Genomic DNA, 140199 nt, shown 5'->3' with positions numbered 1-140199 from the left:
ATCTACGCAAAAGCAGAATCTACTGTAGTCCTATGGAGTTGGGCTGGATACAGCACCTTAGATTCAGCCATTTAGTGACCTAGCGCCTTTTCCTGCCCCCTCAGCCTTGAGAATTACCTCCATGTCATTGATGCTGCCTGGGAAAACCAGCTGGGATTCCCCTACAGCAGTAGTCCCCAAACTTTTTAGGGTCACTGCCCCCCCCCGCCCCCCTTAGCCCTGTCCAGCTCCTGGGAGCCACGTGCAGACAGCGGTAAGGGGGCCAGGGCCAGGACTGGAGCTGCAGCCAGGAGCCTGGGCCACTGCTGGGGGCAGGGCCGGAGTAGAACTGAGAGTGGAGTGGGGGCTGACCTGGGACCCACCGAACCACCCTCCCCCACTCAACGTTCCAGGACATGCCCCACATTTTGGGGATCTCTGCTCTACAGAACTCATCAGTGCTACTCCTTCGTCAGCCAAAGGGGGTGCTATGAGTAACATTAATTACTGTCTGTCCTACGCTTTATCCAGCCCAGTAATCTGAAAGCTGTCCGTGTGTGTGAAGTGAGTTAGTGGCTTCAGTCCAGTTCCTAAGGGACAAGTGGCCATGTCTCAGAACATCAGGCTCACAGCTGGCATTGTCTCCCTGCTTGCTGGCAGCCTCACCAGCGACACGTGGAACCACAAGGCCATAGAGATGGAACTCCTGGGCAGGGCTGAAGCACGCTGGTGGCGAGGATGGGATGGTGTTTGCAGGGCGCTTGCCCTGCCTATTCCCATCCTGTACCTGTTCTGGGGATAGATGGGGGATTCCAATCTCCAGTGAAGTCAGCCACCTTTCACGAGCCATTGAACTCCCCTAAAATCCCTGTACTGCCAGGGAGTTGAGCGTCTGTGCTAACCACCCCCCTCTCTCTCTCTCTCTGCTTGGAGGACGTACTCTTCCCGGTGGAGTCAGTTCAGTTCTCCGGTGGCTACGTGATCCATGAGGTCACAGCCCCCGAGACCCTGCAGGCTGGGGATCAAGTGCTACTCTTTGTGGATGAGGTAAGGACTCACTGCTCTTAACCCTTTCTTGGCTTTGCTGCTGGGAAGTGGTGTGTGGCACTTAGCAAGTGAGAGCAAAGTGCTGCTGCTTAATGGTGCTTTTGTCTGTCTCCCATCCTCCTGCGGTTTTGGATTAGGACATTTCTCCTCATGTAATGGTGTGTGGAGGAGTGCTCCCTATGGATCCTGTCTGCCATCCTCTAAAGGGGGATGGGACCCTGTCCAGCAGAATCTAGCTTAGCACTAGTGTCTTTGCAGTGCTGATAAGACAGATGGGAGAAGTCAAGTGGAGTCAGATCTTGAGGAGGGTTCTTGGACTGTCACATCCACCTCGTGTGTTTGGAATACCCCATTTGTGCACACACTAAGGCTTCTCTTCCCCTGTCCTCCCCCCGCCCTTGTATGATGCAGGGTCCCCACATGGACTCTGTGACACTTAAGATACACCCACACGCTTTCCTCCCCTCTCACTAGTAGAATTGTGAGATCCTCCTGCTTGACCTGCTGCATGTCTGCGGTTTCAGGCTCAGCGGCTGGCCTGCATGGTGAACCACACCGCCACCCATCTGCTGAGCTTTGCGCTCCGCCGTGTCCTAGGAGACCAGACAGAACAGCGAGGGTCCCACGTGACTGCTGAGCAGCTGCGATTCGACTTCAGTACCCAGGTGATGGGGATCCCCAAGCACCCCACTCTGGAAGGGTCCCAGAGGGTCAGGGGAACATCCCTTGTCCATATAAATTGCCCTCTTGATTCCTTTCTCCTGCCTGCAGCCAGGAGAACTAAACACTCGAGTCCCTCGTCTGTTTCAGCCATTGCTGAGTGTCTCCCAGGTGGAGCAGGGGCTGGGCTTTAGCTGTGCTTCACCTTCTCTTGTGATGGGATTGTCCCATATGAGTCAAGCCAGGCTTTATCTGGCTAGAGGAGACAACATGCTCAAATGAATCCCTTGAAGTAACATGAGCCTTGCTCTGACTGGGGCCCCATGTGACCTCTGGGGGGGAAAGGGTGGGTGGGTTTGGAGGTACAGAGGATTGGCAAGGGGGTCCTGGGGTGATAGTGATGGGATCTCACAGACTTGGGCTTGCTGACTTGATTATAGTATGTGCTGGAGCATGCTTTAGCGGGCACATGGTGTCAATACCTTAGTGCTCTGAGGGCATCCTTCCTGGGGCAAGGGGAAGGTGTACAAATGGGTTACACAGGCTGTTGGGGGCAGATGAGGAAACTCAGTGAGTTCATCCTTAGCATGTGGGTAGTGTCTCACTTGAAGGACTTTACTAACATTGTTGGATTGATTCTGGCCTGTTTCACGGAGTGGGGCAGCAGGGAGGGTAGGGTCATGATGATCACAACCCCATTTACACACTGGGAAAACCAGGCACAGAGAGGAAGCATTTTATTCAAGATCTGACATGGAGCTGGGAATGGAACCCAGGAGTCCTGGCACTGAGCCTTTCTGCTCTAACACACCACTTCCTCCTTTGTGACACCTGATACTGTGCCCCTCAAGGGATGTTTCTTGATGTTGGATAATCTCCTCTCCCAGGCCCCAGTGACCACGCAGCAGCTGCAGGAAGTAGAAGGTGTGATCCAGGAAGTGGTTGACCAGAATGAAATTGTCTATATGGCGGAAGTCCCCCTGGCTCTGGCAAGTGGCATTCAGGGACTCCGGACCATGGATGAGGTACAGTAGGAGGGCATGTAATAAGCCCACAGGCTCAGCAGAGGGCAGCTCCCAACAAGGGTTATGAGGGTCATAAGAGACGTACACTGATGGACTCCCCTAACTGGGGAATCTCCATCTAGAGCATGAAAAGGAAAGTGCGCTAGAGATGGGTGAATGAAGGTATGTTACTGGTGCCCAGGCAGCCTCAGGTCTGGTGATGTGGAGGCTGCCTGCGACAGGGAGGTGGGCATGGAGCTGCAGTGTGGTCTCACTAATCCACTCTCTCAGTTGTTCTTTCTGAACAGCAGACCCTCTATGTATCAGCCTGTGGGAGGAGCAGCGCTGCTGTCTGCCGCTGGATCTGCTGGGGTCTCTCATTGGGGAGGGGTGCAGCAGCTGTGACCTGAGGCACTGACTGGTTCTGTGATGCCGCATGAATCCTCTTGTTTGTTGCAGCTGACCTTTCTCCTCTCAGGTGTATCCAGATCCGGTGAGGGTGGTATCCGTGGGGGTCCCCATAGAAAGTGCACTGATGCCCAACTCTCAGGCTGCGATGCAGACTTCTGTGGAGCTGTGCTGTGGGACGTAAGTGCTCTTCTGTAGGGCCAGAGAGAGCTTTGTGGGGGCAGGGCACATATTCCGGGGGCAGGGCACATATTCCTGGCTTGTCTTCGCATCCAGATCCAGAGACAGGGCTTGACTGCGGGTCGCTAAACAGTCTGTACCTAGACTATAAGAGGAGGGTATGTTGATCAAGACAGAGGGAGCTGAAAGCAAAACCTGGCGCCCTGTTGGAAAGCTGAGACTGAATCTAGACAATGGGCACACGCTGATATTTCTTCTCTGTCCACCTCACAGGCACTTACTGCAGACAGGAGCTGTGCAGGATCTGACCATCACCTCCGAGCGTCAGCTGGTTAAAGGGATCAGTCGCATCATCGCAGTGACCAGGGAGCAAGCCAAGCTGGTGAGACAAGGGAGGCTGAGATTTCCATGGTTTGATGGCACTGAAACTGGGGACTGCTGTGTGCTCCTCCCCAGCTTTGCTGATGCCCCTCAGACTTGGCCTGCGGCAACCTCTTAGCTCCCCGTCTTCTCCCTCCCACCCCCAACGTGCAGACAGCTCTGCCATTGCACTTCACCAGTGATCTGTAGCCCCCTTTCTTTCCATCCTGGGCTCCCCACACATGGCTCTGCCCATGCCCCTCACTCCTGATCTGCAATACCACTTCTGAGATGATAATTCAGCACCGAATAGCAGGAACCCTTTAACCTCTCTTCACAGTTGGGATTTAAACCCAGGGCGTCTAATGGTTTGATCCTCTCTGCCCTAGTTTTAGTTCACGTCACAGCAGCTTTTAGCTGCTGACCTCTTGTGCTTGTGGGGCTCTGGTCTCATTCTAGCAATTTTTACTTCTTGGCTTTGATCTTTGACTCCTGCTTAGCAGTGATCCTGGCTGGCAAGTCTGCCTGCAGAGCAATTGACCTAGTTACTCTGTGCGTGGGAAGCCCTGATGTGCTTGAGCACCTGGAAGTTAGAGACTCGGCATCCCTTGCCATCTTCTCTCATGCAGCAGTACAAGGAGAGTGCAGCCATCAGGAAATTATGTTTCTCCTTGATGGAACTGCAATCCTTTACCCACCCCAGCAGATCTGTTGATGTTTGATTTTTCCCCTGTGCATTCCTGACAAGTCTCCTCCCGCTGTGGAGGAGTGAAGGCTGCAAGGCACGCTTGCCCTGCTTGCTAGGAGCGCTGACCCAAAGCCGCACGTCAGTGGTTCACATTCACACACAGGGTGCTGTTGTGTTTGGTGCTGAGGTGAGCGGCTTGCAATCGGGGATATGCATGTTAATCAGCCCGTGGATGCCAAAGAGTGGCACAAAGCCAAGGGAATGTAGCCAGGCTGGGCAGAACACTGTCCCTGCTCTGTGCCAGCTCTCCCCTTACACCAGGGGTGGGCAAACTTTTTGGCCCAAGTGACACATCTGGGTGAGAAAATTGCATGCAGAGCCATGAATGTAGGGCTGGGGTGGGGGTGCAGGAGGGAGTGCGAGGTGTGGGAGGGGATGCGGTGTGCAGGAAGGAGCTCAGGGCAGGGGGTTGGGGTGCAGCGGGGATTCAGAGTGCCGGAGGGGGCTCAGAGCAGGGGGTTGGGGTGCAGGAGAGATGCGGCAGGGGTCTCAGGGCAGGGAGCCGGAGTGCAGGAGAGGTTCAGGTGCAGGCTCCAATCTGGCGCCGCTTACCTTGAGCGGCTCTGAGGTGACAGCAGCACGTAGTGGGGCTAAGGCAGGCTCCCTGCCTGCCCTGGCCCTGCGCTGCTCCTGGAAGTGGCCGGCACCACATCCATGGGGGAGGGGAGGCAGAGGGCTCTGCATGCTGCCCTCACCTGTGGGTACCTCCTCCAAAGCTCCCATTGGCCGCGGTTCCCCGTTCCTGGCCAATGGGAGCTGCTAGAGACGATGTCTGCAGGTGAGGGCAGGTGTCTGCTCCCTGCTCCCCCAGGGGCTGTAGGGATGTGGTGCCGGCCACTTCCAGGAGTGGCACGGGGCCAGGGCAGGCAGGGAGCTGGCAATCCTGCGGGCCAGATCCAAAGCCCTGATGGGCCAGATCTGGCACATGGGCCATAGTTTGCCCACCCCTGTCTTACACCCACTACTCTCCAGGGACAAATTCCGTGGCTTCCTCCTCAGCTCTGCATGGGCACAGATCCCTGTAGGATTCTGTTTCCTTCCTCCTGGGTGTTAGACGGAGGCACTGCAGGGAGAGGATAGTCCAGGCTGGGAGAGTAAAGGAAGTCATCGGGGAAAAAAAAGTCCTGCTAGTAGAGATCTGTGAGCCCCACCATTTGGGATGTTAACACTAGACTAGGTAATGCAGGTAGAAAATGCACCATGCAATCCTATACTGGCTCCCAGGTGGATGCGCTAGAAGAGTTAACAGGTCTCCAACCCCAACAGTGCATCTGTTAGTGAAAAACAGCCCAGATGACGGGGCTCTGAGCTTCTCCAGCCAGAGCCCCTGGTGTCGCTGTCACACGTTTAAACACGCTGTGAAGTGTTTGTTGAAGGGCCTGTCCTGTGGGTGGCTCAGTCCCCTACAACTGGCCTGTTTATCAACAGCTATAAAGCTATGGCAAGGATTGTCTTCCAGACTCTCAATATTTCAGACACTCACCCATTTGTCACTAATAAAACCTCAAAAAAGAGCCACCTGGTGACAGAGCACAAACCATTACAGAACCCACTTTCTAGCTGTCGTCCTCTTGGAAGTTTGAAGATTTAACACCTGTGATTTCACCCATTCCTGACCCTGCTCTTTCCCGTCCCTGCTGAGTCTCTCTCTCCTGAAGGGCTGTTTCTCTTGCTCTACTAGGCCCGGGAAGTAGGCCAGTCCTTGGCTAAAGAAGTGGACTCGCTCTCTGCACGGGTGAAACAGGGAAGCTCTTCCCTTCCTGAGGTGCAGAGCCTCTCCAAGGAGGTGGGCCACCTGACTGAAGTGAGTGCTGTGTTCCTTATGCAGAAGCCTCCCACTAGGAGTTTGAAATACAAAATCATGTCTCTCTCCACCACTAGGTTCCACTCTCACCCAGGTCAGCAGTAGCAGAAAGCTGCTGCCACTTGATGACCTGTTTGGTGGCTGACATGAAAGGAGTTGGAGAGGTCTCAGTCCACTTCCGAGTGCGTGTATGGCCTGAAATTCTGTGGTCACATGGAATGGGGGAGGAGGTGGCAGCAGGGGGAAAGCTGATCTAGCTTTAGAGATGATGCCCAGATCATTAAACCACTTTCCCCCTTGACACACCCTTAAGGTGTGTGTGTTTTTAAGCAGCTGCTTGTTTTCCAGGAGGTGGGCAACACTGTGATGCCTCAGTGGCAGAGAAGGGAACTGCAGGCCATTCTAAAAGCCCTGCAGAGAGCAGCAAACACAGCAATTCGAAAACTAGAAATCAGACAGGTAAGGACGCAGCAGCAAGATCTCTGGCAGCTTTGCAGCCTGCTGAAGGCCACCAGATTGTTCTCCACTGAAATGGACAGATTCTCTCAGCTTGATCTTTCCCTACACGAGAACCACAGCTGTTCTGTTCATCAGAGTGACCTCTCCAAGAAATCAGGTCCCTGGGCATGCGGGGGAAAGGGAGGCAGGCCATTTTCAGCTGTGTAGGAGAAGTTCCATGTTGCTCTTTTGGTTGCTGATTTGCCTAACCTACACTGCAAGTTGTCCATTTTGGTTTAAGTGCTGAAACTAACCTTTCACCAGGGGCAACCTCCCTGCACTGCGAAGATGGGGAAACAACATGTAAGTGCTTTCTCACAACCCCTGCCCCACTGAGAGGCAGGCAGACATTATCCCCAGTGTTACAGGTGGTGACACTGAGACACAGAACTTCAAAATGACTTCCCCAGGCTACAGAGCATCAGTGGCAGAGCAGGGACTGGACTCTGGGACTTCCTCCCACCCAGCCCCTTGCTTATTGTTCTAGCTCATGTGGCATCCAGCAGCAGTCTGTGTCTTGTTCGTTAATCTGATTGTATTGGACGCTCCAGGAATGGTGGCTAGTCATTGAATCTTCTCTGCAACTAGTTCTGGGAACTGGAGTCTTTTCGGAACTCTAATGCTAACCACTTGGTTTCTGCAAAACATATCTGGGAGGTCAGGCTGAACTTCCCTCTCCCTTGGGGTGAGGGGGCAGGGCACAGCTGAGGTGTGTGGGCAGGGAGTGGCTTCCATATCCTGTTCGGTGGGTAAATAGGGGATTCCAGTCTGCAGGGCTTAGTCTGGCCCCTGCCATGGCATTTGACGGCTCCCCACCCCATGACAGCATTCCCTTCCCTGTGACAGGGCTGGATGTCCCCTCCATCCTCCCACATCATGGGTGGTCTCCCACTGTGCCATGTGTCTCCTCCTCCAGGCTGCAGAGAAGGCACAAGGCCTGCTGGAGAAGCATTCCAAGCAGCCAGTCATCATCGATACCATCTCGTCCGACTCTCTCTCAGTGAGTGTTTGTGAGTGAGCTCTCCGTGCAGTTGCCTTGTCCCCTAGCACAGGGGAAGTCAGTAGGGTTGGGCTCTGGAGCCCGATGGAGCTGACACAGCTGGCTCGGGGCTGGGGCAGGTGAATTGAGGCACAGGGGACTGGCGCAGTGGTTGGAGCAGTTTAGGGGTGAGGTAGCAGAACTGCCAGAGAGCAGAGTAAGCTGAGCTGCTCTGCCGAGTAGCACACTGGCCGTGCAGTAACCTCCTCCTCTACTATTTCATCGGCTTAGTCATCTGCTCAGGAGTCTTCCCCTCCCTTCCTGACACTGCCCCTCCATGCCTCTCCTAGATCCTCATGAAGGTGGTGAACCAGCTTTGTGACAAGTCTCCTGGGGCTTCAGTGTTGCTGCTCAGCCCGCAGGCGTCCGGCGAGGTGCTCTGTGCCTGTCAGGTGTCCAAGGTACGCAGGTTCGTGCTGCAGCTGGGAATCTCTGCCTGCAAAGGGTTAATGGCCCATCTGTGTTCTGTTGTGGGGGGAGCTCGTAGCTTAGAGTGTGGCCAGTAACTGCCTCTGCCCTGTTTGCGAGACCGGCCCTGGGCTGCAGCACACACCATCCAGCAAGGACTATATGGGATTGCCGCTGGCAGCCTGTCAGTGCTGCTGCTTAGTCATCTGGAGGAGTCAATGATGAGACACAGGGGCTCTGGCGGAGCCTGGTGTGGCCCTGGTGCTTCTGGCCTGGAGAGGGAGGAGTCAAGAAAGAGGTCCACCTCTGCCATGGGCAGGGCAGACCACCAGTCTCTACCAGCTCAGGGAGCAAGGACCCCAGGCTGCCTGTGTGCTGAGAGAGTGCCCCACGTGACCTCTTGGACCCTTCTTTCCCCATCCAGGCCAGGGTGCCTCCTGGCCCGCAATCAGGCTAACCTCTCCCCTCATGTCTCTCCCCAGAGTGCCCTGCCCACGTTTTCCGCAGCGGACTGGGCCCTGGCTGTCTGTACTCACATGGGAGGCAACGCAGGGGGCTCTGGCATTGTTGCCAAGGGTACTGGGAACACTAAGGACCTTCAGGGGGCCCTGACTGCTGCACTGGAGTTTGCCCGGAGTAGACTGTGAAGTAAGGATGATTCCTTGTTTTGTGGGGTCAGCTGGAGCCAGCAGAGCTGCCAGCCTCCATCTCCAGGATGTTGCCACAGAGCTCTCCCTTTGCTGCATCACATTTCAGCCTCTGACCAGCTCTGTGTCTTGGGTGGCTTAGCAGCTCCCATTGCTGAACGCTGCTGCCAAGCACTGTGGATCAGGGATATCTGGCTTCCTGCCACCAGGAGTCAACACAGGAATAGGGGCCAGAGTCGGCCGACCATCCTGCCCCATAGGACTGACTGGAGGAAGCAGCTGACTCTGCTTCTCGCCGTCTAGCCTGGATTCATGGAGATTGTCACAGAAGGAGCCAGTATTTCTCCGGCTTGCAGGGAGGTTGTGGCTGCTAGAGGGGTGATCCTGTGCCATGGCTGGGAGAGATTTACCGCCATGTGAGCCACACTCACAAGGAAGCTCTGTAGGGGAGAAGGGGAACTGTGCAGTGGTATCCTGAAGCTAATAAAGAACTGAGATTGGCTGAGCTGCTGACACTTTTTTTTCTGATTAGCTGCAGTTTTCTTTCTGGCCCAGTGCAGCAAGGCCTCATGGGAGTTCTGTCCCTGCAAACCATACCCTCAGGAGCTGCTTTAACTCTTCTCCTAGCAGTGCTGTTCACCTTCAAAGTGCGGGTCAAGGACACGCTCCACCAGGGCCAGTAGCGTAATAGCATCGTCCCCATCTTACAGAGAGGAGAGCCAAGCAGCACAGAAACTAGACTGGGAAAGTCCTCTAGCTCACTGTATCTGCCCAGCCGGTGCAGGGTAGCTTCTGCAGTGTCTAGGGCTGGGTCCAGTTCCAGGTGATGGGGTTTGCAGCCCTTTCCCAGGGGAGCTCATCCTGCAGCCCCAGAGATATCAGTGTTAGGATTGTGTTCTGGCTATTCAGCCTGTTTGCTTTGTGTGCATCCAATTAAACCTCTTCTTTCCCACTCCACCACTCTCCTAACGCTTCCCTTCTCAGGGCTGGGGTCCTGCTCCTTTGGTTTGTTACATTCAGCCCTGGCTCTTACTCGCATACCAAGAGCAAACTCAGCCATGGGGGGATGTGTAGAGAGAGTTAGGAACATGTTTCCCAGAACATCTTGGGCAGCAAACACTGTTGCACTGTTGCTGATGTCATGGCTGTACCAACATAGAAACAACCTGTGGAACTCCCTGTAGCAGGAGATAGCAAGGCCCAGGCTGCACTGGGCTTTAAAAGGATTGATTGATTTTTATGAGCACTCATAGCATATACCACTCCACAAACTCACATGACCTGGGTAATTTAAACCTCTTTATTATCTGTATTACAGCAATGCCTAGAGCCCCTGCCCTGGGCTATGTCGGTCTAAAGCAAAGACACTCCCTGCCCCAAAGGCCTTGCAAAACTTGGTTTATGCCAAGATGCAGAAGATGGGGGGAGGGAAGGACTGACAAGGTAAACAGTGAAATCGCTGTAAGCAGTAGAAGTAGCTCACCACTGGCTTGGTCGTTATCAGCAGCTAGGGCTTACGAGGCATCACAGCAGTGTTGAGCTTAAAGGATGAGGTAGCAGCAGCATGGATTTTAGGGGGAATTTTCCCACACGTAAAGGGTGGGATGGGGAAAGCCTGGATGCACAAAGGTACTTTGGTGTTGCAATGCTGAGTGTCACAGTGCCTAACTGTTAGGGCTTAGAAAATCACAGGAACATGACTGCAAGTCACAAAGCCTGAGTTCAGCACCTCCCCTCCTTACATAGTGCATGGGGTGAGACAGACACTTTAGACTGCACATCCCAAAAGCCAGCATGGTAGACAGGGAGCTGCCTAAGCTAGCCCGTGGGAGATGCTGACCAGCAGGGGATGTGCTAAGCCCTGCTCCTCTCACAGAGACAGGCACCTGAGTCCAGGCAGGGAGGTGTATCTCTGCCAGCATTCTTAGCCAGGAACCCTCTTTGGAGTTAGGCACCTCTGCCACTGTTGTAAGAGGCTGGGTGGGGAGGAGAGCCTCTTTCATAAGTTTTTAGCCTAGTGGTTTGGATTCTCACCTGGAAGACCCCCAGGTAAAATCCTCCCTGAGGATTTGAACTGGCATCTGCCCCATCTTATGTGAGTGCCCTAATCACTGGACATGCGTTTGCTCTCTGTCTCCCTGGCCCAAATGACTATTTATTCACAGTGGAACAGCTTCAACAGGAGAGATTCAGGGAGCCCCACATGGGACTATCCCATAGCCCAGTGGTTAGAGCACACTCCCAAGAGGTGACAAGAGTCCAGTTCAAATCCTTTCTCCCTCCTCAGGTGGAGAGGGGACTTGAAATGGGTGCTTTCCTGCATCCCAGGTAAGCACCCTAACCACTGGGCTAAAAGCGATGAGGGAGGGTCAATCCCCTGGCTGACTTGTATATGCCTGAGGGGCCCAACTGATAGGCAGTCTCTGAGCATGCCTACAACCCAGGCCCTATACATGACTTAAGTGGCCAAACTCCTACTTCCCCCCCTACCCCATGGGGCATAGGCAGGGGCCAGGCATCCAGATTCCTAGAGTGAGGCAGCAGTGCACATGCCCAGAGCCTCAAACACTGTCACCACAGGAGCTTTTACAGAACTGTAGGTGCTGAGAGAGTTTAGGCACCTAGAGGGTTTGCCACCTAAAAATGGGAGGTGGGGCCTTGACCCAGACTTAGGTGCCTAAGTCCCTTTGTGAATCGAGGCCAGATTGACTGGGTAGTGCAGTCAGGGAATGCTGGCAGAGCAAAGGCAGCGTCTCAGCAGCACAAGGAATTAATAGAGCAGCTGGGTCTAAGTTGTGAAGAGACAGAAAGGTAAGTAGCTTGTGGAGAAGGGGAGCCAGAGTTGGGTGATGAGCTGGAACTTGATGTTAGCAGCACTTTGAATGCACACATGGGGGCAAGAGTTCAGTGGTTAAGGCTAGCCAGGAGTAGGTCACTCCAGAGTGTGAGGCTGCAGCAGGCAACATATGAGTGAATGTCCCCTGTCAAGATCTGAGCTGACCACTGTGCAGGCAGCCGTGGAATTCCTCAGCCCCACAGCCAGCACTGCACAGCTGCCAGCACTGTCACCATCCTCTGGCACTTGCCGCTACCCCACTTTGGCCCAAGAGCCTTGAGTTTGTAGAGCTGCTCCTATGGGCCTGGAACTCAGTCCCGCACCTGATGATCAACTCAGAGTCATTCTTAATAAGGGCACAGGCTAGTGCCATAACACAAGAGCCAAATGCATTGCTGTAAAGTGAGCTGTGACACCACATCCTTGTCTGGAGGCAGAGAGGGGAAGGTCTGAATGAGAATACTGGACTAACCTGTTACGTGAGATAAGCAGCCCACCTGTCCCTGTCTCAGAGCTCTAGGCTGGAACTGCCCCCGTGGCTGCAGCTCTCAGACCTGGAAACTCGGTGTGAGACATAACCCTTAACATCACACAGACACCCCATTGTGATCTCGGCTCCCAGCCACTCTGAGGACTCTTCTTAGGAGGGCTGCTCACTGCCATGTGATTTAATGTTAACCTGGTCCTTTGAGCAGGAGGTGAAAATGCTGGTGGGGGGGAGGTGTTGGCCTTTTCATGGAGGGAGAGAGCAGATCTGGTGCTCCCCGGTGCACTGAATCAGCTACTGCAGCAGCACTGAGAACACAGGCAGCTGCCTCAGCTCTTCTGAGTTCAGCAAGAGTTTGTGCCCAGCCTGGGTAATTGAAACTCCCCTTAATGAGAGGGACTTTGGCCAAGGCTCCCAGGTTTTCACTTGGTGCCAAGGGACCTTGAACTTCCAGCAGGGTGCCTGAGCCTTGCTTTACCATGTCACCCTACAGCACAGGGCCACTGGTCCCAGATCTCTCTCCTAGCTGTTGGCTGTTTGCCTTCCCTGTGTTTAAAAACAGCCCAGAGCTTGATTTTGCAGCATACCAGCCACCTCTAGCTGCCACTCATGTTGCCAGCATTGCGGCTCTGCATTGGGTGCTGTAAGCTAAAGCGCTTTCTGTCCTGGTCAGAGCAGCACCGGTACCTCAGGAAGGGGAGGAAGCTGAACTCATGCTGATGTCTTGCCATTTCCAAACACAGAAGTGAAGGTGCTCGTATCTTCTCTGCTGGAGGCCTGAATAAAGAGAGGGAGTTATAACATCTAACTCTGTGTGCTTACAGGAGCGGAAAGGAGGAGAGGGGGGACATTGGGTTTGTGTAGGTCACTTCCTGCCCTAGGCTGTAGTGTGTTGTTACTGTCTGCTGTTCAACAGCTGCTGGGGTCCAACTCAGAAGAGTCTGTATTGGACACGGGGAGGGATGTTAGTATATTGGGAAAAGTGGCTCCAGCCATCCAAGGTGTACCACTTATTGTGGGTGTTGCTACATGAGTAGCTTCTGCAAACGCCACCTCCTTCCTGGACTGGTGTATGGGTGGGAGGAGCAACTTGGGTGCTACCAGCAGGAACACCAGGCTGAGCCCCTTTGTGTCTTACCAAAGTCGCCAAGTTGCTGGCAGGAGCATTTTGTAGATTAAACACCTCAGGTCTGAGGTTACAGCCAGCTGCGACCTTTTGCTGGCTACCCCTGCTCCCTTTAGGAGTGGGTGTGCAGACCTGCCCACTGACCTTCAGGGCAATGCCCCTGCTGACGGAGAAGGTGTAAGTGAAGCCGTCCTGCTGCTTGCTTCCCTTCACGTTTACACGCTGCTGCAGAGGAGGCAGCTGGAATGTTTGTGGTGGGCCCTGGGACCGCTCAAACAAGGTCTGTCTCTGCTGTAGGAGCTGCTGGGCTCTCAGCACTGCAGTGAGAGAGAGGGTCACGAGAAAGGGTCTGATTTTTTTTTCTTTCCCCCTCCACACCCATCCCAGGACTCCATTCCCTCTTCTTCCCCCTGGCCACCCGGTGTTCTGCAGCCCAAGCTAAAGATCAGGTGTGGTCAGTATTCGGATGAGACTACACCCTATCCCCAAAGGGAAGTTCAGGATGATTCAATGGGGGGGGGGGGCCTGTTCTGAGCTAATGCCCCAGCATGGTGCTAGATGTAAAGCCAAGGTCTTGGATTCTTGTCCCCTTGCCCTTTTCCTCACAGGCAGGAGGCTCCCCCTGGTGTTGTGGTCAAATCAACTCTGGTAATTATATTCTGCCACTCTTTAGTCCCCCTGCTGTTTCCTTTGGACACGTGATACTTCACTTCCCCTTGTGTAGTGACTGGGGCAGCGTGACTATTGGCCTCACTTAAGTAGCACTGATTGTTGTCTGTAAAGCTTTTTGGATGAAAAGGGCTCAGGGAAGAGTAAAGGATATGAGGGCTTGTCTACATCACAAAGTTGCAGCGCTGGTGAGGGGGTTACAGCGCTGCAACTTAGGAGGTGTACACATCTGCAGGGCATCACCAGCGCTGCAACTCCCTGTTTGCAGCGCTGGCCGTACTCCCGTTTTGTCTCGGGTGTAGAGGATCCAGCCCTGGTGATCCAGCGCTGGTAATCAAGTGTAGACACTTACCAGCGCTTTTCTTGACCTCCGTGGAATAAGCAGGTATCGCAGCATACCTGAGGAAGCCTCTCTGGTAATCAAGCAGGTCTCCTTCCCCGGTTTGCTCTCGCGTTCCCCGAACCCCCGTGCAAGCACGTCTCCTTCCCCGGTTTGCTCTCGCGTTCCCCGAACCCCCGTGCAAGCAGGTCTCCTTCCCTGCGGTTTGCAGGGGGGTTCGGGGAACGCGAGAGCAAACCGCGGGGAAGCAGGTCTCCTTCCCCGGTTTGCTCTCGCGTTCCCCGTGCAAGCAGGTCTCCTTCCCCGGTTTGCTCTCGCATTCCCCGAACCCCCGTGCAAGCAGGTCTCCTTCCCCGGTTTGCTCTCGCGTTCCCCAAACCCCCGTGCAAGCAGGTCTCCTTCCCTGCGGTTTGCAGGGGGGTTCGGGGAACGCGAGAGCAAACCGCGGCGAAGCTGGTCTCCTTCCCCGGTTTGCTCTCGCGTTCCCCGAACCCCCGTGCAAGCAGATCTCCTTCCCCGGTTTGCTCTCGCGTTCCCCGAACCCCCGTGCAAGCAGGTCTCCTTCCCCGGTTTGCTCTCGCGTTCCCCGAACCCCCGTGCAAGCAGGTCTCCTTCCCTGCGGTTTGCAGGGGGGTTCGGGGAACGCGAGAGCAAACCGCGGGGAAGCAGGTCTCCTTCCCCGGTTTGCTCTCGCGTTCCCCGAACCCCCGTGCAAGCAGGTCTCCTTCCCTGCGGTTTGCTCTCACGTTCCCCGAACCCCCCTTGAAGCCGCCCAACAGCGCTGCAGTGTGGCCACATCTAACACCACTTGCAGCGCTGGTTGCTGTAAGTGTGGCCACTCTGCAGCGCTGGCCCTATACAGCTGTACTAATACAGCTGTAACAACCAGCGCTGCAAAATTGTAGATGTAGACATACCCTGACACTGAGCCCTTGGAGGGACAGTTCTCTCTGCCCCAGCTCAAGGAAACAGCTTAAATGCTGCCAAGGGAGTTCTGTGGCGCAGTGTTTTGAAAGGGCAGCTTTGCGCCTGGAGCATCTGGCCAGCGTGGAGGAGAAATCTCTCAGCACAGCATCGTCCCTGCAGATGTTTACTGGTGTGAGTAGAGCAGGCACTTAACCTGCACGAGACAGGAACTGGTAGTAAAAGCCTGTCGGGGCAATAAATACTCCATTCTACAAGGCAGTCCCATGGGGAATTCATCCCTGAGGGCAGGATCACCCTTCTGCAATTGCTAGGGTTGAAAGGCTCTACTAGCCTCAGTGTGTTATCGGTCCACACAGGGGATAAGAGACACACAAGGATGAGCCCTGGGGGTGCCCTTTCCTCAGGACAGAGCTGCACCATGGGCTTGAGATAAACTAGGTGAAAAACACCCCTCCCTGCCCAGAGAATGAAAACCAGGAGAGAAAGGTCTGGCCATTCACTAGGAAGTGACCTGCCCCACCCAATGAGAGATCAAAGGTCCTTTACATCCTGCTTCAGCTCTGGGCAGCTCAAAGTGGTGACAGACTGGAGGGAGCTCAGAGATGAGTCACACAAAGAGCAGGAAAGTCTAGCTAGGAGCAGTGAGATGCAATAAAGCAAAAGGACCATTCAGGTGGCATCACTCCTGCCAGGGTAAGCTACTGGGCTCTGGCATTATTTTCCCCAAGAGTAATGAGGAAGGCTTCATGTGAGCCACAGGTCATTTTTTTCAATTGGCCATAGGCCTTTGTGAGAGCCAGGCCTGCACATGCTGTTTCTTTAGCATGGGTATTGCACTTGCAAATGTAAGCACACAACTGTCTCCACATGCCCCTTCAGCGTCTCTTGCTTGAAGTGTGCTGCCCAGCTCCCACAGCAGGGAACCTTCCTGGAGCAACTGCAAAATCCTTGCCATCTGATCCTCAGATTCTCCAAAGAAAGGGTGGGCTCTACAGTCAGACGGGCTCAGGGTGATGAACATACCTGGGGCTTTCTGGGCGCTCTCAGGCGACCACTTCAGCCAGGCCTTTCGGAACCCAGCCCAGTACGGCAGTAGGGTGCTGAAGACGGAGTCCCTCAGCTCATCAAACAGGCCAGGAGGTGGTGCTGGGGCATCCTGCTGGAGAGCCTGCTCAGCTGCCCGGATAGCTCTCCCCAACTTCTCAGCATCTACCACCACCTAGAGAGCAAGCCATAAACATGCTCAGGGGTCTGGGGCAAGGGAGCAAGTCTCCTTGTTACCAGCTGCAAGATCTGCTAGATATCCCAGCTGCTTCTACACCAGTTTGGCCTCTCATTCTGGACCAGCTGGTGCTGGGCTCTCTCAGCCCATGTTACCAGAGTGCAGGTACTGCTGTGCAGGGCATTTCCCAGACTAGGTTAGCTGAGAACAGGCTGGGGAGGGGAGGAGGGGCTAGCCTGGGCTGAAGCTGGCCTGGGAATTATATTGAGGTTGATCACTGTATTTCATCATCTTGGAATTTTTCAGGTGGGGGAGGAAATTGGGAACTAGCATGTTCCCCCTTACAGCATTAAACATGGCCGTTGAGGCCCAGTCCTGCTGTCACTGACTTCAATGGGAGTCCATAGAGTTTACACACCCACCACTCTGTTTTGCAGAACTGTGTTATATATCAACTCACTGCTAATGCTTTAGATCCATCTCCTCCTCTCTTGCCCTAGGTCTGCCTGACCATCTCTTTGCCCCGTTGCTACTCCTCTGTCAGAGCATGAGGCCTACCTGCAGCCGGGGCTCCAGCTGGGAGACAAGGAAGCAGTTACGGATCACCTGCACCTTCTTCCTCAGGACAGCCCTGTCTGGCATGGCGTGATGGGCGTTCTTGAACTTCTGCACCTCCAGCTGGAAGTGCAGGCCATGCTCCAACACAGGGGGGCCATGGACCTGCAGGTGTTTGAGGAAGTGCAGCATCTCCAGGGTGGGCCAGCCTTCGGCAGCAGCCCTGAGGAATTGGCAGAAGGAGGCTTTGTCTTCCTGGCTGGGCTGGGCTGTAGCTGCTGACCCCACCGCAGCTTTCCTGTTCCTTAGATGCTTGAGGGCCACCTTGGCAGCCAGCAAATGTAGGAGTGGCTGAAGCTTGGGCCAGCCCTCGTCTTGGATCTGGGAGGGCTGTATTCCATGCCTGCCCAGCCCCTCACTCACCTCAGCCCAGAAGCTCTCGAAGGCCGGAGCAACGTGCGCATACAAGGCAGCTTGGATTTCTTTTATGCTTGAGTCGCTTACTCCTCCCTGGCCCACCTCTGCCCTCAGTCTCTTCCTCAGCTCCCTGGGGAGGCGAGGGCTCAGTGGCCCAGCCCCTTGCTGGTCCCAGAGGTCCAGGAACTTCAGCACACAGCTCAGCCGCTTCCTGCCCTCTGGGGCTGCCTGGCACTGCTCCAGCTTCTCCAACAGCCCCAGCACCCTCTGGAGCCCTGCATCTTGCATTTCTTGAGCTGCCTTTCTATACGATTTGAAAACCACCTTGTTGTTGAGCAGGTCCAGGGCACGCTGGGGTGTCACTGACCCTTTCCCACTTGCCAGGCCAGCGTGGCCTAAGCGCTGGGGCTCGGCTGCAGCTTTCTTTCGGTGCCTCCTCTGCTGCTTTCTGCCTTCCTGGGCATGAAAGCTGGTATTTTCCTTCCTCTCCCTGGCAAGGATGCAAACAGGTTCTCAATACAGCCATAGCACATCTTGTTGGATCTCATAGGCTGAGCAGCATCAGGCCTGCTTTGTACTTAGATGGGAGACCCTCCCCCTACTCCACAGCCAGGGAAACCAAGAAGCACTGATGGTAGTTTTGAGGGGGTACCTACACCGAGCCTGTGCTGTCCCTATGTCCTCACATGACGCTGGTGGTTGCTGTGCTGTTGGAGATGTCTTTCAGGGCTTGACCACTTAAGGTCATTGTAGATCCCATGAGACACAGGGGTTGTCCTAGCCCTATTCCAGGGCAGGGAATTGTATCCTGCCTCCTAACTTCCCTCTGCAGTGAAATGCTGTGTTCTTCATGTCCTCTGCAGTGTTTGTGTGGTGGGGAAATAGCTGCCTTAATCCACCCCGACGCAGCCGTATGCCAGTGGAGGGCACAGCGATTCTCAGCATGAGAGTTCTGTGAAGTGATTTGGGTCTTTTCGCAAATGAGGGGTAAGATCTAAATATAAGATCATTATCAGTATAGCAGCCTGCATTCCCCTCTGGGCATCAGGGCTCTATAATGCAAATATCATCCCTAGAGCACACGTTCTTAACTAGACGCATGCCGTAGAGGCTACCTTAACATAGTGGGGACAGTGGGCAGCAGGGACTTGACTAAAAAGGCTGCAATTTTAGCTGTGATAATGATTAATCAGCTTGGTAACACCTCTGGGCATCCAATTGTCCAACTGGACACCTGAGTTCCTTTTGCAGCACTCACAAAGCTGGGTTTGCCAGCCCGAATCCTAAGCAACTATGCCCCCTTTGCTGAGTTCAGATAAAGAAGTACCTGTCTCTTCTCTGCTTTAGTCTACTGTTTTTGCTCCTGACATCCTGCACTTCCACGTAAGAGACTGGGATGCAGTACCTGCAAGAGAGCAAATGAGCCAGGTGGACAGCTGTCTCACTTAGAAGCAGAGTGTAAAAGATTTTTGTGATGCGCGCTGGCTGATTGAAAAGAATTCTCTCAAGCTGCAGCCCAAAGCTGGAAGTGAATGAAATACCCAGGCCAATCCTTCATTTAGTTGCTCCGCTCTCAAATGGAGGTGCTGTCAGGAGTGGAGCACTGACTATGGAGCAGTTCCCAGCTACTCCAGTCCTGGCCTCCCACAGCAGAAGGGGCTGTAGGGAGAGGAACGGGAGAGCTCATAGGTACTTTCAGCAGGCCATGTGCAAGAAGGTAATGGGTGAGCACTGGCTTTGGGCCAAGGAGGATTACTAGATTACTCCAGTCTGAGCTCCCAGCAGAAGGTGCTTCAGAAGATGGTGCAGGAGCACCTGCTGTAGAAGGCCTGAATCCAGGACTGCCAGCATTTTGTTTGAGGCTGCAAAGAGCCAGACTGCTTTGAGAGGAGTAACTGCTTCACTGGGTGCAGTTAGGGAGCTCTCTGAGATGTGTCCATGGACAAAACAAGAACTGAATTCCCCCATAAACCACTTCTCTCCCCCTTGCCTGCCAGTGCTTTACACCTGGGTCTGGAAACCAAAGACGAGGACCCAAGGCCCTTGGAACTCACTCCAGGAAGGTGGCTATCTCATAGCGGAGGTAGCGGAGCCAGGCCTCACAGAGAACAGCGAGCACGTGCTGAGCCACTGGCTCCAAGGCCAAAGGCTCCAGAGGTTGGTTGCTGGAGCTGAGCATCTCCTGGAGATGCTGGATGTAATGTGGCATATCGGAGCTGAGTCCTGCAGGGAGAAGAAAAGCAGAGCGGAGCATTGCCCTAGGACTCCATCTTCAAAGGCAAGTTCACTAGGGCAGGGAAGTAACATACAGCCACTCGACACGAACCCTCCTCCAGCGCACCCCTTTGCACTGGTTCTCCAGAGGAGTCCAAGGAAATCTCCCCCCGAGGCAGTGTGTTGGTCCCCAGCTGCCATTTGCGGAAGAAAGCGGTGCAGCAAGTCTACTTGAGCAGGAAACTAGATACTCTCCCTCCACCCTATACACCGGCCAGTGCCTCCCATGTGCCCTACAACTGCGATGGCGACTCCCCTCCCAGAGGATGGGCTGCTTCTCTGGCTTTGGGAATTCACTGGGCTATTGCTCCCATTCTAGACCTTCTGTCACCGGGACCATGGAAAACAGGTCATTTAGTAGCTGAATGAGTGGGGGCAACTTGCTTTTCCAACTTCAAATCCATTTTGGGTGGCTTCAGTTTCAGATTCAGACTGTCCCTCTAGACCCCTGAATATTTTCTGGTGCCACACTCCCACTCACTTATATTCTCCAGCATCAATAATTTTGCTCATTAGTCCCTATGATCCCCCTGGTGCAGGTCTCTGAGATTCAGCCCGGGATCCCCACACACACCCAGCTACAGCTAAACCCAGTGCCAAGTGGATTTGGCCACTGACTGCATATGGTGCAGAAGAGCCAGTTATCTGGGAGCTCACCAACATCACATGGCGCACCATGCACCAAGTACTTGTGGAAGATCTGCCAGGCTGAGCAGTGGGGCTTGAGCTGGTCTGCCTGCCATTCCCAAGTGGCCTGGTGCTCCTCCAGCGCTTGCCACAGCTGGAGGTTATGGACCTTCTGAGTATCCTCAAACCTGGAGGGTAAGCAGGGAAGGAATGCGCATCAGCCTGGAGAAGTGTGAACAGTGAATTAGTCACCTCTCCTCTGGAGCGGCCAGCAGGGATAGAGCCCAGTTGGCTTGTACAAGGCTATATAGTGGCCCCAGGAGAAAACTACCATAACTCAACATTTGCCTCTGATGCATCAAGTATTTGTCACAGCTGGAGGCAATGCAGCAGCAAAGTTTACATTCCCAGGGATTCCCCAGCTCAGTCAGGTGGCTGAAAAGGATAAGGACAGGAGAGTGAGACTCACCTGGTCAGGTAGTGAAGAAAGCTCCCCCCAGCCCCAGGATCACACATTAGTGCTTGGAGGAGGTGGGAGGTCAGCGGTGTGTCAGGGAGATGCCATGAGAGGTCTGGCTGCCGAGCTGACACAATCCTGCCTCGCCAGCTTGCACCAGAGTGCGGAAGCTGCATCGGATGGACAGCAAGAAGAGGTTTTCAGTGCTATATTCATTCTTACCCTCACTGCTGGCTCTTCAAAGGTGACTGAGAGCTGCATCAGGCCCTGGCCAGAGACAGATCCCCAATGAGAGAAGAGGACCCACACAAAATAACCTCTGGCAGTATTACCAGTAGCAATGCTGCATGGCAGGCAGCTGGCTACCAACAGTGCAGAAGGACATCTCAAGTGCTCGGGGAAGAACTTGGGCTGGAGCAGAATTGATCTGTCGTCTTTTATGGCTCTTCTCACCCAGGCTCTATTCATTCACTCCTTTTACAAGCCCTGCAACTCCTGTCAGGGGCTGTCTACACTGGTACTGATCATTTCCAGCTCAAGGAGACATACCCATGCTAGCTCCGTCTTCTAACAGAAGCGTAGCTGCAATGGCGCACTTAACGGGAAGGCCTAGCCACCCTGATTACAATCCCATCTGAGACCCTAGTCTCATTCTCAGGGGGGGCTGCTCCTCCTTTCATTCATGTCACTGCGGCTACACGGCTATTTTTAAAAAGAGTTTGACCAGAGCTAGTGCAGGTATGTCTACTCGGGCTGGAAATTACACTTCCAGCTCTAGTGTAGACATGTCCTCTGTCTCAGAGACTCAGGTTGTGGTGAGCTGGGGAAGAGGGGACTTACACATGCCATCCCCTCCTCCACCACTCAGACCGTTTTATGCTGTGACCCTCGTGTTAGAGCTAAATCCCCGCCCCCCACCTTCCTACAAATAGCCTAGTGTTCAAGGGGCCTGTGATTCTGCTGGTGCCACCTCTGCCTCCTATACCATTTTGGGGGTGTCCCTGCCACCAGCTTGGTGGCTGTCTACCCCACCTCCCACAAGGCAATTACAGCACCACCCTTATTTTGGATGGCAGGGTGTTGTGTCCACGTGCTGTTAACCTGCCTCAGTGTTGGATTGTGTCATGTTGGGAAGATACCCGCAGGGAGACACACACACTATCCGAACCATGCTCCCTGAAGGCGTTACGTACGCTGAACCAGTCTGCGCTTCTGTTCGTGTGGCTCATGCAGCCGTCACCCACAACAGGAAGCGACGCAAACACCTTGAGCAAAGGCAGGAAGTCAGCGTTCATGGGCGGCCTAGGCTTGGTCTGGGAGCCTGAGGTGGGGACAGTCCTACCATAGAGTCAAAATAAATATGTAACAACACCCTGTTTTCCAAGCATATCAGTCTCTACATTTTAAGAGGGGCGAAACTGAGCCAAAGGGAGAGGGCAGGACTGACTCACGGTCAGGCAGGAAGTCAGTGGGAAGAGAACCCAGCTCCCCAGTGGGAAACTATGCCCCAGTCCTCTAATCACTGGATCTCACTCTCCTACTAGGTCCAGGAATAGAACCCAGGAGTCCTGATTCTCAGCCCCTGCTGTAACCACTAGATCCTCCCTCCTCCAGGCCTCTGCAGTTGGCGAGGCCAGCAGGGGCTGTAGAGTCTGGGAAGAGCTCCAGCAAGCTGCCTAGTTCTCTTGTGGCTTGTCCAATACAGCAGCAGGCCCTGTCTCCTGAGAGCTACAAAAGGAGGAGCTTTCCTCCACTCACCCCATCATCACCTGGATGGTTCCCATTGTACGAACCTGAGGTGTCTGGTTCTCTGGTGGTGGAGGAGAAACCTGGGAACCCAGTAGGCGCGCAGACGTCTCAGAGCATCATACTGGCTCCTGCTGAAGGCACTGAAAGTTGCCTCGACGCCGCCCTGAGCCTCGCACATCGGCTCCTGCCAGCAGAGAGGGGAGAAGAGCACACGTCAGCCACACCACCTCTCCTCATTGCCTGGGCCAGCCACCCTCACCAGCCTCACCCAGCCACAAAGTGCTCTGGGATCAGAATATCCCACCACATCTCTGAGCATGGCTTAATCTTGGTTTCCTCTACCCTCTGCCTAGGCTTGGCTCCAGAAATGTGCTTTAATAGCAAGGTCCTCAGCCTAGTGCCTTTGTGACACCAAGGAAGAGATCCAGAGCTCGGCTCCATGGGGATCCCAATGTGACGCTGATGCCCCTGGGTGGGTCGTTGGCAGTGGGATCAAATCTGAGACCTCTTGAGCTTAATGCATGAGCTTCTACTGCCTGCAGTAAAAGACACAGCCAAGGCTGTAGTAGGCCCATCAATCTTTAGCTGGCCTTGCTGCTGCTAGAGAGGGTCAGGGTACCACACCAAGCACACATGGCTTACACCAAGCTGGGCCAGAGGAGAACGAATAGAAGGGAAAGTCACCCAGCCCCCATCTGCCATTAACCCTTTGCAGGACTTGTGGCTAACAATGTCTACCAGCCAAGAGGAAGCATAGACCCTAGAGGCCAGAACCTTAGGGGCTGTTAGTTTCACATTCTCTCTCTTTCTCTCAGCATCAGAAGATAAATGAACCCAATGAGCACAAAATACTCTGCTGAGCCTGCCTTGTAGCTGACGGAAGCCTATTGCATATCTGGGGAGGGGCTGTGATGGGGAGGGACTCAGGGGCATGGAGCATTCACTTGGACATACAGTGTCCCACCCGCACCACCAAACCATGGCCCAATTTGGTACAGACGGCCATACTGGCAACCTCTGCACAGGGTGCACCTCAGGCTGTCGGGCAGTGGCTTGTGAGGTGGCAGGGGAGCTCCCTGTGTCTGGCTCCAGCCAGCACTGTTCCTCCTTCATTCCTTCTGTCCCTCCCGAGCCCTGCCAGGCTCGCTGCCCTCATACACTATTGCCCGCTCCAGCCTGGGCGATCAGTCATGATCACACACTAACAGTGACCATTGGCCACCAGTTCCTGGATGCTCTCAAGAGGCAAGCGATGCAGCATGCAGAGCTGGGATGTCAGGCTCAGCACTATATCACAGGCTGCATTAAGGTCAGAGTCAACCCCCACAGATGGCCAGGCAGTTGCCCTTGGAAACGGGCAGCAGCAGGACCCCAGTGTCACTGGAAGGCAGAGCAGAGCAGCTGCAGAAACAGCTGGCAATGTAATGAGCCCAGGTGTTTCCCGGTTGGGGAGGCAGTTCACACAAGGAGCGCTCCCTAGGGCTCTGCTGTCTCACCTCTGCTAGCAGCTGAGGTGTGAGAGTCACAGCCTTGCCAAGAGCAAACGTATGTGTCTGCTAAGGCTGTAAGGCAGGGTAAGAGGATGGGCACCTGCACCCCAGCAGCTTCACTCACCTGAGAGGCCAGAGACAGACTCAGCTTGTACTTATCTTGAATGTTCCTGCAATGAAAAGAACAATGGCTTCACCCCAGTAAAGGCTGAAGCAGCTCAGGCCATGGGCTTCAGACAGCCATGGTCTCAACACTAGAGTAGCCAGACCTGCAGGGTACTTCCTAAGCACACTGATGGCCACAGCTGAGAACTGGACAAGCCATCTGTCCCCAAGCATGTCTGCCCAGAGAAGGTCACAAACTGGACAATGTCTGGTCCTCTGTGCTTCTCCTATCGCCCTGTCTTACTGGGTGCATGCTGAGTGGCTACAAAGCTGCAAGCTTCCAGAGACATCTGCCAGGCAGAACAGACCCACACAGGCTGCTCTTCTCTCACACCTCAGGCCTCCAAGAACCCTAAAGATCCCAAGAGGTCCTGAAAGTGGGTCAGGTTATTCTGCATGGGCCTGACCCCTGCTAGGCCCAAGGATGATGCTGTCTTTGCAGTCCCTGGTATGAGTCTGTCTGACTGGCGTTCCCTAGGGCCCTCGCCTGCTCCTTACATGGACCCAGGTGGTAGATCTGGGGGCTCGTCACTGGGATTTGGAGCTGGGATTCTCCAATCTCTCTACACCACCATCTGAGTGACACCGTCTGGCTGCTAGAAACACAGTACCACCTGCCTCCACAGGAGGGGGAGCAGATCCAGACCTGTGGGCAGCAAGGGTGTGAGGCCACCACCTGGTATGGGCTCGACAGCCGAGTCATGCCCCCAGTGTGCAAACAAGGGGATGGGCACACGAGCAAAGCCACTCCCTCTTGCTCCCTCTGCCAGTGTGTGAACGAGGGGGTTCATTGGGACACCCATCCTTACCGGCAGAGACTGACACAGAGGATCTGAGCTTCCCGCTGGGCAGTACTGGCCTCTAAGCACTTGGTGCACTCCATGACATCCTCACAGTCCATCCAGAAGTGAAGGAGGTGGATCCCCAGGGTACCATGGAGAAACTCCTTGAAGCAATCCATGCCAGCCCTCTGCAACACAAGGAGATGGGGGGCACAGCGGGAGGACGGGTTCTGCACGTGTCAGGGGAGGCTGGAGTTCAGCCCCAAAACAGAGCAGGAAAGGGCCCCACCTCCCGCTTTAACAAAGTCTGAACCTCTGGGAATTGCTCTACAGTTGGACTTATAATGAGGGGCACCCAGGGCCCCTTTCCTGACCATCAGTGCTTGGCCCAGGTGCTGCTGCAGCTGTGAGGCCCTCCCATCTCCCATGGACTGGCGCCCAGAGGAGTGAAGACAGCTCTTCAGGGTCATGGCTGCAACTCTGCTTAGGCTCCCCTCTCCTGGTGGACAAGCCAGGAATTTGATGGCTCATCTGCCAAGCATTCCCTCACCACTGCGATAAACTAGGATACCCCACTGGCTGCTGTGGTGAGGCCCAGCCCAATTCTCCCCATGATCTCCTGCCTAGAGGGGGCTGGGAAGTCTCAGCGGTGGGATCAGCACTCAGTTGTCCCTGGCTGGCCATGTTACCCTGGGCTCCTACGAGTACAGAGCATGGACATCAGCGCTGCAGGACCAAGGACAGACCAACTGAGGGAAAGTGGCCAGCGCTAGCAGCGGCTGCAGCCAAGGGTTATTCCTAGAGCCTCATAAATCCCCTAGTTCTACATACTAGTGGAGCTGCAAAAAACAGGTTTCCAGAGCAGAGCAGAACTGGAGAGGCAGCTGGTTGTTCCTGACTGCAGAAGGATGGATAGGGACAGGAGGGGAGGTGGCAGGGACAGGAAGTTGGGAGGGAGGAAGGGAGATACAGGGAGCAGTTAGGCGTGAGGTTTGGGGAGATGGAAGTGAATGGGGCCTGGAATCACTAGTGAGCCTGCAGGGGAAGGGCACTTGGCACAGGGGAAGGGGAGACAGTGTGGCAGCTGTCTAATATCTCCATCAATGTGCACCTCAGCCCCATCCTACAGCAGGGTCCAACGAGACTCACTGTCCCCAGCACGTTCTCCTTCAGCTGCTGCAGAGCGGAACGGCCAAAGCCAGGGAGCAGCCAGGATTCCTCCCTTCTGTCAGAGGTGTTTAATTCATCCCGGTCAAACTGCAGCACCTTCCTAATGCCTGAGGCCAGCTCCCCTTGGTGCCTGCCGTGAGAGAAGGGAGAGGGGCTGCTCTGGCACTGGGCACAGGGTGTGTTGGAGTGCAGAGCCTGGGCAACTCACAGGGTCACCTGTGTGCAGGGCTACAATGGAATTACCCTGCACATCCCATCCTGCCCCTCCACCAGCACCCAACCCCACATCCACCCTACCTCCTGCTGCCACTTATTCATTGCACCCGCTGAGCCCCCAACCCCTGCCAGAGAGGGAAACACCCTTTGGGTGATCTGGTGGGTCAGCACTCTGGGAACAATGGTTCCTTCTAAAGCAGAGAGGACACAAAAGGTACAAGGGGTCAGCAATAGAGCGATAGGGAGGTTCCCACCACAGCACACAACATGCCAGTGCAGTAACATACCCCGCATATCCCCAGCATACACCATACGCATCCCCAGGGCACCCCCGGGCAGCTGCACACCTCACCATGCACAACTCCCCCAGCAGACACATCACAGAGCTTCCCCCAGGGACAGGCACAACTCCATGGCATCTGGAAACAGAGCTAAGAAAAAGGCAGCTCAAGCTCAGTCTCAAACCTGGCCCAGGGAGGTGCATGAAAAGAAAGCCATTGGGGTCCCTGGGCTCGGTGTGGGGTTATTTCCCTCCTCCCCCCACTATGTAGAGCGGGAGGAGCCCTGAGAGCAAAACAACGTAACACTCAGACTCAGACCCCCCCCATGCAGAATGTGTCAGAGGGCTGCTGTCGCGGAGTGTGGGGGAGTCAGGGCCCTGAACCCCCCACTTCCTGCGATTCACCGTGACTCTCAGCCAGCCAGTAAAACAGAAGGTTTATTAGATGATGGGAACACAGTCCAAAACAGAGCTTTGTAGGTACAGAAAACAGGACCCCTCCATCAGGTCCATCTTTGGGGGTAGGGAGCCCAGACCCCAGTTCTGGGCCTCCCTTTGTTTCCCCAGCCAGCTCTCAACTGAAACCCTCTCCAGCAGTCTGACTCAGCCACACACCCTGGCTCCTCCTCCAGCCTTTGCCCAGTTTCCTGGGCAGAAGGTATCACCTGGCCCCTACCCGCTCGTGGGCTCAGGTTATCTGCTCCAGCAGCATCCCTCAAGTGAAGACACACCTTTGTATTCCACCACCAGCTAGTATCAATGCAGACAGTAAACTAGTAAAACTCCCATGCAACATTACCAGGTTAATACTCCCTGCTCAGTCACAGCTCCCAAGTGACAGCCCCCACTAATGCTATGGCAGGCCAGAGACTGGGCCCCGTGCTCCAAACTGGGCCTTGGGATCAGACCCGCAGCAGCTGCAGCCCTGGCCTAGAGCCCTTCCTTTCCTGCTGCGCATCTGGAATCCATGGCCAGCCACGTGCTGAGGGAGAGATGGGGAGAGAATCCCACCCCCCACCACCCCCAAGCCACCCCACACACACCAGGCCCCCTCTCTGAGGGCTTCACAAGATCACACAGGATGCTGCACAGAGCCCATCTCAAACCTCCCGCCCCCTCCATCAGACATAAATCACTCAGCAAGCAGAGCCTGCCTCCCCCACAGCACAGTGCCAGGCCACAGCCAGCCTCCACGTGCCCCTCATGCTGCCTCTCTGCCTGGCTGAGTGCTGATGACACAGCACCCCTCCCCCACTGGGGCATTAACCAGCAGAGAGCACCCAGGCATGAGAAGACAGCTAAGAAGGCAGCCTGTGAAATGTTAAAGCACAGCACTGGGAACAAGGGTGCCAGGCCAGACTCTGCCCTAAGAGACTCTGTGCCACTTCAGGGGAATTACAACTTCCCTTGGTTTCCCCATCTGCAAAGGGAGGCTGAACTCTGCAACGCACTTTGCGGTTCTGGGCTAAAAGGTGCTAGACAAGTGCAAGATATTGTCATGCTCATCAAAAGGAGCAGTAAGTGCTTAGTCAGACCACCACGTACTCTCACTTCTGCCCATTCCCAAGCTCCTAGCCTGATCTGACTGTGCATTTGACAGAGCTGCTACTTCAGCCCGGTTACTGCACATTGCCTGTTCCTCCTCCCCAGCACCGAGAGCTGCATTATCCCTTCGTAGCCTTACCTGCCCAAGTGTTGCCCTGCCGTGGGTGAAGAGCTAGAGGCGGCTCTGGTCAGGCCATCAAGGGATCTCTCGGACCCACCAGCATTAGTCCAGCCATCCACGGAGCCTTCTGTAAGCATGACACAAGTGACGTCATAAATCAGTCCACGTGTCTAGACTCCACAGCAGCCCTGTGGTGGCTGGGCCAAAATGCCTCTGTGGTTAGCTCCTGTCCAATGCCTGTAGTGGCCCTAGGCAGCAGCCTGTGGGCTGTACGAGTTTGGGATTTGACAGGAAACCAAGAGCTGTGGAATCCACTCTGCGCCCTAGGGAACAGCTGGGTTCCCCTGCTATTTGCTCTAAAAAGCTGCACGGGCTGCCAGCTTTACCTGCCACAGAAATGCAACCACTTCTGGGATGGAGCAGCCAATTAAAAGCCGCATAACACAACAGCTTAGGACCAGAAGAAGCAATACAGAAGATTGTCCCCAAATTAAACTGCAAGAAGCACTTAGGGAGATAGAACTTAGCTGTCCCTATTGCAACGTGGTCTGGACACCAGAGCTAATACCCTGACACCCGCAAAAATTGCCTGGGATCTTTAATCACTATGAGAGGGCAGGGCTTCAGTTTTACATCTCATCTGAAAGCGGTTACCTCCTGCAGCCCTGCCCCTCCTAGCAGCACACTGAGGTCAGTGCTGGCCCACCGAGAAGAGCTGCCCTACTGAATCCCACATTTGCTGCAGCACTTATACTTCCCTTGTGTGCCTCCCATCCAAGTACTGAGAAACTCAGAGCCTGGGGAGGGAAGAGATGATAGCAGGTTGAATACAGACTTATCCTCTGACAGGCAATGTGTGAATGTATCCAAGAGTAATGAGCAGGCGCCTTTCCACCTGTGACTGGGTGGAGCACTTGGTGTGGGGCACTCCAGACTGGATTACAAGACAAATCAGGGGTTTTCAGCCAAAAGCAAGAGGATACATCTGGGTGTGTCTGGCAGAGCCTTCATCCACACCTTTCCAAGCTGCAGCAATCTCACCATTAGCCACCCCCTTTGGTGGAGTTGGGCAGGAGGCTTTGGAGCAGAAGCCTGCTCAGCCCCTCTGCAAAAGGAGATTTCCCCAGACTCACGGCAGCTGGGAACTCCACAGAGCTCCCCCAGGGCAGCTGGTCAGGGATGCTGGAGAAGCAGCCTGCAGGAGGGCAGAGAGTCAAAGGAGAAATGTCCAAAGACAAGCAGCTGTTGGTGGTGGGAGTCTCCATGCTGGTTCAGGGAGGAGTCTAGGGGGCTATGGGCAAGCACAATGGGGTGCTCAGTCAGTGAGCAGCCAGGATTCCTAACCTTTCAGAAGCGATGGGGGTGGGATCTAGATAGACTGTTGGGAGGGGCCAGTCTCCTTGTCTCTTTCAACAGTGGGGTGCCACTGATGCTCTCCAAGACCCTGCCTGACGTAGTGAGACCATCGGCTTCCCAGGAGCTCTTCCCAGAGGGACAGCAGCCCAAGGGAGCGACAACAGAACAGGGAAGCTGAGGAGATGAAGAGCCCCTGGGGCAGCCAGCGCTGCAGAGGAGGAGGCTCTCGCACCGAGAACGGCCAGGCTGCGCTGAGGAACAGGGAGAAGGCCGGTGCTAGATGACCAGAGGGAGCAAGATGGGAGGAAGAGAGAAAGGCAGACGAGTTCTGCAAGATCAGCTGTGGCCAAGGAGGGTGATTGTGCGGGGCATAGAGTTGGTGGGGGCAGGGCAAGCTTGCCCTTCTGTGTCACATAGAAGGCCCTGCTCGCTGTTCAGTGGGGTGGGCCTGCTCTAGGCTGGTCTTTAAACTATACCTGAGCAATGTTTGAAAAAGGGTCTTTGGGTAAGAGTGTAGTTTTTAACCACGGTCCCTTAGTTCTGTTTGCGTCTCAGCCTTGCCCTGGGTCTTGGCCAGCCTGGGGAGAGCAGCAGGCAGGTGGAGCCATTCCAGGTTGATGAGGGCAGGCACCACGCTGGATGGCTTTTAGGATACGTCTATGCTGCAATACAACACCTGCAGCACCGAGGCTCAGACCCCAGCTCAACTGACTTGGGCTCTTGGGGCTAAAAATAGCAGTGTGGATATTCAGGCTTGGGCTGGAGCTCGGCTCTGGGACCCTCCCCACTCATGGGGTCTCAGAGCCCAGGATCCAGACTGAGCCTAAACATCGATGCCAATTTTATAGCCCATAAGCCTGAGCAAGCTGACCCAGCAGCCGGCCCATGGGTCTTTTATGGCAGGGTAGACGTTCCCTTACGGGCCTTTCCTTATTCCCTTCCTAGCACAGGGAGGAGGGTCACTGTAGGGAGCCCCTCTTCTTGGGGACAAGAAGACGCTCCTGGATTGGCTATGGGGGACTCACCTAGGTGGGCTGGAGTGCTGCGGGTCTGACTAGGAGGCCTCCACAGCCCGAGGCTGGGGACCCTGGTGGGCAGCCCAGCTGTTGATGGATGACTGGGAATGCTGGAGACAGCAGTTCTCTCAGACTGACGGCTGTACCCACGAATCTCATGCCGGCTCACTGGGTAGCCTTCATCCAGAGGACGAATCAGCAGCTTTGCCAGCTTGTACTCCAGGTAAAGGGCCGTCCTAGCACCAAACAGTCAGTCAATGACACTACCATCAATGATGGACAATAAACAGGGGCTGAGCAATGGCCCCATGCCATACACAGGACCCACAATCATCGAATGCATCATTGTACGTAAACAAAACAAATACAGAGATTCTGCTGGGGTAGGGAGCCCAGGGCTCAGATAGCAGGGGGGCTGCAGGTCAGGGGTGAGGGGCACGGGCAGAGCTGTGTGTAGGGAGCCCGGGGCTGGGATAGCAGGGGGACTGCAGGTCAGGGGTGAGCGGCACTGGCAGAGCTGTGTGTGGGGAGCTCAGGGCTGGGATAGCAGAAGAGGGGGGCTGCAGATCAGGGGTGAGACTCTCATCAGGACATCACCATATGCCCTTCACCAGCTCAGTCAAAAGTGGGTTAATTAAAATTTTCATAGCAGATTCCCTCCCAAGTTCGTACCTTCCTGCCCCAGCCTGTCCAAGCAGGGACTGTTGCACTCGCTATGGCCCTCACCAAGGAGTGCTGTGGTTCCCATTTCATTCACTGCTCTCTCACAGTATGTGTAGCCCTGTTACTTCTCCCTGCCCCACAGGCTACACTGCCACCCCGGCCCCAGACGGCTAGACAATTTCCCAGAGTTCACACCCACCACCCTTGCCGTGCTGGCAAGTGTTCCAAGGGGACTACCACACACCTAGTCACATAGGGCTTCTGAGCAGCAGCAGGGATGGAACTCAGCTCCCCCTGCTCCCAAAGGATCAGCCCCCATCCATAGCTAAAGGAAAGTCTCTGTTACCACGCAGCACTAGGAGTCCCATGACATACAGTGGAGTAATTCTGATTCCAACCTGCAGAGGGCAGCAGTGGGCACACACATGGCACTCACCTCTGAAAAGGGGGTAAGCGCTCCCTCCTCAGCCAGCCCAGGATCCTTTCCCTCTCTGCGTCAGTGGCTCCATAGTGAGGAGAGCTTGGCTTCATCCCCGGCTGGCTGGGAGACTCTGGGAGGAAGCCATCCAGCTCCTGCAGCTGCCCCCTGAGCCGGTCGTAGCGCAGTCTCAAAGGAAAGGCCTAGACCAAAGGCAAAGTCTCCCATCAGCCTGGAGATAGACTGGTCACAGAGGGCTCCCGCTCCAGGGATCAGCTGTTTGCTTTTAATTCTGTTACACTGAATGAATCAAACTGAGTGCAGGGGCAGCAGGCTCAGTGCTGAGGAGAAGCAGAGACCCCCTCCCCCACTCACTTCTGACTTGCACCCCCTCCTATCTCAGCCTGGGTTTCCCACACACAGCTCTGCCCATACCCTCACGCATCACACCAGACCTGCAGCCCCCATGCTATCCCAGCGCTGGGCTCCCCACATAAAGATCTGCCAGGGCACCTCACCCCTGACCTGCAGCCCCCCTGCTATCCCAGCCCTGGGCTCCCCTCATACAGCTCTGCCAGTGCCCCTCACCCTGGACCTGCAACCTCCACCCACTGTCCCAGCCCTGGGCTCCCCACACACAGCTCTGCCTGTGCCCCTTACTCCTGACCTGCTTCCTGACCTTGATTCTAAGCTATGCCACCTTTGTATCCCATTCCTCAGGCCTTGGCTACACTGGCGCTTTACAGCGCTGCAACTTTCTCACTCAGGGGTGTGAAAAAAACACTCCCCTGAGCGCAGCAAGTTACAGCGCTGTAAAGCGCCAGTGTAAACAGTGCCCCAGCGCTGGGAGCGCGGCTGCCAGCGCTGCAAGCTAATCCCCATGAGGAGATGGAGTATGTGCAGTGCTGGAAGAGCTCTCTCCCAGCACTGGTGCTGCGACCACACTCACACTTCAAAGCACTGCCGCGCAGCGCTCCCACAGCAGCGCTTTGAAGTTTCGAGTGTATCCAAGCCCTCAGATTCTGAAGGCAGCCAGGGACTAACCCAGTTCCTGGCAGGGCCGTCCTTAGGCATAGGCAACATAGGCAGCTGCGTAGGGCACCTGAAAATTTGGGGCACCACTGGGTCTTAGTGTCCACCCTCTTGTTTTCCTATCCCTGTTCTGACCCTTCCTGCAGGCTCTCACAGATGGCTGCTCTAGCCTGGTGAGTCTTCCTTGAGAGGGAATCTAGTAGTTAAAAGTGAAAAAACCTCCAGCCTGCCAGACCTATTAGCATAACATTGAAACTGTTAAAGAGACATTCAAGGGGTAATAAAGCCATTTAACAGGCATTTGCCAACCCCAAGGTATATATATTGACAGGTTTCAGAGTGGTAGTCCTGTTAGTCTGTATCAGCAAAAACAAGGACGAGTCCTTGTGTCACCTCAAAGACTAACAAATTATTTGGGCATAAGCTTTTGTGGACTAGAACCCATTTCATCAGATGTCCACGAAAGCTTATGCCCAAATAAATTTTTATACTGTCAGTTTCTGACTTTACTGACAAAAACAGTTGTGCATTAATGTAATATTTACACAGAACATGTCAGTCTACAGGACCTTAGTTTAAAATTTGCTTTAAAAATATTTCATTAATGAGCTGGTGAAGATTATAAAATCACATTTCTAAAAAATGCTTGCATAGAGTTTTAGATGCACAATCATCTTTAGCCTTAAATGTGTGGATCTTCAGACATACAGTTTTTTAAATAAATCCTTCAAAAGACCTCCCTTATCTAAAATACACATTTTAATTACTATAGTTAAAAAAAAGTGCTTCCAAGTCTTCCTGTGTCCTTTCTGTCCATCCCTTCACCACCTCTTCCCTCACTCCCCACTGAAGAGAGCCCTTAAAGGGACAACAGTCCTTCCCTTCCAGATAGCTGGACAAAGAGTTTCCCTTTCTTTACTTCTGACTATCCGAGGAACTAGTTTTAAAAGAACTCTCCAGCAAAATCAGCACCTTAGTAAGACAAAATCCTTGTTATACCTAAAATCTTTGGAAACATATTTTTTTAAAGTTGGTGAAATTTCATAACCATGTCTCTTGTTATGGAGATCACACAAAGTAAATTACTGTTCCCTTTTTCTAAAAGCAATGAACATTGTTATGAACTCACTAAACCTCTCTGATTAATTTAAAAGAATGTCTTTGTTTCAGTGAGTTAAATATGTAGTAATCTGGAACGCTGGTTTAAGATTTGAGTACATTTAAAATATAAATTCAGTTTAGAAATACTGATTAAGAAAATGTAAAACAGAGAAGAGCTGCATCATGTATTCCATTATATGTAATGTTGTATTCAGCAGGACAGCTGACTCACCCTTACTATGAAGTTTTTGCAAATAAATCTCTGACAAACTTCAGGGCATATCAAAAAACCTGTGACTGACATTTTTTATTCCCAAATTTTAGTGCTTTTAATTAGGTACTTTCTTCATGTTCATTCTGCATGAGGGAGAGGGCATGGAATTCTCTGCGGGGAACTGTGACTCTCTGCCACCATGAGGCAGGCCGGGCATCTCATTATCCTTTGCTGTCAAGTCCCTCCTCCCCCTCCCCCACCAGGCTGTGAGCTTGGGCTGCCATCGGCATAGGGGCACCAGTTTAATAATACTGCGTAGGGCCCCATAAATCCTAAGGACGGCCCTGGTTCCTGGTATAAGTAAGAGCTGCCTCAGGAGCTGCTTTAATGTACAATGCCTGCCATGGCCCCTTATGGCACTGCAGCAGTCCAGAATAGCTGGAATGCAGGTGCTCCAGCCATACACCCTGCCTCCCACAGCCATGCCCCCCGTAAATCCCTGCTTGGGGTGGTGTTGTGATGGGCCATTTCACGGCCCTATACCACCCTACACTGGGGGAACTCCTTGGGGACTGGTTCCATCAGCTGGTAGTCCCTTTGCTCTCGCAGTGTCTAAGGCAGGGATGGGCAAACTTTTTGGCCTGAGGGCCACATCTGGGAATAGAAATTGTAAGGCAGACCATGAGTGCTCACAAAATTGAAGTGGGGGTGAGGGCTCTGGTTGGGAGTGTGGGCTCCAGGGTTAGGCCAGAAATGAGGAGTTCAGGGTGTGTGAGGGGGCTCTGGCTCTGTGCTGGGGTGGGGGAGTGGAGTGTGGGGGGGTAAGGGCTCTGGTTGTGGGGCGGGTTTGGGGTGCAGGAGGATGCTCTGGGCTGGGATTGAGGGGTTTGGAGAGCAGGAGGGGGATCAGGCTGGGGCAGGGGATTGGGGTGTGGGGGGAGGCTCAGGGTGCAGACTCCGAGTGGCACTTATCTCAAGCAGCTCCCAGAAGCAGCGGCATGTCCCTTCTCCAGCTCCTTCATGGAGGCGTGGCCAGGTGGCTCTGCATGCTGCCCCATCCGCAGGCACCACCCCCGCAGCTCCCATTGGAGCACCGGAGGTGGGTCATTGGAACGGGGCCATTGGAGCATGTAGGAGCCGGATGGACATCATGCCGCGGCTTCCGGGAGCCATGTGGTGCAGCCCCCGACCCTGCACCCTGGCTAGAGTGCCGGAGCGGGGCCATGGGGCTGCTTCCAGGAGCCGCATGGAGCGGCCCCAGACCCCACTCCCCAGCGGGAGCTCACCGGCCATCTTAAAATGGGCCACAGTTTGCCCACCCCTGGTCTAAGGAAAGGGGCTGCCACAGAGATGAGCCTCAGGGCCCAGGTCAGTAGCGACTGTAATAGGCTCTGTGTGACATTAGAAGTGTAGCCCAGTTTCTACTGGTCACATGTCCACATCAGACCCTCCCCATGAAGATGAGCACTAATTGGGTGCTGAGGAAGATCTCCTGCCAGGGACTGAGGAGGCTCCCAGGTCAGGGCTCACTCCTGTCCACAGCCCAGTCTCCCAACCACTGGCCATCACCTGAAGGTGCCATGCTAGTGCCTTTTATCTCTCCCCCATCAGGCCCCTACCCCCTACAAATACCCACTTGCTAGGAGTTACTGAGAAGGGTTCTTTCACAGTAAATCTGCCCGTGCACTTCTCAGACTAGTGGCTGGGCTCATCTCTCATGGGCACTGGTGTAAATCAGGAAAAAAAACCATGGTAATGGCTGCAGTCACACAGGGATAAGTGAAGGGAGAATCCGTCCCTTGAGGTGAGTGGAGGCAGAGCCCAGGCTATGAGAGCAGGTGAAGGGAGAAGCTGAACTCACAGGCAGAGCCAGGAAGGCATTGAAATACTCCAGGAAAAGGTCATCATAGGTCAGCAGCTCCTCCAGAACCCCTGGACCTGAAAGGAGAGAGAGACCAGCAGGGATCCCAGGGCAGCAACTGGAGATCCCAGCCCTGGCCATTGCTGCAGCATCAAAGGGAGCCCAGCTGGGGTGCCCCAGGGCACGCAGATGCATGAAGATCAGATGGTGTTACTAGAGGCTTGGTCAGCATCCAGTGCAGAATGAGGAAGGGAAGAGTCCTGCTCTGGATTTCCATCTCCCCACTCCTCTGGACTGGACCCTAAGTGCAGACCCCAGGCAATGAGGAGAGAGAAACCGGAATTGGATTACTGCACCTGCTGGAATGGACTCTGGTGTGCCTCAGGCTGGGCTGCTTTCTGCAATGAGCTGCCCAAGGAGTTAGTACTGGGATATTTGGAGACACCCTAGGATCACAATGCCCCCTGTGGCATCAGATTTATTCTCCATTTCCCGCTCAGTGACCCCTCCTGTTCTATCCCACACACACGCTTGGGGGACTTGAATAGAAGACCCTCATGGGATGGTGTATTTTGCCAACAATGGATCCACAGGGCAGCTCCCCTATGTGTGTCACATAATTTGGCAATCATTGCACCCCTCACTCTGATTAAACAACCAGCGTTTCTAGGGAGTGTCTAGCTGGGGTTCGGGGGTGGAGGTCTATGTTTAAATACATTCCCTCGTTCTAGTATTTTTACGATGGGAGTGTATTTAGAGCTTAGGAAAGTGAGAAACTGACTGCAAGAACCAGAGTCAGGGAGAGTCAATCTTACTCATGCAGCTCTGCCCATGCCCCTCACTTCTGACCTGCAGCCCCCCATGTTACCCCAACCCTGGGCTCCCCACATACAGCTCTGCCAGTGCCCCTCACCCTGACCTGCAGCCCCCCGCTATCCTAGTCCTGTGCTCCCCACACACAGCTCTGCCAGTACCCCTCACCCCCAGATACTCTAGTTCTGAATATCAATCACGCCAAACTGTGAGGTGGTTCTGTGTTGGGCACTAACACAGACTAGAAAGAGAGAGACACCAAAGTCCATTCCACTTATCCTATGCTAAGATTCAAACCCCAAGCTTTTGTGTCCCCTAGAAGTTCCCTCTCCCATCCTTCCTGTGCCACAAGTCCCTTCCAGCCCAGTTACATGAGCTTATTAGGCCTTTGACTCTCTCCTTGTATCAATATTAAGATTCAGGCTCCTCCAAACAAACCCAGGTTGTTCTTGGCCTGATGTGTCCTAGCAACACTGTGTAATCACTTCCGTGAGCCAGGGAGGCAAGTGCTGGCAGTTCGCAATGAGGAGGCTGGGTTTGTCAGGGAAAGTGACAAAGGCTGCATTCCCCTGGGCCATGCTCTGTCTGCTCCCTGCCTGTGCACTCCACTCTGGGCAGGGAAAGAGACCAGACAAACTGCATATCTGTGAGGGGTGCAGAGCTGCCCGCCTGACTGACCCCACTGGTGAGAGGCCCCAGGAAGGTGTGAAAGTGTGTGACTGTAGCACCAGTACCCCCAGAAGCAGGACAGGCCATACTAGCCCCAAAGAGTTTCCTTGTGCCCCTGTCACTGCTGGGAAGATCCCCCTCCCCACACTTGCTCCCCTAACACTGGGTATCAGGATGGCAGAATCTCACTGGGGTCAGGAAAAAACTGCTCCCCGTGGGATAGTATCACACAGTTCAATGTCCTGGGCAGGGCCAACGAGACAGAGGGGAAGCCAGGACAAATTACCGGGGCCCGGCGGTCCAGAAAGGGGCCCAAGGCCTGGATTCCCCAGCTTCGTCGGCCCTGTTTAGCTGGTCTGCCCTTGCTGGGAGGCCCGAAAATTTTTTTTCACCGGGGCCAGAACCTGCTTTCAGCGGCCCTGATCCTGGGAGAGGCTACTTGTCTTGCTGAAGCATCCAGCAATGGCCGCTACCAGAGGTGAATACTGGACTGGAGGGGTCACAGTCTGACCTGCTACTTTGAGGGGGAGGGGAGGCGGCTAGTGTGAAACCAACTGAGAGTAACTGGAGAGGGGCTGTCTCAGATCAACGGTGACCAATAGTTGTCCGCATCAGACAGATATTTGGTGGCCCCATATGCAATGAGTTTGGTGGGCCTCAGTGCAGTTCCCCACTGTCCAATTGTCTGCATCACAGCCCTCACCCCCATAAAAGGCCCCTCAGTAGTCTAAGCAGAGTGGCCACAAACTGATTGGGACATGGAGACTGAGTAACCCTCCCTCCCCTAGAAGAAGCCCCTTTGGGGCAGGGCTGAGGCAGATGCGGAGGAAAGCTGGCCTTGCCTGTACCTGTTCTGTAGCTAAACAGATGCTCCGAGTCGAGGGCTGTTAGACTGGAACCTTTCACCACCCTCAAATTCACTCCAAAACATTCATTCCTCACCCAGCTGCTTTCCTGTGACAAAACTCTGCCCCTACTGACCTGCCTCGGGAGACCTTGCTCTGGTTGCTTCCTCTGCATGCATGGTGAGCCAAGCTGCTCTGGGGGGACTCAGCTTCCCTCTCCTGTCCCCGCTCTGTGTTTACACACTGCTCTGTTTGTCAGGGACGTACTTACAGTTGGTGGCAACTGAGTCACTGGGTGGGGCAAGGCCAGACACTTACTCTGTTCTATGCACTCTGCTCTCTTTGGGCTTGGCAGGGCTTTAGTCACAAGTGAAATGAGCAGGACTGTTCTCAGCAACTTGTGCCTGGCTGGAGGCTCCTCCATCTCACTGGGATCCAAGCAATCTCAGTCCTAGAATTAACAGATGCTAAGCTATCAGCTGCCCCAAACATTCTGCTGTCCTCACTGGAAGGCACAGCTAGCCGTGAGACTCTCCAACATAGACCCTCTGAGCTGTGCTGCCCCCTGCTAGCTCCAACATCAGCAACCATAGATTTTACCTTCACAAAGCACCTGTACTACACAGGATTCCAAAGCATCACACAATCACTGTTTGCACTGTCACAGCTGAGCTGCCTCTAGAGAGAGTGCAAAGCCGCACCGCACAGCCTGGAGGGGGGAGAGATTCTGGGGAAAACCTCTCTTCTTCCCACAAGGTCCTCCGATGAGGGGTACAAACCCCACATTGGCCAAGAAGGGGTTAAAAGGAGCCTCTGGGCTCAGTCAGCCTTGCCCTGCTCCCCCAGTAGTGCATGTCAGGCTTGGAGTACGGTGATAAGAGGAGAGCCCAGCTCAGCTAGGTGCTGGTTAGGAGGAAGAGTAAATCTCACAGAATCATAGAATATTAGGGTTGGAGGAGACTTTAGGAGGTCATCTAGTCCAACCCCCTGCTCAAAGCAGGACCAATCACCAACTAAATCATCCCAGCCAGGGCTTTGTCAAGCCAGGCCTTAAAAACCTCTAAGGAAGGAGATTCCACCACCTCCCTAGGTAACCCATTCCAGTGCTTCACCACCCTCCTAGTGAAATAGTGTTTCCTAATATCCAACCTAGACCTCCCCAACTGCAACTTGAGACCATTGCTCCTTGTTCTGTCATCTGCTGGCACTGAGAACAGCCAGGCTCTATTCTCTTTGGAACTCCCTCTTCAGGTAATTGAAGGCTGCTATCAAATCCCCCCTTACTCTTCTCTTCTGCAGATTAAATAAGCCCAGTTCCCTCAGCCTCTCCTCATAAGTCATGTGCCCAGCCTCCTAATCATTTTTGTTGCCCTCCGCTGGACTCTCTCCAATTTGTCCACATCCTTTCTGTAGTAGGGGGCCCAAAACTGGACACAATACTTCAGATGTGGCCTCACCAGTGCCAAATAGAGGGGAATAATCACTTCCTTCAATCTGCTGGCAATGCTCCTACTAATGCAGCCCAATATGCCGTTAGCCTTCTTGGCAACAAGGGCATGCTGTTGACTCATATCCAGCTTCTCGTTCACTGTGATCCCCAGGTCTTTTTCTGCAAAACTGCCACTTAGCCAGTCGGTCCCCAGCCTCTAGCAGTGCGTGGGATTCTTCCATCCTAAGTGTAGGACTCTGCACTTGTCCTTGTTGAACCTCATCAGATTTCTTTTGGCCCTATCCTCCAATTTGTCTAGCTCACTCTGGACCGTATCCCTACCCGCCAGCATATCTACCTCTCCCCCAAGCTTAGTGTCACCGCAAACTTGCTGAGGGTGCAATCCATCTCATCATCCAGATCTTTAATGAAGATATTGAAAAAAACCAGCCCCAGGACCAGCCCCTGGGGCACTCCACTTGATACTAGCTGCCAACTAGACATCAAGCCATTGATCACTACCCGTTGAGTCCAATGATCTAGCCAGCTTTCTGTCTACCTTATAGTCCATTCATCCAATCAATCCATACTTCTCTCCCCATATTCACAGATCCAATTATCTCATCATAGAAGGCAATCAAGTTGGTCAAGCATGACTTGACCTTCATGAATCTATGCTGACTGTTCCTCATCACCTTCCTCTCCTCCAAGTGCTTCAAAATGGATTCCTTGAGGACCTGCTCCATGATTTTTCTGGGGCCTGAGGTCAGGCTGATCGATCTGCAGTTCCCCAGATTCTCCTTCTTCCCTTTTTTAAAGATGGGCACTACATTTGCCTTTTTCCAATTGTCTGGGACCTCCCTTGATCACCACGAATTTTCAAAGATAATGGCCAATGGCTCTGCAATCATATCAGCCAACTCCCTCAGCACTCTTGGATGCATTGCATCTGGACCCATGGATTTGTACATGTCCAGCTTTTCTAAATAGTCCTTAACTTGTTCTTTCACCACTGAGATCTGCTCACCTCCTCCCTATACTGTGCTGCCCAGTGCAGCAGTCTGGGAGCTGACCTTGTCTGTGAAGACGGAGGCAAAAAAAGCATTGAGTACTTTGGTTTGTTACACATCATCTGTCACTAGGTTGCCTTCCCCCATTCAGTAAGGATCCCACACTTTCCCTGACCTTCTTCTTGTTGCTAACATACCTATAGAAACCCTTCTTGTTAACCTTCATATCGCTTGCTAGCTGCAACTCCATTTGTGCCTTGGCCTTCCTGATTACACCCCTGCATGCTCTAGCAATATTTTTATACTCCTGGCCAGTCATTTGTCCAAGTTTCTACTTCTTGTAAGCTTCCTTTTTGTGTTTAAGCTCACCGAAGATTTCTCTGTTAAGCCAGACTGGTCACCTGCCATATTTGCTATTCTTTTTGCACATCAGGATGGTTTGTTCCTGCGCCTTCAATATGGCTTCTTTAAAATACAGCCAGACTCATAGACTTTAAGGTCCCAAAGGACCATCATGATCATCTAGTCTGACCCCCTGCACATTGCACTCCTGAAATAGACCCCTAACCTCTGGCTGAGTTACTGAAGTCCTCAAATCATGGTTTAAAGACTTCACGTCACAGAGGATTCACCATTTATACTATTTTAAACCTGCAAGTGACCCATGCCCCATGCTAGAGAAGAAAGCGAAAACCCCCAGGGTCTCTGTCAATCTGACCCTGGGGAAAATTCCTTCCTGACCCCAAATATGGTGATCAGTTAGACCCTCAGTATGAGGGCAAGACCCACTAGGCAGACACCTAGGAAAGAATTCTCCGTAGTAAAACAGAACCCTCCCCACCTAGTGTGCCGTGTCCAGCAGAAGCAGCAGATCTCTAGCTTTTCCTCTGGAAGAAAAGCCTGGTGGGGGGCCAGGAACTGATGAGAGACCACTGACTGCCATAGCCTCCCTGAGGGAAGAGAGGCCTGATGCAGAGGAGTGTTAACCAGCAAAGACAAACCCCGCATAGAGTGTTTTATATTGGTTTTGGAACCCTGAAGAGGAGGTGAAATTTTGGCATGACTTAGCTGAGGGCTAAATCCCCACAGCTCTGAGCCCTGTTGGAGGTGACTGCCAGCCATTGATGATCCAGAGGGAAACTGAGGTAGGGTAAGTAGTCCCATGATGAGCCACAAGGGGATGCTGCAGAGCCAACCCTGCCACAAGCCCACTGGCTCTTTAACCTCCATGCAGGGCAGACAGGAGTATGCTCCTTGAAGTCTTGTCCATGAGGTAAGTCTGATTCGCCAGTAAATGATGGACACGCCAGTTGTGGGTCAGCAGTGCACTTCCTCTCTCTTTCACTCCCCCCTCCCCGAATACCTTGTGCAGCCCCCAGTTCAAGTACTACAGCAGGGGCAAGGAGACTTGATGCTGAAAGCCCTGAGCCATCCCCAGAGCTCTCCCAATCGTTCCCCTGTGCAACTCTGCTGGCTGGCAGGCGCTTAGAGGAAGCAAGTGTGATGGGCAGGGCTGGCCCCTCAGCTCTATCTGGGTCGCTCACACCCTGCAGCTGCTGCAGCATTTCCAAGACTGCGCTGTGTGCACGGTCCGGGGAGAGCAGGGCTGAGCACGGCCCAGGTTCCCCAGATTTTTGTCAGGGCACTGCAGAGTGCTCCCCAGTCTGCATTGTGCTGATGCTAAACCAACGGAAGGGCCTGCAGCTCCAGTCTTTCCTTTCCTCCATCACAAAGGCCTTTCATTCCTCTACTCTCTGGGTTCCTGGGCTGAGAGTTACTATGAGGGAGCTCACAGTCCAGCTCCTAGGTGCCTCTCAGCTCACTGCTGTGTGATGGGCTGAGTCAGAGGCAGCGTCCCACTGTGCCCCTCCACTCCTGAGGGAAAATCCTGTGGAGCACTGATGTGTGATGGGCTTATCATCTGGCACACACCACTTCTCCCCTGGTTCTTCTCCGGTGCCATAGACACTGAGACCTGGCAGGAGATGGCAGGCTTGAGTCTCTGCTTTGTTCCCAGCTTACTGCATCCTGCCCAGGGAAGTGATGATGAGGGAAGGGGAGACTCTACATACACAAGGAGCCGGGGACAGGATGGGACCTGAGCTGTCAGCCAGCACTGAGTCTGGGGGCTACAGCAAATCCCCTAGTAGCAGCAGCCACTAACCCTGTGATCTGTACTCAGTGTTAATACTAAGACCTAACATAGTCCTTCTCATCAGTAGATCTCAAAGTGCTTTGCAAAGAAGGCCAGTATCATGAATCCCTATTTCACAGATGGGTAAACTGAGGCATGGCAGTGAACCAACTTGCCCCAGATCATCTAGCAAGCTGGTGGCAGAGTAGGGACTAGAATCCAGGTCTCCTGAGTCCCAGTCCCATGTTTTAGCCACAAGACCACTCTGCATGCCTCTGAGAGCTCAGGGATTGGGCTCCTACAGATAAGCTCTTGCCTGGCTCAGATGGGTGATAGGGAGGGACACTTCATCATGTGACTTGGACTTGCAGTGCTGGCTTGGCCATGAGTCAAGTGCCAGTGCTGGTTTTGGAGAGTGGGAGTGTTATACCAATTATATTAGACCAATAAAAACCAGCAGGATCTTATTAAAGGGGACAAGACATTTGTCACATTTATTGTAAATACCATAATAAAACAAAATATAACAGTAAACAATGTTGTTTGGCTACTTATTTCTATTACTACTTACTTCTATTACTACTTATTTTTTATACATATATATGTATATATATATATAGTCATTCGCACAATCATTCATACAAGTTCTGTATAGATGTTATAGTTGCCAGCCTAAATGTTGCTTGTGACAGAATACTGGCCAGGTATCCTGTACACAGGAGTGGAGCCGAGTCTGGGTCAGGTGCGCACCTGATGCTCCTGGAGGGTGATAGCAGAACCAGAGACTCAAAGACTTATTCTTCAGAGTCCAGTTTTATAGGAATTTATTCCTATGTCAGTCCATGAGAGTTGCTTCATTCTGCTGTTGTTAAATCAATCAGCAGGTGGCTGGCTCCATGTTGTCAGACGTTTGTTTTTCCTTCCTTTGAGGTGGTGGGGTGGATTCCAGTTTGCCCTCCAGGTGTCATGTGGTTAATCCCACTTGACACCTTCTTCTGCTGACACTGAATTATTCAGGCTGGTAACTCCCTAACCATTCATTCATTATTTAAACTAGGCACTCATTCACATATATGCATCTGACGAAGTGGGTATTCACCCACGAAAGCTCATGCTCCAAAACGTCTGTTAGTTTATAAGGTGCCATAGGATTCTTTGCTGCATTCACATACATTCTCTATCTTAATCCCATCTATTTCACTGTCTCTTTACCTTTCGGGGTGTTACCAATTTATGTGAGACTCCCTGTCTTTTATTATTCAAAAATAAAGTGAGATGAAAACTTACAGAGGGTGGGGGTCTCTATCTATGTATTACAGCTACTGTTTTGGTTCACAGCGGCCCTTACAATGTAAAATAGCGACTACAGAGTGTCACTTAGAGAATGGGCACTCAGAGTCAATTAACGTTTAACCATCTTTATACGGTGTGACGAACTGGGAATGTTCTTAATGTTTTCTCTGACTACTGTGTTGGTGCCTCAGTGTCCCCATGGCAGTTCTTAAGTATCTGGCAGAGCAAGGGCCAGTGCACCTAAATGCCTGGCACTCTGTCTCCTAGCAACTGATGGCCTGGGCCCCTCCTCTGCAAAGGTGCCAACTGAAGGTGTTGGAGACAAAGGGATCAGGTGACCTCCTGGCCCGGGAAAGGAGCTGAGCAGAGAGGAAGGGCTGGAAGGGGTTGTTAGTCTGGAGCTGGCTGAGGGCAGACCTGGGGGTCTGGCTCACTGACCCCCAGAATGGACCCGGCCGAGGGGTCCGGTTCTCTGTACCTACAAGCTCTGTTTTAGACCCTGTTCCTGTCATCGAATAAACCTCTATTTTACTGGCTGGCTAAGAATCATGTCTGACTGCGAAGTGGGGGTGCAGGACCCGGTGGCTTCCCCAGGACCCCACTGAGGCGGGCTCGCTGTGGGAAGCGCACGGAGGGGCAGAGGATGCTGAATGCTCCAAAGAGAGACCCAGGAGGTGAAGCTGTGTGAGCTTCTTGCCCTGAACAAGTCTGCTCTAAGGGAGAGGAGGCTCCCCAAAGTCCTGCCTGGCTTGGTGGGGAGCAGTTCCAGAGCATAGCCCAGTGACTCCGTGACATACGGAAGTATTTCTTTGAGCAGGCTTCACACAGACACAGCTAGTGGCTTGCAAGTTAGAGGCTAAATCTCGGGAATCACATTTATTTCTAATATAAACCTTTAGTTATAAAGTATTAATTAACAGTAAATCATTTCTAACAATAGATTATTTTTAACCAAAATTATTTCTCATATAAACCATGTCTAATATAAACCTTCTTTAATATCCCTACAGGAGGTACCGGGAAGGTCATGGTCTGGGGTCAGGTAACTTCTAGTAAGTGGGGAATTAGGTGATCCCAGAAACAACCAGGGTATGTACAATAATAGAAATAGAGGCACTGAACCCCACCAGTGTCTCTTGCTGACTAGTTGCTCCCATTCACTCTGCACACACCTGCTCCTCTCAGTTCAGTAAGACTTTATGGGTGTGAGGAGCCAGGCAAGTGCCAGCGAGGTGCAAGGAAGGGCCGGTCTCTGCACAGGGTTACACACCGAGCTTGGGGCTGACCCCTAGTGTCCACTCACTACCTAGCGTGCACAGTAGCACATTGCCATGTGGTATGACATCACAGCATCTCACAAGTGAATTGGCCCTGCCCCTGTTTCTCTTTACCTGCCTGCACAGCAAATGCAGCTGAGTCAGGGGACCGGGTTAGACAGTTCCAGTGTGTGATGTAGGCAGGGCTTTGACCAGATACCTCAGACAGGCTTCATACAAGCACCTAGAGAGAGATGTGACCAGACCATGCCCTAGGCTTGAGCCTAACTACATAACACATCTAAGAACCTGTCTACACCCCACACACTGCAGCGGGGCTGGAGCCTGCTCCCCTGACTCAACTGCACATGTTGTGTAGCTGAGCAGAGACAGAGAGACCTGAGGGGGAGGGGCACGTGTTCCTGCTTAATCCCGCAGCTGAGAGCACGTTCCCACGAGATCCCCCTGCTCCCGGCACCAACCAGTCCCTATCGCACTGACAAAGGCCAGTCATGTGAACCACGCTGCTTAGCAACCGCGCTGTATGGGAGTCATGGACACAGAGTGTCTCTGTTTCACAAATCTTGGAGGTGGGGGGTTGAAGGAGGCCTGTGAGGCACTAGGGAGTGTCCAAATTCCTCATACCTCACACATTCTAATTCCTGGGCCTCCCCATCCCTTCCCTGTGCCCTTATAGAGAATCCTCATGGACCCCCCACGCACACACTGTCCAGATTGTGGGCACAGAGCCATTGGCACCTCCTCCCCAGCCACAACCTCACCAAGCTGCCCCTCTGGGACTGGCTAATGATGCCAGAGCCAGAGGAGGCACCTGCTGAGTTCCTGGCCAGCAAGAAACCAGGTGCTAGTGTTGCCCTGGAACGTAACCTTCATCCCATTCCCCAGTCCTGTCCCCACCCCTTCTCCGGCCAGAGGGAGTTCTGCTGGTGACCCAGGGCGCAGGTGCAATGCCAGGCTGACCTGCTATGGCCAAGCTAGTCCAACTCTGGGATTCCTCATTGTGACAACCCCTCACATCTTCAGGGCGCAGCTGGTCCATGTGTGAAGCAGCTGGGCTTCCCTAGTACCAGGCTGGAGACAGGCACATGGCTCAGAGGGGCTGGAGAGTTCGGATGAGCCTCCTCCATCCCAAGGGGGCTGCCTGGGGTGAAATGTCCTGCTCCCAGCCCAGAGTTTCCTTTGCAAACAAGCAGCTGGGAGGAGGCCCAGATAACATAACCCTGTCCCAGTCCATCAGACAGGCAGTTATAGATTCCTCCTTCCTGTCAGCGCCGAGCAGCAATGTGTATGGATGAGATGCCTTCTGCCCCGCCCCTGCCATCCACCTCTAGCCAAGATACTGATAGGACAGACAGGTGGCCGGATGAGGAAGGACTGTGCAGGAAGAGCAGGGGTTAGGAGAGACTTTGTTTGCCCAGCTGATGTACTTAGTGTATGATCAGAGGGAAAGAGGAGGCAGCTCCCAGGGCAACAGAGGAAAAGTAGGAGTGATTTCTCAGCGGGAGGTGCAGGGAGGACTCTCACAGAGGAGGCAGCATTTGTCTCCAGGGCGAGTCAGAGGCAGCGTCGCACTGTGCCCCTCCACTCCTGAGGGAAAATTCTTAGGTTATCTTATGGGATGTTTAAATAGTGGGAACCCTCCAGAAACTCTGTGAGATAAAGTCCTCCTGGCATGTCTTCAAGGCTGCATCTGATCAGGAGCATCTGGAAACCCCACTGCCATGCAGATGAGGTTCTCAGCATGGACTCTGGGCTGAATCTTAGGAAGCTGCGAGGTGTGATCCCCAGACATACCCGTGGTGTCGGTTTCCAGCAACCCCTCCCAAGGCCAAGAATTAGGCTGAGTCTTCAGGAAACCTCCCCACCAAATGTCCATTCCTGTGGGCTAATCCATAAAGCAGTGCCCAAGACTTCCTCCAAAGGCAGGTCTGGGCCCCAATCGGGGGCAGAGGTGGGAGTCTGAGAGTACAGGGGAACCCCGAGAAATCAGAACAAAGAGCCTCATCACAAGCAGGAACCAGGATAGAGTGCTGGCAGCTGAACTAGCCAGTGAGTCATGCTCACTCTGCATCCGAGCCAAGACCCTGACTGGAATGAAGGCAGCAAGATTAAGTGTCTAGATCTGCCATCCCTAAGGCAAATCTGGGGAGTCCCATAACCCTGCTGTGCTGCCAGGACACCACAAGGGCCACTGAGACAGATTGCAATAGCCCAGCCAAGCTGGCAAGCTTGGGGAAGGGAGACCTGCCAACAGCTGGGCAGATTCTGCTAGCAGCTAGGAGAGAGGTTCTTAAGGAACTCCAGAGAGAGAACCCCCTAGCCATGAGTGTGATCAAAGACAGAGGCTCCAGGTGTCAGAGTGGGTGAGTGGACGAAGGTTGGGGTCTGCAGCTGTGGGCGCCCTTCCCAGTAGAGATGCTGCCTCCCCATCTGGAAAAGCACATTGTGGTATATGACCAGGGTCTGATACTTAACCAGGGGGACAGAGCTTCCCTGCATGGCCAAAGGGGTCTCTTCACAGGGAGGCATTTCCCCTCTGGTGCACTGGGGAATCTGGCAGGGCTGCTTTCTCCTCCTTCTGGAGCTTCATGCAGGGATCAAAAGGGGAGTGTGTATGCCCTGGATTCCCCCTGCAGATGTTGGGACAGGGTGGCTGTCACTGCAGCTCTGCCCTACCCCAGCCCTCCTTCTCTGAAAGCCTCCATGCCCCCCTGCCCCATCTCCAGAAGGCTGATGGCACCTTTGCTGTGTGGTCTCCAATGTGCATTTTCTGGCCTCTCAGCCAAGTGTGGCAGCTGGGGACCCCTCCTCCCCAGGACTGGGCCCCAGCTGGCTTTGCAGCAAGCTGTTCAGGGCTGGCTGGCATGGCATACTCAGCAGCTACTGAGCGGGGTGGGAGGGAGAGCCCGGTGGAGCAGCTCAAACTAACATGGAGGAGCTTGGTCATGAATTCTGGGCAAGCGCTGCTACTCAAGAAGGGCTGAGGGAGACCAGCACACAGAGCAGGATTCCCCTACACATGGGGATTTGCATACACTTATGCAGATGGTCTCGCACGCCTGTTCTTACTCATCGACTCACATGACTATGCATATCATGCAGGCACTCACATATCACAGTGCTGAGAGGAAGAGAACTGGCTAGAGAGAGACTAGCTACACACAAGCCTGTGAACGTCCACACGCTTGGACAGGTAGCTCCACGTATGGCCACTCATGGAGCAATCTGTCTGTGTACTGGGCTTTAACTCAGCCATGGCTGTGCTATTTAACCCACCACAGGGCTTCATACTTATGTACCTGCACACTAGGACTTTCACAGTCAGACAGCTGAACATTTGCACGGACTCTCACACATATACTCTCTCCTTCAGTCCTTCACATGCCCATGCATTTTCAGACACACTCCTCGCACACTCTCACTTTGATTCACACCTGTACGTGCACATGGAGTCACCTGCTCATGCACACACAAGTACTCTCTCCGATCCTTGGACACATACACATGGGCTCACATGACTGACAGTCTCACACATGTACATGGGGGGAGTCGTGGCTCCCTTTCTTATACCTTCAGCATTGTAATGATGCCAGGATGGTTTTCACATGGTGTATCAATTTAACAATGTTGTGTTGGGGACTTACCTCAGTTTAAAAGCACCTCCTGTCAATTTAGGTATAGTGGAGTGTTTACCCATTTAGGCTAAATTGAACTTAAGTGCCTATGTCCACCCATGGTGGCTGACCAATTAAATCAGTGGTCCCCAACGCGGTGCCCGTGGGCACCATGGCACCCACCAGAGCCTCTATGTGTGCCCACGTACTGTCCGGAGGATGAGCATCTGCTGAAATGCTGCCGAGAAGCAGAGTCATCCAGAGGCATCGCCACCAAAATGCCGCTGTTTTTCAGCGGCATTTCGGTGGTGACGCCTCTGGATGACGCCGCTTCTTGGCGGCATTTCGGCGCGAAGTCTATTGATGTTGCTGCTTCTCGGAGGCATTTCGGCAGATGTTCATCCGCTGACCAAGGTCCTCGTTGGTTCTGTCATAAACAGATAGCGAAGGGTTAATGTTCTTTTACCTGTAAAGGCGTAACAACAGTAACCTGAAACACCTGACCAGAGGACCAATCAGGAAACAAGACTTTTTCAAATCTTTGTGGAGGGAAATTTTGGGTGTGAGTCCTTTGTTCTTGGTCTGTTCCTTTTTTCGTCTCTGAGAGTGATCTTTCTATCTCCTGGCTTTCTAATCTTCTGTTTCCAAGTTGTAAGTACAAGGATAGTAAGATAATAGGTTTATATTGTTTTCTTTTGTATTTACATGTGTGTAGTTGCTGGAATGTGTTAAATTGTATTCTTTTTGGATAAGGCTGTTTATTCATTTTTTTCCTTTAAGCGATTGACTCTGTATATTGTCACCTTTATACAGAGATTATTTTAATGTCCTTTTTCATTCTTTTTTTTATAAAGCTTTCTTTTTAAGACCTGTTGGAGTTTTTCTTTAGTGGGGAGTCCAGGGAACTGAGTCTGCAGCTCACCAGGGAATTGATGGGAGGAAGAAGTCAGGGGGAAAATCTCTTTGTGTTAAATTTACTAAGCCTGACTTTGCATACCCTCTGGGTGAGGGGGGAGAGAGATTAGCTCTCTCGGTACTTGTGTTTCCAGGACTGGAAGCAGGGAATCTCCTAGGGTCGTCCACGGAGGGGAGCCTGGGAGGAAGTAACAAGGAAACAAGGGGAGGGGGTTATTTCCCTTTGTTGTAAGACTCAAGGAATCTGAGTCTTGGAGTCCCCCAGGGAAGGTTTTGGGGAGACCACAGTGAGCTAGGCACTGTATAATTCCTGGCTGGTGGCAGCAATTACCAGGTCCAAGCTGGTAACTAAGCTTGGAGGTTTTCATGCTAACACCCATATTTTGGACGCTAAGGTCCAGATCTGGGAAGAAATGTTATGACAGGCTCATGGTTCGGTGCCTGCCAGACGAAAAAGGTTGGGGACCACTGAGTTAAATTAAGCAGCTTCCCCTGGGGTATATGTACCGGTTCAATCGGCACACAGACTGTGCAGCCAAGACCCCATCAGACTGAACAGCTGGAATTGACAGGACTCTGGGCAGAGAGGGCTGAGCAAACCACCTGTTGGGCAGGTCCTACTCCCCTGCCTGCGAGGCAAATCCAAGGGCACTGGAGAATAGCTGGTGCACAGAATGGAGTGCTACCTGCCACTCGTCTTCCAGTGCTGCCTCTCAATCTGACCCTAGGTTCGTGTGGAGCAGGTTCTCCAGTGAGGAGGTGGGATGGCTGAATTCTGTGACCCCTCAGCACAGTGATGGGCGGGGTGAGGGTGTAGGCATCCAGGCTCTGCTCTGCTAACCACTCCATGGGCCAAGCTTCTCCCCCTCTTATCACTGGTGTTTTCTCCCTTGTCACAGCCCATGCATGAGGCAGGGACCCAGGCCTTTGAACTTTTGTTTGCTTCATGGTTTGCTTGAGGTCTCGGAGCCCCGCCCTGAGATGCTGAGCCCCCTGGCTGCCTTGGACCTTGGCGTGTCCTGCCCAAATTCCAACTTGGGTATAACTACATTCTGCTTCCTTAAAAATCTTCCCTGCAGTTCTAGTTGGAGATGGGCGTCCCTCTTCCAAATCTGTTGCCAGTGTTCTGTCAAATGACTTCCATGTTCCACCCCAGAGACAGCTGTATTTCCATGCTCTGTGACATAATTCTTGTGTAGACTTGTTGGGATCCCTCAGGATACAAGGTGTCATAGAAACATAAGACATCAGGCCAGGCTTAGCCACAAGGGATTGGTTTCTCCGTATGACTGTTGAGTTATTATTTTAGTACTCTCGCAAAGATTGCCAGGTCACCTTACTAGCCCCCAACCTTCGGTGCTCTCTTGATTTCGCTCATCTCTCCTGCTTTTTAGCAAAGACTTTCAACTCTGGGCCCCAGACACTGGCCAGGAAGAGGGGGGAAAATCAGAGATGACATGGACCTTATTTTCACATGGAGAGGAATTATTTCCACTCGGCTTGGAATTTGCTGCTCCACTAATTTTGTTGTTTCCTGGTTTGCTCATTTGTCCCACATTTCAGTGACTGCTCCCTCCCTCCCTTCTGCACCACCCCCTCCCCCACGATCCCTTTTGGGACTTTGGCAGGTGCAGACAGATGCTGCACATGGAAGATAATCCATCAACTCAAATATCACTGAGTATTATGAAGATGAGGGGAAAGAGATGCAAAACCGTTTGACCTTTAAAGCACTGGAGTTCTCGGTTTCCCTCCCTCGTCTGGAAGCAGCTCTCTCCTCTCTGTCTCGGCATTTATATCTAAGCGGTATCAATAATTAAGAGGCTGCCTGCTTGCCTGTGCACCCACGCTGCGGCACTGACGGAGGCATCACTGACATTTCCCACTTCCTGGCCACTTTGTTTCCACTTTTTGTTTTCCCTCTGCCTTGTTAGAAAGTTAGGAATGGCCAGCCTGGAATGGTCCAGCGCTCCATCTGGTCCCCGTTTCCTGGAAATCCCAGAGGTCCCTCTGGCCAGATATCCCCCTTCTGGCTGTTCCTGGACTGAGCAGGCACAGGAGTTATTTCATCCAGTGCCCCTGCAATGATGAAACAGATCAAGTCCTTCTAGTTTTCCGCGTGCCTACTGCACTAGATCACACCTATATTCCATACAGGCTGCGCTTTACAATGACTGTTTCTTGCTATGGGTTTGTACAGCACCTGGCTCAATGGGACCCTGAATTTGGTCTAGGTTCCTCTCTAGGAATAATAATAATAATTAATAATATAATCCATTTCCTGCTGCACCAGATCAAACATATGTGCATCCTAGCCCAGTATCCTGTCCCTGGCAGTAGCTGATACCTAATAGTTCAGAGAAAGGCATATCCACCCCAGAAGACACTTATTTGTGTCTTCTCTTTTATAGGGGGATTACGTCCATAAGCCCCCAGCTGGTCGTAAGTGTTTGCCCAGAAGCTGAGAGCCCCAGTGATTTTATGTAAGTATAACTGCAGCTGCTACAGGGGTGGGTGCACTAGGTAGACAGAGATGCTATTCTTATTCACAGCAATGCCTAATCCTTCGAATTCTGCCGTGCTCTTTGCCTTGACAGCAGTGAGTTCCACAGGCTGAGTGCACGTCACTAGAAAAGCCATTCCTGTTGTCTGTTGAAATGAGCTGCCTGTTCTTTTCGCTGAGTGGCTCCTCGTTGCTTTGACATTGGCTCTGCTGGGAGGACAGCTCTGAACCCAGCCCTGAGGTCTGTTTTCAGAAGCGCCCGCATTCCCCCACCCCCGCCATAGCAGGCCGCCCATACACATCACTGCAATCTTCTGTGCCTGAATCCAGCCGGAGGCACATGTGGGGATGGGGGCCAGATAAGAACAGGATGGGAACAGGGTGAATGAAGTAGCTCAGCTGGAAATATCACTAAGAAGTGTTAAATATGAGGGTAGCTTTTCTTCTCCAGTGTGAGGGACCCGATGGGCTCCCCCAGCCTCCCTTCCCTGGGAATCAGGTGCCCTTCCCTAGCAGTGCGACCCAGGAGGCTGGGGAATCATCTTCTCAGGGAGGGGATGGAGCCCCAGCACTGGGGTTATTTCAAATTGGACTGGACAAGGAGTAGGCCTGCCCTGCGCCCCAGGAGATAGGCCCCAACTAGGTTAACTGGGCTTCCCCATCTCTAGTGTCTGGACTGTGTGTGGAACTCAGACCCACCCTACTCCAGGGCCACTGGTGCCAGCTGCCTCCTTGGGACAATTCATGCTCCCAGCTGAAATGGGCAGGACTGGGGAGTTGCCCAGTGTTCCAGGCAGAGTCCAGGAGGACACAGCACTGACTGGTCTGGGCTTGCCCTGCTTGGCCCAATGACCATTATTCGGACACAATCAGGGCTGCAGGATATTGCTGGAACCACCCTTGAGAAGGCTGGAAAGCATCTCATCTACTGCCAGTTCTTCCCTGGAGTTGGGTTCAGCCCCTGCTGAATCCTAGGAGAGGGATCCTGCTGTGCACATGCTGGGTGCCTGAATCCGAGGGCTGGTGTATTGGGGGAGAATCCTGGTGCTTCCAGGAGCTGGCTTGGTTCCTGGCATGTTAACAGGCACATTAGAAATGCCCAGACAAGCTCTGGCATACTGAAGTGGCTGGGCTAGTCCATCTGGTGCCTGTCACAGTGGGCAGCTTGCATGTGTGCTTCTGTTCTGGGCTTAGGCTTTTCCATCCCTGATGCCTTCTGGAAGGAGGCTGAGAGAGGCTGGGAGCTCTTGCCTGTCCCAGCACCTGGGTGCAGTGCAGGTTGGGCCAGCAGAGGACCAGGGAGCAGGGAGCTGGTTAAAGAAGCAGTGGGAGGCGGATCTGTCATGGGAAGTCTCTCCGAGAGGACAGTGATCCATTGCTGGCAGGCTCCCTGGGCCTGTCAGCGTTGGTCTCTTCTGCTGTCAGGGGGGCCGAGGTGTGCAGGGAACAGGGCACAAAAGGACAGTGTCAATTCAGCAGGCTTTGTAGCACCAGCTTCTGGGCTGTCATATCCCATCAGTGTCCAGCTCTCACCACGCTGACCTCACTGCCATTTTCCTTGCTGGGCTGGACAGAGCCACCTCCCTGCCTCATCTGATCACCCTGGGCTGGACTTTCCTGCTGGCTAAGCTCTCCCCACCAAGTGCACATGCTGCACAGGGACACTGATGGTGCCAAGGGCCTGCTAATGGGGGGCACCATGTCCTCTGCCCCAGATCCCACACCTCTACCACTGACTCATCAGCCATGTCAGCACAATTCCAAAGGGTGCCAGCCTCGCTCCCTCTGGGGAGGGGGACAGAGAGGGACTACAAGAAGTGGTAGGAAACCTTCCCCTCCTCTCTCTGTTCTCTCACGTGCCTTCTCTCCCTTCCTGTTCTGTTGGTCCAGGTCCCTTTGACCCCAGCCAGAGGGATCATAGCAAAGCAGGTCTCAGAGATGTAGAAGGTGAGGGAGGGACAGCCCCAGCTGGAGCATGAAGAGGCCTGTGCATCTCTGCAACAGGGGAGAGAGCCTTCCTCCCCCTCTCAGGAAGGGCTCAGCCTCTGCTTCTGACAGCAGGAATTCCCAGGTGGCCAGGTGAGGTGCCCCTCAGGGAAGGAGCGTGCCATAGAATGAATCCACCAGTCTGGGCATTTCTAATACAGAGATGGTTCTTCCTCACCCCTCCCCACAGGGAAGAATAGTGTGGTGCCAGTATGTCGCACAGTCCCTTAGCATCGCCTCCCATGTATCATAGGGGTGCAGATGCCCTGAGGAATTCAGCTGGGGATTCCCTTAATCACATTGCAGAACAAGGTTCACCCAACACCCCCCCCACAAGAGGGAGGGATGTAGCTGCCATGATGTGCTGGCCCAGACCCTGAAAGAAAAGGAGATGCCTTCAGATGCCCAGCAGAGATCCTGAGAAGATAATAGAGACCCCAACCCTGCACTGGCAGAAGGAGAGGGGAATAGCTGAAGGAGACAATCCTTCTGCAACATGGCCCAACTCCTGGAGGCCAGGATCTCAGCTTTCAGGAAAACAGCAAGCGTCTAGCCCTGATGGTTGCAAAGAAGAACTTGGAAATAGACTTGAGGGGGTCCCAAAGGCTCAGAAACCAGGCCACTAAGAACAAAGACACCAATGTTTACTATTTTTTTAAATCCCATGATTTCTGAGCCCATCCCATGATTTTGGAAGCCTGACCTGCGACGTTTGAGACCTTAAGGTTAGTGATGCTGCTTCTGTAGCGCTCGAGATGGAAGGGCTGCGCATGAGGAGTGGGATGCATAGGGCCATGGGGAGATGTGTTTTGGGGGTTCCCCTGAGGAGACATGGGGAGAGGGGCAGGGTATCTGAGATGTGTGTTGGCAGGGGCAGCTCTAGCTTTTTTGCTGCCCCAAGCAGGGCGGGCAGGATGCCTTTGGCAGCTTGTCTGCGGGAGGTCCCCGGTCCCATGGATTCAGTGTACCTGCCGCTAAATTGCCGCTGAATCCATGGGACCAGCGGATCTTCCGCAGGCATGCCGCTGAAGGCTTCCCAACTGCCACCCTCTAAGGGACTGGCAGGGCGCCCCCCACGGCTTGCCACCCCAAGCACACGCTTGGCACCCTGGTGCCTGGAGCCACCACTGTGTGCTGGGGGTTCCCCTGAAGAGACATGGGGAGATGGGCAGGGTATCTCAGATGAGTGTTGGGGTTTCCCTGAGAAGATGGGGGAGAGAGGCAGGGTATCTGAGATATGTGGTGGGGGTTCCCCTGAGGAGACATGGGGGGGTGTATCTCTGAGGTGTGTTGGGAGTTTGCCTGAGGAGACACTGCAATGCACCTAACACAGCCCACAGGATGAAATGGCTGCCACTGTATTGGGAAGTTTAAAGAGCTAACATCTGAGGTGCAGCAGAATGAGAGGAAGGCCTCAGGCCTTCCAGCCAAAGCACTGGATTTAGGGCTCCTAGGTTCAAGTTCTTAGCCCTGCCATGGACTTGCTGTGAAGCCTTTTGCTTTCTAATCCCAACTCTCCTCCAGACTGGCCTTGGGCAAGGACCTGGCTCCTCTGTTCCTTAGACTCTCACAGGGGTGCTGTGAGGATACAGTCACTGGGCCCCTGGTGGATTGTGTTATATTGGACATGGGGGTGGGAGTCATGTTCCAGAAGAAACTTTTGGCCCCTGGTCTCCATGGTGCACAGCTTGATAGAAGGGATGGTAGAAAGGATGAGAGGAGTCTGGGAACTGGATAGGACCAGCCACAGACAGAACAAACCGGGGCTCGCAGACTGCAGATGGCCCCCAGGGTGCTGGGAGGCACTGAGGGGGGTCAGTGATGCAGAGCTCACTTCACCCCTAGCTAACTTTGTCTGTGTCACAGCTGGGTTGTCCCTGATGTAACCACATGGGCCTCCCTGTGCAGCCTGCACCACAGCATGACAGGGAGTGATGGAAATCTATGTGATGGGGGAAGAATGAAACCAGAGATGCTGCTAAGTCACTGTTCACAATGCACATGATGAGAGATCCCCAGAAAGGGAGACTTCCCCATGGAAAGCCAGGCAGGAATTCTCTGTGTAATGCTGGGAGAGCTAGAGATGGCCTCAGACTATGGGCAACCTGCCCACAAATCAGAAAGGAGGAACCTTTCAAGTTGGATATGGGGTATGAACCGCATTAGTGACAATTAAGTCATGAGTCCTGGCTCCCAGAACCCTGCTCTAACCTCTAGGTCATACTCCTCTTCCACAACTTCTGAACTGGGGTAAATCCAGCTAGACTGCATTGACGTTGGGGGTTTTACTCCAGATTTGCACTGGCAGCAAGAAGATCACAATCTGTCTCTCACACACTTGGTGGATTAACTTTTTCACCCCTTGTATAATGCCTCATGCTAACGGGGTTATTGCAACAAAACTGAAGAGTGTGAGAGATGGAGAATCAACATATTGTGCTAGGCCCTGGAGGCAGCTAGTCCCCTGGATAGTGGGAGTGTGAGCTGGTTAAATACTCCCCACAGAGACTGCTGGCTGAAACAGGCATGCCCAAAATACTCAGCAGCCAGATCCAACTCCAGCCAGATGATGCTTTCCTGGATAGCTCAGGAAGCAGCCATTCCTACCCTGGGAGGCATCTATCAGGAGGAAACTCTCTCCTCTACAAGAACCAGATTCTCACGTTGGGCTGTACATCTGTCCAAGCCATCAGTTGTCCAGAGGTCTGACTGTCTAAGTGAACCCGAAATACTCCATAGAGGAAAGCCCAGTTTAAAAAAGGTGCGGATCCAGAGCAGTTAAAGGTGTGGGGACAGGCTTATGCAGCTAGGTCCCCACTCCAGATCTAGCCCAAGTCATTCCTGAGCCCCTCAGTAGCCCGTGGCAGAATCCAGTGGAGAGGTGTGCATGGCACTCCCAAAAGCCCCCATCACAGTGGATGGTAACTGTTTCCCTGTTTGGCAGCCTCAGTAGGGAGACCCAGGCCAGGATGGGGACCCAGAAATCGTACTCCCCTCTCTGCACAGAGAGGCGACCCAGCATAGAGCCAAGACACCTAAGCAAGGTTTCCGTGCATGGGAAGCTTGCTCAGCTGCAGCCTGCGCTTGCTATTCTGAGACATACCCAGCAGAGGAGCACAAGGCCAGGTAGCAGCATGGGGGCCGAGGGACCTGGGGATAGAGGACAATGGGACCAGAGGAGAAGAGGGCAGTTTTCTCTGGGCAGTTTCCCCGCGCTGACAGTTACTGTTCCACTCTCCCATTCTCTCTCCTAGGGGCATGTTTTCACCATCGCACCTCACAGAGCTGGAAGAGCAGTGAGGAGGCAGCCAGGAGCCAGCACCATAAGACAGGCAATGGAAGGTGCCAGAGCTTGTCGAGGATATGGCGGACCCATGGGAGGATTTCAAAGTGCAGCACCCACTGTTCTCACTTGGAGGAGCACAGGTTCCTGCCAGCCATCTGGAAACAGACTGCTCACCCTCTCCTGTGCTGGACAAGCAGGGAGCAGCATGGTCTAGTAGAGCCTGGAAGTCAAGACTCGTACAATGTTTTCCCAACATCAGGAAGAAACATGGTCTAGTGACTACAGCTGGCTGCAGACAGGGAATCAGGACTATTTCTTAGTGTGACCTTGGGTAAGTTACTTCATTTCACCGTGCCTCAGTTTTCTCATCTGTAAAATGCAGCTAGTTGTACCATTCTCTCTTGTAAAGCAAGGTGCTGTTGCTATGTAAGTACAAAGCAGGATTGTTAATTTGTGGGTTAAGTGGATGGGGACATAAGAGCCTGCCACAGTGATGGAAGGGGTTGTTTAGTGGGTCCAAGGGGCCCTCTAGAAATAATGAGATGAAATAAAGACAGAGAAAATAGAGGCTATATAGCAGGAAAAATGCCTCTACAGTGCAATCTATTTATTTAATTTTTGTCTTTATTATTATTTTTGATTGTTATCTTAGTAGCACCTACAGGCCCCAATTGAGATCAGGGCCCCACGATGCAAGGTGCTGTACATTGTACATGTAGTAGGAGACGGTCTCTATCCTGAACAGCTCACAATGGAGACAAGACAGATACAGGAAATATTATTATCCCTATTTCATAAATGAGAAACTAGGGCACAGAATAGTCACACGACTTGCCCACTTGAAGGGCAGTGGCAACATTGAGGATTCAGTGCAGGACTCCTAAGGCCCAGTCCAGTGGCCTGACCCCAAAACCATCCTCCTCCTAGGGATCTGAGGCCTGACAAACATCCCTGCTGGAAGTCGGTGGAGCTCAGAAGCTCTGACTCTCAGGCTCATTGGTTAGTTTTTGGAATGTTTTATTCTTCCCATTTCTAATTTAAAGAAGTGGGATTAGGGGTCTCCCACCTGGGAGAAGCTCGTTAAGCATGAGGCATAACCCCACACGGTGCAGAAGCCAGCAAAAGGCTGTACACGACTGTATCTGAGCAAGGTTTGTAACTAGTTAGGAAAGGCCGGGGGGTGAGGAGGGGAGACGGAGTAGGGTGAGATGAGATGAGAGAAGATGAGGGGGGCTGCAGTCATAGTGTATGTGCTACACAATCATTAATTATAATATAGCCCGAGGGTCTGCTTCTGTCTAGGCCCTTTCCTACCTGGCAGCCATTTGAGCTTCTGCCAGCCCCCACTGTTTGATTTCCATTGCCCCCAGGTCAAGAGACTGGGGAAGTCTCCACATCCCTAAATTAACAACCAAACCAGCCCAAAGCTGTTTCTTCATCCTCTTTCCTGGGGGTTCAGTTGGAGTCTAGTTCATTTCATTTGTAATTGGTGTCTTGGTAGAAGGAAACATGGTCTCCCACTCAGGCAGGCTGGTGACAGGGAGGAGAGGGGTCTGACCTTTCTGCCCTGGCTGGCAGTAATGAGATCCTTGAGAACCCAGAAGGAAGGGCAGAGAAAGAGGGAGAGCCCTGTGAGCAGGGAGAGAAATTGAGAGAGAGCAAAGACTGAGAGTAGATCCCCAGGAGCAGGGAGAGAAATGGAGAGGGAGAGCCCTGATGTCAGATCTCTGAGAATGATCAGAGAGCAGGTTAGTGAGAGCAGGACCAGAGAGATCCCTGGGCACGGATCCTCCCAGCCTGGCTGCTTTTATCTTTTATATATATAAAAAAAATCCTTACGAAAATAACAAAAATCTGACAAATTACCTCTAACTGTCACTTTATTTTTACACAGTCTAACCCATGAGTTCTCCACCTGGGGACCTTGTAATGAAGGAGACAGTGCCATAAAACCAGCTGTTAGGGGCATGGGACCTGCCCTTCCCGTCTTGCTACGTGGGATGAGGGTCCTGGCTAGATCCAAAGTAGACGGGAAGGAATTTGAGGGTTGGAAAGGGGGTCTCGATATGGAAAAGCTTGAGAACCACTGAACTGAACCAGGCTGGGAGACTGTCTAATCCATATGAATGAGAGACAGTTTGGCTCATGAATGAGACAGGGTTCTCTCCATTGCTGTCTCCTTGTTCTTTATTACCAGGGCCCTTGGCATGAAAGCAGGTACTTTGCCCATTTGGAGCCTCTCCAGCTGGGCTCAGGACCCTCTTTGTGTGACATGGGGCTGATTTCGGTGGACATGATTCCAGAGCGACAGACAGAGAATGCTGGCCTCAGCTTGGGAAGCAGCAGGGGAGACTGTGCAGGGGCAAAGAGCTTGTGTTCATGTTAAGGACCCTGGAAATACAACTTTGGGGGGGACCCCTCTGTGACAAAGTGGGAATTTTTCATAATGTTTTGCATGAATATTGTGTGCCTCAGTTTCCTCTATGTGCTGCATGGTTAACTGGGGGGGGAGGGGGAGGTTGTTTACTCTTTGCAGAGATTCAGGTGTGACTGACACCTGGCTGTCTGGAGCCTGGGCCCATGCCCAGGGAGAGTCCCAGAAGACAAGTGCCTGGACATTTTGCACTTTGCAACTAATGACCATGTATGACCCACCCTCTGTAGGAAGCCAGTGGTCTTGACCAGCTGGAGAACAAAGAGGGCTAATGAGGATGACCCGGTGACAAGGTTTCCCCTGGAACAAGAACAAAAGACTCTGGAGGGGCCAGGTAGGGTTGGTAAGTGTGAGGCTGCTGGAAGCAGGGAAGCTTCTGGACCTGGACTATCGACGGGTCAGTGGGTCCTGGACTCTGGACCGACCCAGATGGACTTTGCTATAATTTTTCATTCTCAATGTTAACAAACGACTTTCTGCGCTGTGTTCCAGACAACTAATAAACCCTCCTGCCTTTACAACGCTGGCTGCAAGTCGCTCCGGATTAAGGAAACTGGGTGTGCATTGCTCCCTTTCAGTGTGTAAGTCTCCCTCCGGTGTCCAGGCCAGGTGGATTCGCTGCAGGGAGCTCATGGCATGAAGCAGGGATGCTGACGGCTCTGAGGTTGGGTCCTAGGAGGCAGTGAAGCAAAAGAGCTTACCCTGATGAAAGAGTGTGACACACTGCAAGGGTCCTCCCAGGGACTGTTCCAGAGCTGTGTGAGAGCACCAGACCTGTGGGTCTGGGATACCCTCCCAACCAGAGGAAGTGAAATACTGAAGGGACCGGGTGCGTCAGCAGTTTTTCTCTAAACAATGGGGCTTGTTAATAATAACTGTACAGTGCCATTGAGGTGCTTGGTGCCTGACAGTCTGGTAGACGCTGGCCACTGATTTTCAGTGGGACGCAGCCTCCCCTGTCACTGAAGCGCGGCTGAAAACGTTGCCCGGGTCCCTGCCCCAAGGAGTTTCCAACTGAAATGAGTGAACAGGACACTGAGCCAGGGGCTGGTCAGAGAAGGCCAATACTCACCCCAAATAAGCTCACTGGGTCACTCATGTTTCTAGCTCACATATCAGCTTACAGCCGCTTTGATGGGTGACTGAAAAATCAGCATGGTTGTCAGTCATTATTCCCACGTATTTGGCACAGTGGTGTGGGAGGAGGGTTGGGGAGAGAGTCTCAAAAAGGGGTTGGAAGGAGGGGAAGGGAGGCCATGCTTGTGGTGGGAGACAGGTTCACTAGCGTGGTGTGAAGGGACATGGAACTGCTGGAGTGCAGGGCAGTGGCTGGGGAAGAAAGACATTGAAGCAGGGGCAGAGCAGAGTGCAGCCTTGAAGAATTAGACATCCAGAGCCCCATTTTGGGCTTTACAACCAGGTGGAAATGGGAAGCAAACACCTAGATGAGAATTTCCCCAGTGCAGGTAGCATAGGACATAAAGGTCCTATATCTCCCCTGCTTTTTATAGCATCTGTAGAAGAGGTGTGCCAAGGTCACGGCTAGGGTCCCACGGGGGCATGTCAGTGGCTGGAACACTCTGGCTGTTCTGGGCTGGCAGAGTGACCCGCAGAATGCTGTTCAAATCTGGCATAAATTAAGAGCAGACCAGGATATGAGGAGGTCCCAGTTGGGACCAGAATCTGGGAGGTGCAAAGGTGACTTGAAGCTATCTATGCCGTCTCTGTTCCTGGGCTGAGCCTCCTGGAAGGTGCACGAATCCTTGTGGGCAATTACAGTTACCTGTCCAGTTTCTTCCTACTTCCATCTGTTACTGCACACCCTGAAGCAGGATGGTTTAGAGCCATATTATATTTTATCCTAACTCTAGATAGTCTCATTATCCATCTAGGGTTAAAACTCAGAGCTGCACCTTCCTGTGGGCTTCCCTTTCCCAGCAGTGAGGCAGAGATACTGAACTAGATGTGCCTTTGCTCTGATATGGTACGGTTGGGACATCAGGCTCCAGGAACCACTGGGCAAAGCTGGTTGGCAATTCCTATTTTTTGACTTTCCCGTTTTCTAGAGCTCTTAAAGGGGAAAAGCCTTGGAGTCCTCAGCTCCTTGTGGTCTCATTTGCTTTCGCCCCCGACTGCTCCTGGGCCACATTTTAAAGGTCAGGGTGACAACATTTGCAGCCTTCCAGCTGACAAGTAATTCCTCCCTCAGTGCACTGAGCAGCCGTGGGCAAATGCTGTAAGATGTCCCAGTGAGATAAGCCCCTGCCAGGGCTGCTGAGCATTGCTCCCACAGAGTAATCACAGGCAGCAGATGGGCTGATTTCAGTGTCAGCATCTCTCTCCATTAGCAGGGATGGCGGTGGAACCAAATCCAATCTAATTAAGGGTAATTACCATTCATCCCAGCAAACTGCAGGAGACAGAACTCACTTTCTCCCAGTCTATTAATAGCTGTCAGCAGACACAGGGATCCTGTTGGGAGGCAGGGGAGTGGAAAGTGTTGGGAGAAGATGAACTCAGAGACATGTTGCTCTCTGATGTTCCTTTCAGCATCAGCTTTGTGCAGGGAATTATTGCCCCCTTCCAGGATGCAGCAGTTTCTTTAACAGCCCTTTTAATAGAGGGGATTCCACCGCTCCAGAGGTGTGGAAGACAGGTAGCTTTTAACTCACACTTTCAAAATGAAATCTCGTGTGCTAGAAGCTAGGAGTTGTGGTGAATCAAAGCACTAACCCTGCCCTTCTGCAGGCATGAGTTCAAAGCTTGACCTGAGTCACTAGCTGAAGAAATTGCTGATTCGTTGTCATGGCTGACAGCTCCATTCCTCAGGACCCAGGGAACTTTCTACCACAAGGGGAAAGCTCGTCTGTGCAGGAGACAGAGCTCTCCTGTGGGTTGGTCCTAGACAGTGGAACAAACTCCCCCAGAGGCTCAGGGCCATCACAAACCTCTGTACCTTCTGATCCAAGAGCAAGGGGCACTGCTTCAACCTGCCTTCTCCAGCGCAAACACAGAGCAATGTGTACACGCAGAGAACCCACCGCCCAGAACAGACCCCTCCACAGCACACCCAGTTCTGCCCTGGGGAGAGAGGAGAGAGAGAACGAGTCACCCATGATGGATGTTGGTCACGTCACTTAATGCACTGCTGGAAGGCGCTCAGATATTACGGTGGTGAGCAGGGGGTAAGATTTTGTAGATTAGACTAGACCAGGGGTCAGCAATCTTTCAGAAGTGCTGTGCAGAGTGTTCATTTATTCACTCTAATTTAAGGTTTCGCGTGCCAGTAATACATTTTTACGTTTTTAGAAGGTCTCTTTCTATAAGTCTGTAATATATAACTAAACTATTGTTGTATGTAAAGTAAATAAGGTTTTTAAAATGTTTAAGAAGCTTCATTTAAAACTAAATTAAAATGCAGAGCCCTGCCCCGGACCGGTGGCCAGGACCTGGGCAGTGTGAGTGTCACTGAAAATCAGCTTGCGTGCCGCTTTCAGCACCCGTGGACTAGAACCACATCCTCATCCAACGAGTGATTTATAGTCATCACAGAAATGACACGTTCAGTGTGCTCTGGGCCTAGAACACCAACCGGGGACTGAAGAGCAGTAGCAGAGCAGGATTGGAGAATGTTTTGCACAGACTCCACACTCTCTGTGGCTCTGGCCACTATGATCAGTCTCCTGCTTTTGTGGGCAAAAAACCCAGCCAATATATTAGTGTGTTTCCAAGGTCAAATGTGTCCTGCTGGATCATTATGTCAGTGCAAACCCCACAGGGGGTCACCAAAATCAATTCAAGGGTAACTGTGTTGGAGTGGGATGTTGCTGTTGCTGAGCAAAGCAGGTTCTATAGGAAACGCATAGAGGCAGCTGAGCCACCTCCTCTGCCTGAGCATTCCTTGGCCCTAATTTGTTACTGATTGATGCCTGCCACTAGTGAGTCACAGGGAAAGCCCGTCCGGGAGTTTCCTGCCTGTGCTAAATGGATTTCAGCTACTCCTGTGTTCTGTGCCACAAAGGATGAGGAGTCCGTTGCGTTAATGGTGGGATCTCCAGACTCAGCAACCAAAACTCTGGGACATCAAAGGCTGCTTTGGCATCTTGTCAGGACTCCAGCCCTGTACCTGCATCTTCCTTGGTAGGCGAGCAGGAACTCAGCTGTAGAAGCATGCAGCTGAGGAGCTTTGTGCTTTCCCTGAACTAAGCGGAGAGGGTGGATGGAGAGTGCAGGAGGGTGCTGCAGGCAGAGTTTGGCCCATGGGTTGTGTTTAAGGCACCACTAACCCAATGGATCAAAGACAGGGGCGGCTGTAGGCATTTTGCAGCCCCAAGCACAGCAGGCAGGCTGCCTTCCGTGGCTTGCCTGTAGAGGGTCCACTGGTCCTGAGGCTTCGGTGGGCCTGCGGGAGGTCCGCCGAAGCCACAGGACCAGCAGACCCTCCACAGGCAAGCCACCGAAGGCAGTTTGCCTGCCGCCCTTGCGGCAACCGGCAGAGCGCCCCCAGTGGCTTGCTGCCCCAAGCACACACTTGGTGTGCTGATGCCTGGAGCCACCCCTGATCAAAGATAGTACCTCCTGTTCCCAGAGCTGTACAGTGCCACAGTGGCCCCACCACCACTTCCTCAGCCACAGCTCTGCTAGACAGACAGTATCAGCCATACTCCCACACCTGGACAAAGAGCCCCATCCAGGGCACATCAGGCCAACGAGGGACTAGTGGGGACAGTAGCAAAGAGGGGAAACATATGAAGAGCTGGGAAGCCCCACTTGGACAGTAAAAGAGAATTCAAAGGGCCAGGGAATGAGCAGAGCACCTTTAGCTGGCCTGCAGCCCCTGCTGTTTGGTGTGCAGGTCTCCATAGAAGGTGGAGGTGCAGAAGCTGGTTGATGCTGTGCACCTCTGAGTTATCTGGATATTTCTCATGCAGGGCATTTCAAAAGATCAAGCAGGGCCAGGAAGAGGCTTGTGGCTCTCTGAAGCAGCTGGGGCTACTAATGTTGCTATGCCTCATTATAAGTCATGAGCAATCAGAAGTTCAAGCTTCATCCAGCCAGATATAGTCCTTCACTCCTTCTCGGGACTTCACGGTGCTGCATCCTTCGTTACAAGTTTCAGAGTAGCAGCCATGTTAGTCTGTATCCACAAAAAGAACAAGGAGTACTTGTAGCACCTTGGAGACTAATAAATTTATTTGAGCATAAGCTTTATGCAAAAAAAATACTTTGACCTCTAAAAAGTCCTGAGAGATATGTAGAGAAATTTGAGATGGAGAAGACCTGTTAGGTCCCATCTTGTTCAGCCCCAAGGAGCCAGGCTAGGATCATTCTCTACAGTCATGGTCCATAGTGTCTATGCGGGATACTCAACCTGTATTACAGCAGGGCAGGGACCCTGGAATTTTGGAGCACTACCCCCAAGATACAGTAGAATCAAGACAATCTCATTTATTTTGAAGTTAAGGTCAACTGAATTTATGCTGCCCCAGACCCAAGTGTGTCCCAGCAATATTTGGACTGATAATGCATAACTATACCATAGAAGCTGGCTGGGGTGAGTTTGAGATTTGACAACTGAATGGAGAACAACTGGGGTTTTTTAACCCAGGAAGGAGTGGGACGCAGGACTCAGGAAGAGGATGAGGCTCTTGGTACTGAACAGAGAATGAATCTCCTTTTCCTACCCCGCCCCCCATTTTTGGGAAGGGCTGAGGAGTCTGGGTTAATAGTGTTGATTCCTAATTTTCCACCCAACAACTGACCGCCCCACAGTGCTGTGCCATAGTATCTGCCACTGTATTCAGCGCTAATGGAAGCATACATTAGCTGGGTAATCAGCAATTAAATAGCTAACAATGATATTTCATTCATTCATTAGGTTTCAAGGTCAACACCTAATTGAGATGAATGAGCCAGTTCACCCCTCTCTGCAAACTCAGTCAGATATCACTACATCCTTTATCTTAGTTTCATATTTTGAAAGTTATTTTAGGAGCCATAAGCAATAGAGACCTTTTTAAAAAAAATGAAAATTCCGATACTGTTGCACAATTATGCAGCCCACTCAGAAAGAAGGGCAATCAAGTGCCAATTTATCCAGCTGCATAATCTCATTCTATATGGAGGGCTGCCTGTAGTCTATTCCCTAGGACTTTGTCCAATCTAGTTTGAAATGTCCTGAGTGACAGCGCTTCCAATTCTTCTCTTGAGAGACTATTCTAGCATTTAACAGAGCTCAGATGTAAGTAACATTTTCCTAATGTTTAGTCTAACCCTCTCTATTCCTAATTTCATCCCAATACTCCTAGTTATAGGTGTTGGGCCCCTGCCATTCTTGGGGTTTGTACCCATCAGATATTTAGTCTTCTGCAATGTTTAGAATTTTCAAAGAATCAATACAGTTCATCCCATATCTAGTTCATATCTTTCAGATGCCAGTTGACAGACACATGGCTTGTTGCCCTAGCAGATCTATATCTAGTTCAGTGCTTCTCAACTTTTCCCACCCCACAATCCCATGTTCCAACAGAACAAATATGGGAAGCCCACTCCCATCTAGTTATACAGAAAGAGAGCATGGCTACAACCCCCAGCTGGAGAACCCATGTCAGTTTCATTCTTGTATTCCTTCTACAGAAATCAGTCCTTCCAATGCCCAAAATGAGGAAGGTATATTGTGTTATTATGCATTGCCTCCTTTTTCTACAATCTTATTTCTGACTGCTACTTACGCTGCTTTTTTGCTTAAAGGGAAGGCTGTCAAAGAAATTAAGCCCAAAATGTGACCTTCTGTATCTTCCAGTTGCTCCGCTTTGGTGGGCAATGTCTTGTGGCATCTGCAGATGCACTTCACTTTTTAAATCCATCACTGTGTCAGTGATGGATTTAACAAAAAACAAAACAAAAAAAAAGTCCAGTTGCAAATTGTTGTTTAACCAAAGAATCATCAGTGTCACCTGATGATAAGATTTATTCTCAGTGATGTGAAGATTAATTGGTTGATGGACCCAATCCTGATGTTTTTCTAAAAGATAGGCACTAGTTAAAACAGGAATTAATTCAGGGAAGTCTTATGGCCTGTATTATGTCTTATGGAGATCAGACTAGTTTATTACAGTGATCCTTTCTGGCCTTCTAATCTATAAACCCTTACTTGCCCTCCTCTCTGTAGTATCTGAGCTGTTAATGGCCCGGTGGAAGTGCTCACACACAAGGGTTGTAGGATCGGGACCACTACAGAGTGCTCTGAGGATAGAAGTCACTAGAGGACAGATTTTGAAACTCCTACTGAAGTTGAGCAGTAACTTGTCTCCCAGGTAGCTCCATTGGTTTCAGTGGAAATATGTGTGCTGAGAAAGAGTGGCAGAATCTGGCCATATATAAACATTGCATAAATTATTATTCTAAACTCATGAGTCAGGCCTCAAAACAGTGAGATTAGCTTAAAATCATGAGCTTTAAAGAGAATACATTTAGGGGGTCTTTTTCTTTGCCTCATGGTTCCTGAGCCTTTAAGTCCATTAAGGTCATCTTTTTAGGGTTTTCTCCACAACCATGAGGGACAGGAACATCTTTGGTTTTTGTTTGTTTGTTGTTGTTGTTTGTTGTTGAATTAAAGGAGCTCAGTCTTTTAAAAAAATACCAGCTATCCATAGACTCGCAATAAAATCACAAGAGTTGGCAATACTTATTATTATTCATAGTTTCACAGCATCCAAGGCCAGAACGGACCATTGTGGTCATCTACTCTGTCCTCCAGGCAGGGATTGTCCATATGTTTGTGTATTGCTCAGCACTAAGCACATCATCAGCATTTAAAAAGACATTGTCAATCCATCTGCAAATCTTTTTCCTACTGTTTGTACCAGGAAATGCTAAAATGATTAGAATTGAAAGTGATCAGAGAAATACATTAATTTATCTCTGTTTGTTCACACTGTGTATTTGTCAGCACCTTGTGTGTAGTCAGTTTCACCGTTTTGTTAAGGGTTCATGCCTTTCCACGGTTCCTGAAATAGGGTGTTAACTACATAGTAACAGCAGCTGTATTGAAACCAAATAGCCAACAGGCCAATTCCTTTGAGACAGAGTTGAACCACTGACCTAAGGACTACTAGGGGAATTAAACCTATAGTCCTCTACTCTACCAGCTAGGTATGTCCACAGGGAGAATGGGCTGGGGAAGTGGATCTAGGCCTGTTTGTCAGTGTCCTTTGACCTCCCTAAAAGATCTTCCTAAACATCAGCAACAGAGCAAATAAATAATAATAATTCATAATAAAAAACTTAGTTTGTTTCTTAGGGGTATTTTTTCAAGACACACCATTTAAATGGGACTCTATCAGAAGATATGACTGTTTGGAATTAGCCAATTCCAGAAAATTCAAGTTGACAGTGTACCTTTAACAAATGAAAAGTAGCTGCAATAACCAAAAAGGTTAAAAAACAAACAGTGAAGCCAAAACAAAATCCCTCAGCACAGCAAAGAATTCATCCTTCTGAGGGTAGTGTTTGTTAAGCTCTCCAGGGAAAGGTCTTTCTGGGATGTCTGGAAAACTGCAGCAGTTACCATAGCTGGCTTTTTGGTTGTCTCAGGTGGGTTCTAGGCCAACACCCTGAGGGGGCTGCTGAAGACCAGTGCCTTGTTGGGGTGAAGGCTTGTTGTTGCATATAAGAGCTTAGATCAACAACCCAGGATCCAGATCCTTTCCAGAGACAGTTTTCAGAGTAAACTGCCTGGGCTTCACTGGGACCGGAGAGGAGGTGATGGGGGAGGGATTCTCCCAGATCCCACTCCCATTTCATTCCCCTCTCCCTCAAGCTCTTGAGGCCTGATTCTCCATTGCCCTGCAACTTGTATAGTCATTTACACCAGTGCAAAGTGCATATCAAGCATTACCAAATCCAAACAGCAATGTGTTACACCCACTTTGCCAAGTGTAATGAATATGCGAGGGCCAGGCCACTGGATAATCAGACCTCCAGCACCTAACCATCATCCACATCAGCTCACAGCTGGATGCAGTTCCCTCTGGAGCCCAGCAGTAGTGCTCTGAGTGTCATCTGTGCATGGGAGTGGAAGGGGTCTCTAAAGACTTGGGGCATGTCTGCACTTACAGCACTGCAACTGCACCAGTGCAGTTCTGCTGCTGTAGTGCTTAGTGAGGAAACATGCCTGTGGGAGAGCTTCTCCCATCATTGTAGGTACTCCACGTCCCTAGCAGAAACTAGGTTGACAGGAGAAGCCTTCCCACCAACATAGCACTGTTTACACTGGGAGTTAAGTCAGTATAACTGTGTCACTCTGAGTGCAGATTTTCCACACATCTCATCGACATAGTTATACTGACATGTTTGTCCTGTAGAGCCTGCTCTACGCACAGCTTTTATACAGGTATAACTCTGTTGGTTTGGGATGCAATTTCTTTTACTGCTATTGTTGTACCAGTATGCCCCTAGTGTGAACACTGTTATATTAATATAAAGTTACCTTGTACTAGTGTAGTTTATTCCCCTTCCTGAATAGGCATAGCTATACTGGTTAGGGTTACCACCTGTCCAGGTTTTCCCAAGATCCCCCCTTTTTTGATGTAGTTGTCCGAGAAAATCTGTCAGGGAGCTCCGAAGGCGCTGCCAGCTGGCCTGTGCATGGGGTCAGGATCAGCCCAGATATCTCAGGGGTTTTTTTTACATCTGACAACCCTATTACCAGTGTGAGCACCTTTACACCGGACCACACTGGGGGCTGTATTGCTCCCGGGACAGTGTAAGCCGTGCAGCTTCTGTGCGTAACCAGCGCTTGTGCCGCCGGGGCTGCTGATTGCTGTAAATGTTGGGGCGCGCGGGGTGACCCCTTCTCCTGTGAGGCCGCTGAACAGACCCGTGCATGGCTCCGGGGGGGTCCCTCCGCCCCCTGTCACGGCATGAAGGGGGCACCCCACGGCACGGCCACAGCACACGAGCCCCCGAACTCCGGGACTGGGACCGCCTCGCTTCCGGCCTCGGAATCCCTCCCCGGCCCCGCCCTTGGCAACGGGCCGCTTCCCTAGCAACCGCGGCCGGGTCCTGCCTGCCAGGCCAGGCGGAGCGGAGCGGAGCGGGCCGAGGCGGCGGGAGGCGGTGAGCGGCGGGGGGCCTGGCTGGGGGCAGAGGAAGAGCAGCACGTGTGTTAGCGGTACTCGGGGTCCCGCCCGGCCAGACCAAGTCTCCAGCGTCGGCGGGACGTCCCGCCCAGGCGCTCGCGTTGGGCAGGGAGTGGGCCCCAGAGCCGGCGGGGTCCGGAGCCTGTGGGCAGAAGGCTCCACCCTGCAGTCAATTCCTAAAAGTCTATGTGGCTCTGGAGGGGAGCCAGGGCTGGTTGCGGCTGCCTCCCCCCCGGCTCTGCCCCTCAGCCCGCTGAACAATGCCGCACAGAGGAAATTTAGGGAGTTTCCTCTCACTTAGGGAAATATGGGGGCTTTGTGTTGTCAACTCCTTGGACAGGGGCTGCCTGGTTTTGTCTGGAGCACACTGCCAAATGCTTGTATAATAATAACCTCCCGGAGTCTGTTAATTCACAAACTCAATAGTTGTCATTTAAAACCCCCCAACTTTCAGTGGGTGTTTAACAGACGAGGTCATGCTGTAGTGAGGTCTATTACTAAGACATCATTTCTTTTACAAAATGTACCACAGTCAGTATACTAGCATGCTCTGGCATATTACCCTTATTAATCAGGACTAAATTATGCTTGTCAAAAGACATGATTAGGGTGACCACATGTCCTAGTTTTATAGGGACAATCCCAATTTGGGGTCTTTTTCTTATATAGGCTCCTGTTAGCCCCATCCCAATTTTTTACATTTGCTGTCCGGTCACCCTAGGCATGATAAAGCATATTATGTGATGCTTTAAGTACGATTTCTTAAAATTACATTTAGTTGCCTACTCTTTAATTTGCAACATTTGGTAATCACACATGGGCCTGTCATTAGTACAAATTAGTGAGGTTCTGTTGTAAATTGGGACCCGATACCATGGACATGGCTCAGTGTAAGAACTTAGGGAGAATTTAAAACACTTGATTTGAAAATCATTTCTGCCTTTGCTTACTTCCCAAAATCTGCATTGAGGTCCTCAGTTTCTTTTTTCCTCTGCTGGAGCTGATCACATCACTAACTCCTAAAATAGCATTTTTCAGCTTCTGCTGCTAGTAATGCTATCTGCATTTATAGGAGAAACAGAACTGTGAGGGCTTGAAGTCAGATCTTGGCAGATAGAAAGCCCTTCAGTCCACCTTTAAGGACCCTGACATTTACAATATAGAAAGGAATGCCAGAAAGTCATTATTGAGGGGAAGGGATCATGTTCTGGTTGTGAAAGCAAAGGCCTGGGAATTTAGAAATAAGTTCAATTCATAGTATTGTCATGGGCTTCCTGTATGACCCAGGCAAGTCTCTGTACCCCATTATCCCCAACTGTAAAATCAGGAAATTATTTGGCCTACCTCAGTGGGGGATTAAATTGATTGATTGTAAAGTACATTGAGATCCTCAGATGGAAGGAGCTAATGGAGGGCAAAGTATTGCTTTAATTATTAAAATTAAGTAACCAATTAATTTTTATTGGGAGTCTAGAGAACAGCTTGATGGAGAGGAGAGAGGATTAAGTCATTGCTAGTTCAGCACATTGCCAGAGCTAGACTTGATTTGGATGAGCAAGCACTGACGTTTTTGGAAGTGGCTGGATGTTCTCCTTACTTCTCTGTTAACTCCATCTATCTGTGTATTCCCATCTTGGTTGTCACCTTTCTCACAATTACTGCCACATAAAGTGCCCCTTCAAGAGTTGACAAGACCCTGCCAGCCACTGCTGATTGGCAAGTGTTGTCACGGGTGGTGGTTAATTCCTGAGCAGCTATCTTTCTTGAGGTTTTACTTCATAAACACAACGACTCCAATCACTGAGGAGTGTCTGATATGTTGGTGATGACTCAGGGCACCTTAAGTAAAAGGAGATATAGAAGATAATTTTGTCTCTGGCATAGTTGGTGATACTGTTCACATAAATAACCATGTTAGCAAATGAATGGCAAAGCTAGTTCTGCCAGATCCGAACTTGACAGCTGTTTTCTAACATGACAGTAGCTAGCACACTTTCCTTGTCCAGTATGAATGGACGTGTATGTGAGTGTATAAAAAATGGAGAGCCATGCTATACACATTACCCCATAGAAGTCAACTACATAGTTGCTTAATACAAATATAACATATATTGGCAAAAATGGCTCCCCTAATTCACCACTGGTGGACTACACTGGTGACAGCAGTGGTGAGAATGCTAGACAGAGCAGGTGTATTTACTATTATCATCCAGTCCTGCTTAGAGCAGATCTAGATACTGTGAAAGTAAAAACACCTGCAGCTTATCCAGGGCCGGCCCCAAGGTTTTTGCCGCCCCAAGCAAAAAAAATTTCCCGTGCCCCCCGGCTGTGCCCCAACTCTGCCCCTTCCCCACCTCATTCCAACCCCTTTCCCAAATTCCCAGCCCCGCCTCCTCCCCCACGCGCGCTGGGAGGGAGGAGGGAGAAGCAGAGCGGGGGCCCGCTCGGGGGAGCAGGCGGCAGTGGAGCTGAGGTGATCTGGGGCGAGAGCGGTTCCTCTGCCCCCCCATCCCCAGGGTTACTTCCTGCGGCCCTCCCCACACCCCCCACCGCCACAGCTCATCTCCGCTCAGGGCCGGCTCCTGGAAAGCGCTGCTCCAAGCACATGTTTGGAGCTCTGGTGCCTAGAGCCAGCCCTGAGCTTAGCCAGTGTTTACACAATGCTAGAGCAATGGTGAGCAAACTCCCTAAAATTCTGGGTAGACAGGACCTAGATATGGGTGCAAACTCTGTTGGGCTGTAACTGTGCTTGAAATAGTTTCAGATACATTTACGAGCTCTAGTGCTGACAGGAGCTTTATGTTTAATTCATTTCTTGGACTGACTTATTGCTGTCAGGGGGCCCTGTGAAGTCAATGGGATTCTTTACATTGACTTCAGTGGCATTGGATTAGCCACAAAAGCCAGAACCCTTTCTCTTTGAGCAGACCTCCTTATTTCTTACTTCATAACATGAAGAAGCTAGAATGATACCAATCTAACCTGGAATCATTGGGTGGAATTCTTTACCACCAGAGGAAATAGGGTTTTTTATAGTAGTTTTATGCAGAAAGGCAAATTGCCTTAATCTGTGCATAAGTAAAATAGATTGGGAATTTACAGCATGTCCAATTTCACTGCATATCATTTAATAAAACCTTTGTATTGTAGATGATTTAAGTGTAGAGTAGGTGGAAAGGAGCATGCATTACTTTTGTTGACTATTCTTGGCTTATTGATAATGTTGTGATGGGACTTACCTTCCAGGAACTTATCTAATTATTTTTTGAACGCAGTTATATTTTTGGCTTTCACAATGTCTCCTGACAATGAGTTCCACAAACTAACTGTGCGTTGTGTGAAGAAGTGCTGCCTATTAATTTCATTGGGTGACCCCTAGTTCTTGTGTTATCTGAAGGGGTAAATAACACTTCATTATTTACTTTCTCCACACCACTGATGATTTTATAGACCTCTATCATATCCCCCCTCAGTGATCTCTTTTCTAAGATGGACAGTCACTGTCTTTTTAATTTCTCCTCCTATGGAAGCTGTTCCATATCCCTAATCATATTTGTTGCCCTCCTCTGAACTTCTTCCAATTCTAATATGTCTTTTTTAACACGAGGTGACCAGAACTGCATGCAGAATTCAAGCTCTGGGCATACCATGGATATATACAGTGTCATGGTATTTTCTGTCTTATTATCTATCCCTTTCCTAATGATTCCTAATGTTCTGTTAGCTTTTTGATTGCCATTGCACATTGAGCAGATGTTTTCAGAGAACTAACCACGATGACACCAAAATCTTTTTCTTAAGTGGTAACAGCTAATTTTAGACCCATTCATTTTATGCGTATAGTTGGGATTATATTTTCCAATGTGCATTATTTTGCACTTTATCAACATTGAATTTCATCTGCCATTTTGTTGCCCAGTCACCAAGTTTTGAGAGATCCCTTTGTAACTTCTTCACAGTCATCTTTGAAGTTAACTATCTTCATTTTGTGTCATCTGCAGACTTTGCCACATCATTGTTTACCCCTTTTTCCAGATCATTTTTGAATATGTTGAACAGCACTGGCACCAGTGCAGATCTTTGGGGGACTCTGCTATTTACCTCCTCTCTCCACTGTGAAAACTGACCATTTATTCCTGCTCTTTGTTTCCTATCTTTTAACCAGATACTGAGCCATGAGGGGACCTTCCCTCTTATCCCATGATAGCTTACTTTGCTTAAGAGCCTTTGGTGAGGGACCTTGTCAAAGGCTTTCTGCAAGTCCAAGCACACTATATCAACTGGATCATCCTTGTCCACATGTTTAATGACATCCTCAAAGAATTCTAATAGATTGGTGAGGCATGATTTCCCTTTACAAAAGCCATGTTGACTCTTCCTCAATGTAGGTGTTCATCTATGTCTGATCGGTCTATTCTTTGCTATAGTTTCAACCAGTTTGCCTGGTACTGAAGTTATGCTTACCAGTCTGTAATTGCCAGGATCACCTCTGGAGCCTTCTTTAAAAATCAGCATTACATTAGTTATCCACCAGTCATCTGCTGCAGAGGCTGGTTTATGCAATAGGTTATATACCAAGTTCGGAGTTCTACAATTTCATATTTGAGCTCCTTCAGAACTCTTGGGTGAATAGCATCTGGTCCGGGAGACATATTATTCTTTAATTTATACATTTGTTTCAAAACCTCCTCTATTGACACCTCAATCTGGGGCAGATCCTCCACTTTGTCATCTAAAAAGAATGGCTCCAGTGTGGGAATATTCCTCACATCCTCTGCAGTGAAGAAGTTGTAATTTGCTTTTCAGTATCTGTCTGTATCCATCCATCCATCCAATGTTTAAATATATGTGACACAAACTCAGCTGCTAGAATTTGTTTGCCACATCAGCTATAGTTTTCTTTCTCAGATTCCTAAAGCCAAGATATAGGGGTACATGAGCCCAAATCAGTGAAAGAAGCCATTTCATGAACTGATTTATGTCTGGACTGGAAGCATCCAGAAAACCATGTCATTGAACAGAAGCTGGGGTATATGATTACCATGCCAAAGGTTGTGTGAATTGATTCAGTGTGATCAATGACAGTGTCAGACTTGGCACTCTGCAACACCTTGGCGCCTTTGAGTTGATTCAGGCACCTTTGTGGAATAGTTATCACCCCATAACAACCTTGCTCCTGCTATATTCAAGTTCACACTGAATGCTAAGTAGGAACAATGGAGAACTGGAAACAGAGCGCAAGAGAGAAACATATTTTGCATGGAAACAATGATAGAACCATAGGGGTCCAGTCTAGTAGCTGTATGGTCAGTATTGTGCAGCATCACTTGTGGGATTTGTGTAGATTAGGAAAAGAGTCTGAGGTTAGGTTTAGATAACATGTGTTAGCTAACCCCGAGCTAACCTTAATCTCTTTTCCCAATGCAGACAGACCCAAGATCTATTTAATTTACATCACCACTCAGATCAAAGCGGAACATAGCATCCTGGGGCATAGTTTCCACAGACCACAGCTCTGTTAAATCTGAGGGCACTTATCTACTGCTAGGGTGACCAGACAGCAAATGTGAAAAATCAGGACAGGGGGTGGAGGGTAATAGGAGCCTATATAAGAAAAAGATTCAAAAATTGGGACTGTTCCTATAAAATCGGGACATCTGGTCACCCTATGTACTGCATTTGGCCCAGAGGCAGCAGAAGCTACTTTGCATGAGGGGTGAGGGTGGAGGTGCTTCTGCATGGAGTGGAAGAGTCAGAGGCAACAGAGGGAGGTCAGGGTGTGAGTAACAGGAAGGGGAGTCAAGGAGGATACTCTGCATCATGGGCAGCAGGGAATACTTGGGGTGTGAGAGAGAGGACGGGATGTAGTACCTACCTAGTCCTCAGCACCGCAGCAGCTGCTTCAGCGCCTCTGTCCTGCACGCATGCACACACTGTACAGGGAATGACTCGCAGGGCTGGAAACATAGATCAGGCCCCACAATATTTCCATTGTGTGGATGCTAACTGCCTGCCATTCCGCCGCCCCTGATTTGGCCTACAGACTGCAATTTGGTCACTCTTGGCAGATTATTACTTAGTTACTTAGCTCGTGCTTTACAAAACCAAACAAAGACAGTGTTCCTGTCCCAAGGATTTTGCAAGAGTTTTCAAGCATAAGCTAAAGGAGGTGCTGTACCATTGGGAGGACAAGGGTGAAAACAATTTGGTCATGTGGTCACGTGAGAGATTGTTGCTGGTATCTTGGGGATGGTATAGTTTGTTTTTTAAATGTATGTTAAACTCGAGGTTACAAACTTCACAGATTACAATCATCTATTTATTGATTAGTGCAGGATGCATATTACCTAATGAGGGACTTAGGAATTACACCTTTCCCTCATTTCGTTGCCCTGGAAATGGAATATGATATGTGGCTTCATGTTCTTGGTCTCTAAAATCATTCCACGAATCACTGTGCCATCAGTAAACTGACACTCAGACCATTTTCTGGGACGTGACCATGAAGTAACCCTATGCCATCTATGCTGTGCTGTAGTTTCTAAGTGCCAGCCTTTCTGGGACTGCTCCAGAAATGTAAGAAAAGCTGTCAGTAGCCACAGGGAACTGCAACTGGCTTGGGAAGTATAGAAGCACCTGACACCTTTAAGAAAGCACTAGGTAGAGAAAGGTCACTTGTCCCAATAGCGTGTCCTCTTTAACGTGCTATCAGTGCCACTGGAGTTCTTCAGTCCCTAACCCCAGATTTTCAGGTGGCGTAAATCCATTACAGACAAGAAGCTACGCTGATTTATGCCAGCTGAGAATCTAGCGCCTTCTCTGTTTCCCCACAGTTCTTGTTAGCTGTCTCTGAACACCCTTGGAAACTTCCTCTGTGTATTCAGAGCTCGCTGAAGAAATAGTTCTGTTTCACCACTGCTTACTCTTCATTTCTGAATGTTCTGGCTGCCTCCCTCAATTTCCCCTCACCCCCTTATGGGGTGGTTTCCCTTCCTCGTGGGTGTACGTCTCATCTCCTTTCAGCCTTTTCACTGCCGTTTCCATAGTCATCCCCATGCTAATTTCCTCCTCCATACTAGGAAAGCTGACCTCCCCACCATCTTAGACTGTCCTCTATCTTCTTTGCTCCTCTGTAACCACCAAAGCTATAAACTGGCCATCAACAAGTTTAGGCTTGAAATTAGACAAAGGTTTCTACCCATCAGAGGGATGAAGTTCTAGAATCACCTTCTGAGGGGAGCAACTGTGGCAAAAAACCTAACTGGCTTCAAGACTCAGCTTGATAAGTTTATGGAGGGGATGGTATGATGAGACTGCCTACAATGGCATGTGGCCCATCGGTGACTATCAGTAGCAAAAATCCCCAACGACCAGAGATGGGACACTAGCTGGGGAGGGCTCTGAGTTACTAGAGAATTCTTTCCCAGGTATCTGCCTGGTGGGTCTTGCCCACATGCTCAGCGTCTGATTGCCATTTTGGGGGTGGGGAAGAAATTTTCACCCAGGTCAGACTGGCAGAGACCCTGGGGGGTTTTGCCTTCCTCTGCAGCGTGGGGCAAGGGTCACTTGCAGGTTTAAACTAGTGTAAATGGTAGGTTCTCTGTAACTTAAAGTCTCTAAACCGTGATTTGAGGACTTCAGTAACCCAGCCAGAGGTTAGGGCTCTATTTCAGGAGTGCAACGTGCAGGAGGTCAGACTAGATGCTCCCTTCTGATCTCAAAGTCTATGATTCTAAAGCCCAATAACTATCTGCCATAACCTTATCCCTCATCTCCAATTCCCCGCCAGCATATTAGTGGGTCACTGTCCTGCAGTATCTGCTGTGTGCTGTGAATACATATGAAGAAGCCTTTGCTGACAGTCTCTGCAACACAACATGAATCATTTCTCTTTACTTCTCTAGTTCTTCTTAGCATTTGATAGAGCTCCTCTCTTCCTTCTTAGCAGGTTGTTTTATAATAATGTCCACAGACAGTTTGGGGGATTGGGGCACTGTCAAAACCTACTACAAAGGTTTCAAAGAAACAGGGAGTAGTACTGGCTGAGCCAGCACATATCAGTGCTGTAAAGGAAAATGGAGCAGTCTCACAGAGGGAAAAGAAATAATGAGCTTGATCTGGGTAGCAGCATCTGCCTCTCTCCCTTAAAGGGAAAATGATGCGTGGGATCAAAGCGCTGCTCAGCAGAGATGTGCAGGGAGGGACATTGTGGTATACAATTCTACGTGGCTGCAGGCTTCTTTGTAGGATATTATTGGAGGCTCGTTTTGGATGAACATCTTGTCATTGTCTAGCGCTTGTTTCTAGAGTAGCCTTAAGTTCCATGTCAGACTGGGCTCTGCAGTGTAAATAAAGGTCTAGACCTATCTCTCAGCTCCTGAATACAAGGTATGCCACTCATCTTAGACCCCCACAAATCTAAACTGTCCATTAGTATAAATTACTGCCATTGGCAATGCTGAATTGGGAAAGGGAGACACAAGTATCCATCTTAGAGAAATGAGGCTACCTTGTTTCCTGTTGTTTGTCGTGTCCTTCACCCAGAGTCTCTGCATTACTCTTTACAAGCTGCTGTCATGCACATGGCTGAGAGCTATGGTGGCATAGGGGAAAGGAAACTGGCAAATTTGACCCTTCAAAAGGAAACAAGAGAGTGTTGGTCTTTAGAGACATAGTGGGTAGAGGAGGGGACTGGCAGTCTGTTCGATTCCAGTTCCATTTGATGGATGGGACAACAGGCCCAGAAAGACTGACATTGGCTGCAGGTGTAGCAAGGTGAAGTCAGCAAGGCCCACAGGCTCTCCTTTACCTCCTTGTTGCTTATGTGGAGCCTATCTGCCCTGTCACACTGACTCCTCTCACAGGGGTGCTGAAGCTCCAATTAACAGATGTTCGTAAAGAGCACCAAAATCCTTGGATAGAAGGCAACGGGGAAGGGCAGTGAAAAAATTGCAGAGAAAAGTTAATACAGTTGCAATGAGCTTCAACCTCTAAAAAGCATTAATAGCTCTTCATAGCAATACCATTGTATTATTTGTGATGTTTATTACACAATGCCCCCATTGTGCTAGGGGCTGGATAAACACAAGAGCAGTAGAAAGTCCCTGCCCTGAAGAGCTTGCAATCTAAAATTGACAAGACAGACAAAGGGTAGCAGAAAAGAGTATCCAAAGTGAGCAGAGTGATGGTGTGCAGAGTGATGTCATGGGAGTGCCAACATTTTGTTGTTGTTGTTATTAGTACCAGTGAAAGACTCCAGTTGTTTGCCCTTTCTTAAACTGTCTTTTTTTCCCAGGGGCCTTGGCTGGAAATGTGCTGGTGATACTGTCCTGATGCAGACTTTCCTTCTCTTTCATCTAAGGGGGTAGGGTCAGACTAGCACATTAAGATGCAGGAGCCAGTTTCTGGAGACACGAACATGGCCTCTCCCCCATTGAAAACATCAGTGGCGAACCCTGCAGCCAACCCCCGACGCATGCGACGGATCATTGCTGAGGATCCTGAGTGGTCACTGGCCATTGTTCCACACCTCAGTGAGCTCTGCCTCCAGCGTATCATCAGCAACTTTGAAAGTAAGTCATGGTCCCTTCCCCACAGCAGTCCTGCGCACCGCATTGTTCTACCTTGGGTTGTGGAGCAGGCTCACACTGGGTCGTCCATCCTGCTGAGTGTCAAAGAAAGGGAAAGAGAGTGGACAGAGGAAAAAATCTCTCCTGCTGCTCAATAGCTGGATGTGTCTATATAACTCCATTGCAGTGGTTTCCATTGAGTTACATGGGGGATGAATTTGGCCCACTGAGAGTACTACACAGAGTGAGAAGGTGCTCTGAACTCAGCCCATCCTATCTGTTGGGGTGCGCCTCAATTTCCCTCCATGCCCTGCTTGGACTTGCTATATCAGCTTTTACCCTGACCACGGAAGTCAGATTTCTCTGCTCTTCGTCATCTGGCACATTACAGTACCATCCAGGGGCCCAGTCAGGATGGGTCCCAGTGTGCTGGGTGCTGTACAGACAGAGGTAGAACTATTCTCTGCCCCACTTGAAGAATACAAGTAATGTATGAAGGTGTGGGAGTGGGATATAAACTTACAATTTCACTAACATTTCCACAGCTGTCAGCTGTGATGTGACAACCCATCCACCTGAGAATGGTGACATCCTCAGGTGGACTGTGTGCATTTGGACCAGATGAACTGCTAAGAAATAGCAAGGCTGCTAGTCTAGCATGCTGCCAGGTCAGGGTTCAGAGTTTGGGTCCCAAGCTGCCTGGGTCTGGGAGCCCAGTGAGACTGAGGAGGAAAAGGAGTAACTTCCTTCGATCCTCAGTGCTGCTCTCTGCCTGACTCAGAAAAGTGGCATTGAAGGCCTCAGAAAGGGTTTGTCTAAGCGAGGGTCACTGCAGTGTGAGGGTGTTAGTGTGTGGGAGGAAATGGAGGGAATACTGGAAGAAGTCTTCAAGCAAAGCCACAGTGCTCTTCTTCTGTAGATACCTTTAGTAGAGAGACTGCCAAGAAGAGAGAGAAAGTAGGAACGCAGCTTTGCTTCTCAGAATAAGATTTTCCATGTGCAGACAGGTCTCTCTTTTCTCGTCTCTATGATTCCATCATGGTATGATAATGAATACAAATCAGGTGTATAGTCCTATAAGCGTATATAGCACTCTGCAGAAATTCCCTGCCCCAAAGAGCTTCCAGTGTCTGCGAGACGAGCTGAGAGATAGGACAGAGATTCAGAGTAGAGGGGTGAAGAGAGATTACTGGAGGAGAAGGGAACGTTTTTCTGAATAAGGTAGGTTTGAAGGAGGAGATAGGGAGGGCTTGGTGGGCAAAAAGTGGGTAACACTTTTAGCAGAGTATACAAAGGTGCAAAGGCAAGAGAAGTTTTATAAAGAACATTTAAAGGGCCCAGACCCAAAATGTTCTCCTTTAAAAGGTTATAATCCTCTGGGGAAGTTCTCCAAACAACGAGACAAATTCTGCTGTGACGAATACTGGTGTTAATCCAGAGCAACTCCATTCACATTAGTGATGTTATTCTGGATTTACCTTGGTGTCCTAGAGCAGAATTTTCCATTAAATATCTACTTAGACAACAAGAAGTCCACCACCTAGAAATAAAAACACAAAATCGCTAGCCACAGTTTATGTAGGACTGACAATATTTTTGTAGCGTGGTACTATGGAAGCAGCAGAAGGGAGCATAAGTTAACAGATGCTATTCCCAAACAGCGTATAAAATCAATGATTGCCAAATGGTAAAAAAAACTTCTATCAATAGGTCTGGGTTAGAATATTACTCACCATGATATTTCTAGGGGGATTGGATTAGTGAACATACCCCCCCCCTCAGATTCAGAATGCTTTTGGGGAGTAACCTCTCCTCTTCTTTATTCCCTACAGAGAATCCTGTTGTGGACCGTCTCCTGCCAGAACACCAAAGGAAGGTGCTGGACAGGATTTCCACAGGCCTGCCTCTCACAGTGACTGCCAACCTGATCAGCGACGAAGGCTACTGGAAGAGGTGCTGTACAGAGCGCTGGGCAGTGTGTGATGTCTCCCGCTATGGGGGCAGCTGGAAACGGATGTTCTTTGAACGCCACCTGGAGAGCATCCTGAAGTACTTCATCCCTAACACAACCGACCCCAATCAAGTCCTGGAGGTCATCCCGCTCTGCAAGGAGTATGTGAGGAAGCTGGAAATCGATCAGTTCCTCCCACCAGTGAAGCTGGATCAGAACAAGGAAGAGGATGACATGTCCGATTCTGGGAGCGATGTTGGGGTCGATGAATTGTGCATGCATCACTATGACCTAGGAGTGCTCACTGCTGCCCTTTCTCACCTAGAAGAGCTGCATCTGACGTATGGTGTGAAAGACTGTGGCATGAACTTCGAGTGGAGCCTCTTTGACTTCACCTATCAGGACTGTTGCTCTCTGGCCAATGCTTTCAAGAAGTGCCACACCTTGAAAGTAACTTGCCTAAACTGATTTTTTAACATTGATATTTTAAAGGATAAGCTAAAACAGGGCAGAATACCCTTGCAAAGAGCCAAGAGTCCAGTTTTACCTGCTGCTCACCATTAGTCTTCCCAGTCCAGTGGGTGGCTTTCAAATGTTTGACTCAAATAACTTGACTGTCTTAGACAAACTTTCTAATTAGGTGCCTAAATATATTCATAGGATGCAATTCACTGCAAACCAGTAGAGTATTTGAAATGCATTTGATGCCACACAATGGGCAACATTGAGAGCTGGTATAAGCAGGTCTATATCTGTTGAAATTGATAGGGCTGCTTGCACCAGGCTTGAATTTGGCCAAGTGAGTGGAAAGTCAAGATGTGAAACGTCCTTTCCCCCTCAAGCCAGGCTGTCTGCTAGCTAAGGGCAGGGCCTTTCCCCTTTGCCATTCCTGTCTAACTTCATGTTTGAAATGAGACTAAGTAGGTGGCGTGTAATTTAATATCCTGCTAGGTGCTGTTTGTTATCACATGTTGTGTGAGGTTCAGTAAAGCCTGCATCTTATTAACATGAGTAAACCCCTTCCCCCATATAAAATGTGTTCTCTATAGATCAGGACAGAAGGAGCAGTCCTGGTGCACCTCCCTGCATAATCCTTGATGGGGATAAGCAAAGGGAGCCAGTTCTTTGTTAGGCCAGTCTCTTAACTTTTATGAACAGATACATGCAATATGTTACTTAACAAAGAAAATGTGACAGGATGTCACCCAGCAGCACAGACACCCCAAAACACTGTGGGGCGGTGTTAGAACTCTCAGCACAGAGGATGTTTCTCTCTGGACAATAGCATAACCCTCAGCTCAGTGGTTATTCCACTACAGAGATTCTGCCCCACAAAATCATAGACATGTAGGGCTGGGAGGAATCTCAAGAGGTCAAGTCCAGTCCTCTGTGCTGAGGCAGGACCGGGTAAACTAAAGCCATCCCTGACAGGTGTTTGTCCAGCCTGTTCTGAAAAACCTCCAGTGACAGGGATTCCACAACCTCCCTGCGAACCCTGTTCTAGAGTTTAATTCCGGAATTTAACTAATTGACACATCACAATTCAGAGAACAGGCAGAATAATCTGATCCCTCCCTCTCTGGATGGATTGACAGGTTCTACAACTGCCTTCCACCATTAGGTGAAATGAGCTCTTCTGTGGCCACAGAGATCCCATTGTGGGGCCCTTTTGCGACTGCAAGGTTCCCTAGTGGGGGCAAACATGTCATTTCTTGTGCACCTGAGGATGATATGTTGTTATATTTCAGTTAGAGGTCAAACAAAGGCTGTTAAATTTGAAGTTAAGGTGGATTGGCATTGCTCTCTATGGAGGCTAGGTGCCCAGTTCCCTTTGACTTTTAATTGAACTTGTGCACCTAACTCATTTAGGCTTTTTGAAAATCACTTCCAAAATGATGGTAGTTGCTGTGCCAACAAGCATAACCATATTTTTCTCCCACAGGTCTTCAAGCTGTGCCGGAGTAAAGTGGATGATGAAAAGACTCGGGTGCTGATACGGAATTTGTTAGATCACCCATGCTTGGTGGAGCTGGACTTGTCCCATAATCTTATCAGGGACCGGGGAGCACGAGCCATTGGCAAGCTGATCAACCGTAGCAAGCTAGAAATTCTCAACCTGTGTAATAACCGGATCCGGGCCCCAGGAGCCCAGGCTATTGCTCATGCCCTAGGGAAGAATTCTACGCTGACCTCTCTGAACCTGCGCATCAACTGCATTGAGGATGAGGGCGGCCAGGCAATAGGCCATGCCCTGCTGACTAATGCCACCTTGACATCTATCCATCTGGGAGGCAACGAGTTGTCAGAGCCAACAGCTACGCTGTTCTCCCAGGTCCTTGCTCAGAACACAGCTCTGACAAGCATCAACCTTGCATGCAACCACATAGGGCTGGTAAGCAGCTTCCCTGTCTAAAAGAGAAATTTCTTCAGTCTGCTGCCATTACAGCAGCTAGTGCAGTCCAATTTAAGCATCTGTCTGGATCAGTGGTTCTCAAACTAGGGCAATCACTTGTTCAGGGAAAGCCCCTCACGAGCCAGGCCGGTTTGTTTACCTGCCACGTCTGCAGGTCTGGCCAATCACGGCTCCCACTGGCTGCTCCAGTCCACTGAGGGCTGCAGGAAGCGGCATGGGCCAAGGGACATGCTTACTGTCCTTCCTGCAGCCCCCATTGGCCTGAAGCAGCGAACCACAGCTAGTGGGAGCTGCAATCGGCTGAACTTGCAGATGTGGCAGGTAAACAAACTGGTCCCGCCCACCAGTGGCTTTCCCTGAACAAGTGGCGGCCCTAGTTTGAGAACCACTGATCTGGATGATTTTACATAAAGCAGATGCAGAGCTTCTTTGGTCTCTGAACTGCTGCCCCTCACCAAAGAGCCAACTTTATTTCCATGTCACACACTGCCAAGGTGATCTTGATTTGAGTATTATAAATTGTTGGCAGCAGAGAAGCTGAGGTTACAGCAAATATCACTAAAAGAAGGAATCCTCCATTGTTTCACACTCCCTGCCCTCTATATATAATGAGACCGACAAGCTCAACGTGTATTTTGTGAAGTTGGCCTTTAGGAAATTGAGAGGTTTGTTCCCAAGTTAAAGAGAGGCCCAGGAAATTCAGGGAATATTTCTGAGACCATCACGGCTTCGTCATGGTACAAAGGCATCACCCTCATAATCTCCTGCTTGTACTGATATTCAGATCAGCATTGTTAGAAAACTGGCTCACTTGCTGAATTTACATAAGTCTCAGCTCTGCTACTGAGTCACCAGATGGCTTTGGCCAAAGTTTTCACATCTGCATGCCTAATATTCAGCTCCTAAATCCCAGTGGCCTGATTTTCAAAACTAGTGGGCATTCACAAATCCCATCGAAGTCACTGCTGGTGCTCAGCTTCTCAGAAAGTCAGGTCACTTCTGTTTAGTTGGCTACATGTGGATAAAGAATCCTAAATCTAGGCAGCCATGTTTGAAAATGACCTTTAAGTTCTGTGCCTCAGTTTTCCCATTGGTAAAATGGAAATAGTAAAACCTACTGTACCTGTCTGCCCACCTCATGGGGTAGCTGACAGAATTTATTAGCCAATGTTTTTAAAGAGCTTTGAAGACAGCAAGCATTTTAGTAGCCTCTAAATAGCAAAGAGCTAGAATGGAATAATACAAGGAGAAAAGGGTGTTCTAAAGGGTTGAAGTTTATCTTTGGAATAATAACCCTAATGCTTAGCACCTTCCATCCAAGGATCTCAAAGCACTTTGTAGATGTTCATTAGTGAAACCCCAGAACACTCTGAGGAGTTGGTCAGTATTATTGTCTCCATTTTACAGATGAGGAAACAGAGGCACAGGGAGAGAAAGTGACTTGCCGGAGGTGCCAGTGTTCAGTGGTAGAACTGGAAATAGAACCTAGGAGTCTTAACTCCCAGCCCCCTGCTGTAACCATTAGATACACTTCCTTCCCAACATGGGACTCCAGGTGAGGAGCTGTGACTCCCAGGCCCCTGGTTGAACCACTAGAGGTACACCAAACTCAGGCCTTGGTCATGTGCCTGCATTCCCGTTGATTTCAAAGGTAGACTCCTTCCCTTCCTTTCCCACTTCCTGCCCTCTCTCAGGAAGGTCAAAGGCAGTGGGGGGCTGGGGGCGGGAGGAGTGGTCACAGAGGGTAGGAGAAGCATGTTTTTTTGGTATTTGATAGATATTGACTGACAATACCTAGGATTCAACACCTCCAGAAAACGTCTGTTGGTCCAATCCCTGGAGTGTGTTGACAGGTGAGGGAGGTCATGGTACCAAGGTGAGCTGCCTCTCAAAGCTCCAGAACTCCTGAGATCTCTGCCAAATTTTCTGTCATAGCTTGAATTTCCTCAGTGGATTGAACTTCAGTTGTGTGGAAGGCTCTGCCTCACCACAGATGTCCCCAGGACAGAAATGTCCCCATTTCTGAAAAGGAGGCTATCAGAATGGACCTCTCGACATTTGCTGGAGAAGGAATGGTACCCTTAATTGTGCTGGCATTGACATTAACTAGCAGTGAGCTGCTGAATGGGTGACCAGATATACCGGCATGGCTCTGTCACTGCATAAGGTTACACTCCTTTTCTGCTTTGCTGCCAGTAACGTTTGAGTCAGGAGATTCCTGCTGAGGAATAAGATATCCCATGTTTTGCTTTTTGTCACATACTCCTACTTAGGACATGTGAGGTGGAAATGCACATGCTCCTTTCTCCTCTACTCCACTTGCAGGCAGTAGGTGAGTGCTGGTGAAAGGCACTCTGGGGATTGGGGGACATGGAGTAGCAAGCCTGCTCTGGTCTGTACTTCACGCCCATCTCCTCTCTGATTCCAGGATGGTGGGAAACAGCTGCTGGAAGGAATCTCAGATAACAAGACCGTGACTGAATTTGACCTGCGGCTGGCAGAGGTGGGACAAGAGAGCGAGTACCTCATTAACCAAGCCCTGAAGGCTAACCAGGAAATTGCCCGTCTGAAAACCTTGTACCAGCCAAACTCCCTGGAAGAGAAATCCCCAGATCTGGATTAGCCTATCCCACGCCCCTATTTCCCGCTGTAGCCTTTGAAATGAAATGTCTCTCCTCATTGGGCAGCTGTGGCCATATGACATTAATTCCTGATTGGGGGAGGGGTAAGAAAATGGAACAGACAGCCTGGTGTTAGGGACCAGGCCCTACCTGGCAGTTGGACCCCAAAGGGGATTTCTCACTGGCTCCTTCACACGGAGTGGTCAAGGGTTTGCCTTTTCTCCAACTCCCCAGCCTGAGCTAGGTTCCCATCGGCTTCAGACTGGCCAAAGCCCACCCTGCCATTCTGGAAATTACACATGCTCCCTCCATTCAGTAGATTTTTCTCAACTTATCTGCTCTACTTGTTGTCTAGGACACCTGGCGGGGCTGGTAGCATGAATGCCTTGGATAGTCAGCTCTTGGAGTAGCCTTTGCCCAGAAATCACATAGCTCATTGTTACTGTGGGACAGAATGCCATGAATGGAGACTCAGGGCTAGTGCCAAAGTTGGGTCTCCCATGTGGTTCTGTCACAAGGTGGTTTCATGCTGTCATTGGCAACTGGGAGCAAAGGATGGTAAATAACACTGGCACCCAGCCTTTGGGAGCAGCACACAAAACTTACAAGATTGTCATCATCAAGTGGGGGCACAGTTGCCAGGGAAGAGCAAATAATAATATGGAAGACCCTATCTATGGTACATGAGCTCGCTCTGCAAAAGCTTGGATGAGCTGGCCTCTCGCCCGAGCTCACTCACAGGGACTGCCACCAGACCCAGAATGGAAGTCTTGATATGGGGCCAGTTACCAGGATATCTAATTATAATAGTTCTTCTTCCTTAGGGAGGAGTTCCTCTAGTAAATAGACTGCCCTCTGTTTTGGATTTCCTTCCCACACTAACCAGCTTGTGGTACAAAGCAGCAGCCCCAAGCAGACACACACACACAGGTTTAAACAAGGGAACAAGCCCTTTGTCACTCTCCCCAGGGGACAGAGGCATTGTGTTATGTATGGAATCTGTTAATGAAGCACACCCCATTCTAAAATGAAATGGAAGGGTTAGATTCTCCTTCCACAGCAGGGTATGTGTTAGGGGGTTTTATAAGCTCCATGCTGACAGTGTGGGAAACTAAAAAGGTCTCTGTTTAGTCCTAGAGCAGGTACACCAAAGACAGGCTACCCAATCCTGGCACTCTACCAAGACAGCAGGGAGCATCACCTCTGGGGCAACAAGAGAGCTCAGTTTCCATGTGAATTCACTCCTCCATCGCAGCAGTGCTGCTGACACCTGTCCATAGGGAACTGTGCTGAGACTCCCAACTCATTTCATGAGGGGCTGATTACCCCCAGGTGTGGCTAATGGGGCTGATTACACTCAGAGGTGATTTCATCGTAGTACCTACCTCTCACAGACTGGCCTGAAAAGGCATGTCCTGGAGTTAGTCTCAGAATATGTTTTTCTTTCTATAACCTTTTCAGTTATTTTTTCTTGCAATAAAATAACTAAAACAGGGAATTATATGTATTCTATTGTATTGGCTTCTATTCTTACCAGTGAAATCAATTGGCAGTCTATGAAGGGCATACTACAATGGCCTGTGGACCACTAGTGGTCTGCAGCATGCTTGCTGGTGGTCTGTGGTGAGCTGTGCCATGGTACTGGGGCCTTCTTTGTTTCCAGCTGCTAAATAGCATTAAAAGAAATTCAAGCCACATTCAATACTGATCTAAATGTTTCCTCTCCAGGTGAGCAATGGTAGTTGCAGTTTGGATGTTATGTGGCTGTGACTGGGAAGGGAGATACGGAGACTGTGTGGGGGTATTAAAAATGTGGGTTGTGCTATGAACAGAGTTGAGAACCCCGCGTAGACAGAATAGTTAAGAAGCAGGAGGGAAGAGTTAAAAGTCATGGAATAGTTAATGTATTACATACCAGATGCCATGTTCTAGAGGAAAATTGTACATATTGGGCCAAATTCATGCCTGGTGTACCTCCACTGACTTAAATGAGTTTACAGGTGGGATGAACTTGTCCCATGTGGTTATTTTTTGATGATCCTCATCCATAGTTAGATTCTGGGTCTGTGGAACAAGTGCTAATCCTCAAAGCTGTGAGTAAATGAACCCTGTTGCTTATAACTTGTTATGGTATCCTTGTAAGTAGTAAATGAGCTCAGTGATCTTTACGTGCCAAACATGAGTTTTGCATTAGATAGTCACAAATTTAGGGCTGTTTCTCTCTCAGTCCAAACATTTTGATTGCATCAATTTAGTGCTCACTGAGGTGGTTATTTTTGCTGATCCCCAGTGAAAATGGAGCTGGGGAGAGTTAGAAGCACTTGCCATGGCTGGAAATCAGCTTTGACCTGGAACCTAAGGATTATATTTGATGGGGCATTCTACAAACAGTGTAACTAGGCTGCCTTAGGCAAATATTGTTTTGAACAGTTAGATGGCAGCTTTGGCAATATTTTGTTTCCAGCTGTAGAGGAAAATAAAATCTTTAGGTAATGTGAATTTATTGCATATGGAGTATTTGTGAGTGATAGTTAATGAGAACTCTAGCTCACCTGTATTTCTGTCTTGTCTTTGTTCCAAACTCGTGGTGTAGGATATTTTTCAGCCATAGTTTTCCAGAGGATTGTGTAAACTTTACTAGTAGAACAAATTATTGGTTAACGATCTCCTAAGCAGGTTGGTGGTAACTTCTCTAATGTGTAACTGCAAAACACACGCTTTGCATTATGACATTATCCTGGCATGTGGGTTAATGTGGGGGCAGTGATTGGATCTGATGTGACTTCAGTGGCTTCATGGAGGCAACTTGCCTCTGAGTTCAAACCCCCAAAGTGCTTGAGACATAGTTATGATTCCTGTGGTGCCATCCAGGTTTTGGGAAGCATTCCAGTAACAAACTCAAGCCAAGACCACTGGGGGGAGTGAGTCCAAGCAACAGCCTTTTGTCCCCACTATGAAACAGCACAAGATCTTCCAAGCGAAGTAGCCTGTTCCAGATGTGATCTTCAGGCCATGCTGCTATTTCAGGCTTTCCCTGAATGGTGATTTAAACAGGGTGTGTTGAGGTTGGGGAGGGGAGAATGTTGTTTGTTGCGTGTTAGCAGCTTTTCTCTGGTTATTGACCCAGCTGAGGCTTTGAATATATTTTTATAAACACTGTCTAGCATTCTAGACAGATGTGTGATGAAGCTAAAGAGCTGTGTTCCATAAATAATACATCTCCCCCTCTTAGGAAGGGTTTTGTGCTCTTCTGCCTTTGCTCCTCACTGGCATTGCTGTGGGGACTGGTGAGGCTCACTTTGAATAGGACACTCATCTTAGGGAGCATGGCTAGTTTTCACAAACCTTTCTTTAGCCGGGGGGTAGGAGGAGCTGCAACATCCCAGCCAGAACCCATGCGGCTCTGTGTGCACTGTGCACACGTTGCGCCCAGAAAGCCAAGCTGTCTTGCTGAAAACAGAGCTGCTTCCCCTGCATTCAGAGGGAGGGGAAGCGAAGGAGTGGGGGCATAAGAATAAGAGGCAGGCAGGGCTCTGTCTCCTGGAGGGGAAAATACTTGTTGGGGCCAGTCTATGGGCCACCTGAGGAGTGTGATAGGAAAGGGGCCACTTGACTGACTCCTCAGGTCCTTTGATCCTTCCTGTGAGAACACTGAGCCATGACAGGCCTCACAGGATAACGTCCTTTTACCTCTGTGTACAGGGGGGTCTGGCCTCATCCTACTAGTCCTATGTTCATTACCAGTGAATAACATTAGAGTCTCTGACACGCACAAACCCACGGCTGAGGCCGGAGTCAGTGAATCATCTGGAACTTTTATTACACCGATTTGGTTTACAATCTTTGTACTTTGATATTTCCAACAGAAAAGGCAACATTGTGATATACTGTTTGTACATAGAGAGAGACAGAGCTAGATCATATTGACATAGTTAAAAGTCAAAACTGTTCCCAATGCTCACTAAAGAGTTTGTTAGACAGATCCCCACCGGTGCCTCGTTCCACACAACGGATACAAACACCCATGGCTCTGCTGCCTGCGGACCCCAGGCCAATGGGGCCTTTAGCTGCTTGAAGGTCTGGCCTTATAGATCAGAAAGGATATGGTGTGAGGTTATCACTGGCAGCAATGGCCACCTTAAAGGTGTGTCAACAGCACTACCCTAAAGCCCTTGCAAATCAACATACAGTATTTACTCTCTTCCAAGCTACACATGAACATTCTGGTATACTTCAGGGCTATCACCAACATAAGAGAAGCCCACCACAGCAGCTATAAAATTCTTTCAAGACATCTCCAGAACATCAGCTACTCCTTACCTACCACTAAGCACTTTATGTTGAGGTGGGTGTTTTTAAGTTTACAAAATATTTTCTTAAAGAAGTGACACAGCTGAAGTAGATGAGATTTTGTTTAGTAACCTTGCAAAAGCCCAAGGACCAGATTCAGCCACATGAGGCAGGTGCAACTCCCAACAGCGTGGATGGACCAGTTACAAAAGGGTTAGATTTGTCCCAAGAACAACTCTGTGTAAATTACAAGTGCCGCCCACTTCCTGGAAAGCAGGGTGATGCATTGAAAACAAGCCCAAGTGGTTGTGTTCCCAAAATGTACCATAAACCACACTCCAGAATGCACAAAGAATAGTAGGTTTGTTTAGCAGCATCTGCCCTGAGAGGTGGTTAAAACTGGGCAAACATGGTAAAAAAAGAGGTTGCGAATATTTGTTACAATAAAAATTGTATTAAATTGCCTTCCAGGGTGTTCACAACCTTCTTCCTCTAAACAGAGGAAAGTCTGCAAACAGCTGAAGTATTGCAGCTATTTTACAAATGCATACCTGTGCCAAGACTCACGGGAATGTCTGTTCAGGCAGCCATCTTGAAATCTCTTGGACTTCTCTCCTCTGGCACAGAAATTAAACCATGTGACTTGGGTGACCTGCCCGTCTCTTCTCTCCCTCCCCCCCCGGCCAAACATGGATCCGCAGAAGTGAATCACGTTAGTACACACATCTTCGAAAAATTTCAAATAAACTATTTAGTAAAAATCCAAGTCTGGCCAGGAACAATCAGCAACAGAAATAAGGGCAAATGAATGGAATAATTCATTAGCAATAGTTCAACTAGTGCTATGGGAGGCAAACAGTCCCATGGGGCATTGAAGGTGCAGGTCAAGGCTGCAACCTCATTGCAAAGCTAGGGAGGAATGACCTTCAGCTCCGAAGTCTGAGAGCAGTTTCTGCTCCACTTGGCTGTATGTTGAGGATCCCCAAACACTGTATATGTCCTATCCAGCAGCATGAAGGGGCAAAAGCAGGGAGAGCCAATAAAATGACACAGCATTTCTTTGTGTGCACACGGAGGGAGGGGTGGATAAAAAGTGGCTCCTAGAGTTTTGAACTCTTGGGAACGACACTAGAACTTTTGCTTTGTATGTGCAAGTAAGCGCCTCTGCTTGAGCTGGACGGAGTGAAAAGCTGGTTCCTTAGAGCAGCAGATGGCAAGCTGGGCTTCTGCTCTTCTGATTTGAATGCATATGGTGGAAGGGACGTATCACTGTGGCTGGCTGCCCAAATCACACAGCTTCTGCTATGAGCAACAGTGGTGCCATTTCTTGGTGTCCAATCAGCAATGTCTCATGAAATGGGCTAGTTAATTTCCAGCATTAGCTGGGAAGTGTGGGAGGCGGGTATGCACAGAGCTCCTTACTTCATTCAGCCCCTTCGTTGGCTTGCATTAGGTTGGCACTGCCCACACTGAGCTTCCTCTATTCGTTGCCAGGATGGGGAAGCATTTCTGCTGCTGCTTAGTCTGCCTTTTGTGCGCTCAGCCAGCCAGCCACTCAGAGGTGCTGGAGAATGGCAATTTAGGGGCAGGGGAGGAAGACGAGTCCTGCTGGGTTTGTGTGTCACCCTGAGACAGCAGAGCACAGCTAGTCATTTCCATGGCAGCTTAAAAGGTCTGAGGGACTGGGCAGAGCCTTGCATGCCCAGTCTCAGAATAGCCTGAAACCCTGTTAGGGTTTGTTTTTTTTTAAACTAATTAGTGAATGAACGTGATGCTCATAAAATGAGGGACACGGAGTGCTGGTCGGAACCAGGCATAAAGTTGGCAAGATTCCTCCCACCTAACCCTGCTAATCCCCCTCAGCCAGGTAGCTCCCCTTGCTACTCCATTCCTGGGCTCTCCACACAGCTCTGCTAATTGTCCTCAGTCTGCACCTGCAAAACAGACACACACACTCTCTCTCTCTCATTCAGTCTGGGGGCCCACACAGCTCTGCTCGTGTAGCTCACTCTTGATCTGCAATACTTTGACTTTTGGCTCACTGCAGAACAGCACTTTTGTCCACAGTGGAGTAAGAACGAAACCATCTAAACTCATTTCACTTGTGTCCTATGTGGGGCGGGTTGTAGGGAGCAGGGGAGGTGTGAGGTAGGGTAGAGACGTTGCCTGCAAACGGTTACATTAGGCTGAGAGCATAGCTAGAGAATGACGAGCTTTATTCCCACTAGCCAGGCCTCAGAAGGCAAGTGCTGCCAGATCCCTACCAACACCATCCCCCTGACCTGGATCGATTAGCCTCTCTAGAGATGCAAGGCAATTTAGGTGTTAGTGACAATTATACATCTGGGCCTCTGGCTACATTATCCCTTGTGGTTAATGCTCATCTGTTCCTTGGAGAGTGGGCTGAGACCAATGGTATTGCTGTGGTAAGTTAGGGCATCTCAGGCCTTGCAGTTACACCAGGCGTTACTCACACAGCTGTCTCCTTAGCCAAGGAGTCTTCTCCTTTCAGAATGTCCATTGCATGCCTTTCGCTCTACCCTGCCACCCCCTTTGATCTCTTTTCAGTCAATCCCTACCCCCCGAAAAGCCACCACTTCCCCAAGGCCCACAGATGCCAAGCAATGGGACTATAGCATGCTCACCACTCCCACTTAAAAAGCTCCCAGTTCTCACTGTGTTCTGGCCCCACCCAGTCAGTTTTTATCTGACCCTGTCCAGCCTGGAAGTGCCTCAGGGCAGAGGGCTTCCACTGTGAGTTGCATACTGTGCATTCTGAAGGCAATGGCAAAGCTTCCTTCAACCTCGGCAGCAGCAGGACTGGGTCCTGTGTTTATAAAGGGCCCTGTAGAAATGCATCTCTGGGTACAGGATTTGTTATGGTGATTGTGCCTTTTAGTCCCTCGTGCCTATAGCGCTGTGCTTGGAGCGCCTCTGCCTCATTTAGCTGGCTCCTCTGCTCAAGGAAAGCAGGTATCTCTCAGCTGCTGAGTCCTGGAGGTCAGGAAAACCAAAATGGCCAGGCTTTTTACGCTCTGGTATCATGATCTTTTGGGACCATATCTTCTTGAATCTCTAGAAAGCTCTGACATACCTGCCTATATGCAATCAAGGGTTGAAGGAAGCCATGGGGAATGTTTTTTGTGAGTGTAGCAACCAGCATGACTTAAGGAATGGGTCCAAGCCACGTTACAGAGCACAGAAGTGGGTTTGTGGGTGCCCCCAGAGACGACAGATTAATTCAAGGTTTGTGCAGCCCTCAGGGGGGGAAAATGTGGCCAATGGAAGTTGACAGCATGGCTGGTGGCTGCCGTAACATTGGTGCAAATTGAGGCCATTCCAAACCCCAGCACTCCATCTTAATCCAGGGGATCAAGGGAGCAGGTGAGATGGTGACTCAGGCTTTGGTCAGATCAGTGGGATTATGGTTGGGGAGCTGAACAGGGGAAGTGAGACTGGATGGAGTTATGCCTGGTATCAGATTGGGGGAAGCATTCAATGGCTCTCCAATTTTAGTCAGACATGGGGACTAGGATGCTCTAAAACACTTCTTACCACATGCTTATTGGCACCACCTTTCTATCCCTGCCCTTCATTGCTCATACACTCACTGCAACAAATGTGAAACTCCACAGCCACCTCCACACAAACAAGGCCAGAGGTCAGCTTCCTTTCCCAAGAAACAGGCACCATTTCGTCATTTGCTGAACTGCTGCAGGAAATAATGGGTTAGTCTGAGCTAAAACCACAACTTCACAAATTTCTGTGCAGGACTCCACCCTACTAGCTGTGCGTATGCACCAGGCCAGTTTGTTTTGATGGAACACGTCTGTAACTGTTTCAGATCCTGGATGACTGCAGAGGAGAATTTCAGACACCTGCATCTATTCTGGATCACCCGACCCATCTAGAATGCTATCAATATAGCAACTTTATCCTTGTCTATCTTCCCCTTCTGTTTTGTTCTCTTTTCCTTGAGGCCTGACTATTTAGTAGAACTGGTTGAAATTTTTCAATTTGTGAGGGATTTGAATACATTTTTAATCAAAAATTCAATTTTTAAGCATAAAAGGAAAAAGGAAAAAAACCGTTCACCAAAAATTGTTCAGGTTTTTTTTCTCCAGCTCTCTTTTGAAAAAAACAAAACAAAACAGGAATAACTTTTGAGAAATTCCTATAACACATTTTATTGGGATTTTTTGTTTTCAACCAGCTCTACAGCATATTGAATGAAGCTTCACAGAATTGTAGAATCCATTAGTTTTCAGTGCTGTTGTAACTGTGTTGGTCCCAGGGTATCAGAGAGACAAGGCGGGTGAGGTAATATCTTTTATTGCACCCACTTCTGTTGGGGAAAGAGACAAGCTTTGAGCTCCACAGAGCTCTTCTTGAAAGTTTGTCTCTTTCCCCAACAGAAGTTGATCCAATAAAAGCTGTTATCTCATCATGTCTCTCTCAGAGGGCAGGTCTACACTACCAGTTAAGTCGGTCTAACTTACATTGCTCTGGGGTGTGAAAAAGCCCCCCCCAGTGACACAAGTTTTGCACTGTCCACACTGGAGCTGTGGGTGGAAGACACTCTCCCACTGACATAGCTTAAGCTTCTCACTGAGGTGCAGTAATTATGCCGATGGGAGAGCGCTCTCCCGTCAGCATAGTACATCTAAACCGGATGCGCTATAGCAGCTCAGCTGCATTGGTGCAGCTGTGCCTATGTAGAACTGTAGCGTTGACTTGCCCAGAATCTATGATGTCATTCTCCCACCTCCACCTCCCCACATCCAATCTTATCACTCAGAGCCAATTGTTCCCCAGAAGAAAAATCTGATGAAAAAGCTCTCTCCTTAACTTGAACAAGAAGAATCCGTCTGTTATCACCTGATCTCCTGCATCTGCTCCTGCTTCTGGAGACTTGTTTGTATTCTCAGGCCTGTATTTTGAATCCTTTTCACCCTGATTGCTTCAAGGGCTGCCATCCAAAGTCAGAACTCATTAGATGTCAGCTGACAGTGCAACTAATGGACACTAGAATCGTGTGACTGATACAAATGCTAAATCATCTTGACACATTGTAGCTATGTTGTGTTTCTTTCACTAAGTGAATAGCTAAGATTGCAGAAGATGATGGAGAGTGAGCGAGCTGTGTGTGTTTGCTCTGCAAAGTCCACTAAAGTCTAATCACAGTGGATGATCTACAAAATCCCCAAAGTTCCAAGAACTGGTGATGTTTCCAGAAGGGCACATGTATTCCCATAAAGTCTCATTTTCCCCATTAAACGTCTTAAAAAAACAAAACACCAACAACAACAACCAACTGGTTTCCAAGGACCGCTGTTTTTGTCACCGGTGCCAGAAGCACATACTGCACATTGGTATGGACTCCTGAAGCCTCAGCAGCTTCTGAAGTGTTGCATAGGTGGGTGATGTACCTGCTGGTAGAGACTGGCTGTGGATTGCAGGAAGATGATCTCCTTGGACTTCCCCAAGACAGACCAGGCATGGCGAGAACAAGAAGGGGAAGTACATGAGGCTTCTTCCAAGTTTAGTTTAGACCTTGGAACTTGTAGGCAGGAAGGCTGTGGAAAATGCCATGTCCTGGTTGGGAAGAGTTGATGTTTGGAAGAAGGCTCCTGGCCCTAGGTGGCAGTGGTCAATTTGTTTGTTTTGATGCAGCTGACGAGATCAAATCCTTGGGCATAACATTCCCCTTCAAAGTGTAACTCTAGGTTCCATGATGGAGGGAGGAGGCAGAACCTCCTGCCAACAGGTTGACCACAGGGGTACCTGGATCTCACAAGCCCATTGCTGAAGATCAGGTAGATTCTGGAAGGTGATTTATTCACCAAAATCCCAATGTTAATTCCAGGCATAAAATAACTATTGCATGGGGTTGATTAGTCTGGATTCAAGGGCAAGTGGAAAAGATGGGCCATACTCACCCTTGTGTAGCTCCACTGGCTTCAACACAGCCCATTAATTTCTACCTGCACCTTGGCTAGACCCCTTTCCCTTCTTTCCAAAATGTCCATTATATCCATGCAAGCTAACAGTGCCCACAAGGGGGAGGAGAAAAAAACAACCTTATGTTCCAAATTGTATATGACCCAACATATCACACAGCCAGGCTATGCGAACTCTGTGCCAACATGCGCATTTCAGTTGGAATATACCACTGGCCTGATGTTTAAATCGCAGGCCATTTATTGGATAGCATGGAGCCAAGTAGCCATATATTTTATTTTCTTCAACACAGACTAATTTAATTTTTAAAAAAGCATTCATTCTGTGTGTGGAGCTCTATGGCAGCCCATGGTTGGGTAATATGCATTCTGGCTGGTGCAGTAATAGTTCAGATCTCCACCACACATACTGCACTTCTCACTGTATGCTGCAGGACAGTATCAGCTCTACTACCTGGTTTTAAACTTGACAGCTGTAAAGCATCACTTGTGTGATAATTAAACAGAAATTACCAGGGTTGTAATCAGAATGGCTGGAACAAAAGGCTAAAGATGTGATTTCACCACTGGAGTAATACTTAAACCATAGGGGCGATATTATACTGTTATTGCCCCTGAAACCAGGTGAGACTTGGCTTATCACCCTTTTTGTCTTCTTAAAGATTAAGGCCCAATCCTACAGTTGAATCCCCACAGGCAGGCCCTTAGTGACTCTGCGTAGGTACAGAGGACCACTCCAGTAGAGCCAGTTGCAGAATGGGGGCCTGCATATAAAGGCCACTCATATGCGCAGTGTCAGCCATCTCGCTCTTCTTAAGGAGTGTCACCACTGAGCATATGCAATGCCCTTCCCCCTGCCTGCTTCCCAAACAGTGAGTAGAGAAAATCACCTGTGCCCTCAATTGCTACTTCAGCCTAATCGGAACACAGGGAAAAGATGAGAAAAGTTAACTAATTATTTGGGAAACAAAGGGCAGCAAAGGGCTATTTCTCTGGATTGTGAGTATTTTTAAAAGAGGTTTTTTTAAAAAAAGTCAAGCAAACAGTAGCTTCTACATTTTCCATAGTGAAAATTTGCTGGCTGTCAGCACTGCCCTGGATTGTCAAGAATCAGATCTGAAAAGCAGCGTTGTCAACTCCTGTGATTGTTAGTGTTCTTCGTCAAGCTCCAGCTCTTGGGGATCACATTATACGGTGAGGGTCTCTGCTTTCATTTAAAGAAAAAAGAAAGTTCTAAGTCCTTGTGGTTGGGGAGAAAAGCTTCAAAATGTGACTTCTAAAGGCTCAAAGACCTAAAAGCAGATAAAAAGAACCCCAAAGGTATTTATTTTTAAAAACCCTATCCTTTTTAAGCCAGGCTATGCATCTGGGGGGCCTGATTCATATTGGAACGCTTGGGGTTGGCTATACAGAGGGGTTTCCTCTCCCTGCCTTATCAACAGTGCCTGCCAATGTTAAATCTGAAAGAACATTATGAAAATTCACCTGCTGTCCTCATCAGTACTGTTTGTTTGACATGTTGCATTGCAGGCAATGACACGAGGCTGGTCAGTTTCGCTTCCTTGCACTGCACTAGCAAAGTGGTTGGGAACCCAGCGCTGCTGGGGAAGGTTCAAAAGCAAAAATGATAATGGCTAAAATGACGGCAATGTGTCTATTCAGATTAGGGTTGGCTGAACCACACCTTCCCCCTTTTTAATTAGCAAAGCCAAACCTTGACAGGTGGTTGTATGACAGGTATGTTGGCAGCAACAGGAAATGCAAAGTAGCTCAAGAATATTATTAACCTTACTCGCTTTGAAGGCTGTATTAGCTGCTCCACGTGCTGGGAGGAGAAGGGGCCTGCCTGCTGTCCCGTTTCAAGCAGTGTGCTCTGTGGGTAAAAGCCTGCTCTGGCAAGCATTGTGCTGAGAACAAACCCCAGTATATGGGAGATCACAATGGGTGAAACAGGGATGAAAAAAGTTTACCCTTCCCCTCCTCCTCACTTTGCAGCCTAGCTCCAGCATGCTTCTACCTTCACTAAGGGATATGGTCTGATCTGGGCTGTAGGGGCTTTGCTCTCCACAGGTATAGGGAAAACAGTGCCGAGCACCTACAACACGGAGAGCAAAATCACTCTGCAGAGATCTGCTGAGCTGTCTGGAGAGGGGAAATCAGCCCTGAGATGAGCCTCAGCTTGCAAGATAGTGGCCCCCTCCTTGCTTTGCTCCTTTCCCCTCTCCCGGGCTGGCTTTCTTCAGGGCTGAACAGTAGGACACAAGGAAGGAATCTTTGGACAGAAAAGATTGCACAGTCCAGCAGGCACATGGTCTGTATAATAAGATCCTGGAAGAAAGTGAGCACGTGGGCTCTGACGAAGAGACGGCAGAAGAGAGAGGGTACATGTCTGCTCATACAAAGAGGGCTGTTCCAGAGAGAAGCAGGGCCAATTACTCTCATTAGTCAATGGAGGAGAAATAACAGGATTAAGATACAGCAGGGAGAATTCAAGTTAGATACCAGGCAACATGCTATCATGAGATGAGCAGATGGGCAATCGAATGAGCTGCAAAAGGAATCACCATCCCCAGCACAGACATAGCTGAGCTCAGACACTAGACTGCAGGGAGAATGGATACCTGGCCAGTTCAGACAATGCTGCTAAGTCTATAGCCACATGGGGGTCCCTGGGTCCCATCCCAACCCGGAGGGGGTGAAATGCGAGTGGTGGTTATGGTCACACAGACTGGAGGATTGGTGCTTTGTGCCAACAGTGTAAATAACTGGTGTCCTTGGAGAATTAAAACATCTCCCCGTTCATGTGGGCCTGACTGGACACATGGCAGGTTCCTCGCTCCTCCTGTTTAACAGGATACACCCATGTACTAGCCCCTCACTCCTTCCTAAACACGTGCACCAGTTCTGGATGCTGCTATCCTCTCCCACCAGTCCCTGGGATAGGAATATGGAGGCAAGGGGGGTGAACTGGACTCTGAGCTGAGGCCCCAGGTGAATGGTTGGACTAAATGGTCTGTCAAAGGGGGGTGGGGGGAGACAACATCTGTGAGTCCCTGATTCAAGCCCAGCCTCTCTAGGTTTCTCATCCTCAGCCCAGGCCATCTCCTGCCTTCATCCCTGCTCCCCCAAGCCCCCTTGGCTGTGCCCCATGCCCAGATGCAGCACATCCACTATGCTGTTAGAGTTGGCAGCCAGGTCTCCCTTCATGACCGTGGCTTGTCCTGCCCGAGGGAGGGAAATGCTTGGGCTGGAAGGGCTTGTCCTAGCCCTGCTCATGCTCTCAGGCAAGGCACCTGCCTGAGTCCACTGTAGCTCAGGACTGGGGGAGGAGGGAACCGGAGAGGAGGATGGAGCCCCTCCCCACCATAGCCTTCTCGTTGGGGTCCAGGAAAGTCAGGTGAGACACAGTCCCATACAGATGGGGCTGCTCATATCCAGCCCCCTAGCGACCCAGGCTGGGTGACTGTTCCCGTCAAGGTACTTTCTAGTGTGTACCAGTGCCTAGGCTGGCAGCTGCATTGCTCCTGTCATCATCCGCTCAGCAGAATCTCAGCAAGCACAAAGGGACACAGGAAGGATGCAGGGATGATGGGCAGATATCCCAGAGCACTGGCTCTGCATGCTGCCATCCGCCTTAGGACAGAGCTTAGAAAAAAGGCAGTGTGTTGGAGAAGCTGCTGGATTTCAAAGGGATTAATTGGCCACTGGTGCCTCTGATCTCAGCATTCCCTCCCCTCAGCCCAGGGGACTCCTCCACTACATGGTGATAATCTCTTATCTGACGGGGGAGGAGAATCTTAACTCAAGTGGACAGCTGGATTTATTAATGGGCTAGCATCAGGAGAGCAGGGAGGAGGCAGCAGACCCGAGCTGGGCAGAGGTTTTGTTGTGTGTGGTCACGCACTGACGCGCACACACAGGCCGAGTCTGCCCTTTCCTTATCAGATTGAGATGCCTCGTGCTTAACCTCCCCTCTATGGCACAAGCTTTCCCCATGTATCCTAGCACCAGGCCCCACTGGGCACTGCCAACACCGTTAGGTAAAGGGTGGCTCAGGAAAAGGGGAGCTAGGGCTGTTAATTGCCTTCCTCTCAAAGTAGGGATCAGAATTGGGTGAGGAGTTAATGGCGGGAGATCAGACTCCAGGGGGCGGCTTTGCTCCCTGTTGCTGAAGGAGAAATGGGGGCTGGCCTATGTGATGTCAAGTTGCTCTTAAAGGTGCCCCCAAATCAGCGGTGGCTTTAGTGGTTCCAGTACAAGTGCTGCTCCGTGGGAGGCCTGGGTTGGATTACTGAACCCGCTTTTTCTCTCCCTGGGACTGGCAGGGGTTCGGGACATTGTAGAAGCAACACCTCAATCCACAGAGGGGTAGGCAGGCGGAGAGCTTGGAGGGGCTTCAAGCAATCTTGGACAATCCTGGCCCAGGCTTTGGTGGTGAAGAATTCCAGGCAAAACTTCTCCCAGCAGCATCAGTGAGCCTAATGGTGCCACATGGAGAAGCTGTGTTTGAAACATGAACTTTGGTTGGGAGTGGGGGAGTCTGTTCAGCCCCAGGGGCTGGGGGAGTGGGTGGTTCCCATCACTCTGTGGAGCCCTTCTGACCAAGTCAGCAGCAGCGTCCAGAGGAAGCCTAGTCTTGCTGGCTGGTAGGACAGTCTCCACAATGAGACTTTGAGGGTGGTATGGGTGAAAATGGAGCTATTTAAGGACCAAGATGAACCTGAATCCAGGGGAAAAGAATCTTGGTGTGAACAGGACAGGACAAAGCTAATGGACAGTGTGTTAGGCAGTAGAGTTTTGCTGCTGGCGAATAAAGGATGTGGGCAAGCAAACCCTTCTAACCTGCCCCTGTTCTGTGGGCTCCCCCCTCCCCAGGGGAACTGAAAGACTTGCCGACCCCTATAATAAATCCATGGATCTACGGCACCTAGGCACAGAAAGATGGCAAGTGTAGCCTAATCTAAGCCATGAGCAGCTTTAAAATGGAACAGCTGGGGAAGGCCAAGAGGGCCTGAGGCTCCTCTCACGTACCCCAGTCACAGCCCATTTTAACTCCATTGACTTCAGTGGGGATACTCCTTATTACCAAGGCTCAAGGGCACATTCCATCATCTCCCATTCACGTCACTAGGAGCTATTCCATTGACATTAACTGGAGCTGCACTGGGCCCTGAGTGGGAGGAGAATGAGGCACTAGCAGCCAAATTCAATTGGTATAAGAGGAGCCAGTGGAGCTGTAGCCACCTCCGCAAGGTGTGGGTTTGGCAGAAGCATTGCAGAATGTGCAGACAACAATGGAAACAGAAGAGCAGGGGGATAACCTAGGGCCTGGTTATTTAAACCTACCAGTTCTTAAAGGGCCACTGCCATTTAAGCCCAAAATGTAGGTTTTGTAGTGGGACCTATTGGGTTCCGGGAAGTGGGTGGGCGGAAGGGGAGGATCTACAAGACCTCAAAATCCAACTGATTTTGGGGGATAACTAATAAAAGAACAGGGACAGGAGTGCGGTCAGAGGGTCATAAGAAGGGACACCGAGCAGAGAACCCCGGACAGTGCCCACTGCTCCTCGAAGGTGTCAAGGGATCCAGTGGACGCCATCCAGAGGAACTCTGCCCGGATACGTGAATGGACAGAGGATCGGAAACAAGCCCCACAGTCACAAGAGTCCCCATCGGCCAATCTCCTTTCCCTGGTGGTATAGATGGCCATTTTAGCCAGGGAACGGAGGAGGTTGACCAGGAGGTCCCGTGACTTTGTGGGGCCATGGATAGGGAGTGCATAGAGAAGGAGGTGAGGGGAAAAGTGCAGCCAGAAACACAACAGTATATTGGTGAGGAGCCGGTATAGGGGCTGCAACCTGGCACATTCCAAGTAAATGTGCACCAGGGTCTCCCTCACGCCGCAGAAGGGGCAGGTGTCCAGGACAGGGGTGAACCACACCAAATACACACCCGTGCTACCAGCCCCATGAAGGAGCCGCCAGCTGATATCTCCGGCGGGCCTTGGGAGCAGCATGGAGTATAGGCTGGCCCATCAGGAGGTTCTGTAGTGGGAGGAGGGGAGTTTGACAAGACAAACTCTGAATGGAACTATGAGGCTTTAAAAAGTTTCAGTTCAAACAGTCTTTGTTTTAGTACCTGAGAACAAGTGAAACTGACTAGAAACCTCAGCGTGAAACTGACCAGCCTAATTTCATTGCATAATAGCAGAACAGAGAATAAACTTCATCAGGGATGGGGGAAAGTTAATGAGATGTTTAAAATTCTTTCAGATCCAACAGTCTCAGGGCCTGTTAGTAATATGAGGAAAGATCTTTATCTTGGAAATGAGGGGAGAAGTTAGTGAAGTATTAATTCTTATTAGAGAAATTCCCTAAAGGCAGGTCAGATTCTGGAAAGTGACCAACACAACAGCATTACTGAGGACAGGGGTGGGGGATGCAGGAAGTGGTCAGGCACTGAGATCTAGTCAGTGAAACAGTACAGCACATTACATGCAGAAATGGACCAGGGGAGGTCTGGCTGAACCCAATGCAATGTAACACTTGATTCAGTGTGTTACTTGTCCCCTTTCTGCAGCAGACCTGCAGGGGGATAGACATTTCCTGCCTGCTGCTGCTGCCAGCTACTGGAGTTGGTCCTTTAGCTCAAGCAGTGGAGAACTATGCTGCTGCCTGGATTCAAAGCTTGCTGCTGACTAGTGGTGGGAATTGCTCCATGCAGTTCTCTGCCAGGGTGGGTGATGGAAATGCTGACAGACAGCGGGGACTGGGGTGATCACTGGCCAAGGCCAGAACTTGGCCATTCAACAGGCACAGACCAGCTGGCTGGATGGAAAAGGGGCCTTAGGAAAACTGGTGAGTCTATAATGAGTTCAAGAGGTGCGGTGATGTGCTAATGGAGAAGGCAACACAAACAGAGCCAGCCCGGAGCTTGTGGGCCTAAGAGGCATTATCTCAGTACCCTTTTCTCACACCCTAGCACAGACTTTGAAAGATCTCTACAAAAAATACAGTTCAGCCTTGATAACTTCCTTTTTCCCTCCTCCCACCAAGTAGTTATGGGCCCAATACTGCAAATCCTTCCTCATGCGAGTAGCCTCATTGCTTCCAGTAAGGACTCCTCACATGAGTAAGGGTTTGCAGGACAGGGAGCGTGCTGAGACGCTGATTCCTCTAGGTATGTGCATATGAAGTGGTGAAAGGGGGGCAACCGTGATGAGTCCATTCCAGGGTTACAAAAATGGTTACGTTCAGACCCCAGTGTGACATGACCGTGGGACAAAGGCAACTCACTGCAGCCAGGTAATGGGCCATCAGGGGTTTTCTTGAGCACGTTTCAAAATGATCCCCTCATTTCTAACCACCCTCTGCATTTTAGTGTAAAAGAAATGCCTTGTGTGGTCACTGCTGCTCTCTGAGGACATGATCCTGCCACTCTGACCCGTGGTGAGTAGAGCCATTGACTTCAAGTGACTGCTCATGTCTATAAGGATCATTTGCAGGAGCTTTAGTACATAGGATTGGCTCCTGAATGGCCACATCCACAAGCCCAATCCAGCAGGAGTTCTCACCCACATGCACTAGTTTCAGGGAGAAGTTTAAAGAAAATGACCCATTTAGGCTCTGATACTGCTATTGGATTGCACAGGTGGACCTTCACTGACCAATGGGGCTCTATGTTGATGCAGGGGGCCATTCAGATGGATCCCATTGCAGGACTGAGACCTGAAAGGTGAAATGTAGTTTTACCTGCTGCAGACACCTGAGTTGAAGGCCCTGTTTCTGCCCAGAGCAGGGCAGGGAGCCGCATTCATGCCACCACTGCTGGTGTTTAGCTCCTCCCAGGGAACTGGCTCCTGCCCTCAGGGCTTGGTGGGTTCTTTTACCTCCAGTAAACATGCTCACAGACTCTGTACGGAACCTGGGAGCACGGCCTTTGCAGAGTATTTTCAATAGGATTGTTTCTGTTCACTTTTCAGCCAGCCAGAGGATTCTGCCCATTGGTCTGTGCTATGAGAGAGGCACCCTAAAGAGGTTGTTGGGCAGACTGTATATGGTAGTCCCCTGGGGAGCCAGTGGAAACCCTTCAGAGAGGAGCGTGGGGCCCAGGAGCTGAGGATCATGCTGAGAGGAGCCCTCTTTGTAACCACATGGGCCAGAGGGGTTGCATTGTTTCAGATTGTTAGCAGCCCTTCTCTTCACCAGCATGGACAGCAGAAACTCTGGGCCTCTCTACATCACCACCCTTCTCCCATCTCCAGCCTCTCCTTGCCCTCAGAGCTCTATGCCAAACCCAGCTTCCCTTCTTATTAGTGACTGGAGTCTGGAGCCAGCTTGACTTCATGTAATATTTACTCTTCCCAAGACCCGCCAACCTGCTCTTCTATTATTCATAGGTGAACTGCAGTTGAACCTAACAGAACCTCCCTGGATGCCAGATTCCTTGCTTGGCTGAATTAATTATGACTAGACCTCGCTCACTTCAAGCCCTGGGGGTCCCCAGCTGCCCAACTCACCCCTTCCCCATCAGGTGTCTTTGGCTTCCCGAAAACTCCCAGCACACCCAGGTCTCCGTGGTTTGCTTTGCAGGCTGGGCCTTCTCCTGCCAGACCTACTGGCTTCATGCTGTGACTGTGCTCTAATGCCAGGTCTGGCCTTTCCTCAGTAGATTCCCTGTTGCTTCCTGCTCTTTGCAACTCCAAATGGAAAAAAGTCATTGGAATGCTTTAAGCTTTACCTAGGGGATGCTGATTCTTGGCCCTGGAGTGCTGAGGCTTTCTAAAGAGCCATCTGGTGGCAATGCCCCTCCCAGCAGCTGAGGACAGTGTAACAGTCGGAGCACAGTCTCAACAAAAGGGCGAAAGAGTTGGCCTTGTGGTCTTGAGCACTTCCTCTAAACTGCCCTTCAGCTCTATGGGCCCGAGTGCCCCAGGATCTTTGGCGCATGAGGAGTTAATCACTGCTTCAAAGAGAATGTGCTGCCAGGCCTTGCTCCTCTTGGCCCCATGCAGGACCCCTCTGCGGGAGAGTAAGTCTGCAGCGCTGGGGGAGAGGGGCAGAGGTCACGGGTGCAGCAGGGTGGTGGGCAGTAGTTGTCATTTAGCACTATTCCAGCCAGCGGGGGCCTTTCAAGGCAGAGCGTGGAACTACAGCACCCAGCTCCCTCCTTCAGTCCTTTTTTTTCTACCATTTTCTACATGTGGCCGTCAGTCTGTCATTTTGTGCCATGCCACAGGTGGCGCTGCTGCTCGCCCATCCTGCTGCCACCCTCTCCTCTGTGACATCAAAGGGGCCATGGGGCAAATGCAGCAGCTGTTGAGCCTATCCTTGGAGACCAAGAGGCAGTGACCTCTCTATCCCACATGCTGAGCGCGGCACTGGTGCCTCATTTTCCTGGCTATCCCCTCCCTTCCCAAGTCCCTGTGTCTGGAGACACGGTGATCAAGAGGGAGATCCTCGCCGCCCTTCACTCACAGTGAGGTCTCCATGCAGGACCCGTTCCGATGGAGGTGACGGTGGTCGTGGTTGAGGCAGCCCTCGTTACGGTGCACAATAAGGACAGGGAAGTAGAGGGCATCCTGGTAAGCAGGAGGGTCCTCCTCCTCCACTGTGACCTGGCTGGAGAGCCGGGTTTGCTCAGTTGGGCAGCTCTGCTCGTTCAGGCTCCCACTCCGACTCTGCCAGAGGCAGCTGCGCCGGGAGCCGTAGAGGCGGCCCAGCGAGAAGCGGCTGCTGCTGAAGGGGATCCTGGGGCTGCCGTTGCAGATGCTCAGGGCGCTGCGGGAGAAGATGGATGAGCTGCTTATAGTCCTGTGGCACCGCTCGCAGTTCTGCCGGTAGCCCCCGTACCTGCAAGCGGAGTAGCTGGTGCAGCTGGAGAGCCCCACCAAGTCCATCAGGACAGCCTCTGAGTAGCTGGGCACTAGCTGCTGGTTGGACCGGATGTGCCACTCCAGCTCAGTGCTGTCCACCGTGTTGACACGGGGCATCCTCCTGCAGAAGGAGCGCTCCTCAGCTGGTGTTACAGCCACAAAGTCAAACCCAAAGAGCTTCTCCACGTGGTAATGGACGTAGGAGGTGCGGTACTCATTCAGCACCCGCAGGGGCCAGGACAGGGTCACCAGGGCAGCCACCCAGAAGACGTAGTGGGACACGTACCACGGAAGGTTATCTGGGTCTGAAAAGGCCACCATGTATTCCTTGAAATCCACATTCTTGAGGTGCATCCCCTCCCTGGCCTCCATGTAGTCATCCAGCCCCTCATTCTCGGTGAAGAAACGGGCGCGCTGGGTCAGGTAGGAGTTCTCGGACTCCACGTTGGCAAAGCTGAAGCATTTGGTGAAGCGGAGCCGAGTGGCTGGGTAGCTCTCCAGGTCCATCAGGTCCTTGGAGATGTCCTTCACCCCACAGTTGGAGTAGTCAAACTCGGCCTCCGCCACATGAGTGTTGACCCTCTCGTGATACACCTGGGTCGTGGTGTAGGCGTCCCCATTGCGGTAGCGGGTGACCTGCCGGGTCCTCCGGACATAGTGGTAGCTGATGGCTTTCCACCAGATACACGGGGTGGCCTGCTGCATTCTCTGCACCCGCTCATGCACGCTCTCCACGTCCACCTTGTACTGCAGCTCGTTGCGGGTGTAGCAGTGCCAGCACTCCACCAGGTAGACCACGTAGAGCATCACCAGGAAGGCCAGGGGGATGTAAACATAGCCATTGGAGCAGGGGCTATCATGATACATCATGGACTTGCCCTTGTAGGCACTGTCAAAGGTCAACCGGGTGACCTTGGTCACATGGCACCAGGTCATAGCTCCCATGCAGCCGTACATGAGAAGGGAGAGGAGCAGACATTTCCAGTGGGATTCTCTGCAGAGGGACTTACTGAGGGACTGCTTCACCGGCCGTTGCTGCTTCAGGTGCCCAGGGGAACCAGGGAAGAGGGGGAGAGAGAACAAGGGGAGAAGTTAATAGCCTGCAGCAGAAAGGGGAAAGCCAGCCCACTGAACAGAGCGTTGATTAGCTCCTGTAATTAACTGGCTAAAGAATGAATCCCAGATTGCCATCCTCAGAGAGGCAACAGATCCCATTCAGAGGTTACTCCTCAGGGATAATCCTCTCAGCTCGCAGGCGAGAGGGGCCAGAGGTCTGTGCTTCATCCCGGGATGATGCTCCGTGTGACTGATGCCCAATTCCCATATTGTGCAGCCTCTGGCTACTGCAGTGGGAGTCAGTGCCCACTTCCTGCCATTCCAGGGTTGCCATGTGCCCTCCTCTCCCAGGAAATGTGAACAGAGCATGCTGTCCCTGCCTGGAAGATATGGACATATGACCCTCCCCTCCAGAGTGTCAGTGGGCTCACTGCTCCATTCATGAACTAGCATCGAAGAGCAGAGCAGTCAGGATCCCTCCCCCTCCCCTCTGTCACTTGAAGCCAATGCCATGTCCTCCAGGACACCCAGGGAAGGGTAATACCACCTCTGATTCAGAATGGTAATTGCCCAGCTTGCCTGCAAGCATCTGCCATGATTCACTGTGGCTGCAGGCGCCAGCCTCAGGCTAAGTGGCTGCATCCCCTCTGCATCCTCGCTGCCTGCCATGAGTGTAAATCAGCTAGGTGCTCTCCTGAGCAGCAATTCCACTCATGGGGCAGCTGTCCACACGTATGGCAGTCCAGCTGTTAACCTGCCAGCCGCAGGAAAGACCCTTCTGTGAGAGAGCTACAAGGGTTGTAAATCCCCCTAGGGCTGTTCCTCCAACAATGTCTGACACAAATAGTGCTGAAAGCGGAACAGTGCTCTAGAGTGCAAGTTTCCCACCCCTCGTACTGTGACAGTGACCTCACGCATGCAAGTTCCCCCAGCACTGTGACAGTGACCTCACGCATGCAAGTTCCCCCAGCACTGTGACAGTGACCTCACGCATGCAAGTTCCCCAGCACCCCTGGAATTGCAAGAGTAACCTCTAATGTGCAAGTTTCCCCCAATCATTGTAAGAGTGGCCTTTAGCATGCAACTCCCCCACCCTCCGTCAAGCACTGAGGAATTTGGCTCTGACCCTGGGGTGAAAACCCTTCTTGAGAAAATTGCTTGGGGATCTTTAATGAACAGGAGTGGGCAGGATACCAGTTTTACACCTCATCTAAAACACAGCACCTGTACTACAGCACCCCATAACGCCATGCTACTAGGAGTTTGGTAACAACTCATGAAGTGCATTTCCCAGTGAAGAACTACACCACTTCCTGGAAGATGTCCCATTCAAGCACTGGTCCAGCCTCACCCTACTTATGGGTTGTTTCTATGGCAAGTTATTGTGCAGCAAGTTGGGGTGTGAATCTATGTGCATCAAATAACACAGCAGTGTCCAGGAAGACGTCACAAGTGGAGCGAGAATGTGGGACCCCAGCTGTGAGCTGCTAGCAAAGCAGTCATTAAGGGGTGTTGGGATCTTAGATGTGCTATTCTCCTTTAGCTTATGCAAGCAGAGACGCTTTGATGCATTGTCCATTATTACAACGTGTGAATGACTTTAGTTCTCTTCCACTTCTCTGTGTCTTAGGCCACGTAGGAGTGAACATTTAAAACTCACACCAACACAGCAATATCGGTCAAGGGTGTGAAAAACCCACACCCCCTAGTGATGTAGCTATGCTGACAAAATCCCCAGTGTAGATGTAGCTATGCTGACAGAAAGTGCTTTGGTTAGCTTAGACAATGTTGTTCAGGGAGATGGTATTCCTACACCAACAGAAAAACTTCTGACAGCATATGTCGTGTCTACGCCAGGGGGCTATGATGGCATAGGCTCTGTAGTGTAGACATAGCCTCAGGTTTTATACCCAAAGCACTATTAAATCTCTAGAACTCATTGCAGCAAGACATAACATTCAAGTCAAGAGCTCAGCAGAATGAGACATTTATGTGAATAACGAAAAGATCCAGGTTTACATTAAGGAGACAAAAATAGAAGGGACAGAAACCCTTCTGCTTTAGGGCATGCATCAGCTTCTAACTGATAGGGATAGGAGGAGACTTCACCTGGGGACAGGTCATTTCATAACAGTACACTGCAGAGTTTCTTGCACCTTCCTAGGAAATGGCCCATGATAGCCACTGTCACAGACAGAATACTGGGCTAGGTGGACCACTGGGCTGAACTTGTGCAGCAATTCTATGTTATTGTTTTTCCATGATAGGGAAGCTGGGCTCCCTGCAGTTGACAGTGTATGTAAATAGCTCTGTATTTGGATGAGCTCCTAACAAACATGACCCCGAATGATCTCCAGGGATGGTAAAGATCCCAGCACACTTTTTTTAAGAATCATGGTTTGCCCCAGTGCCGTTGGCCAAAAAAATCCCCTTTCTCTTCCTCGTCTCCCTCTCAACATCTCCAGTGGTGCCCTAGCCCCTGTACTTTTAGGATTGAATGTTATGTGGCCCTGTAAATGTACAATATTATTATTGTTCACTTCCCCTCCTATGAAATATAGTGTTGATTGAGTATGGCTGTGGCATCCCACCCCAGAGGTGGCTGCATTTCAGCAGAAAGGGGAGCAATCCCTTCATGTGCCCAATCCACAATGTGCTTTGGGATAAAGAATGTGACAGGAATCTAAAACATTATTTACAGCAACACAGTCAAAAGAATAATCCCCTCTTTGTTTCAATACCTTCCCTGCATTACTGACAGCACCTGAGGCTACTGAAATGGACAGAAACTTTAACATCTCATTGATTTGGCTGCACTGACGCTCTCTGTTCACTATGTATGCTTCTCTTCCCTAGTTTCACTTCCCGGTTCTTCTGTATTAACACGAGGCAAGCTGCTGCTTCTAAATAAACCACCTCCATTAGTATTATTATTTCTTTGTATTGACAGAGGACCCAGGAGCCCAAGTCATGCACCAGGACCCCACTGTGCTAGGCACTGCACAAACACAGAACAAAATGACAATCTATCTATCAGACAAGCTGACGATCTATCTATCAGACAAGAGACAGAAGATGGATACAGACAGATAGATAGGGGAGTACAAGGAAATAATGAGACAATATTGGGCAGTAGTATCAGTGTACTCACCCACTGATGCTGCTGTTATTTGTTTGGGTCTCTGGGTTTATCTAGAATCAGTGTTTGCATTTAAATTCTTTTTTAACTCCTGTCAGGGGGCCTACAAGCTCCACTGGAGCCTGAAAAGGGTTAACGGGCTACTGGAAGATCATTCAGCCCCAACTGCTGTTCCTGTCCTGGATGTCAGGCCTGAAGGAAGGGGCTAAAAAGAAGAGTGCTGGCTCAGTTAGGGGCTGCCTGGATAGGAAAACAGACCTACAGCTCTCACTTGGGGAAGGAAAAGTAGTTGGAGTGAGGCACTGAATGAGACTGCAGCTTGTGGGAGCTTCCCTGGAGGGAAGGGAGCTCCTGACATGGGACTATTTGGATCTACCTGGCATTCACTGATAGTTGTTAAGCCAGGTCATGGCAGGGGGGGCTTCACCAGAAGTGAAGTGGGTTGGGGGATGAAGAAATAACACTGTAGGAGCTCAGAACTAGGCCCAGCTGGTACAAAGACTCCTTTATCTGGTGTTTGTTTTGGACTGTAACTTTGGATTCTGCTACCCCAGAAGGTAGCTGGACTTTGCAGTGACCTGGCCAGAGGGCTGAGCCATGTAAGTCACCAGAGCTGGCTGGAAATTCTGTTGGGGAAACTGAGGCGGAGGGATGCAGCACCATGCGTTGCCTTGAGGAGGTGTACAGGGGATGGTGCATAGGTAATGCCCGTCTCCCACCATTTACAACACCTGAAATGTTGGCCCATGATGGTCATTGCTCTTAAACTATGATCTGCCCACGTGCACCTAGCTAAGCTCACTGTAGATGTGAGGAGTGTGTGGGGTGTAGCCTCACCGACTGGAACCTATGCCTGTGCTTCTTACCCTGGGGTGTTTCCCCTGTCCTGGTGCACAGTGAATGAATGTACTATCAGCAGTGTGCATGCAAACTCAATGGGCACAGCCTCTGCCCTGCTGTTTCAATAACAACCTTCTGGCCCCTTCCATCCAAGGATCCCAAAGTGCTTTACAGACACTAATGAATTCAGTCTCATAACCCTCCTCGCCCTCTCAGGAGCTGGGACAGTACCAGTGTTACCCAGTAGAGAGGGGAAACTGAGGCACACAGTAGGGCAGGAACTGAACCAGGGTCACACAATGAATCATTAGCAGTGCTGGCAATAGACTTGAGAAATCCAGTGCTTTAACCACAGCTCCTTTCCCCCAAGCTGGGGCTAGAACGTGAGTCCTGACCTGGTCTCCAAAATGCTGATCCTTCCTCCTGAAACTTGCCAAAATGTGACCCTACAAACCAAGTTCTGGTCCTGCTGCTGCCAATGGGAGTTTTGCCACTGAATGGCGTGGGACCTGGATTTGGCTCAGAATGCTGAGATTTCTTCATTCTGCTGCAGTGAGATTCCCACCCTAGGAGTGTGCCTTTAATGAGTGGAACACAGAGCACTGTGTGTAGAACATCACAGAGAAATATAGCCGGGGCGCACGCAGTGAGGGGAATGGTGGCTGGGTAAAGCCCTTCACATTTCCATTGGGAACCTGTGTTTCTCTTGCTCCTGGAAAATGAGGAATGCTAAACTCCCAGGGTGTGCATGGAGGAGCTGGCTGGGTTCCAGAGCCTGGGGATGGGTCTCTTAGGCAGAATTAGTCTCCAGGCAACAATCTCAGCACAAAAAACTGGGGGCTGGCTGTGTGTGTGATGGAGCTGGGGACTTCAGATCTGACAGAAGCAAGTCCCAGCCCTTCTCTGAATCATGACACAGAATCGCATCAGTGTCACATCTGCAGGGCTTAGGAGGCAGGGAGTTAAAGAATGAAGCAAAAACGGAGAGGAAGGAGAACGGGAGAAAAGGAAGGGAGCACCTAGTGGGAGGGCCTGTTCAGAGCCGAGCTGAATCCTCTCAGCTCCTCAGCCCTGAAGTGCAACCACAACAGCTCCCTGGCTTTCTCTTCTACCCCTACCCTCATGCCCTTTGTCCCAGCTCAGCTCAGCCCAGCACTATAAGATCTCCCCAGATTCCCCCTATGCTCTGCTCCCTAGCTCAGCCTGCCCTGCAGGAGTTCCCTTTGTCCTCTGTGCCCTGGCAGCGCTGCAGCATCACAGGAGCTTCACAGCCCTCTGCTTCCCTCTTCCAGCTCCCCAGCAGAGCAGTTCCATTGGAGCTTCACAGCCTGGGAGGTTTCACAGTGCAGAAGGGGGGCATCCAAGAGGTATTCCCCAGCTTCCCCCTCACAGATTATGGGGCACAGGCTGACCCAGAAGTCCTGAGTCTGCTTTATGATACAGCAGGAGAGCTCCTGTAATGCTGAAGAGCATCAAAGGACAGAGGGCCCTGGAGCAGGATAGCCTTTGGCCTCTGGCAGATCCCTAAGGTCCATGCTAATCTCAAGGTATGTGTGGGGTTCATTGGCCAATGGGAAATGATGAGCACATTTGCAGAAATCAGGCCTTGTTTGCAGGTAACTCACAAACAGAGAAAAGGAACCAATCAAATAATTCAATGTGCTGTACCAGCAGATTGGGGTGGTGGTGCCAATCCTGGAGGGAGATGGGCCCCAGGCCATGTGGGGCTTTGGGGATAGTAAGCAGCACCTTGAATTTCATCTTGTGGCCAGTGCAGGGTGTGACGTGCTCTCAGGGGCCTGCCCTGCTCAGAAGGCAGACACCACCTGCTGAAGCTTCCAGGTAGCCCTGTGGCAAGTCCAAGGTGAAGCCGTTTGCAGTTACCTATCCAGGGCATCAGAAGCGCTACAGGCAAAGCCTTTATCCCAGGAGCTGGGTTCAGTACAGCTCTAGTCCATGTATCAGCCTCCTCCTGAGACTATGCAGCACTTAAATACTGCAGTGTTCTACATGGTCACAGTAACCCTGCTATATATTATATACACACACACACCCCTACCTCCAAAGCTATCGCCCCAGATGGAAATTCTGCTAGAGCTGCCCGCAGGGGCTACCAAGGAAGTGGGGCCTTTGCTCTGGGCCCATGGCTTTAAGGAAGTGAACTGGCGATATGGAAAAGTCCAGAACACCAAAGAAGCCGGCACAGGGGAAATCCCTTTACTGCCAGAACAGCTTCTCTATCAGCAGTGGAGACTGCACTACGAGTGCTGCCGTGATCTGCCCACTGCAGTCCAATGAAATGAGGCGAGAAGTTTGCCCTACTTCATTGTAAACTGGGTTTCCCCCTACCTGAGTTCACTGTGAGCATCCTCCACTGCACTGGCTGTGCTTCTTAACATCGCGGTGTGGTTAGCAAATCTGTTCTTACACCTGCAAGTATAGATTCTTCTACTACTAACAGACAGGAGCCAAGCTTGCGTCCATCCCTGGCTCTGACACTGGCTCACTGCATGACCTTGATCAAGTCCCTTCATCTCTCTGTGCCTCAGTTTCCCACTCTATAGGGGAATAATGATCCTGAGCCCAGCAGGCTGTGGAGGCTGGGTTCACAGGCGTGTGTGAAGTGCTTTGAGGTGCTCAGATGGGAAGGGCAAAGGGTGACATTACTATTTTCACCTCCCATACCCAGACACAACAATAGCTACTTCACCCAGTTCGGTCTCTGACATCATCACCGAGATTAAAGATGCTGAAATCCAACGCAAGCAGTCAATGCTGCTACTGATGCCTGAGGCAGAATGGACCCTCTGCCTGCACTGGCTGCTCCAGGGGCTGCCAGGAGCAGAACTTATACCTGGCAGTGAAGTGACTGAAAGAAACATGGAGAGCAGGAGTTGGCAGAACAAAATGACATTGTTAGTCATTATTTGGACTAAATTATTTGAAAGGCTCCCTGACCTTGAGATCTGGGGAATCCCTTTCTCCAGCACATGGGAGCATATGGAGACCTGCAGAATGGGCTGCATGGGACAACCCAGCTCCCAGGAGACTAGCTGGATGGCCTAACCAGCCCTTTTCCATTCCTACCCTCACTGCTGCTCCAACTTTGAATACAGAGCAAATTGAGAGCCCATTTGAGCTCTGTAGATGACTTGTTGCTTTGGTCAGAACTCTTTCCAAACAGTCCAACCCTTCCCATGTCTATGACCCCTCTACTTAACAAGGGACCCAAACTGTTCCCTGCCACCTGGAATCCTGCACTTTCCCTGAAATGGACCTAAGCCACACCCAACTTTGCACCAACAGTTCTTCCCTGCTGCTGCTCCCCCACACACACACACACCCCGATGTGATGGCTAGGTTAGGAGAAACAGATCAACTGCAAGGGAGCTGGGATAAGGATTTCTCACCTACCCTCCATCTCACCAGCAAAGAACATCCTTGATTTCTGGACACGCACCTGCCCCCCAATCATTCTCCATGATCTTATACCACTCAGCTTTCCAGTGTCATCCAAGTATGGACTGGCCAGGAATTTGAGGGGGTTGTGTCCCAGAGACAGAGCTCCAAAATGCTGAAGTCATGAACCCCAAGGCACCATTGTGGGTTCAGGTGACTCCTGCATGGAGCAAAGTGGCAGTGAGTTGCAGGTTAATCGGCTGGGAGTCATTAGCAGCAGTTTCCATGGCTCTATCTTGCAGATTTACTTGCATCAGATAAGAGAATATGCCTTGTGCCTCCCCTGCAGCAGCCAGTCCCCAGAACAAGACTTGGAGGGGCCAGACTCTGCCCAGGGTCACACCTGAGAAACCCCACTGGCTTCAGTGGGCTGGCCTCTGGGTTGGCTGTCCCTTGTCTGACTCAGTGAGGGTGTCAGCCCCCAGCTGAGCAAAACCCGCAGCTGTGCCTCAAATCCCCACACCCTCGCTGTAATGCTTCCCAGAGGAAACATCTGGCTCCCCCAAGGCTGGCAGTGCTGCCAACTGCAGAGGGAAGGGGAGAGCTGTGCATCTGGGACAGAGGGAGACCTGCAGGGAACCTGCTGCAGTCATATCATGGCCTCCAGATTACACTGGGATGTGGGAAGGGTTTGTTCCACCCACAGAAGTCACTTGAGAATGGGGGCAGGTACCCTTAGCTTATTCCCAGGCTTCAGTGTTTGCTGGGGTTGGGGACAGACTGGAATTGTCACAAATGGATGTCTGAGAGAATCCAATCTGATTTGCACCTCATCAGCGTGGATAGGATGGCACTGGATTCTGCAGAACCAGGCCACAGTCTGAGAGCTTGGGTGTTAGTGTGATAGGGAGAGGGGCCAAAGTCATCCCTGGCAGAACTGCATGGCGGAGGGGAGTGGCACTGGTTCAGCCCAATGTGCATGTGGCAGACAGGAATGTTCTGGATTCCCTCCAGCTCTCAGGCAGCCCTAGGGTTACACAGAGCAGTGGCCAAAACTGTACCAGGTTTCGGGGAAATCAGTGCCCTGGTATAGAATGTGACAATGCAAGGCACCATCAAGGAGGGCAGAGCAACTGTAGTTCCCCTCACTTTCATCTCCATGTTGTCCAGTATCCTGCTCTTCTCTCCAATGTCCCCTACAGGCTCTGCCCAAGGGTCACCTACAGCTGGGAGCTGGGCATGTTCCTCAGTGACTCAGTCTTTGTGAACAGTGAATGCAGCAGCATGTCCTGCCAATAGAATGTTCCCTCCCCAACAGGAACTGAGGCCTCAGACAGGCTCTGCACGGAGGCAGCAATGCTTCCACCTAGCCTTTGTGAAGACTTGGTATTTGAGGGAATATGTTGCTTTTCTAGGTCTGGACTGACAGGTAGGGATCAAAAGGCACCACAGTGTGATGGCTGTCTGGTACCTATGTGAAATAAGCCCATGGTATCTCTACCTGGCTCCCAGAGGGCAGCTGTCTACATTATGAAAAACACCAACATGGCTGTGTAACCCATGCTAAGAGAGTAAGGGGCTTTGTCCTTCTCTAATGGAGGTTCCACATAAGGAGAGAAGAGCCTACTATAGCTGCTAGCTAAGGCAAATATGCCATTAGTTCAAGAAGTGGAGTAGCTCATGCTTTTTGCACTCTTGGTACCAGACTCAAACACTCCTATCAGCCCAAACTGGATTATATTACACTGACATCCTTGTTGGCAGCCTCATCAGAAAGATGGAAGACTAGACTATGTTCTCACAGTCCCCAAGGCAGGGGATGGCATGTGTGAGGGATGCTGACTCTGGCATGGCTCATGTTATACTTGCTCTATGCATATAGGCTGTCATTCTCCAGGGTTCTCACTCCAGCACCATTCACCAGTCCCTATAATTACATGAAAATAACACTGTTGTGTTTTCGGTTTTGTTTTTTTAAAAAAGGACACCCTGCTGCCATCAGCTAGGGCCTCAGTTCCCTTTGAGGCAGCAACACAGTCAGCCTTCCCACTGGGGACCTGTCTGTTCAGGTCAGAAGAAGTGAGGAACCTTGTCCCAACCCAAGGTAAGCATTGCTCTACAATACCAAATCACCCCACAGTTTGGCTCAAATTCTCAGCATCTGCTCAAGAGAAGCCCTGGACTCAGGAGATTAATGGTCATGGAATGGAGCAAGGCGGTCAGAGGAGTGTGGGTCAGTGGGTCAGCTGTGTGTGGGGAACTTCGGGCTGGAATAGCAGGAGAAGTACAAGTCAGGAGTGAGGGGCAGCAGCAGAGCTGTGTGTGCGGCACTTGCATAGCTTCTCGGTTTTTTCCTGCTCCAGATGGTGCTCTAATCTCCCACGAACACATTCACAAGTAAACACATTTTTAGGAAAGTGTGTGCGCACGCGTGTGCCTCCCAAGTAAATGGAGGGCAGAGAATACTGGAATTATGCAGCAGCCAACAACTGTCACCTCACCCTCCCAGCAGCACCCCTACTCAGCTTGTGGCTGTTAAGAACAGCTGGAGTCACTCTCTCCCGTGGTATTGACTAACTGCATTTTTGGCTGCGTGTATTCCAAGAGAAGATAGCTCAGGCAAGGACCAACCCCGCAGCTAGAAGACCAGAGTCTTTAATCCCCAGACAGGTGCTCACAGTATGGCATCGCCCCACCGATCACTGGTGAGTCATCCTGGTCAATATTGCTTCATTTCCTGGGGACCCTGATAAGTGAACATGCTTCTCTCTGGTAAACAAAAGAATTCCCCAGCATACCCCATGCCTCTGGCTACCTGTAGCACACACAGCTAGCTCCTTGCTGTTCCATGTCTCATGCTTGGACTCTGCAAGAAGGCCCATCAAGATGACCACAGCACAGCAGCATTCCTGGAGCCAGGGGGCACATGGCTCCTGGCCTACTCTAGTCTGCACTTTATGTCTCCCCAGCATTCAATCCCTCCCCCACAAGAAAAGCACACAAAGAGCAACTGCATCTCCCTTGCATCCCAAATCCCTGATGCGTCGCTGGATGGAGCAGCAGCTGGGGAATCCCTCTAGCTTCTGCGCATCAACAACCCCCCTTCTCCAGTGCCAGTCCAACTGCCTTCAGGGGGAAACATGCACTTACATGCTGGCCCCTGGCATGCCGCCAAGAGGGTTTCCCATATTCTTACCGGGCACCACAATTTCCTTCTAATGCAATAAGCCAACACCTTTCAGGTCAGTGCCCAGTGCTTTCCCCTTGGCGGGAACAACAAGCTGGTGTTTTCATCTATTCCTTTTGCCTCCCAAAACAAGTCAACCTTTCCATGCTATCCCATGCATGTTCCCCCTACATCCAGATCTCCTGCCTCCCCTCAGAGCTTTTCAGTCCCTGTGTTTGTATGATTGTTCCAGTTCAGAGCAGTACAGGCTCAGCTACCATGGTGATAAGCACAGAATGAAACAAGAGAGAGAATGGAGAGAGGGATGTATAGATTGTAAGTAGGGAAAGAGCTAGATCATACCTATGGACGGTAATTATCTAGATAGATCTTCTCATACCCACAGGCTGGCTAAACCTACCCTGTCAGGTATGGGGTATCTGGGTTAAGGGGGGACCAGCTGCCAGATGAGGGTTTCCCCCAGCTGTGGCAAGTCTGCACTGTTACCCACCAGACTCTGGCACAGTCCCTTACAGAGACGCCATCAGCCTGAATTTGCAGCTAGTGGAAGAAGCAGGATTCCATTACCTACAGTCTACTCACACATGCTTACGCCAATTGAAAATTTGCTCCATGCCCCTGGCCAGTCTTAACTATTTCCTACCCACTGAACCATACAAGGGAGAGCCAGGGAAGCCCTGTTAGGTCCCTTCCTGTCCATCCCCCAGGAGCCAGAGCAGGACAGATCCCTACAGGTCTATTTTCTACTGCCTTGTGCCAGGCCCTGGGGCTCCAGCCCTTTGAGGGAGGGAGGATTCCCCAGCATCTTCCAGCCAGACTATGTTTCCCTTTGTTCAATTTCATCTCCTCCTTCCTGGCTCTCAGCTGCCCCCCACCCAGGGGCCTGCACCCCGTCGCGCTCCCAGATGGTCCCCGTCCCCCACCGCCCATAAGGGCTTCACCTCCCCCTGCCAGCGGGCCCTTAGGAATCTCCTGGCCCCGTCCCGAGTGAGCCAGGCTCGGGAAAGGGGCTGCGCTGCGGGGTGCCCCTCTCTGCCCCCTCCCTTCAGCCCCGGCCCGTGTGAGCCAGGAATCAGGCTCGGGAAAGGGGCTGCGCTGCGGGGTGCCCCTCTCTGCCCCCCCGCCCCGTCCCGAGTGAGCCAGGCTCGGGAAAGGGGCTGCGCTGCGGGGTGCCCCTCTCTGCCCCCCCCGCAGCCCCGGCCCGTGTGAGCCAGGAATCAGGCTCGGGAAAGGGGCTGCGCTGCGGGGTGCCCCTCTCTGCCCCCCCCCCGCAGCCCCGGCCCGTGTGAGCCAGGAATCAGGCTCGGGAAAGGGGCTGCGCTGCGGGGTGCCCCTCTCTGCCCCCCCCCTGCAGCCCCGGCCCGTGTGAGCCAGGAATCAGGCTCGGGAAAGGGGCTGCGCTGCGGGGTGCCCCTCTCTGCCCCCCCCCCTGCAGCCCCGGCCCGTGTGAGCCAGGAATCAGGCTCGGGAAAGGGGCTGCGCTGCGGGGTGCCCCTCTCTGCCCTGGCGCGAGCGGAAGCTGCCGTACCTGGATGCAAAGCCCCGGCCCGGGCAGAGCCGGGGTGTAACCCCGCGGGGCGGAGCGGAGCCTCAAGCGCGCTGCCATGCCCGTGCCCGTGCCCGTGCCATGCAAAGCCGCTCGCATGCAGCCGGGGAGCCCCAAGCCGCCGCCCGGCGGGGCTGGCAGATCGCTCCGTCCTCACCTCCTCTCGGCCCCCCTCCGCCTCCTCCGGAGGCACCGACGTGCTGCTGCCTGTGTCGCCGGCCGCGGCCGCCGAGGCCGGGGGGGACATGGTGGCGGGGCGGCGGGCGGCCCCCCGGCGCGGTGCCTCCCAGGTGCCCAGCGCTGACGCCCGGCAGACGCATTATCCCGCCAGCGGCCAGGCGCTCGCCGAGCGGCGGGGCGCGGGGGGACGCCGGGGAGCCGCCGCCGCCGTGCCCGGCATGGCCCCAAAGCCCCGCGGCGCCGGGCGGGCAGCCGGCAGCTCGCAGCCCACCATGGACAGCGCTCGGGCCGCAGGGCTGCTCCGGGGCCGGGCTGCCGGGGAGGGAGAAGGGGGCGGGGGAGACGAGGGGCTGGGGCAGGCGGAGAAGCGGGGAGCAGGGGGGTGGGAGGAGGGGGCAGGGGCGGGGAGCGCGGCCGCCCTCGCTCCTCTCTCTCCCTCTGCCGGGAGCAGTGTGACCTTGGGGCTGCGGCCGCCGCGCCGCCTGGCTCCCTTTGTGCCGCGGGAGGGACCCCCCTTCCCGCGCGCCGCCCCGCCCCGCCCCGCGCCGTGCGCGGGAGCCGCCGAGCTCGCCGCAACCCGGTCCCGCCGCGCGGCTGCTGCTCGGGCGAGCGCAGGGGGACTCCGCGCAGGAGCCGCCGCCCCTGGCCGTGCCCAGGGCCTGGCACGTGCTCCGCTCCCGTCTGGGCTCTGAAGGACCCTTGGAGCCCCCCACCCATCCACCCACCGTTGTGCGGGTTGCTGCAAGCCAGGCCCGCTGCTGTCGGGGAGGGCTAGGCACACACCGCACAGGCACCCCCACACGCAAGGGAGAAGCAGGGCTGGGGAAGGCTCTGCAGGGAGAGCAGGTGCATCTCAGGGTGGCGGGAGGACTCTGGATGGCGGAAGGGAAAATCTGTGCCCCACTTCCAGTCCATGTCAGGTTGGGTGAGCCCAGTCAGTCTTTCCCGTGTGATCGCCAGGCAGTGAAATGAGCATGGTGGGTCTCAGCCCAGTTCCTAGCAGGCAGGTGTTCAGATCACAAACCCCATTACTAGCAGCCTCCTAAGAGGCGAGGGTGGCAAAGCTCCCTTTCTCCTTGGAGGGCTGAGATACATTGGTGGGTGAGGCTGTGAAGGAAATTTAACCTGCTGCTGTACCTGTTCTGTGGCTAGAGATTTTCAGGCTCCAGGCCTGGCAATCTAGAGCTTTTTTTCAGTACTGAACGGTTGTGACTTTCAATAGGTGTGAGAATGTCTGAGACAGGCAGCCACTTTGAGGGGACACCATTAGGGGTTTAATGAATCAGAGACACATGAAAATAGACTCCATGGCAGGGAGCAAACCCAGGGCCTTCAGTCCCCAAAGCACAAGTCCCAGATACTTGAATTAAGGGAGAAACTCTTATCGCGTGTAAGTAGCAGGTATGGGTTTGAGCCACTCGAGGAGACATGATCCATCTATGTAGGTATACTGATAACTCACTGAACCTATGGTATCATGTACATAAAGGTCAAACTGATTTTTATTAAAAAAAATCCCAGGTTTTACAAAAAGTATTTGTTTTTTTCTGATTTTCACCTTACTTTTTTATCATTCAAATATATATAAAAAAACTTTTATTAGGAAAATACAATACATTGCATGAGATATATGTATTACAGTAATATATTTGGCTAGGTGGATATGCAAAGCTGCCTGTTGAAGATTCTGTAAGGCTATGTATTCGTCTAGAAGATACACACAATAAACAAACAGGCACACATGCAAGCTCTGAAGTGCCTGCACATCTGAATGTACTGATGAATCTCAAGCCCACCACATACACATTTCAAGCTGTTAGCAGAGAATGGCTTAAAGACCTGACACACTAAAATGGGAAGAAAACAAAAATCTGTATCTGAATAGGTTTCAGAAAGAAGTACTTTCACAAGGAAGTATTCAAAAGTTTTTAAAAAAAACAAAAACAGGAGAAAAGGATGAAGTTTGCATTGCAAATGGTGTGGCACAATTATTAAATGTAAATATTTATAGGCTAAATAGTTCTAAACAGTAAACTGTTTATTCAGATGAAAAGTTTTATTGGGGGATTAGAGATACATTGTTTTCTTAAACTCAGAGGCGTGGAATTGTGTTTTGAGTTCTGTTTTAAAGTTCTGAAGCAAACCACACTGAATTCCATTAATCAAAACATTAATTGTTTTAGGAGCGCCAGTGATCTGTATGCTATGTGTAACGTATGCTCAAAAGGTCTGTTACACTTCCCCCCCACCACTCCCTTTTGTCTCCTCTCCCTCTCTGAATACCTGTGAAGTGGCTTTCCCCTCCCCATCCCTCCTGAAATGCTTGTGGAATGAATGGGCTGCTTGAACAGCTGGAAGATGGGAAGAGCTCCCAGGTAGACAAGGTGTCTGGTATTCTAATTAGGCCGAGCTCACACACCCAATGCATGGACACTGGCTGAAGTGGAGTGTGACCAACCAGAGGCAGCCAAGTCATCTCTAGTCACAGGCCATGAGGAGCAGGTCCTTAAAAGGGGAAGGGGCCATGTGCTCAGCAGTGCACTCACAAGCTTGTACCTCCTGTGAAGGTTCTTTGCCTGACCAGTGGTTTGCTGTGTGGTGCATTCCATTGTGAATTAGGAAGACTTACCTTCATCACACTGCCCATTGCTCTGCCGGGGGACACTTACCTTGAAGAATCCTGACATATCCAATGCTGTGCCTGTCCTAGGAGTGTGAGTATGCAAGTGTGAGTGTGACCTCCCACTCCTTTTGAGCATAGCTATCAGTATAATAAAAGGGCTGCTTTCTGCCAAACTCTGGTGAGTCATTATTCCTCCCTAAGCTTACTAGCTGGTCCAATTTCAGGTAACATTAATCTACTGGATACTTTTTCCCTATCCTTCTATCCACCAAAATAAACCCCTATATTTACCCAGAAAAATAATACATTTTCCCACAACTTTTTCACCTGTTTTTGTGGTTGTAATAATAAACACCAACAAATTCCTGGGAAAAATAAAATAAACCCCAAAAATGATGGGCCCTACATGTATACTAAGCCAACATATTACAGAGGAGCAGGCTCCCTCAATCCCTCACTGGGTTCTTTCTGCCCAACTCACCCAGTTCACCATGCACATTCATTCTCTCTCTGCATATCACTCTCCATGTCTGCCTCTCTCTCTTCGTGTCATTCTCTTCCTGTCACTGGTTCTCCCTGTCTCTCCTTAACCCTAACAAAGAGCAGGGCCGGCGCTACCATTTAGGCAGCCTAGGCAATCACCTAGGGCGCCAGAATAAATGGTGGGGGCCGTTTTGCCGGAGGGGGCGGCAGGCGGCTCCGGTGGAGCTGCCGCAGTGGTGCCTGCGGAGGGTCTGGTGCTCCGCGGCTCCGGTGGAGCTGCCGCAGTCGTGCCTGCAGACAGTCGGCTGCTTGCGCTGCTCCGGTGGACCTCCCGCAGGCATCACTGCGGCAGCTTCACTGGAGCCACGGAGCACCAGACCCTCCGCAGGCACCACTGCGGCAGCTCCACCGGAGCCGCGGAGCACTGGACCCTCCGCAGGCACCACTGCGGCAGCTCCACCGGAGCCGCGGAGCACTGGACCCTCCGCAGGCACCACTGCGGCAGCTCCAGCGGAGCTGCGGGACCAGCGCGCGGGGTGGCGAAATTGCCGTCCGCCTAGGGCGCTCAAACCCCTAGTGCCGGTCCTGACAAAGAGGATTCTATTTCCAGGAAGTCTAAAGCTGGTAGACAAACTCCATCTTGTGCTGTAGTCCTTAAATCTCAGAAGCTAAGCAAGATTGGCCTGGACAGTGCCCCTAGCAGTCATTAATGTTCTCCAGCAGGTCTGAACAGCTAGTCAGCCTAGATTTGACTGATGTTCATCTGCATACTGCAGTCCTACTGGACATAGTGAAGAGGGTCCTTTCAGACTAGCACCCAAAAACTTTTCAAAACCTCTAGAGATGGGACTGAATTAAACCCCCTGGATTTGAACAGCCCTGAGATTCAGAACCCCTGTACACCTGTTTCCTTGAGCTCCAGTCCAGGTCTGGATTTTATAGCTTGGGTCCATCTCTGCTAAAGGCCTTAAGAGAGCAGATTTCTAGCACCTCTTGGATCCATCCAGACAGGGGCAAAAGCAGAAAGTGCAGATCTCTTTGGAAATTAGATAGACTTCCTCTGAGCTCTGAGGCTTGGCCTTGAGAGTAGGGTGAGTTTGGGTTGGTTCTTCTTTGCACCAGCTCTTCCTATCCCTGGGGACTGCTGGAGAAACAGCAGTACACAGAGCTTTTGAGCCTCAGTCAGGGAAATGCCTCAGAGGGACCTGCTGGCTCTCATAGAAACGTGTGTGGCAGCTGGTGGGGTAAGGTTGGGGAAGCTCATCTGCAAAGGGGGCTGAGGCTGGGTTTCCTCTCTTGTTTCCATGGGAACAGCAGCAAGCCTGCGAGCCTGTTGTGAATCTCATTGCCTGCTGCCCAGCTGATTCCCTCCTCCCCCACAGGCAGACTTGGGATCCCACAGCCTTCAGAACACACCAAAGAGACGGATCCTCTCCCCCTGAGGAGAAATAACCTGCACACAGCCCAGGGAAGAGAAGTGCAGACAGCCACGAAGGGCATAACTGCCAAGTTTTCTGCAATTCCATGTGTGATTGTGTATGCAAATTTCAATTAGCTAATTTGCATATTTGCAAATTTCCATGCATTTCCACTTTGAAAATTGTGTAGGTCTAGTGCTGGTGAAGGCCTTTGGCCTCATTTGGAGCAGGGAGAACTCCACAACAGTCCTCCTACAAGAACACTATTGGTCTCCCACAAAGAGGGAAGGGTCAGTCAAAAAGGACAAAGCAAAAGCACAGGGCAGTGGGTCAGCTCAGAGGTATAATAGGGGGACCCTGAGCAGAGAGTATCAGAGGGGTGGTCGTGTTAGTCTGGATCTGTAAAAGCAGCAAAGAGTCCTGTGGCACATTATAGACTAGCAAACTTTTTGGAGCATGAGCTTTCGTGGGTGAATACCCACTTTGTCGGGCGAAGTGGGTATTCACCCACAAAAGCTCATGCTTCAATACGTCTGTTAGTCTATAAAGTGCCACAGGACTCTTTGCTGCCCAAGCAGAGAAGAATTCAAATTATTCCAGGATCCTTGCACTAATTTAAGAGAGGATTTCCCATAAAGGTTAGCAACAGGCTTTGAACCAAAACATCTACAGCACAGACTTCTTAAGCTATAGGACTAACCAGCAATAGCAGTACCCTATTATCTTCTGCATAGGCCTGCCCTTATATGGGGACACAGCACATGCTTTGCCAATGGATTACATAACTGATGGTGAGATAGCAGCAGAATGTTTTGTATCAGGATTTGTAGGTTCTGTTCCTGGCATGGAGCAGAGTGTTTTGTAGGGTTAGAGACAACATAGCCAAACTCATAATGTTGCCTATTCCTTCTGAAAACAGTGTAGCAAGAGAGACGAGACTTGCGTCTTTACTCCCTGATCAGCCTGAAGTGATCTTGCACAAACCTTCAGATATTTTATATGTAAAATGAGCCAATGCTACATGTGACAGGTTCCCCCCAGGGTGCCACCTGGAACTGGGGTGCCACTGAGCCCCCGACCCCCCAGCTTGGGTTCCCTCTCGCACTGTACTGCTGTGGCAAGCTGCAAAGCCCTTCAACCTGCACTTTCACCAGCATCCACACAGGTGGGGACACACCCAGCTGCAGTTACACACAGGCTCTCTAACCACCAGCTTCCCAGCTTGGGACCCCAGAGCAGTACCATGCTGCCCTGGTCCAATCTGGCCAGTATATGGGTTTAATACCTGGTCTGCCTCTCCCTCAATGTGAAGAGAACAATGCACATTTGTGGTAACCAATCAGAGTTTTTTCCCCAATCCAGTCAAAACTCACTGGTTTAGATTAAAACAAAAACAAATTTTATTAACTATAAAAGATAGATTTTTAAGTGATCATAAGGGATAGCGAACAGATCAAAGCAGATTACCTAGCAAATGAACAAAAACCACAAACTAAGCTTAATATACTAGATATGGTGAGAATCTGCTAATTCATACCCAAATTAAGAGATGATACAAGCGGGCTGCAGATTCTTAAGGGGAAAGCTGCACTTTCTTTACAGTTTAGAATCCCCAGGTGTTTCATGCACAGGCTAGAAATCCCTTTAGCCTCAGTCCAGCACTTCCCCCAGTTCAGTCTTTGTTTCTCAGATGTTTCCAGGAGTCTTCTTGTGTGGGGAGTGAAGCTCAACAGATAATGTCACTCCCTGCCTTATATAGCTTTTGCATATGGCGGGAACCCTTTGTTCCAAACCTTGGTCCCCAGATGAGTATGTAGAAAAATAATGACTTCCCAAGATGGAGTCCAGCATCATGTGGCCTGGTCACATATGCTTGTAGAGTCATAGCAGCCATCACACATAGGCTCTCTGTAGCCTTCTCAGGAAGGCTCACTAGGTGGGAGATAGGTCTTAGGAGAGGCTTATTGTTCTTTCTAGTGGTCCATTGCCCTGAATAGGCCCTTCCCCAGTTTCTGGTGCCCTAGGCAGAATTCGGGAGGTGGCGGGGTGAGCGGGAGCTTCTGGTTCCACTCCCATCACGCTGCCGAAGAAGGACCCTCCGCCAAAATGCTACAGGCAGCAGTGGCAGTCATTGAGCTTCTCAATTGCCTGCCGCTGTTTTCCACGGCACGTTGGCAGAAGGTCCTTCTTCGGTGGTGTGATGGGAGCGGAACCGGAAGCTCCCGTGAGCCCTGTGGGAAGCACACAAAATCCTCCGCCCTCCCCGAATCCTGGTGCCCTAAGTGACCGCCTAGGGTCGTCTAATGGAAGCGCCAGCCCTGTTCCCCATCCACTATCTAGACCACTGTTTCTCAAATGTGGCCACCGTGGCTGCATGCGGCCACCAGGGGGTTTCCCTGCAGCCACAGCAGTTTCCTGGGGTGGGGGGCATCAGCCTCTCCCCTTCCTCCCTGTTGCTCCTGCATGTGCCACCTCTCTGGAGACACAGGTGGGACTTAGTATCAGAGGAGTAGCTGTGTTAGTCTGGACCTGTAAAAAGCAACAAAGAGTCCTGTGGCATCTTACAGACTAACAGACGTATTGGAGCATAAGCTTTCGTGGGTGAATACCCACTTCGTCAGATGCATGACATGACAGGTGGGACATACAACGCTTAAGGAGCAAGCTGAGGAGGCAAGTGGCGGGTGAGCCAGGAGGCGAGCAGTGAGGGGAGAGATGGGTGGGTGGGGAGCCTGGTGGGGGAGTTAGAAGGCGAGTGGGGGGTCTGGCTGTGAGCAAGGGATTGAAGAGGTGAGCAGTAAGCCACCAACAAGTGGGGGTTCTCATGTTGGGCTGGGGGGGTGTCTGTGGCAGGGAAGTGAGGAGGCAAGTGGCAGGTGGGGGACTGAGGGACACACACGGTGAGCAGTGGGTGCATGGGCAGCAGGTGGAGACCCCCTGCCCCCTCTGCGGCTGGAACTACAAGCCCCCCACCCAGAGAAGCCGCGAGCGCCCCCTCCGCCCCTGGCCAGAGGAGCCTCGACTGGTGGAACCCCAGAGGGCCCCTCCCCACTGGTTAGAGGAGCTCCAGGGTGGTCGAAGCCCCGAGCCCGCCAAACTACCTGTAGGAGCCCCGGGCCAGCCTCAGCTGTGCCTCCTCTCCTCTCTCCTATTCTGTTAGGTCCAGTAAAGAACAGAGATAACTGCATTATTTTTATTATTGAGCCTGCAAAAAAAACTCTAAACCTAACATACATAAATTACAATGATTTGGGTGTATATATGTGTATATTACTTTATTAACATTCGGAAAAATAAATAATTGTAGGAAAAAGTGTCAGTGCAGCCACCAGCAAGAGTTAGTGGCCACACTCTGAAGCCACCAAAATTTTTGTTGTGAGAACCCCTGATCTAGACTGAAAACATCTTGTCTAGTGGGCGTTACCCAGGTGCAACTACATTTGAAGGACAGATACTCAGTCAGTATTTATAACTTCAGATACAAAAATGATACATGCATACAAATAGGATAATCATATTCAGCAAATCATAGCCTTTTAAATGACACCTTACAGGAACCATCTTGCATAAAATGAATCATAACTATGCCATAATCATATCATATAATATCACTGTGAAGAATATGGGGTACCATGTTACAACATGTATCTCCCTTAAGGTAAGGCTCTGAGGTGGTGGTTAATAATCAGTGTTGGGAAGTGCACAGAAAATTAACACTAGACAGTGGAAGAGCTGAGACTAGAATGCATGGCTTCCTACAGTTCAGTGCACCTTCCCCTAGACTAACAGCTGTTTCCTGAGCACAGGGGTAGGGGGTGGGAGGGTGTCTCTTGCTGATAAAAATATGTGACATTTTCCCAGTGATGCAGGAATGGGTGACAGACCTGCCAAATGCAGGCACATCACACAAGACACATGACATTTGGTAGGGTTGGAAGGACTTTTCCCAGGCTCCTTAGATTCATTGTTTTTAAATGTTCTTCCATTTGGAAATGTAAATGGAATCCTCTGAAGCTGTCACACATGTTGGCTCATCTGGTAATTCCTTGCATCACAGTGGCCCCAGCATTCAGGAATCCCATACAGTCTGTACTTTGTTATTGGTTAGGAGTTCTGGACTTTCACATAGTCCCATGTTAGTGGCTGTGGTGTTGTGACACTTCCCGTGGATAATTACACGTGAGAGACTGAGACAGGTAGCAACTTGCCCAAGTCTGCACTCTGAGTCAGTAGCAGAGCCAAAGAGAGAACCCAGGAATCCTAATGGCCAATCCCTGCCCAAACCACTAGATGATACTGCCTCTATTGAGGGCATCACATCCAGGAGATAAAAAGCAGTGGCATCTTTGCCTTAATATCCATTAACACCTGGTAATTGCCTTTCTGATTTAGAGATGGAGGCAGGGTGCTTTTCTGGAGTACCAGATGGGTAGCAGGTGTAGTGAAATGGGTGCAACTTTCTCTAGCATCAGGTGATCAGGTGGGGCAGCTTTTAAGAAGATTTTGCAGCTGGGATGAAGGTGGTCTCTTATTGATGTATCTGTGTGGTCATCTCCTTCCAGACACCCTGTGCCTGGTTCCCCAAGGTTGGCACCTCATGGAATCACTTACACCACAGAGAGTGGATGTAAAATACTCTCAGATCAGAACAGTAGTGCTTTACACTGGCTTTTCAGTGGAGTAAAAGACTCCATAAGGTGCCAGCCCAGGGAAGAATCAGGGCCTCTGTGCCCACATCTGCAGTATTTATAGCAAAGAGCTTTTTAGGTCACTTTATGGCTAGGCAGGTTTTTAGTTTGTACCCAAGTGGTAAACATTGTGTGAAGCTGTATTTTAAATCAGGGGATCAAAGTTCCCTGCTCTTGTGTTGGTATTTTGTGTCCTGAATCTATAGTTTCTTATAGACAATATACTTTAGTTTCAGTGCAATGGCACTGCATTGTTCTACAGTACCTAGCTTAAAAGATTCCCCCCCCCCCCGTCACTGCCCATTGGCTGTATTTGCTTCTCAGAAGCCATTTGCACTGCAGTTGCTGTACCCAACACATCCGGGCACTCATGGCTTTTGTCACACAGCCAGTTCCTTGGCTCATGCTGTAGGGCACATGTAGCATATAGGAAATTCTGACCATTGGAAACTTTTTGATTCCTATACTCTGATCCTTCTCTTTCCAATATGGTGCCATGGGGACTGTCTGCTCGCTCTCTATGAGCACTCAAGTTATCATCATTGTATTCATTTCCCCGGCTCCATTGCTGTCTCGGGCTCAGGTTAGAGTTAAGTCAGTTCCCTCTCTGCAGCAGTCCATGCCTCACATGACCGTCTGGTCCCTTCACACAGCTCCCAGCTTCACAGGTGTGAGTCACAGGCACTGGCTGCCTCACATTGCCTTTTGACTGTTAATAAGAAACTTCTCTCATAAGTAATGTGGTTACAGCACCTCCCACACCTGCCCAGTATCGGAGCCAAATACCTCCTCCTCATCCCCTGGCAGTGCCATTGGGCCCAGCATCCCCGGATGGGAATTAATCAAGGAAGCAGAAAAGACCATGCACCACAGGGAGCTTAGCCTCCAAACAGGCGCTGAGCCGCTCTCAGACTGGGAGTCATCTCTTCCTGCCTGAGCCAGTAGGACAAGCTGAGCCAGAATCGAATGCAAATTGTTTCCCCTAAGGGAGGCTGATTGGAAGAAGTCTTCACTGGGACTTGCCTCTCCTTGCTAATGTGGTAGAAGCCATGCTGAGCTGGAGTCACCTCCTGTGGCTAGGCCAGCAGGAGCCATGGTGAGTCGTCTCCCACTGATCTAGTTCTCCTAAAGGAAAACGCAGGCAGGTAGAAGAGACAAGCCAGTTGTGGGGAAGGGGATAGAGCCCACCACAGTGCCTGGCCTCCTTCCGTCTGCTCACATTACTACTGCCACTGCGCACCCACTGGGAAAAGACACTAAGTGCAGAAGATGTGCTACATGTGATCAGCACCAGAAGCAGCTGGTTACCTGAGCAACGCAGCCCAGCTCATCACTTATTCATGGCGCACCAGACCCAGTCCCCTCTTCCCTGGGTAGAGCCACCTGCCCTTTGTACAGCTTCACTCTCCTGCTCATCAGCTAAATATTTAACAGCAGAACCATTTGCTTACTCCCACCTGCTAGACCCTGCAGCCCAGATCCAGCTCTTCCCACTTTCCCTGTTGATTAACCCTTTTCTAACCCCCAGTGTTGAGCTGCTTGGACATTAATCCAAGGACAGAAGATGAATCCATGCCAGGGGGTGGAAGCTGGGTGTGGATCCAGTTATGCTCACATCAGAGCGAGTGTCCGTGAGGTTTAGTGGGCAGTAAGGAGGCAAATTTTGCAGGGGAGAAGGCCTGGCACTGTTATTAATTGTGCAAGTGCTCAGCTCAGCCTGAGTCTGTCTGGACTTCTGGAAACAGCTAGGGACTTATTCCCCTCTCACTTACACTAGTGTGACTCCTCCATGGATTCCATCCGGGTTACTCCCAATTTACACTGGTGGAACTGAGAGGAGAGTCCAGTAGCAGCTCACAGGCGTACCACAGTCAACCCCTTACAGCTCACTGGACATCTGTCTAGTGTCAGAGGAAAACAGAGTCCATTCTTTCTCTACTTCCACACTAGCTTGTCACTGCACTGAATTAATACCTATCCTTATATTAGGGCTGGTAAGAAGTCACTACAAATGCCAGCCCCTAAGATCAGGAGAAACAAAGGGCTGGAACAGCAGGGGGTCTGGAGTGAGAGGCATTGTCAGAGCTGCATGTAGGGATCTTGTACATCTCCTGCCAGCACTGTGTGTTCATGCTGGTATCAGTCCCTCGCTTTTGCAAGCACCAAACTCACCCCGGGGGTGGACCTGAAAGGAGCTGGGCTAGCCAGGCTCTGGGTGTTCCATCCTCCTATGTGTGTAAGGAGGGAGTACCAAGAAGCCAAGAATCCAGGCCAAATATGGACCAATCTCCTCCTTCTAACTGGCACCTCTAGGAGATGACTCCCAATCCCAAGATCTGGTGGTGAGTGCAGGGCAAAGAGTTCTTTCCTGCCAGAATGTATGCGTCTGTGGCTGGGCCATGACAAGCCTTATTCTGTCCTCTACTCTCCAGTAGTGATTGTGGGTCACTGATCCCTGCCAAGTCTCCCTCTGAGCTCTGCCAGTTTGGAGCTCCCCCTGCTGAACCTTGCGCTTACCTCTGTTCCACAGGCAAGAAGAAAATCTTCTAGTTAAAAGGACATGGCCAGGTTTAAAAAAAATCAGTTCTCCTATAACGTGAATGCCACTGGAGGTCATTAAGACCCTGATCCCGTGATTAGGATCTGCATGGGTGGGCCCCTGGGGAACACCATTAGGGATCCCCACAGGTACAGGGCTTTGCTTCTCTGGATCCTCTTACAGGATTAGGGCCTATGGTTGAAAAAAGGTTTAAATATTCCATTTCTTTTCTCCTTTCACGATGTTTGTCCACCCTCTGCATTTATCTCCGTGTGGACAGTGAATGGTCAGTTTCCCTTTGGTTTCTAGTTAGTTTCAGGCTCTCGTGCACTATCCCACACTGCAAAGTTTGGGAGGCAGTTATAGCAGGGCAAAGTTTGTTGTGTTTTTGTTTTTGTTTTGTTCTTTTAAGCGCTGAGCCCAATTCTCCTTTCACTTATACTGGTGCAAATTGGGGGTAAACCTGTTGAAGTCAATGAGGTCACACTGATGTGAGGGGAAAGCCAAGCCCACCATTTCCACTGGATTTTTTTTTTTATTAATGGATTAAGGATTTAACAAGAGCCTATATCTTACAAACCTTGTATTTGGAGATGACTCTGCCCAGGCAGTGACCCTCTAAAAAGAACAATGATGAGGGACTAATGTGGTTTGAATAAGCTCCTTCACCCTCTGGGATTTATTGGGAACATTTGGGATTGCCTCTTTTGTCAGGACTGTGAGCTTTGCTAATAACAACGTACAATCTTCATTTTCCTCTCCTCAAATGCAGACATCCCCAGTCTCCTGGGAAGGATCTTGAGTAGTGTAAGCGAATAGGTATTTCCTGTACTAAGTAGCAGATCATTAGAGTTATCGCCAGGATTCTGTCAGGACTCTCAGCCAACTTTTCTCAAGAGCTCAGTCAGCACTCAACCTGCTGAGCTGCTTTGGAAATCTGGCCCATAGTGTGGGAGTTGAGTGTTTTTAGGAAATCTGTCCTTATGTACCTATATTCCTACCTTACTCCAGGGGCTTATCTCAACCTCCGTGGTGTGGGATTCTCACCAGAAACCAGATATATGGTCTGATCTGGGACATTGTGTTTCTAGTCCAGCTAAAAAACCCACAGAACAGCCTCTCCTATGGTACCTGGGGCCTCAGATCCCAGCCAGAGCCTGGCAGAACAGAGGCAGCTACCCTAAGGTCTGAGCTGGAGCTGGAGTTTGGGGCAATTCTAATGGTATCAGAAGCACTCGATCCATCCCTAGTGAGAGGTCCCTTCCTCTGTCTGACTGAATTTTAGGGGCCTTTTCCACCAACTCCTCAGGTAGAATCTCTCCATCAGGGTTGGCTTGTGCCTCCAGCTGTGCAGATGGAGACAGGAGAGGAGAGAGGCCCCATTCTCCAGAAAGCATAACCGTTCTGTGCTTGAGGAGGACACAGTGCTGTGTGCTGGCCCTGAGCATGATGGAGGATTCCATCCTGAGGCTGAGGCCATGTCTACATCTAAAATTTTGCAGCGCTGGTTGTTACAGCTGTATTAGTACAGCTGTATAGGGCCAGCGCTGCAGAGTGGCCACACTTACAGGAACCAGCACTGCAAGTGGTGTTAGATGTGGCCACACTGCAGCGCTGTTGGGGGCTTCAAGGGGGGTTCCGGGACGAGAGAGCAAACCGGGAAAGGAAACCAGCTTCGCCGCGGTTTGCTCTCTCGGTCCCGGAGCCACCCAGCAAACCGCAGGGAAGGAGACCTGCTTGCTCGGGGTTCCGGGACCGAGAGAGCAAACCGGGAACGCCGCGGTTTGCTCTCTCGGTCCCGGAGCCAGCCAGCAAACCGCAGGGAAGGAGACCTGCTTGCTCGGGGTTCCGGGACCGAGAGAGCAAACCGGGAACGCCGCGGTTTGCTCTCTCGGTCCCGGAGCCAGCCAGCAAACCGCAGGGAAGGAGACCTGCTTGCTCGGGGTTCCGGGACCGAGAGAGCAAACCGGGAACGCCGCGGTTTGCTCTCTCGGTCCCGCAGCCAGCCAGCAAACCGCAGGGAAGGAGACCTGCTTGCTCGGGGTTCCGGGACCGAGAGAGCAAACCGCGGCGAATTCCCGGTTTGCTCTCTCGGTCCCGGAACCCCGAGCAAGCAGGTCTCCTTCCCTGCGGTTTGCTGGCTGGCTCCGGGACCGAGAGAGCAAACCGCGGCGTTCCCGGTTTGCTCTCTCGGTCCCGGAACCCCGAGCAAGCAGGTCTCCTTCCCTGCGGTTTGCTGGCTGGCTCCAGGACCAAGAGAGCAAACCGCGGCGTTCCCGGTTTGCTCTCTCGGTCCCGGAACCCCGAGCAAGCAGGTCTCCTTCCCTGCGGTTTGCTGGGTGGCTCCGGGACCGAGAGAGCAAACCGGGAAGGAAACCAGCTTGATTACCAGAGGCTTCCTCCTTCCACGGAGGTCAAGAAAAGCGCTGGTAACTGTCTACATTGGATTACCAGCGCTGGATCACCAGCGCTGGATCCTCTACACCCGAGACAAAACGGGAGTACGGCCAGCGCTGCAAACAGGGAGTTGCAGCGCTGGTGGTGCCCTGCAGATGTGTACACCTTCAAAGTTGCAGCGCTGTAACTCCCTCACCAGCGCTGCAACTTTCTGATGTAGACAAGCCCTGAGATAATAGAACAGGCAACTACGGAGGTGGACTAAGGCAGAGCAAGTCTTATGCTCAGCACCCTCCTGAGACTGGGTTTGAGCCAGCCCTGTGATTTTGCTCACTCCAAGCAATTTGCACCCCTTGATTTACCTCTAGGGCGTGGTGCATTTCTCCTGGGACCTCAGCCATTGCAATAGCCCAATGTGCTTGTATTCCTCTACGGAGTGGGAGGGCCATCCTTTTCCTCTGGCTTTAGTTTGGATCAGACTAGCCAGGAGGCAGCAGCTGCCATCCCTGAACCAGGAGAGTGCTGCACAGATCTCACAGGAGGTGCCATCAGTCACTCCTTTTCCTCTTCCTCACAGTCTGCTCTTAGGTCAATCTAGCGTGGGGTAAAAGTGCAAGATGATCTGTTGATTGAAGGCCTCTACTTGTCTCCAGATCAACTACAGTCTGAGTGTAAACTCCCTTGCCCATTACCATCACCACTACACCTCACCCTCTGCAGCTGCCATGAGAGCAGACCTCAGTCCCTCTGGCTTCTCCAATCCATAGCTCACCCACTGAGAGACAGTGGGCCACTTAGGCTACGTCTACACTACAGGATAAATTCGAATTAGCTTAAACCGATTTTATAAAACAGATATTATAAAGTCGATTGTGCGCATCCACACTAGGCACATTAATTCGGTGGTGTGTGTCCATGGTCCGAGGCTAGCGTCGATTTCTGGAGCAGTGCACTGTGGGTAGCTGCTGTAAAATAATGAGGCCAATAACGTCGATTTGCGTCCACACTAAACCTAATCCGATATAGTAATATCGATTTTAGCGTTACTCCTCTCGTTTTGTAGGAGTACAGAAATCGATTTAAAGAGCCCTTTAAATCGATATAAAGAGCAGTGTAGTGTGGACGGGTGCAGCGTTAAATCGACTTAACGCTGTTAAAATCGGTTTAACAGCGTAGTGTAGACCAGGCCTTAGTACCAGTGGTGATAGTGGCTGCTGTGACGTGGATGCCTGTCCTCTGGGAACTGGGCTGAGATCCAGCAAAGTCATCTCACACAACATATGGTCATTCTCAGTGCTGAAAGGCTCCATAGTCATTTTTCAGTCCCTGGAGCCAGCTAGTCCCTCTTGCTACTGAATGTTTTACCACAGAACCAATGTATAATTATAAAAACAGAGTTCATGGAATGCTGACTAGGGTGGATTGAGGCAGGATCCATGAATACAGGCTCTGGGCTGGATGGCACCTCTGTGGGCACAGAGCTTGAATCTGCAGGGCAGGGGCAAAGATTTGTGATCCAAACTAGGGAGCAGGAGGAGAGAAGGGTTAGGTAGCCTTTGGTTTTCTGGGGCCCCTTTGATAGGAACTGGATCTACTCCTAGTGCTAGTGCTGAACAGTCAGTTGGGTTGTGAAATCTCCTCCCTGAGTTGGGAGATAATCTGAGTTTCTAGCACATTTCTGGCATAACAGACTCATAGATGAAGTTTCCACTCCCCAGCAACCAGCAGTGCTGTGTATCTGCATTACAGGCTAGATCAGGGGTGGGCAAACTTTTTGGCCTGAGGGCCACATCGGGTTTCCAAAATTGTATGGAGGGCTGGTTAGGGGAGGCTGTGCCTCCCCAGACAGCCAGGCGTGGCCCAGCTAACACCCCCTATCCAACTCTCCCCCCCTTGCTTCTTGCCATTGATGGTCCCCCTGGGACTTCTGTCCCAGCCACCTCCCTGTCCCCTGATCACCCCTTGAACCCCTAGCCTGACTGCCCCCCCCACTGCCCCATCCAACCTCTCTTCTCCTCCCTGACTGCTCCTCAGGACCTCTGCCTCATCCAACCCTCCCTTCTCCCTGACCACCCCCGGAACCCCCAGCCCTGACTGCCCCCCCACTGCCCCATCCAACCTCTCCTCTCATTCCTGACTGCTCCCTGGGACCTCTGTCCCATCCAACCATCCCTTCTCCCTGACCACCCCCAGAACCCCTGCCCCTGACTCGCCCCCACCTCCCCATCCAACCCCCCCTCTCCTTCCTGAATGCTCCCCTAGGATCCCTGTCCCTATGTTCCCTGTCCTCTGACCACCCCGACCCCTATCCAAACACCCACCCCAAACTTCCCTGCCCTCTAGCCAACCCTCCCTGCCTCCTTCCCGTACTGCTTGGAGCACTGGTGGCTGGCGGCGCTACAGCCCCGCCTCCTGGATGGTGCCAGCCACGCCACTGCGCACAGTGGCGTAGCCAGGATCTAACAGCAGGGCAAGCAAGCAAACATAAAAAGGTGCCCCCCCTTAGCTCCTCCAGCCACGCCGTGACCTCTCCCACCCTTGGCTGGCTCCTCCAGCCACACTGCGCCTCCGCGGCCACACCTCCCCGCCATGGCTGCACAGGGAGGTTGTCAGAGGACAGAGGTACGAGGGGAGGGAAAGGCAGGGGCACAGGGTACATGGGAGGGGTACACGGGGTATGGAGTTTGGGGAGGGGTTACCGGGGATGGGAGTGGGCTGGGGTCCCTGGGGCTCTCTGTGCAGAGGGAGCTGGAGCTGCACCTGGGACCAGGAGAGCCTGGGAGGGGCTCGTCACATGCAGCACCAGCCCAGGCTCAGGGCTGGCCCTATCCCTTGGGTGGTGGGGGAAGAAGGCAGCGAGCCCCACCAGGCATGGTCCTAGCAAGCTGCAGCCCGGCTCGCCCGCTCAGCCCGGAGGGCGCTGCCCTGCCCAAGGCTGCTGGTGGAGCCTGGCTGTGGGCGGGTCGCACTGACAGCCCACAGCGGGAGGGGGGAAGCACTCTCCCCTCCTCGGGGGAGTTTTATTCCAGTGAGCTGCAGGCGGTGCCAAGGCTCCTGCTGGGCGTGACCGGCCACAGGTCTGCCCGGTGTGGCTGCCATGAGCAGCGCAGAGCCGCGGCGTCCGCTCATCCAGCATGCATGGGCTCTGCCGCTCCCTCTGCTTTGGCCGCACTGGCGGTGCTCTCCTGGGCCAACAGGAACTGCTGGCAGCTCCGGCCGGCCGGCCCCGCTTCCGCGCCAGGCTGCCGCCGCCACCCCACGGGTCCTCCAGCCGTGCGGCTGGCAGCGCTTGCCGCCCTGAGGGGAAGCGGCTGCTTCCACTGAACCCCGCTAGCTACGCTACTGAAGTCTGCGCAGCACAGAGCACTGGGTCAGGCCCCGGCTCTGCAGCCGTGCTGCCCCAAGAACTCGCCACCCACCGCCCTAGTTTGCCCACCTCTGGGCTAGATAGTAGCAACATGGATAGATGCTGACCCCTAGGGGCAACAAAGGAGAATTTTACCTGGTTGATTGTAAGGGAAACACTAGCAGTGTCATTTGTAAAGGAAGCTGGAAGTATTTTATGGCCCAGAACTGTTTGTTTAAAAATCTACAAAAACAAATAAGAATAGAAATATTTCCCTGATTATTATTTTTTTTAAATATTGCTTGATCTGGATTGAAGCTTTCTGCTGAAATGCTGGAAACCCAAACACACTATAGCCTGGGGACTTGAAAATCCCACTGTCTAGGAGGAGAAAGTGAAACGCCCCCCCCAGATAGCTTAGGGAAGGGAAAAAAGCAATTAAACAGCTGGAGGGAGTGAGCAAAGTTCATGGTTAAAGCTCTTTTCATCTGCATACACTAAAGAGATAATAGAAACACACGCAAAGGACATCCTCTAAATATATGATTGTTGATCTTGACAGTGCTCCTGGTGCTGGACTGTAATAGTTAGAACAGGGGATTAGGAGCCAGAATTCCTGGGTTCTATCTGACTCACTGAGTGACTTTGTCACTTCTCCCTGCCCCCCTTTATTCTTTTTAGAAACCTCCATTCAAGGCTCTCAGAACATTTCACACCCATTAATTACATGTCCCTCACAGTCCCTTGGGGAGTGAACAGGGAAGTGGGCATTAGCTCACTGTTACAGCAAGGGAAACTGAGGCAAAGAAAAGGGAAGGATTTTGCCCAAGGTCATGTAAGTGGTAAAGCCTTCCCAGCCCCCTGCTGTAACAAACTACACTCCCTCTGTGACAATGGGGGACCAGACACCACAAGGAGAGAACAGATGGCTTAAACGCTCCAAAATAAGGAGTTAAACCAACTGTCTGCATACTAAGTTATTTTGCTGTATGAATTTCTCAAGTAATATCTTCTATGGAAGCTTGTAATGCACTGAATTTAGTAGTCAGGAGATATGTATACTGGTAATGGGTGTGTGTGTGTGTGTGTGTGTGTGTGTGTGTGTGTGTGTGTAAAACTGTAATCATATCTGTCATGTGACTTCAGCATCCCCTCACAAGAGGGCCGTGAAGCAATCAAATAAGGAGGGGCTACCTCCCCAATCAGATGAGACGGGCTTCAAACACCAAGCCACTGGCCAGTCCAGGAAAGCACAATGAATGAGGAACCATCAAAGCAAATGGGAACAGCTTGAAACTGGAGGGGTGGGGAAAACCCAGTCTTCAAACAATAAGAAAGGGAGGGAGTTTTCCCCACATTTCATATCTATAGTGACTGAAAGGAAAAAAAAATCTGCAGATCCTTTTGAAATGGAAAGGGTTTGAACTAAAGATAATCCAGAACTTGGGGGACAGTCTTGAGGAAGGAGGCAGTCTGTGAACACTGGATCCCTCCTAAAGCTAGTGGATACTCTGGGGAATAGTTTTAAGGTAATAGGTAACTTTCGTTAGAAAAGAGATTTTATATAACATAGAAGTGTAAAGCCTGAGGTTGTGTCTTTATATTTATTTTCTGTGTAACTTGTATGGTCTCACTCACTATTTCACCTTTGAATCTGTGGTTTTTCTATTAAATTTTTGGTTTATTTTTCTCACAGGTGGGGGTGTGCAGATATGTGGAGTGTGGGCACCAAAGCAAGCTGATAACTAGGGGAGCTGGTTTTGTTCCTGCCAGGATGATGAACTAGAGGGGAACAGTCCACGTGTCTGGTAATAAAGAACTTGGAGAGGATGTGGGAAGACCCAGGACTGGAATGGATGTTGGTGTCACCCTGCAAAGAGTAACTAAGCTGGTGAAAGCCAGCAGAAGACTTTGTTGCTTGTGGGCTGGCTACTGGTGTCAGGGATCTGAACCATAGCTGCAGGGGTGGCAAGCTGTATCAGCCCATGGTGCCTGGGCTCCATGAATATTCAGGGCCCAGCTCCACCAATGTTCAGGGCCAGGTCTCTCCCCCGTCTGCTGTCCCTGTGTGCCTCCCAGCCCCTTTTGCTGCCCCAGGGCAATTTAAAAGGGCCTGGGGGCCCCCAGCCGCCACCACCGGCAGCACAATAGGACTGCCCACATTATAGTGCGGCTGCGCTGTGACGTGGGCAGTGCAGTCACCCTTTATTGTCGGGGGAGAGCTCTCCCCTGGTGTTTAAAACATAACCACCCCGAACAAAGAGTGGTAGCTTTATCACTAGGAGCACAGCTGTTTATACTGCTGTCTATACTGGCACTTTTCAGCACTAAAATTTTTGTCGCTCAGCGGGGTGTTTTTCCACACCCCTCGGAGACTAACATTTTAGCGCTGAAAGTGCAGTGTAGACATAGCCTAAGGCAGCTTTCTGCCC

General features: G+C 51.0%; 5 protein-coding genes across 16 annotated transcripts in view; 2 read left to right on the top strand and 3 right to left on the bottom strand.

Moving 5' to 3' along the window:
* AARS2 (alanyl-tRNA synthetase 2, mitochondrial) overlaps positions 1–16976 on the top strand; it is a 35901-nt gene extending 18925 nt beyond the window's left edge. For 5 of the 11 annotated variants that reach the window (XM_030557242.1, XM_030557235.1, XM_030557236.1 and 2 more), the window contains 10 exons: positions 913–1026; positions 1551–1691; positions 2574–2711; positions 3169–3278; positions 3552–3660; positions 6068–6190; positions 6539–6649; positions 7605–7688; positions 8018–8128; positions 8618–9287. In XM_030557242.1, coding sequence (XP_030413102.1) covers positions 913–1026; positions 1551–1691; positions 2574–2711; positions 3169–3278; positions 3552–3660; positions 6068–6190; positions 6539–6649; positions 7605–7688; positions 8018–8128; positions 8618–8782 — 1206 coding nt within the window. In that variant the 3' untranslated portion in view covers positions 8783–9287. Of the gene's footprint in view, positions 1–912; positions 1027–1550; positions 1692–2573; positions 2712–3168; positions 3279–3551; positions 3661–6067; positions 6191–6538; positions 6650–7534; positions 7689–8017; positions 8137–8617; positions 9740–12783; positions 12911–16889 lie in introns of those variants that run through there. The other 6 variants (XM_030557239.1, XM_030557237.1, XM_030557238.1 and 3 more) reach the window with 6 other exon arrangements.
* On the bottom strand, positions 12799–17668 carry LOC115648911. 2 transcript variants are annotated; one of them, XM_030557247.1, is made up of 4 exons: positions 16948–17668; positions 16191–16386; positions 13376–13548; positions 12799–12882 (listed from the first exon to the last, which is right to left on the bottom strand). In XM_030557247.1, the coding sequence occupies exons 1-4, from the start codon at positions 17647–17649 to the stop codon at positions 12817–12819; spliced, it is 1137 nt and encodes a 378-aa protein (XP_030413107.1). In that variant the 5' UTR covers positions 17650–17668; the 3' UTR covers positions 12799–12816. The 2 variants fall into 2 exon arrangements, with proteins under 2 accessions (XP_030413107.1, XP_030413106.1); XM_030557246.1 differs by lacking the exon at positions 12799–12882 and having other exon boundaries at positions 12998–13548.
* A 1726-nt stretch (positions 17669–19394) lies between these two features.
* LOC115648910 lies at positions 19395–38433 on the bottom strand. The gene is made up of 13 exons (XM_030557245.1): positions 38362–38433; positions 35899–35975; positions 31709–31893; positions 30619–30845; positions 28256–28364; positions 26055–26205; positions 24933–25093; positions 24083–24128; positions 22513–22652; positions 21913–22057; positions 20732–20889; positions 20293–20450; positions 19395–19584 (listed from the first exon to the last, which is right to left on the bottom strand). Exons 1-13 carry the CDS (start codon positions 38402–38404, stop codon positions 19412–19414), a joined length of 1773 nt encoding a protein of 590 aa, XP_030413105.1. The 5' UTR covers positions 38405–38433; the 3' UTR covers positions 19395–19411.
* A 31731-nt stretch (positions 38434–70164) lies between these two features.
* TCTE1 (t-complex-associated-testis-expressed 1) lies at positions 70165–89367 on the top strand. Its single transcript, XM_030557232.1, has 5 exons — positions 70165–70225; positions 79544–79820; positions 81650–82218; positions 83711–84160; positions 86610–89367. Exons 2-5 carry the CDS (start codon positions 79637–79639, stop codon positions 86802–86804), a joined length of 1398 nt encoding a protein of 465 aa, XP_030413092.1. The 5' UTR covers positions 70165–70225; positions 79544–79636; the 3' UTR covers positions 86805–89367.
* A 13548-nt stretch (positions 89368–102915) lies between these two features.
* Positions 102916–120340, bottom strand: TMEM151B (transmembrane protein 151B). Its single transcript, XM_030558357.1, has 2 exons — positions 120251–120340; positions 102916–107964 (listed from the first exon to the last, which is right to left on the bottom strand). Exons 1-2 carry the CDS (start codon positions 120338–120340, stop codon positions 106525–106527), a joined length of 1530 nt encoding a protein of 509 aa, XP_030414217.1. The 3' UTR covers positions 102916–106524.
* Between the last annotated feature and the right edge of the window lie 19859 nt (positions 120341–140199).

This window comes from Gopherus evgoodei, chromosome 3 (genome assembly GCF_007399415.2).
Source record: "Gopherus evgoodei ecotype Sinaloan lineage chromosome 3, rGopEvg1_v1.p, whole genome shotgun sequence".
Lineage (NCBI taxonomy): Eukaryota > Metazoa > Chordata > Testudines > Testudinidae > Gopherus > Gopherus evgoodei.
The sequence above is the reverse complement of the archived record's forward strand: the minus strand, read 5'-3'. Positions and strand labels throughout refer to the sequence as shown.

What these genes read in the sequence shown, in the direction of transcription:
- TMEM151B (XM_030558357.1), bottom strand. Translation starts at nt 120,340, where the DNA reads ATGTCCCCCCCGGCCTCGGCGGCCGCGGCCGGCGACACAGGCAGCAGC. An exon ending in CGGAGGGGGGCCGAGAGGAG is followed by an intron (nt 107,965 to 120,250) that starts GTGAGGACGGAG and finishes GGGCACCTGAAG; the next exon opens with CAGCAACGGCCGGTGAAGCA.
- LOC115648910 (XM_030557245.1), bottom strand. Translation starts at nt 38,404, where the DNA reads ATGCATGCAGAGGAAGCAACCAGAGCAAGGTCTCCCGAGGCAG. An exon ending in CAGCACTCCAGCCCACCTAG is followed by an intron (nt 28,365 to 30,618) that starts GTGAGTCCCCCA and finishes TCATGCTTACAG; the next exon opens with AAGGCTCCGTGGATGGCTGG. An exon ending in AGGAGAACGTGCTGGGGACA is followed by an intron (nt 25,094 to 26,054) that starts GTGAGTCTCGTT and finishes CTTGTGTTGCAG; the next exon opens with AGGGCTGGCATGGATTGCTT.
- LOC115648911 (XM_030557246.1), bottom strand. Translation starts at nt 17,649, where the DNA reads ATGCAAGATGCAGGGCTCCAGAGGGTGCTGGGGCTGTTGGAGAAGCTG. An exon ending in AGCTGGAGCCCCGGCTGCAG is followed by an intron (nt 16,387 to 16,947) that starts GTAGGCCTCATG and finishes CTTGCTCTCTAG; the next exon opens with GTGGTGGTAGATGCTGAGAA. An exon ending in GAGCGCCCAGAAAGCCCCAG is followed by an intron (nt 13,549 to 16,190) that starts GTATGTTCATCA and finishes CTCTCACTGCAG; the next exon opens with TGCTGAGAGCCCAGCAGCTC.
- TCTE1 (XM_030557232.1), top strand. Translation starts at nt 79,637, where the DNA reads ATGCAGGAGCCAGTTTCTGGAGACACGAACATGGCCTCTCCCCCATTG. An exon ending in AGAAGTGCCACACCTTGAAA is followed by an intron (nt 82,219 to 83,710) that starts GTAACTTGCCTA and finishes TTTCTCCCACAG; the next exon opens with GTCTTCAAGCTGTGCCGGAG. An exon ending in CATGCAACCACATAGGGCTG is followed by an intron (nt 84,161 to 86,609) that starts GTAAGCAGCTTC and finishes CTCTGATTCCAG; the next exon opens with GATGGTGGGAAACAGCTGCT.